A 144,179-nucleotide genomic window follows, 5' to 3' on the forward strand; every position below is an offset into this window, starting at 1 on the left:
AGTGACAGAGGCCATCAGCCTCACTACCGAAGGTCCAAAGTTGTCAGGTCACCAGGAGTTTTGTTTCTGAATGGCTTCCACACATCAAACAGACCACAAGTCATGAGAAAATGTATGGTAAAAGTTCCCATCCTCGTGACAGAAGGGTGAAAATCCTGCCCACAGCCTCATGTCTTCCCCCCTCCAGTCCTCCTCCTTACCCTCCCATCTCCCCCCTCACTCACTCAGTGTCTCCCCTCCTTCGCTCTGATAGCAGTGACTCATGATTTGTTTGTTTTTTGCGATTTAATCGAATACTATTGGTCGTATCGAAATTCCAAAGAGATCACGAGACAGCTCATGAAATTCTGCATTTAGAAATGTGCTTAACTCTTGGAAGGTGCTGGCAAAATTTTCCACTAGGCGGTGGGAATTTAAAGCCAAGGAACCATTTACAATGCTGGGTGGTAACCATATAACCAAACCATACGTGCTCCCTACGTGTCAACAAGTGGGTTGGTGGAGGGTTAGTGCCCCTCCCTGTAAAACAAATAACTCAAAGTCAAATGGCCACCCATTACAGGATTATAGTGTCTGGCAATAGATAGATAGATAGACAGTAGTTTTACTCCTAAACACTATTTATTCTCACTGCATTTCTGTACTTTTACTCATCAGTTTTCTGTGTTTTTATTAGCTTATCTTATAGTACAGTATAAACACCAGCAACCAATTTCTGGTGGCATATTTGGCTGTGTAATTGTTTGTGTGGCCTGGGAGCGGTTATCACTGGTGTCATATAACTAATTTTCCAACCGTCCTGAGTTTTTTGTGGATGTTTGTTGTTTAAGCAGTGTTTCCTTGGTTTAGCATTAACATGGATAATCCTATGTGTGTTTTGATGTCTAAATATGGCAGATTGTCCTGAAAGCTGCCGAAATTAGGAGGGATACTGTACATACAGTAGTGTGCAGGTAGGGTGTTTTTTGGTTTTTAATGTTTTATTTAATGGTTTTCTTTGTGTTTAGCATTACTCTGGATATTCCAATGTGTGTTTTGATGTCTAAATATGGCACATTGACCTGAGGACAGAGCCAGAAGTAGGAGGGGTACTGTACATACAGTAGTGTTTTGGTAGCATTTTTTTTGGTTTTCAATGTGTGTGTTTTTTTTTTTTTTTTTTTTTTGCACGGTTTCCTTGGTGTTTGACATTACTCTGGATATTCCTATGTGTGTTTTAATGTCTAAATATGCCTGAGTGACCGGGAAACACTGCCAAAGTAAGAAGAGGTACAGTACAGTATAAATAGGTTAGGTACAGGTTGGAGGTTGGGTATAGCTAAGGTCTGGTTATAGGAGGGGGGATATTGTTCATTATCTGGACATTGCCACTACCTGAACATGCCTTTGGCACTATTACATCAGATTATTGAGGCAGTAGTGTTTATTTTTATTCAGTGTATGCCGATTTGACACAGGCTATATATCTTCAAAGTTATTGTTGCAGAACTCAAAGTAATATAATTATCATTACCATTATTGCAATTAATACCGTTATTATTAAGCCTCACCATATAAATGGAGAAGATTCTTGTTTTCGTCAGTATTATTATTTGGAGACTGTTGTTTTTGCTTGTATTATTATTATTCTTATTCCGGTCTCAGAGTCTCGCGACAGTTCCAGGAGAACTAGAGCGTGCATGAGGAATCTGGAGGGCCAAGGTTATGTGGCATGGGCCATTGCTACCTATCTATTTATAGCCAGATGCCATAATCCCGTAAGGGGTGGCCGTTTGTCTTTGAGTTTGTTGTTTTACGGGGAGGGGCACCCACCTTCTGCCAACTCGCTTCCAGACACGTAGGGAACACGTATGGGTTGGTTATATAGTTACCACCAAGCGTTGTAAATGATTTCCTGGCTTACAGGAAACCATTAGACTTGTCACTCAATGTAAAGCCACCTGAAATGGAAAGAGGAGTAATAAAATTTAAATGAATGATGAGAGAAATAGAAAGAGAAGTGGGCAGACACAGAAGAAGAGTGATAATGGTGAAGGCAGAAGCAGCACAACATCAAATAAGTGGATGATGGTGAGAATTAGGAAGAAAGGGGACAGACAGAAAAATAGTGATAAAGGTTAAGGAAGAAGTAGGTAGCACTGCATCATGTGAGTGGATGATGGTCACCACCGTCACGGCTGATTAAAAAAAAAAAAAAAATCCTCATCCTTCATGCGCAGTGGAAGGGCATGTCAAAAAGTGTCATATCAGCATTATGTTGTGAACAAGATAAGTTTGACGAGTCTACTGGATATTTCAATGGGACCTGAGCAAAAATTTCTTACTTGCCCAGTTTGTGTCCTGGTATGGGCCATTGCTGACAGAAAAAAAAAAAAAAAAAATCAAAATCTCCCCAGTGGGGCCAAAGTCACTATAAGAAACAGTAGGTGGAGGCAAGGGCCAGTGTGCTGGACAGTTACAGTGCTGTAATTATTATTTTTCGTTGCATTTTTCTTTTTTTCGATCTTGATGATGTTACACATGAGAGTAACCTAGGGTAACCCAAGTCCTTGTGCTAAATAGCTAAATATAAATGACCCTGACCTATTTTTGAAGCTGATATTTTTTTTATAAAAACTACCTATTTGAATTTTAAGTATCTCAGAAACCAATTGAGATACAGCTGTTTGGTTGAAAATCCTATGATAAAAATGTTTGCTGATTTACTTTGGCTTAATATTTTGCCATTTGGCCTTATGGAAAGTACCTAATTCAGATTTTTTTTTTTTTTTTTTTTTTTTTTGGCTTACATTTTAAAGAAAATCACGAAAGCTTTAAATATGTAAATTTCCAGATATATAGCTGCAATCCCTCTCATGATCTGGAAGGAATATGTTTACAGTTAAGCATGCCAGTTATTGAGACAAACGTAATACAGTATTTACGCATGCATTCAACACCTTTGTCTTACGATCCATTGGGCCTACTATAAAAACTAAACGCCAGTATTGCCGATTATAAGCGTCTGATGTTCCCGTGTTTCATACCATAAATAAATTCGCTGCTCATGCTGGATATAGCGTACAAGAGTATTGGAATGTGACAGGAAGATAAACGCCACGAGACCCCCCCCCCTTTCGTGTAACAAATTTAAATATTCATATGATAGCCAGTTTTTCAATTTATAAACACTGAATTATTCAGGAATAAAATTTTCCATGGCAGGATAAAATCTATGAGAAATTTAAGGTTGTGCATAAAATTTTACAAGACTAAACTTTTCCGTAACGAATACGAGTAAACAAAAACTTCCACGATGGCGACGTGGCACGTAATATTGGTTTTAGGAAAATACATTGTGTTACCAGGTTTATGTCAGGCTACTTGTGTACTTTTTGAATTGATTTTTTAAATGGCAACTGAAAGTTTGTGTGTTAGCCAGCTCAGTGCTGTAGTTACCACATTAAGGGCAAACCAGTAAGCTTCTGCCTCTAACCAAGAACATCCTTGCGTGACAATCTTGCCGATAAAAAATTATTAAATAAATGACGAATAAGAAAAGAGTATATACAATATTTTATTACATGACAGAAAGTACACATACATTTGAGTCAGTGTTGGTAAATGGTTAGTTAGGTTAGCTAGTTTTCACTAGCTTTAGTGTTCTGTTATACAGCAAAGTTACAGTAGTAGATAAATAAAAAAATCTTCACTGCCAACAAGTATGTGCACTCACTTAAGTCCTTTACTGAAAAATTCAATTCGTTTCTGCACCAAAATAGATTGGTAAGCTAATGTAGGTACGGTTACCAGATATGAGTGAGTTGGTTGGTTTGGATGCTGGCTCAAATATTTACCTGTTTGAATCAAGAACTCAGATTTGAGCATGGGTGTGTTGGCATAATTTGTTAGTAAATGCAGATTATTTCATGAGCTTTATTAAAATGACAAAAATATTCTGAGATATCTCTCAATCCCAAAAGCTCTTCTTGTAAATAGCTACAGGGCGAAGGAAATGGCCTGCACTATGCATGTATAGAATTAAAAAAAAAAAAAAAAAACATGGTTAATTAGAAAGAAATGACAGCTATTGTAATGGAGGATTAAGTGGATGTAGGAAAGGCATGGAATGTTGGTCAAGGTGGAAGGGTTATAAGAAAGCATGAAAGACGCAGTTAAGCAATGACTGACAAACACGAAATAATGATGTTAATATTTTGAGGAGACAAACTTTATCATGCATATGACCAGTGTAGGAGAAAGCTAGGAAAACAAAACAGAAAACTGTTTGAAAATGTATAAAACAGAACTGGATGAAAGTACTATTGAGGTGGAATGATTTCTGGGAAAAAGGATAGCTTACCTAGCAAACTGGGACAGAAGTATTTACTGTACCATGTAACTTAGGAAATAAAATGCATACAGTACTGCTTGAAGGGAAAGGTAATAGTAAAATGTGAATACCAGAGTAGTATAAGTACTGAGCTAAACTGGAAATTTACTAGTAATACGTGAAACAAGGAAGGTGACAATTTTGTAGGGAAATAAACTATAGCTAGGTTACATATATAGAAACTGAATGAGCAACTCTTACGGTACACACATCTGATAACCCATACAGGTATGGAAAAAATTGCTTAAAAAAGAATGGGGGAATGTTACTGCCTCCCTCTTGTGTTGGTGCTGCAATGAATGTAACCATTCAACCAGCTTTGGAAAGAAATAAAGCAGTCTCCATGTTAAAAATAAATCTCCATTAACTCTTTATTCGCATCTTGCAATATTAATATAGGAACACATGATGTCCTGCTGCATGAGTAGAGGTACACACAATCTGGATAATCTATCTATCTATCTATATACCTAGGCTGCTTCCCCCAAGGAAAGGGAGGTAGCCGAAACAGAACGACACACTTCCCATTTACTCATCCATTCAAACACATTCATTCGCATCTTAGCCCCAAAGGGGAGAAGGGACAGATCCTCACCGCACCACACCGCACAAGGGTCAACTGCGCAGTGCAATCAGTGACATCCGCAGCAGGGCCTGACAGCAGAGCTGGTTTACCCCTGCCACATCATAATAGACCCATCCCCTTACCTGCACTTGACCTGACAAGCTGATCAGACCAAATGCGGGAGAATATCCCCTCAGGGCTGCGTCATCGTTTATTCATTCACAGTTTCTCTCCATTTATTTCTGTCACACACAGCCACTCTTCCATGCTCAACAGACATCCCTCTCACATCCAGTGCTCTCTTCACACTGTCCATCCATCCTATTCGTTGTCTCCCTCTCAGCCTTACACCTCTCACATCAGATCTAGTTATCTTTTTCACCAGTCGCTCATTATCCATTCTCTCCATATGCCCAAACCATTGCAACACTGGATAAACTGCTGCATAATTCATGACTGGTGAGCTGGCCACAAACACATGAAAATCTGTGAAGTATGCAATAATACACTCACTTTGCTCATATAAATTCAAATCTGGACAATCTCAATAACGATTTCATGCAAATAACTGCAAAAGGAGGGTAAATCATAATTCATTCTTGGTCAATACAGTACACTCGATCTTGCATGTAAATGCATCCTCTTTAGGGCCAATTCACATGACCTGTTTTGGTTCCGACAGGCAGTCTGGAGGCTAGACCGTCGAGATTTCTTACATGCATTCTAATGTAATTGTTCACATGATCCGTCAAGCTGACGGCGGCAGCCGTCCGTCAGCCGACTGACACGTCATGGATATATTCTTGAGAATTCCTGGCCGGCTAGCTGGCAACTTGACGGCAGCCTGACGGGTTGGTGATGGCTCATGTGAACGAGGACACGTAGCATGCCCATCCATTCCACGACTCGCTGTTACTGCCTTGTCCATGTAGATAACACATACTGTCCATGTAGATAACACATACAGTTCATTGTTTGGCATCATGGACGAAAGGATGATCGAACTTGTGCGTTCTTATGAAGAGTTAGTTGATGTGACTAACAAGAAGTACGGTGATAACCTGCATAAAGATATGGAAAGTGACTGATGAGGAAGTAAACAAACCAGGTGGGTGTGTCATTAGTTTATTATACATGAAAATATACCTCATAATCTTTGCTGGTAAAATTCAGTTTTTCTAGCCTTATTACAGGATATGCTACATCACTCAGCCTTAATACAGGTCATGCTATATCACTCCAAAGGTAGTGCTCCAGCAGGACTACCGAAAAATATTACCTCATCATCTGCCAGTTCTTTGTACAGGGTCAAGAATTCTCCCTCAAACCTTCTCTTTTTCAGTGACTGGTGTACCCACAACCTTTTCCTCTTTCCATTACCTATTTCTTCTTCCTCGTCTTTTAACAGAAGAGCAATTGCCTCCAAATTCCGTAGAGACTGACTGGCCATGATCCTCATGCAACAATGAGCACATACTGAATGACGATGTTGGACGGACCGGGAACGCGTCATGTGAATACACAGCATTCTGACGGCGTCAAGCCGGTGGCCTACCTGTCAGTACCAAAACGGGTCGTGTGGATCGGGCTTTGTCCGTTCTACCATCGTTTGTTACCAATTCTAGCGAAAATATTTCCTACATAAAAATAATAGTTTAGAATGAGTTAGCGAAATTTCTGGTTTATTAAACAGAAGAAACATTCAAAATTCGAGCTCTGTTGGCGCTCATGCAGCCCGTTCTGTCCCAATCCAGCGACTGTCGTGGCATTCAAACATCAGGACTGGGTTTTGCCCACTGAGCTCTACAGCACACACACCACAAAGCCAGTCAGGAGACAGGACGTGTGTGCTGGGCACTCCCCAGGTCCTGTCCTCCCCACTTACTGTTTTTTAATCAGCCCATACACCACTGACCGGGCTAACGTATGGCCCGGCCTGCACTATATGTGCAGGGAATCTTTCAACGAACGAACGAGCTCTACAGTATGGAGAGGCTCTCTCATGACTAGCACCACGTAGTTTGTGTAACCGCCGCCAGGGGACCAGGGCGGCGCTGATGTTGTTTATCTACACCACCGACGCCGATGTCTTCTGAAATCAATCTATGAATTCGGAAAATATAGTGCCATGGCCCACTGCTTAACTTGTGTAAGCAACAACAGAAACAGGAACCTAAGAACGGTGATGTAATTGCACTGCCATTGTGGAGGCGACGAGTGCAGGTGTTTCAATGTGGCGGCCAAAGTTAAACAATCGCTGGGGAGATAGCCTCTCCATATTATAGAGCACAGTGGTTTCGCCAAAACTGATGGTCCAGATTTTTTATAGTAAGGATAGGGTTGCCATACGCCCTGATGTTCCCGGACATGTCCTTCATTTAGGTGTCAAAATCTTCGTCCGGGAGAAATTTTAAAAATTCTCCTAAACTCAGGAATTTCAGCGTACATTACTTTATATCGAGAAATTTAATGTACCATTAAACTCTATAATGACGAGAGAGAGAGAGAGAGAGAGAGAGAGAGAGAGAGAGAGAGAGAGAGAGAGAGAGAGAGAGAGAGAGACCTTAATTGTTTTCCTCAGCTGGTAAGTGTTGCCAACTTGGATGGTTTAGCGCTAGCAGCTAGCCTTTTCCTCTTAAGCGTCATACTCTAATGATAACTTGCTCTTACAACTCAGCATCTGTAATAGCATGGTGACAGTTTTAAGGCATGTTACTGTCAAAAGTGTATAGTTATACATATCGTTTCTGTCATCTTTATTATCTCTATAGCAGTTACTGCCTTTACGGCCATTATGTTCACCATCGTTATCGCCAAAATGTTGTCACTGAAAGAAAGGCATCTCTAGAGCTTTTCCTCTTCTTTCTTTCTCTCTTTCTGTGTGTGTGTGTGTGTGTGTGTGTGTGTGTGTGTGTGTGTGTGTGTGTGTGTGTGTGTGCGTGCGCGCGCGAAAGTTTCACTTGTTCAAAGTTCCTGCTGTTCCTACCTCCCCACACCCCGTCTTGCTCGGTCATGCTGGTATGTATTGGCCTCGTAATCTCACTCTGTCTCACTCCGTCTTCTCATACCTCAAATTCGTATTTCACTATCCATTTTTCAATTGTTTATAATCCAATCTCTTACTGACCCATCGCGAATAATTACAGGAATCGAGGTCTATGCTAGAAGATCCTAATACTGTAAATCTAGGGTAACCAGTCGTCTTCCCTTAGCAACATTAAGTGAGCAACATACCCCAGCCATACCAAGGATGTGAGTCTTTATGGGTCGCAATGGCTTAGAACATCTTAGCTCAAGTAATCTGCCTTCCAATTTAGTTTTATGGTTATCATCGGACGTAGTACATTGTTTCTTTAGAGACCAAGAATAATTTGGCTTGTATCTCTGTGCAGTCTCCTGAACGTAGCACTACATCAAGTGAATGGACAGTTAGCCTCCCCTATCTTCCATGCTGAATACTGAATCGACGGCCACTGTAACTCTAAGCCAGACCAGTTTCTTAAGTAGATTTGTGGTTCTAGTAGCCTAGAATTTAGTCTAATAAGGCAGAAAGGGGAGCAGCAGCTATATTTAGCAAGTCTTCTATGAAATCGTGAAATGTATTAGAATCAGGAGCTAAGATTTTGTGTTGTGGTGTGTACAAACACATGGTCCAGTGGCAATGCATTCCGTTTCCTGGAAACGGAAGTCAGTTGCCAATCAGGTGCGTCCAATTTGAAGTCAGCTGCATTCGGCCCTATTGAATAAATAAATAAATAAATAAAAGTCCTCAAAAATAAAGGAACGAACTTGTTTACATTACTATGACAAATGCGTTTATCCCTTCCAGGCCGGTGAAGTATTACTGAATTATATTTTTGCTATCTTCAGATGATTCTTCCCAGGTTAGAGGGCGTCTTAGATGTGATCGGTTTAATGATGGCTACATCTAACCCCTCCAGACTTAAGGAATTCATACGCTGATTATTTACGTTTGGTACTGGCAATAATGTATTTTAAAAAATCGTCATCAGCTTTATAGGTTCAGCTTTAGTTAGCTGATCTCAACTTCGTCAACCACGTTCAGGCTAGACTCAGCGGCATTTTTTTTTTTTTAAATAACAGAACGGAGGAAGGAAAAACAAATGGAGAAAAAAAATAATCCATACACCAGATTACTGGTGTCCTCTGTTCATAAAATATCTGTAACAGTTAGACTTGAACAGTTGTAGGTTGAAATTTGGAGGAAAACAACTCTGGGGAAGCGAGTTCCAGAGAGATGCAGTTCGGGGAATGAAAGAATTCTGATAGGCAGAAGTTTTGCAATGTGGTTGAGTGACATTCCAGTCATGAGCGCTACCAGATGCCCGTGTAGCACGAGGGAAGGCATGGAGAGGTGGCACCATGGACGTAACTTCGTCTGAGCATTTGCCAAAAAAATATCTGTAAAATAATGCAAGGGAGGCAACATTCCTTCTTACTTGCAGGGGAGGTAGTTTATATGTAATGGCAGGGTTGTTAATGATTCTAACAGCTTTATTCTGAATTTTGTCTAGTTGTCTTAATGCAACCTCTCCACAACCATTCCGCAAGGGTGAGCAATATTCAAGCTGAGAGCGCATATGACTCTTATAAATTATAGCTAACTGCTCATCGGCGAAGAAGTTACGGACTCTGTACAATAATCCAAGTTTCTTTGAGGCGGTTTTAGCAAGTGATCTGACATGAGAGGTCCAGCTGAGGGCACTGTTAAGTGAGACACCAAGAATTTCAATACTTTTGGAGATGGGAATATTAGTAGCACTGAAGGTAATGTACGAATCTGGCAATATCTGTCTATTAGTAAACTGTATATATTTAGTTTTACTAGCATTAAAAGAGACAAGGTTGTTTTGTCCCCATTCACTGATTGTAGATAGATCTTGATTTATGGAGATGACTGTATTGAGTTGAGAGGTAGAGATATTAGACTTTGTAAATGGATGTCTGAGTGTGAATGAACTATGTAGTGTTGAGTCATCTGCATATGAGTGAATGGGATTGTGAGTGACAGATAAGAGATCATTAATATGAACCAGAAATAGGGTTGGTGCCAGAACTGATCCCTGCGGCACGCCGGCGTTAATTGAGTGGAAATTCGAATATACATCATCTACTTTTACTCTTATTTTCCTGTCACTAAGATAAGAAGAAATCAAAGGAACAAAAGACGTTAGTCCATAGCAAGGGAGTTTGGACAGCAGCGAACGGTGCCATACTCTGTCGAAAGCTTTAGAGATATCAAGAGCTACTGCATGAGTTTCTCCAAAAAGATCAATTGATTGATGGATGGTATGAGTTAAGAGATTGAGTATGTCAATGGTGGATCTTTCGTGGCGAAAACCGTATTGTCTATCATTAATTAAGTTGTTGGATTCAAGATGTTTAACAATATGCTTATTAATTAAAGTTTCAAATACCTTACCAAGAGAAGATGTGATAGCTATTGGTCTGTAATTGGAGGGGTCAGACGAACTTCCTTTCTTCGGAACTGGGTGGATATTGGCTTCTTTCCATGAATTTGGGAATAAAGAAGTACGTATGCATAGTCTGAATAATTTAGCTAGGACAGAGGCAAGTTCAGGGGAACACTTTTTCAAAACAATTGGCGGAATTCCATCTGGACCTGGAGCTTTGTTGGTAGGTGAATTGTCTAGGATGGATTTTACAAATCATGTCTGTATTTTAAGTGGGGCAATTTCGGGAGAATCAAGTTCCAGTACTGAGACATTCTCGCTGGTATCATCTATGGTAGAGTTTCTTGCAAAGGTACTAGCAAAGATATCTGCTTTCCCACGTGGGTCATTTGCAATATTGCCATCTGAAGATTTTAGTGGGGGAATGGAAGATGACTTGTTAAAGTTATTATTGAAAGAATTAAGAGTTGACCAGAATATTCTATTGTCATTAGGGTTGTTAAGTAGTTTTGATGCTTGCTTTTGAAGAAAGTTTGATTTAGATAGATTTAATACAGCTTTTGCATGATTTCTAGCAATTTTAAATTGGGAGAGTGATTCAGGTGTTTTTGATTTTAAGTAAGAGTTATATGCTAATGACTTTTGGGCTGTTGCTCTGGCACAATTGCCATCAAACCATTTTGGAGAGTTTGATCTTTTAGTGAATTGTTGACTTGGTATGAATAAATCCATACCAGCTAGTATTAAGTCACAAATGTGGGACTGGGTGTAAGTCATAAACACACAACATTAGCCACTCTCACTTCATTTCCGTGTTTGATCAATGGCTAATTAGAGCCATTGGTATCATTAATGGCACAATTCCTACGTGACAGATAACAAAGACGTCGATGATTTGTAGTGAAGCATGTCCCTCCCATCCTGTCGTCCTTTATTCCCCATTTTATCCCCTACTCTCACCCCCCTACCCCCTGCCCCATCTTGATCCTCTCTGACCTGCGCCTGCAAGGCTTGAATGAAAGAGCAAAGAATAATTTGATGGGCGAGGAGCAGTTTCTGGATTAACACATGTAGAGAAAGAAGGGGAATGGGCAGTTACATGACGTAAACAATGCCACGTAATGGATATTATGGTCTGTTCCTAGTACGTTCATTTCATCTTCGTGCTGATTTTCGTCTTTTTGCACCCTAATTCCCCTAACCCTGTGGTCATACATATGCTGGAGCTCTACATCCATTCCATAGTTTTTTTTTTTTTTTTTTTTTTTTTAAAGTTAGTTCCTGTATGAAAGTGTTACTCTTGCTGTGACTCAACGTTCATGATAATGATAATGCAAATTTAGTCTGTTAAAGTGAATAGACGAAATGTTTACGTGTGTCTGCTTACATAAAAAAAAAAGCTCATTACCTAAGAAAAGTTAAATGATAATGAAAGTCAATTAATGCTGATCAGAAACAAGTTTGTGACTGAATAAAAACTCAGGTGATTCCGCAAGCCGAGGTCAGATGAGGACTTCAGTAAAATGTCATCCGAGAACGTGAACTGCAATAAACGTTTCACGAATATAAAACTCAGCTGATCACGTAAACAAAGACCTGTTGATAAAATTCAGGAAAATAGCTTCAGTATGTGCAGAAGTTTCAGGTGATCATGTAAATGGATGCCAGCTAATGGCGTAAATAAATCCAGCTGACCCATTTAAGGATGCCGTGCTCTGAATTCATAAAAATCCCCTAAGTCTGGGAAATTTGCCAGATGGGAAGGAGTGTTTTATCAGCATGGGTCACAAAACATAATACCAAATTACATAGACGATTTACGGGTCACCGGTTCTACGATCAGGGACGAGGATGTCTGGGAAAGACGAGTTAGGGAAGACAACAAAATACCAGTTTTCTGAGGAAATTGAAATACTTTGCTAGACTGACCCTATATATGAGTTTGGATTCTCAGTAGAGTTAAATTCCAAGCATGCAAACTTACTTATACTTCCTGTGTAATCTCTCGGATCAAAGATTACGGCGAGAAACTCTGTTTCATAATTAACATGACAGATGAATATAAGACAACAAGGAAAGTGGCAATCACCGGTTTTTTCACTAGGTTAAACCTCTTCAGAGCGGTAACCATATATTTTTTCTTCTTTTGTTATAGTTATTCTTACTGCCTCCACATGAATAACAGGCTTTAAAATTTTGGTAGTGTTGGGGTTAGAAAAAGTCTTCATCGTTTCCTTCACTACCTGTTTTCTCCTTCTAAGCTGAAAACAAAATATGGCCTGACGATACCAAGAATTAAGTAAAAATGTGTCATCGACTTGAATAGGCTAAGCAGTTCACTCCAATAACATTCGAATTAGATTAATTAAATGTAGTTTTCCTTAACTCCTTGATTACTGATGGTTTGTCTTAAATACAGTAAGATCGTCTGGGGCAAGAAAAATAAAAAAATGAACAAGAAGAGCATAGAGAGCGCAAAACCCGCACCCTAATATTAGCCTCGGGGTTGAGCATCTGATTTTGCCTCGTTACCTTGACAATCGACTGACTCAGCATGAAATTACTTCATCTTATCCTGGCCCTCAGCATTTCCTACCTACCTGGTACATTTTGGACCAAATATTTTTAAGCTGATCTAACCATGTGACCTTTGATCTTTCCCTGTGCCCCTGACCTTTGTAGAACAGTCGTGTAAACAGCATCTCTTTATCCTTGTCTTACCAGGAAACATTAAATAATAAATGATGTAACATGGAAAAAAAACAAGTGAATTTGACCTGATCACGTGATCTTGATTATTGACCTATTGTTCTTAAAAAAAAAAAAAAAAAGTGAATCGTTTGTCTGATCAGCAATGCTTCCCCCAACTTTTCCACCAAATCTTGTCTAAAAAGCATAAAAACTGCTTAAACTGACCTTGGTAATAAAAAAAAATATGACCTATCTCTGTGACCTTGACCTCTGATATATTATCCTCAGAAACAAGTAAATCACTCCTGGGAAGACCATTAACCCTTCTATAACCTGTGGCCCATACTAGGGTGAAAATTTTTGAGTTACATTGTTGACACACACACACACACACACACACACACACACACACACACACACACACACACACACACACACACACATACACACACACACACACACACAAATGTCGAGTAAAACATTACACTGCACCCGCTTCGCAAGCACGAGTGTAAAAATGCACCTTGCGATTAACTGGTCTGAACATCAGAGGATGGAACTAGTGGAGAGTGTGGACCCAGATTCCTAACAAAATTTTGGATCATCTGACCCTCAAAAATCAGATTTTTATTTGCACAAAAATCAGCATATATTGGATGCTTCCATACTCGTCGTTCTTTGCTCGTTCTGCCAGAACAGGCGTAACTCATAATTTTACTTTCGTAGCTAAGATTTTTTTTTTTCTGCTGCGCAGGTGCGAGGAAAGGGATGGGTCCATTAAGATGTGGCAGGGGTAATCCAGCTCTGCTGTTGGGCCCTGCTGTGGATGTCGTTGGATTGCATTGCGCTGTTGACCCTCGTGCGGTGTGGTGCGGTGAGGAGTGGCCCATTCTACCCTTAGCTTAGAGGGTAAGATACGAGTAAATGTGTGTGTGTGGATGAGTAATTTGGTGAGTGTGTCGTCCTGTCTCGGCTACCCCGTAGGAAGAAAAAGCCTAGGTATATAGACAGAAAGAAGAAAACAAGAAAATCTCTAAGGCTACCCTTTCCTTATCCTTATTATATCAACAGTAGTATTATGAGCTACGAGAGGGAGCTGATTATACGTCTGGTATAGTACTTTCATCATATCTTGTCTTAATTATCGCCCTTTTCCAGCCTATTTCACGTAGTTTTGGTAGTATATGACAATGCTACCGCGTCAACGTCTTTTTCATACTATTCCTTCGCGGCTGTTATCATATACCAGTATTAATGTATTGCAACAAGATTAAGAGATGGTAAATTGAAGCCGGGTCTAGAGTTAAAGGAGCATAGTGAATCTGAATCTGTCCCATTTGCAGTCAGGTCACCCTTCCGTTCCTACTGCCGTGTGCTCGTGGTTCCGGGACTACAAAACAAGGGGAAGGTGTAGTTAGATCATATTTTCTGTTTCGCAGTTTCAGGTAGTGGGATGTTTTGTCAGAGTGAGAGAGAGAGAGAGAGAGAGAGAGAGAGAGAGAGAGAGAGAGACAGACAGACAGACAGACAGACAGACAGAGACAGAGAGACAGACAGAGAGACAGAGAGACAGACAGACAGACAGACAGACAAACAGACAGACAGACAGGGGAGGGGGGTAAGCTGTGAAAAATACAAGCAGAAAGACAGGCCAATAGACCAAGAGAGAAAGGTATTAATAAAGTAAAAAGTATGACACAGAGATAAAATAGTAGCAAAGTATGAAATATACCACTGAATTTAGGGACGAAGAGAAAGAAACAGTTGCATGAAATGAGAGATCCGGCAGAGTTAGAGTAAGTTGTAAAAAACAAAATAATTTTACGGTCAGTCAAGAAATATGATCACGAAACCATATGGCCAGTCATTCAAGGTAATAGTTCAACACCTGACAGTCTCTGTGTTTTGAAATAAATGAATTACAGGTAAGAATAATAATGCCACCTTCACCTGATGTGCCACAACCATATATCAGCCTCTCACAATACATAAAATTAGAGGTTAGAACCTTATGTACGAGGTAAAGACCCCTGCCAACATTAAAGTACAAGAGAGATTATCTGGTTGCAGAAGATAAGGTAGGGGAGACCAGAACCAGTTGTTATAGGTCAAAGTTCTTACACCCTCAGTATTTCAATAAGTAGTCAACAGATGAGGGAGTGGCTGTTGCCACGTTACTCAGCTTTAAACACCTAAAGGCCGTGAAGAGATAACTCGAAGATGTTTATGTAAGAGCTAAGCTAGAAAATTGATTTTTAACCTGTCATTTTTTGTAAGTTCAAAGTTTATATATATATATATATATATATATATATATATATATATATATATATATATATATATATATATATATATATATATATATATATATATATATATATATATATATATATATATATATATGTATATATATATATATATATATATATATATGTATATATATATATATATATATATATATATGTATATATATATATATATATACATATATATATATATATATATATATATATATATATATACATATATATATATATATATATATATATATATATATATATATATATATATATATATATATATATATATATATATATATCACATACTAATGCAGCTGAGTCATTTAATACGTGGTACCATATATGTGAAAAGGATATCAAATTAGCTAAGGCTCATTGTGGTGGTGTCAGTTTTGTTGATATAAAATGGCCAAGTGTAATGAAAACTAGTATCTGAGTTCTGCATTATGGGTTAGTTGTTTCAGCACCAATTTACTCCCTGTCGAGAATAACTCTAAAAATTTTTCCCAGTATTTTGAGATGCCATTTAAACCTTGCCCTGGAATTACCAATGGGAAGCAGCATCATTCAAACGAGTTGTGGTTAATAATTATTTTAAAGGGTTGCACAATTTTGGTCAAGGTGATCTTTATGTAAATCAACAGTATGTACAGTAGGTGGAAAATGTGTTTATTTGACAGTATAGTTGTCAGTCTATATCCGTTTATCGCATACTATCTCTTTATCCAGCCATCCATCCACCATCCATGCATTTAACTATCTGTTTATCCATCTTTTTGTTTGTGTGTATATTTATCTATCTGTACCAAGCTGTCTATCTATTTATCTATCTATCTAACTATTGCCAGACGCCTTATTCACGTTAGGGGTGGCCACTAACAAATCGCCTCCATGTAGCCCTGTCCCCCGCCAATTCACTGCCCTCCTCCCAGCTCACCCCCCTCCCCTCCCTCATATTCCTCTCCATTCCATCTCTCCATCTCATCCTCGGCCTCTCCCTCCCTCTACCCCCATCCACCTCATTCACATACACTCCCATCGCTAGTCTCTGGCTTTCCATCTTCTTCACATGTCCAAATCACCTCAATGTATTTCTCCTAACGCTTTCTCTCACATCGACATCCACACCACAACTCTCTTTCATTTCCCCATTTGCCAGCCTCTCTCTCCACGTAACTCCACATGCTCCACTCAGATGACTTTCTCCACTGGTCTCACCCTTGACTTCAGTTCTTCCAACAAGGCCCTAGCTTGACTTCCATAGGTTGGTATCACAATATTATCATGCAGAAACTTTTAAAATTCCATGTTCACTTCTTTTTCATAACTGCTTTCAAACATCCAGCCACCTTAATTCCTTATTATACCTTTCGAAGCACTTCATCCTCCAAACCTCCATCCTTACTTATCACACTACCCAAGTGCTTATATTTTCTATTTCCTCGTCATCCACCTTCACCGTACATTCATTCAGCGACTTCATTTTTCTCAAAACACCATTACTTTGCTCTTCACATCATTCACCTTTAAATTCCGTTTCTTGCACACTCTCCCAGACTCATTCAACAAGCCTTGTAGCTCCCCTTCGTCTTCACTTAACAACACTGTATCATCTGCAAATAACAATGCAGAGGGTTTCCAAACGCTGCCTTCTCTCATTAGGGCAGCTCCAACATCCACTACTCTACCTTGTATGTATCTCTTTTGTATCCCCATCCATATACAGACTGAACACCCATGGAGACATGATACTTCCCTGTTTCAATCCAAAATTCAGATAGAAAAATTCACTCAGTTCACTGTCCATACGAACTGCAGCCCTAGCACCCACATACATACTGTATTCTTCACGGCATTCAGCAACTTCCCCTTTGCTCCATATATTCTTAGTATTTTCCAAATTCCTAGTCTATCCACTCTGTCATATGCTTTCTCCAAATTCATGAAAGCCGCATATAACTTTTCTCCCTTCTCAAGAAACTTTTCCACTAACGACTTGAGATAATTGTGGTCCATAAGATTTTTACCTCTTGACCCCCACTTCGACACTTCATTGTACTGCTATTCCATGTCCCCATACAACACCTTAACTATTATTCTCCCTCCTCATTACCATTACCATTATCCCACTATATTTCCTTACTGTTACCAGCTACTCCACCATACTTTTTTCCATGCATTATCATTAATCCTCCATACTTGGATGCCATTGTCACTTGCTGATCTTTGTGTTAACTTGTCTACCATTACTCCGATATACCCACCATCAACACTTTTCCTTCTTTACATCCACCTCTGTCGTTATTTCGTCGAATAAATCTTCCAAATGCCCACTCAACTATCGCAGTTCCCCATGTTTATATTTACCCACATACCATTTTTCTACAATTCTGATTTCCTTTTGTCAGCCCCTCTGTCACTGCTCCGTCTTACGTCCACACAGTTACAAATATTCCACATTCTTACATCCACGGAACAAAATAATTCAACCATTTTACACCCCCACCTTTACCACTGTCGCAATTCTTACATCCACTCCTCTGTCACAATTCTCTATCCTCATTCGTGCACCTTATATTCTCAAAATTGGACCTAATTATACCATGAAACCTCTGTGATTTACCTTCCTATATTCACACCACTCGCAGTAATAATCATACACCTCCCACAGATCCAACTTTTCATATCAAATCGCAGTCACAGAACCCTACCTGCCTCGATCCAAAAAACTTTCACTATTTTACCTCCACACCACTCCCATAAATCCACCTCCCCATACCCACTCTACTTCCATTAATCCACCACACAGACTAAGTCAATCCTCGTTACTAAAACATCAGAGTAGTAAGAATTGTTCACCGCTTTGATGCTTATACAGCTTAAGTGTGAATACTAATGAAAAATATAATCTTATAGCTCAGAAAACCTTACACTAATCATGGAATATTCTCAGTAAACCGCTTGGACATACTTTGCAACACACAATACCGGAGATTTTAGGATAATTAAGATACGATTATATTCGTTGCACTTCACCTACGAGAACTTCATGAAGGATTACGAATATTGCATGAGTTAAAAGAAGTAATGAAGGGAAAAAAAATGAAGCAAACAACGTTAACAAGAACACACCAAATGTTGTCATCAGAGACTATTTTTTGTTCATTAGCGATATTTTCAATAAAGGAACGTGGACATCCATGTGGATCAAAATTATATTGTAGTTCTCATTTATGAAACACCCTAATCTGTCTGTCTGTCTGTCTGTCTCTCGTCATATATATATATATATATATATATATATATATATATAATATATATATATATATATATATATATATATATATATACCGTACCGTATATTATCATCCGGATCTCCTTTCCCACCCTAGGGCAGGGTGAGGAGTAGCAATGTCCAGACAGCCCAGATTTGCCCAATCCAATGGGCCACGCTTCCATTCACTCATCATTCAAGCCCCTGGAATCCTGGCTCTATCGGATACGCCAAAAACATTCACCACGTTCTGTAGCTTCACATAATCTTATCCAATTGAGTCAATCCGGACGCTGCCACGTTAACAAGGGATGCCAAATCCCTGATCATGCACTTCTCCTCACAACATTCATCCAGCCAGCTCAATCTCTTGTCAGTTCCCTAGCCTCACCGACTTCCAAACCTCTCTTCCTCACACACTTATCCACCATATCTCTCTACCTTCTCCTTGGCCTACCTCGCCTCCTCCCTCCTTGAAATTCGCTGAAATATACCTTTTTCACCACTCTATAGGTATCTATTCTCTCCACATGACCATACCACCTCAATACACTCTCTTCGATTCTGGTGTCCACCGACTTCCTCAGTCCCTGTCTTTCACGAATCACATTATTTCGTATCCTGTCCACCCTCTGTACTTCACATACATTTCTCAGCAGTCCCACCTCCACTGTTCAAACTCCTGACTATTCATTTTCATGCCACACCATAGTCTCACATCCATAAGTTAAAGTTGACACTAACACTCCTTCATGTAAGCCTCGTGCAGCTACAACACGCAAGCCTCTGTTTCTTATCAAGGCCTTCATTGCACCAGTTACATTTCTTCCTTATATCATTCTACTTTCAACTTCTTTTGCACATTTTCCTCTCTTTTCTATCACTGTACCCAGGTATTTGAACTATCTCACCAATTTCAGTCCCTCTCCATTCACTGTAACATCGCACTGGGAGTCACCTTCTCTCTATTGTTTTACATATATATATATATATATATATATATATATATATATATATATATATATATATATATATATATATAGAGAGAGAGAGAGAGAGAGAGAGAGAGAGAGAGAGAGAGAGAGGTAAGTAGATGCAAATATAGATAGACAGATAGACAAACAGATAGATAGACATATATATGGATATAGATATTGATAGATAGATAGATCGATAGATAGACAGATATATCGATAGATAGACTGATAGATATTCGTAGGTATACTCGTACAGAGAGAGAGAGAGAGAGAGAGAGAGAGAGGGAGAGAGATCCTGATGGCTAGATTGATATATTGACAGATAGATATCCATCTTTGCTACAAAAATCGTTTGCACATTTAAGGCAATAACTCATTATCTCATTTATTTGTACTACAGTCAGACAGCATCTTATAAAACACACCTATTATTGTGAAGGGGTTAATGAGTGGGACATTTAGTTCCTCTAGTTCTAAAAGTTTGTACTAGCACAGAATTGTATGAAATTTTCTGGTGGTAGCAATAATGGATTATGTCAATGATAAGAAGTGATTTCCCTGCATCGTGCTGCTACCTCTTTTGATCCATGATAATGACAGAGTGAGCATTTGCATAAATTGGAGACGAAATGAAAAATTATTATTACCTGGCAGAGAAAACATTTGACCAAACTTAATCCATTTTTTGGTATGTTTGCATTTAGGTAATATATTCAAGAAAATACTAAATTATATTATTTACTTGAGTTTAATTTCTAGAGGTAAAGAGTTATAGTATCCTCATTCCATGTTTTGCTGATGTGGACGGATTTACAAGGCAATTTTATTTTCACACTGAAAATATCAGTTAGAGATAAAGTACACACGTAAATAAAGGAAGGTCAGTCGTTTAAAAAGATCAGTACTGAGTTGGGACAACATGTCCGGACAGCAACACACTCTGAAACTGATGGAGGTAAGGGGGCTTCCAGAGTTCTAATAGATGAGCACTGTTAGTACGGCAAATATACCGAGAACTACAGTATCCAGGTCTCTACAGGACACCAGCACCTTACAGCATTATATGATGCACTCACACAGTGCAATCCCCATGCCCTACAAATGAGTAAGTTGCATTTACAATTTGACGTAATCCCGTGTCCTTGCCCTGTGACCTTGGCTTTTGGATCATTGTTTTCAAAACTGAATCACTTTGTTTAATCCAAGTCCCTGAACTCTTCAACCAAACTCTTTTGCTGACCTTGCATTATGCCCTAAGTCTTTAATCATTTGTTCTCAGAAAGAATAGGCCAACCTCTTGGCTAATCCTCAACGTGTCCACCAAGTCTGACCTACACTCAGATTAATACTGTCTGAGTTATTTTGTAAGCACGCAGACACACACAATCAGTGCCAACTAAAATAATACCGCTATGACACTTGGGTGAAAATTTTCATTAATTACCAACAGTAAAACTTTCATTTGTTATTGTCTACTCCCCTACAAAATCTGAAATATTGAATGTTGCATAAAGTCCCTGTGAATCACATGTGACTGTAGTAGTCTGAGTGGATACGTGAGAGAAAAAGGGTGAAAGAAAAGGTCTTCGTGTAGAAAGAAAAGAGTGAGGAAGTAGTGGTGGGAGGGGTGAAGAATGAAAACAAAACTGGAAGAGTAAGTTGTGAGGCTACTCACGGATTTGTCTACATATTCCATCTGCTGAGCAGTAATGCTTCTGTTCAGAAGTCTTACCTGCAGATAAGAACGGTTGGCGTCAAGAAACAGTGTCATGTGCAAGAATGATCTGTCTTGACATAGGTAACCGTTGCAGAGGTTTCTAATCCACATTTTCTATTGATTGAAAGACACAACTGATAATGTAGATAACCAGGGGATTTATGCAAGAGATGAACTGAGCTGGTTAGGTATACAGGAGGTAAGAGGCTGTTTTTTCACACAGCTTTATAGATTTCACAATTCATATAGGAGTGGGTGTTTTCCAGGAAGCCAGGAAACCCTCCTGGGTATGCCACAGAAATCTTTTCGTCGAAGTCACCTTCTTTAAATGAGGCGTCAGGCAACAGCCAGAGTCTTTGGAGATTTCGGAACACTTTTCTTTAGTGTCTTATTTTTCGTATTACACTTCAGTATCTAATTGCGTAATTCGATGCAAGCTGTTTTAATATTTAAACGATACGGAAATCACGCAAGGGAATATAAAGACGTAATATGTCTATTATATCTGTAAGAATGAGGTACCACGAAGTCTTCGATGCCATCCAAAATACTAGAGACAGATTGTACGCTTGATTCAGCGCCCCCAACGCCTTTGCAATCTATATTCCATGACTGAACTTTTCCCAGAATTCCCGCCGCTTCCTCCTTAAGTGCACGAAATGCACTGATGCCTCCCCCGGAATTCAGTTTGGATCTTACATATTTTATCCGACCTTTCTTTTCAGACTGTGTTTCAGGGTTACGTGTCTCTGTGTGAGGGAGAGGATGAGGATTTTTTTTTTTTTTGAAGGGGGGGGGGCTATCGACCATTGAGGCTAAAGCCCTTGGTCATTAAGGCCGTATATATATATATATATATATATATATATATATATATATATATATATATATATATATATATATATATATATATATATATATATATATATACACACACACACATACACATACTTCCATGCATATATATATATATATATATATATATATACACACACACACATACACATACTTCCATGCATATATATATATATATATATATATATATATATATATATATATATATATATATATATATATATATATATATATATATATATATATATATATATATATATGTAATGCCTTTCTACATTACATACCTGCACTCATCACCTGCTGATTGTCAGTCGAGGCACAACCTAATATAGGGGACATTAATATATGAGAGGATCCAGACGAGTCAGGAACAGTTCCATATACGTCAGCTGTCGGCCCTAATTAGGACAACTTAATCAAGATGGTATAATGTATTTACATATTATGTACAAAAAGTGAAGAACCTCGCCCAACAGACCACCATCAACTGCAAGTGCCCAATACCTTTCTATATTGCACACTTGCACTCATCAGCTGGTGACTGTCAGTAGAGGAACAGGGTTTAATGTAGGGGACATCAATATTTGAAATAGATCAGTGGGAGAAGGAACTACTTCAAATATGTCAACAGTCAACCCTAATTAATAGTACGATATATACATAATTACAATCGATAAAAACCAAAACCATATAGTAAAAAAGTCACATCACTCTGATCAGTCCGGTCTCTCTCAAGAACGCCATCATTTTATCAGTTATAACAATGTCCCCATCACCCAGGATGGTGGAAAGGGTGAAGGGGACATCTGCTGCACCGCAATAATTTATAAGTGAAGTGTGTTCATGAATAAATCGCCGACAGCGCAGGATGATATGACTGATATATAACACCGCATCACAGATGTCACAGTGCGTTGGGAATCGTCTTTCCATATAAGGTTTCATGTGCGTTAGCATGGTGGCATTAAGCCGTAATCGAGCCAACACTTTTTCTTCCAGGCGACTGGGACGGTTGGCAGTGTCCCAATCGCCCAGGTATGGCTTACACATTCGAATATTTAGTTTGGTCCACTTACCTTGCCACAGAAGATTTATTGATTTCTTTCCGAGAGAGAGACTCGACCGTAGATCACGAGGAACGTCCCAAGTCTCCTCGAGCTCTACTGCCGACTTTGCAAGTAAGTCAGCCTGCTCATTGCCGTAGATACGACAATGACCAGGCACCCAGATCTGCGTGAAGGACTTGTTGCATGAATGCAACTTATTAACGATGCGGCTCTGGATCTCGTGAGAGTCCGTAGTACAAGATGCAAATGCCTGAAGGGCTGATTTTGAATCCGAAAATATGACAAATGAGTCATGCCTAGAACTGAGAGCATAGTCTATTGTTTTGTCAATAGCAAAAAGTTCAGAGGTAAACAGAGATGTATGAGTCGGCAACCGATACCTGAGGGCACATTCAGTTGATCACACACTTGCACCCACACATTCACTCGACTTGGAGCCGTCAGTGTACAAGTGGTGGGATCCCAAGTGACGAATGATGATATTACGAAACAAGTTGTGGACCTCCGCCTCCGGCACCTTGGTCTTAGGTGCTGGGAGCCATGTTACATCAACAGTAAAGCCGGGTGGCTCCCAAGGCGCTATATTTTTAATCACCAACTTGTTACAGTCATTGAGGTCCACACCAAGCTCGTGAGTCAGTAAGTGGAGGCGAACGGCAAGTGGCCGATGCACCCCCCGCATAAGGTGGTGGTATTGACGCAGGGGGATACAGGCCACATTGCCGATATTACTTTTCCTTAATGTTCGTAGTCCATAGGATGAGACCAGGTGGTCACGGCGAATACGGAAGAGAGGCACATTCGCCTCCACTTCCATACAAGCTACGCGGGTACACCAGACGGCTCCAAGACATATTCGCAAACATTTATTCTGCAACACATCCAATCATTTCAGCGTGGCATCGGATGCCGATCCATTCACCTGTGCGCCATAGTCTAGGTTCGATCGAATAAGGGACTTATACACCATTAAGAAAGATTTTCTGTCGGCACCCCATGTAGTACCTGCTAGGTACTTGAGGACATTTACTGGTTTATCACAACGAGCAAGCAAATTATTAACATGAATTTTGAAGTTCAACCGATGATCAAAATGTATTCCCAAAAACTTTACAGAATTTTGAAAAGGTACCACCTGATTATCCAAAGTTATGCACAAATTAGGTACGTTACGAGTCGTAAAAACTACAGTGGCACACTTAGGAACGGAAAACTTATATCCCCACTGCAAGGCCCATTGGTGGACGGAGTCAAGGGCTGCTTGAATCCGCCCAGCCGAAAATTGTGCATTATGGGAAGTGCCATATTGCACAATCGTCAGTGTACCGTAGAGCAAGTATTTAAGATTCCTGGGGATGGGAGCTGATGACAGAACATCATTGATCATAATGCTAAATAACGCAGGACTAAGCACACTTCCCTAGGGCACCCCGTTTTCCTGGATAAATATATCTGATGTTACGTTATGGAGCAATTTGACAGAGAAAGTCCTGTCCATTAAGAAATTTGAAATAAAAATAGGCAAATTTCCTCTTGAACCATAAGCATACTGTAGAGCTTCATTAGTATACCGTGTCGCCATGTTAAGTCATAGGCCTTATGGATGTCCAAGAACACCCCTATCATGAATTCTTTATTGGCAAATGCTTCTGAAATACAATGCTCCAAATTCATTAAATGATCTAGTGAACTTCTGTATTTACGGAAGCCACATTGTTGATCATTTAACTAATTCTTCGACTCTAAAACAAAACGAAGCCTATTGTTTACCATTCGTTCCATGACCCTACATAGACAAGAAGTCAACACAATAGGATGAAATGAAGAGGGATTCATAAGACGACCTGCCTCTTTGGGTATCAGTATGACGTGCACAAAGTGCCATGAGTTTGGGAACGTTCGAGACGCCCATATCTCATTGTACAATGCTAACATCTTAATCAGGTTGTCCTGATTAAGATGCTGGATCATATCGTACGTGATGGTGTCGGGTCCAGGGCTGGTGTCTTTACAGGATTTAAGGGCAAGGAGCAGTTCATCTAGCGTAAACTCTTGGTTGTATGGGGAGTCTACGTCTTCTGTGAAAGCCTATGATCTGTACCTCAGCCATGCGTTTTTGATGTTGAGAACACGGATCATAATTGGCTGAGCTACTTACATGAGAAAAACTCCTAGCTAGGAAGTTAGCAACGTCCACAGGCTCTTCATAGATGGTGATGTTCACCTGCAGGGTGGTGACAGGGAAGTATGGGCCTTTATTATTTAATATTCTTATAGTGGACCAGACTTTACGTAATGGTGTTGTACGAGTCACCGTGGACACAAAGGACCGCCAGGAGTCACGTTTGGTCCTTCTTATTATTCTCCTTGCCTCAGCCCGTGCTTGATTGTATGCAATAAAATTTTCCTCTGTAGGCTGATCGTTAAAAATCCTGTATCTCCTATTGCGTTTCTTTAATGCTTGTCGGCAATCCGGCGTCCACCAATGAGCTCTATGCTTCGCGTGAACTGTAGAAGTCTGGGAATAGCAGCCTCAGCTGTATGTAGTATGGAAGTAGTTACATTTTCGACCTTAACATCTATGGTCTCCCCAGATACATTTATATTGGCGATCCTTGAGAAGGATCCCCAATCTGCTTTCTTATAGTTAAATTTTGGAGGTGGTCCAAAATGATGTTGCATGTATAAGAAAGACAGATGGGTAAATGATCACTTCCCAAGGAGTCGTCATAAGGGTCCCACGAGAAATCTTGATGTATACCAGGGGAGGCCAAAGCTAAGTCAATGGCCGAAAAGTTACCAGTATGATCATCTACACGAGTAGCTCTACCATCGCTCAGAAGATAGAGGTTGGACTGTAGTATTAGGTCGGCTACTTGCTCCCCACGACCATCGATCCTCAAGCTACACCACTGATAGTGATGGACGTTAAAGTCACCCAACACTAACTTATTCCCAGGCAGATTTTCAAATAGTGAATTTAAAGTACCACTATCAATGAGGCCATGTGGAGGACAGTACAGAGAACAAATAGACAGATACGTGTTATTAAATTTTACTCTGCACGCACCAGCTTCCAGAGTAGAATTTAGAATCACTTCCGTTTGTGGGTGTGATTTGTGTGTGTATATGGCAACTCTGTGACCTTCATATCTTCTATACGAATGGTATTGTTGGAACTGTGGAGGATCAGGATGATCCTCCAGGCATGTCTCCTGTAAACATACAATGTCTGGCCTGTGTATTGAAAGCAAGATTGCTATATTTTGTAACTTATTCTCAACACCTCTACAATTCCACTGTAATTTAGTGAATCCGGCAGTTTAAGATTTACGAGGGTGGCCAGTATGCTTTTTTTTTTTTTTCTTTATGCCCCCCGCGACCAGGCGAGTGGCAACCGGGGGACCTTTCCCGGTGCTTGCTCATGGAGACCTCCATATTTTCATCAATAACTAGGCTCCCAGACTCCACTGAGGAAGAGCTATTCTTTTCTCTCCCTCGCTGGACCAGGAGCGGGAAGGACATGAGGACGTTCCGGCTTGGTGAGGGTGGTCAAATCAATTTTATCAGACTTGTTGGACTTTGATTTTGGCCGCACCGACTGCAAAGAAGCAGCGGCAGCCTGAGAATAGGAGGTAGCAATGGGGATATCTGTAAGAGAGTTGGGGCGTACAGGAGGGTGAGACTGAGAGGTAGTGCGTGGGGCATGGGGAGCAAATGTAAGGTCAGTCTGTGTCTCCACTGTGCACACCACAGGACGGGACACAACCACCGATGCATAGGAGACGTTAGGCTTGGGAGTTGCATGCAACTCCTTCACCTTCTTCCTAGCATCGTAAAATGATGTGCCCTCAGTCGCTTTCACTGTGCACACCTCCTTCTCCTCCTTCCACTTGGGACAAACCCAAGAGGAAGTAGAATGATTGCCTTGGCAGTGAAAGCAACATTCAGTCTCAGATGTACAGTGTTTAGCAGAATGTCCTACAGTCACGCACCTGCCACACACGAAGTTGGAAGCCCAACAAGCCTTTTCATGATGCCCATAAATCTGGCACTTTAAGTAATGAAGGGGGTTTGGGTTGTATGGTCTTACGTTAAGAATTTCGTATCCAATTCTGATGTTGAAGGTAAAGCAACTTTGCCGAACGTTAGGACAACAATGGCGGTCTTCGTCCTCCTGCCTTCCGAGAATCTAGTAATAACCCTTGCTTCTATAACATCCTGCTGAGCAAGTTCCTGTACGATCTGTTCCTCCTCCATAAGCACAAGATCCCTGCTGGTGATGACACCCTTGCAGGAATTCATGGAGTGAGGGATCGTGGTCTGAACATCATAACAATGGAACTTGCACAGTTTAAGCAAATCCTTTACCTGACCTGAATTTATAGTTTTTACAAGAAGGTCTCCACTCGCAAGTTTTTTCACTTGTTCCACCTCTCCTGCACACCCATCAATCACCTTCTTGATGATGACGGGATTGAGGCTACACAGGGGAGTGGAACCAACCACATGAATGTGTAGAAACATGGCGTTTTCAACATTTATGTCAAGACGGGTACATGTCTGGGGCCGTTCAGTCTGGGGGCAGTCCGTCCGTGAGACAGTCGAGGGTCGGTCAGAATTACCTCCCCCCCTGAAGGGGTGGGGGGAGGCAGCAGGGGCGTCCGCCATAGTGACCACTTCCCCCTAAGTGGTCACCTTGCATAAAAGTCCTCCTAGGATGGTGTAATAGATGTTGGTATTATTTAATTTGTTGGCGGTGCTGTTCGTAGTTGTTTTTTTTTTTTTTTAGTGTGTTTGTTTAGTTTTTGCTCTTGTTGTTCATCATCATCATCATCATCACCCTCTTCCTCTTCTTCTTTTCTTCTTCTTCATTTCAATTATTCGATATATGATCGTTTTGTTTTTTACTCTTAATATACTCGCATTATTAGGGAGCGAGAGCAGGTGTTACACATTTTGTGTGTGTGTGTGTGTGTGTGTGTGTGTGTGTGTGTGTGTGTTTAACAAGATATTTTAACCAGTTTTAGGTATATCTGGATGAAGAATGAAGAGATAGCACGTATAGAATCCTATTATTTTCTTAAACAATATGCCATAGGTTAAGGTCGCAGGGCTAGGCCAAACTTTGACTTGGCAAAATCAGCTTAAAAACTTTTAATCCACTTTCCACCGCACTTGGAGAAATGATTGAATTTATTCAAAAAATGAAGTGATAAAATTTTGAAAATTATAAGTCTAAGGTAAACGTCACAAGGCAAGGTCAAATTTCGATCAGTGTTTGTGATTGTTAAGAAAATATCTCAACAGTTTGCTTCAGATTTTGACCAAACTTAGTGGACTGACGGAGGGTCAAGGAGTATACATTGTTTTAGAGAACAAGATGTCATTTTTATAAAGATTCTATTTATCAATAAGAGGGAGTTTGGGGTACTCTTGGTAAGTTCAGTAAGACAACAGAAATGAACTAGAAAGCACTGAGAGAGTGCATACCTCGTCCAGTGCCATTGCCATTAAAACGGATCTGGATCTGGATCCGTGGAGATATTGTATGACACACAGGATCAGGATCCACCCCATACTTGTTCCTTGACCCGTGGCCCACTCTTCCACAAAACTGTATTGAAATTCATTCAGAAATTTTGGAGGTATTGTGCGGGATACATAGGATCCTAATCTGGATCCGATTTAAAATTTAATCAATTCTTTTTTGGCCCATGGCCCACCCTTCCACAAAATTTCATTGAAATTCATTGAGAACTTGTGGAGATATTGTGAGGGATACTCCGGATCCGGATCCAGACCGGATCCAATCCCATATTTAATGAATTCTTTCTTGGCCCATGGCTCTCCTTTCCTCAAAATTTCATTGAAATTCTTTGAAAATTTTGAAAATATTGCGTGGACAAACAAATAAACACACAAACAGATGAAATTGCCATATCAGATTCCTTGCCCGATGGATTCCCCTCCCTTCCCCTCTTCTCTCCCCTGCCCCCCACTTCCTCCCCTCTCTTGTCTGTTTAATTTTCACCAGCCTGTGGGCAATAGAGCGCTTGCTGGATAGATATGATTATCTCTGCTTGGTTTTCACAGGCGTGTAGGGAGTCATTTAGCAAAAATTTTCGTGCTTTATTGCGAAGCACAGGATGGGTTTAGAAAGCTAAAAATTGCACTGCCAGGTGTGCCATACGTTTCTCTCCACTTTGGTAAGAAAATAATCGATTTTCGAAATTTGAAGAAATGGTGCCGAGGTCTGCATCTGGGTCCCAACAATTTTTCCTGACCCACTGCCATTGAGGGGTTTCAGCCCACCACCCAGCCCAGGGCTTTTGACCAATTTTAATGAAAAACAACAGGCTTCCAGGTTTTATGGATATCTATCTTCTGATTATCTTTTTTCGTAGAGCGATTGGCGCAAAATTGTGACCTGTAGAGTGGAGACAAAAGAAAAAAAAAAATGACAAACTTACGGAATTGATGAACATGCTTGTGGAATCTTTTGATTCCGGCAACCAACAAACATACGGATATGACCAACATACTTGCTGAATCTTTTGATTTTGGCAAGCAGTAAAACTGCCAATTCGGGTCACTTGCTGGATGGATCCGATTGTGTCTGCTTAGTTTTCACCGGCATGTAGGGGGTCATTTGACGAAAAATTTTACACTGCATTGTGAAGCACTGGATGGGTTTAGGAAGCTAAAAATTGCTTTGCCAGGTTCACCAGATGTAACTCATTTTAATTTGGTAAGAAAAAAATCAATTTCCGAAGTTTGAAAAAAATGGTGCCTGTGCCAGCCACTGAGTCCCGACTATTTCCCGACCCACGGCCATTTAGGTGATTCAACCCCCACCCAGCTCAGGGCCTTTGACTGATTTTGATGAAAAACATTAGGCTCTCAGGGTTTATGGATACCTACCTTCTGATTTTTTATAAGAGCTATTGGCACAAAATTGTGACCTCTAGAGAGCAAACAAACAAACAAACAGACAGATGAAACTGCTATAGGCAGAGGGCTTGCCGGATGCATCGGACTGTGTCTGTTTAGTTTTCACCTGTGTGTAGGCAGTCATGTGTCTGTTTAGTTTTCACCAGTTTATAGGCAGTCAAATGGCGAAAATTTTCCCGCTTCATTGCGAGGACAAGATGGGTTTAGGAAGCCAACTATTGCATTGATAGGTGTGCCAGACGTTTCTCTTGAATTTGCTATAAAAAATCGCTTTTCGAGTTTTGAAATAATGGTGCCATGGCCAAAGATTGTGTCCTGGCGATTTCCAGACCCACAGCCATGGAGGAGTTTCAACCCCCCACGCAGCCCAGGGCCTTTGACCGATTTTGATGAAAAGAAATTGGCTTCCGGGGTTTATGGATATCTACCTTCTGATTTTTTTTTTCAGAATGACTGGCACAAAATTGACTTATAGAGTGCAGACAGACAAGCAAACAGACAAACATAAGGAAGTGACCAAAATGCTTGCCGAATAGAAAGATTCCGGCAAGCAACAAATATATGTGAACACATAATCTCCTTCAACTTCTTTGGCGGAAGTATTTACCGAATGATGGAATGTCGGGCAGGAGTGGCTTACTCTAGTTATTAGTAGATACGGGTGTTTTCGGTGTTGTTGTAAGCTGGTTGTTGTCAACCGGCTTACACCCACATCATTGCCATGGGCTGAGGAAGTCCTCCCATTCCTACCGCAGGGTATGAATGTAATTCCATATTGTATGGTACATTATCTCTGAAAATGTTCAAAACGCTCATAACTGCACTACAGGGTGTTTATATATAATTTCATTTAACAGTTCTTTTCGCTGTGAGTACATCAAATACAACATTTCATATGATTATCTGTATTTATTAATGTTTACATGTATTCCACTGTGTTAATTGAAGGCACCATATAACAGTGAATAACACTGTGTAAAAAAATGTTCTTTGTTCCTGGGAAATCATCGCTATTTTCGTGTTACATAGATCACATATAAGTAACTTGTAATGAGTTTTCATTCTGTCAAAACTTGGGTTTGGGAGAGTTAAAGAACCTGACCCATAATAATTAGCAAAAGGGTTAATCTGGAACACTGTAGGTAAAGGGGGTACATGCTACCCCAGGAGGGAAACAGGTAAAAAATTGTCAAACTTAATTTTCATTAAACCAAAAATAACATGAAACAAAAAGTTAAAAAATGATAAATCCTTACTTTCCCTTTAAAAGAAAGTAAGTGCTTTGAAAAAAAAAAAAAAAATGAATATTTTATGTATTTTATTATATTTCCGTATTATATGATTATATCATTATATTAGGTTAAGTTATATTATTATAATATAATTAATTTGGTTTTTTCATACCTGTACTTACTTTACCCTACTGTGCAGAACACTGTAGGTATAGGGGGTATATCCTACCCCACTGTGCACTTCAGATATTCATCACTACCATTACAGAGCAGGAAGCTACATGATCTCACCGCCACACCTAGTCACTCACTTTCACTGACAAAGTCAAGGACGGCCATGCTGCTGCCAGCTTTCATTTATGGTGAAACATGAAATGACATCATAGCACGGGGCAGGAACTACTCTGCAATACCTATTAACGGTAAGGAGATCAACTTTCTTTTGAAATGTTTTATTAAGTGACCAGGTTTGACTGAAACATTGCAGGTAGGAGTATCTTGATATTTTGATCGTGGATTTAGAAAAGAAAAGGGCATTTTTTCATGGTATTTTCTGAATTACATTTTGTAACATTTGTCTAAATCATTGCATTTTCTTATCTGCAATTTGTGTTAAATGGCAGAGGAATTCTTCGATATCTGAGGCCAGTTCATTAAGAAAAGAGCAAAAAAGCACTCTGTGAAAGCATCTGCCATGATGCATGCGGCCTACAAAGCATATTTCAGCATGCCATTAGGGGATCAAGACAAACCCTGGTCATCTCATGTCATCTGCGAGCATTGGAAGAAAACTCTTGAAGGTAAGAGATCGGTCAATATTCTCTTAAGTAATTACAATATGATTGTTAATATATTTTTCCTTTATAATATATATATTTTTGTTAAAATATTTCATTGCTTTGTAGGATGGTTCACAGGGGAGATGAATGCCATGAAGGTCACCATCCCCCGAATTTGGCAGGAACCCACTGACCACTCGAGTAACTGCTGCTTCTGCATTGTGGACAGTTCCAAACATCAGATTGACAAGAAGGCACCTGCTGTCAAGTATCCAGACCTTCCTTCACGCACTGCCCGTGCCACATTGCCCTGAGCTTCTCATACCCACCCCTCCAGAGGAGGGGTATACGTCTTCATCAGGGGCGAGCAGCAAGTAAAAGGGCGAGGACGACGTTCCTAAACCACATTACAATTTCCGAGGTGGGGCTGAAAAGAGAGACCTGTTCTACCCATCCAAGAAGACCTGAACGGCTTGATAAGAGATCTTGGTCTCATAAAGTCCAGTGCCGAGCTTCTAACGTCTAGGTTCAAACAATGAAACTTACTGGACAAAAGTATGCTAGGCTTAAGTCAGAGGTGGCGTCCCCAAGCATTCCCCAGCTTCTTCACCCTTCGAGGTGGGATATGCATTTGTCACAACATGACCAGTCTGTTCGAGACAATCTGGATCCCATGCAACCAGCGCATGTGGCACCTCTTCATTGACGGCTCAACCAGAAGCCTCAAAGCCGTGCTGCTCCACAAAGTGAACCAGTTCACATCTTTTCCCCTAGTTCACTCAGTGCACCTCAGAGAAGTGCACAACAACATCAAGATTGTGTTGGATGCCTTGAAGTATGATAAGCATTGCTGGGAGGTCTTTGGAGACTTCAAAATGGTGGCCTCCATGATGGATCTCTAAACAGAATTCATCAAATTCCCCTGCTATCTTTGTCGTTCGGACAGCAAGGACACAATTGCACATTACCACAGGTGGGACTGGCCCCTGTGAACTGAGTTCTCCATGGGGAGAGGCAACGTCAAGTAGGAGCCGCTGGTGGACCCTCAGAAGATGTTGATGCAGCCACTGCATCTCAAGTTGGGCCTTACGAAACAATTCGTCACAGCCCTAGATAAGGAGTCAGCAGCCTTCAAGTACCTCTAAGACTTGTTCCCACAGCTGTCTGAGGCAAAGCTGGAGTTTGTCAGACCACATATAAGAAAATCCTGGAGTGCAAGGAACTCCTTAAGAAGCTCACCAGGGTGAAGGCGGCTTGGAACAGCTTTATCGTATTAGTTTGGAGCTTCCTGGGCAACCACAAGGCCGAGAACTATGTGGAGCTGGTCGGGACTCTCGGGAGGACTTACAGTACCGTGGGCTGCAGGATATCCCTCAAAGTCCATGTCCTAGACTCTCATCTCCATAAATTCAAGGAGAACACTAGAGCGTCCTCGAAGGAGCAAGGTGAGCTCTTCCACCAGGATATACAATACTGGAGCTTGAATGCCGCTACCAAGGACAGTATAACGTGAACATGATGGGAGACTTATGTTTGAGGGGCTGGTTCGTGAAAGTGACTTATTGTATACTCGTAAATCTCGAAAATCTAGTCACCTTTAGCTATTTTGTGATAATTCTTGTGCAAATACATGTAAATCTAGATTCATCTGAAGCATTTTGTCTGGCTTTTTAGCGAATAAGAATAAGGAAAATTGCCTGTTTTCTCATTGAAAAACAAGCAAATGTCGAAATATTGATTTCTTGGTCATAAACTCAGAGACTGAGGAGAATAGCTCTTTTCTATTTTTATGAAACTAAAGCAATCACGAAATAAGGGTTACTTCCCTAGAAAAAAAAATTGTTTGCCTGTGTTTTGAATGACTACACAGAGGGTGAATATGCTGATGTGCACTTAATGTTAGGTGCAATAAATGTATTGTTGCACTGACACTGCATCTGTATGCAGATTAATATCCAAACCAAAGACATCCTAATCCCCAAGCATTTGCTGAAATTGACCAGTGACTTTGGGAAAGAGGCTCTTTCCGATGAACGTACTGCTGCTTGTGGACGACCTGTTGCAATGCATAAGATCAACACAGAGGAGCAAATTCTGAATCCAGTACAACTACTCAAACAGTTGGTGCTACGGCTTTGCGTATGTCACAGTCTGCCGCTTGCAGTTGTTTGCGTAAACAGCTATTACACTCATCATCACCAAAACTCCATGTGCTGATTGCAGAAGAATGTCCAGGAAGAGTTAGCTTCTGTCGGTGTTTTATACCTGACCATGCAAGAGAGAATCAGTTCACTTCTAAGGCTATCTTTACTGGAGTGGCAGTCTTTAAAACAGATGGTATTTTTAATGTTCACGAAGTTCATTCATGGGCAGAAGAAAGCCCTCTAACAATAGTTCAGAGGGCACATCAGGTGAGATATTCAATCAATGTATGGAATGGTATTATTGGAGATGACGCTTTCAGGCCATATAAGCTATCAAAATGACTGACTGGAGATACCCACAGATACTTCCTTGAGGAAACTGCCAGGTGTAGTTAATCCTTTCCTGCATGGATAAATTAATAAGTTTTCTGTGCTGTGACGTGCTGGCTTTTCACTCCTCCCCCCACGGCCACCTGGCGCTCAAAAAATGTATTTTCTCAGCTTCTTTTCACCAGCCAAATATATTTATTTTGCCACAAAACTCACATATTCCTATTCGTCGATGATTGTTCTACACAATAAGCAAAAAAAAAAAAAAAACACTATGTACATTAGGGCACTCGGAATAAACATTGGGGACCATAGATTTCACTTCCCAACATCATAAGTCGAATGTTTACTAATCAATCTTTATATTATATTCACATGATTCGCTGTCACTATTTTTTATAGCTGAATACTCACATTTGGTGCAGGGTAGAGGCAGTGCAGTTGATTAGAAACAGTAGCACAATCTTCGTTGGGCCAATGGCTCTTAATGACCAGGAATGCTTCACAGACACCAAATTTCCTATTGCAAACACCAAATCTAATCACAACAGTGCCCAAACACTATACACAAGCATTACTGGTATAGTGAAATATGTTGCACAGCCAGGACAGGGGTAAAGTGGAAATTTAAAGGGACAGAACTCCACAGTACCTTCCCCACTCACAGCTCATTTGGTACTGAATAACCTCTCTCCTCTCTTGCTGGTATCAGGACCCACAGTTACCAACTCATTACTTTTGAGGAGGAGCAGAGAAACTATGACGCCTCCAAAAATGACGCCGATCGGCCAAAAACTCTTTCTCTGACGAAAGTTTTTATGCTTTAATGACAACAAAAGTGTCAACGAGCATAGTTGCAGCCACACCAATATGATGACAAATGCATCATTGTGTGCGGAGGGGTTAACGATGTGCCAATAGGAATTGGATGTCATAATTATGTGGTTGATGCATGATGGTACACCAGCCTATTTTGCAAATATCAAAGATGTATCTGGATACTGTGTACCCCAACAAGTAGAAAGGATGTGATGGCCTTATTCCCTGGTGGATTCAATCACAAGCTTCAAACTCATTGGACTTCTACTTGCGGGGTCATGTAAAGACCTTAGTGTATGAGAGAGAGGTTCAAAACAGAGATGGTTTCTGGTCACATATTAGTGACAGTTGTGGTCTGGTTACAAACAGATGTATGATGGTACGTGTGAGCAAGTCGACGAGTACGATATGCTGAATCCTGAATCGAGATAGGAGTGGAGAACTTTGAGCATTTATTGTAAATCAGTGCAGGTGTAACACGTCTTATAGAGCTCCGTGAATAAAAATTAATAAAATCTGCTGATATTTTACACATACATGATGAAAATTTCCTCATTCACTTTAAAATTTATCTTGTGACAATATGAGGATTTCGATATTTCATAACATCATCGGATTACTCCCTGCAGTTTTATGTACATCTTTATGAATCACCCTGTGCGCGCGCACACACACACACACACACACACACACACACACACACACACACACACACACACACCGGCTCAGTGGTATTCTAACGCTCTTGCTTAGCATCTGCTAAGATGGGGGTTCGCGCCTTGCTCGGGATGCGAAAAGTTTCACTGACGAAGTGGGTGGTCATTGTCCTTCTTAAGCATGAGGATGGGTGTGTGCACGTGTGAAGGTCAAGGCTTTGCCCTTAGATCTGACTATATGAGCTTTCAGCTCTCTTCTGGGAAGATAAAATGCTGATGATTGCAACCATCACGTGATACTGACCGACCCGGTGTATTACACACATGCAGACTATTCCTCTCACATTTCGCCTTACTCTCTGTGTTTATTTTTACACCTTCGTGCAACAACAAGAAAAGGTTATGTGCTTGGCCTACAGTGTTTGTCTGTCATTCTCTCTGTCTGTTTGCTAATAAGATGCTAATAAGATGATATAGAAACTACTGGTCGGACCTACACCAAATGTGGCATAGTGACAGAGGATCTTCAGTCCAACTGTTGATAAGTTTTTGGTTAAAAGTTGTCGTAGGTTATAGGTCAAGGGCAAGGCTACGTCAAGGAGGTTTGGTTCGATTTTCACTATATTTGAGGGTTGATTGGTCTGCTCAATGAGACAGACTGGCGTAGTGTGACTTGACCGAAAATGGAAACTTCAAGGACAAGAAATGCTCCAGGGATAGATAGTGTTTTGGAGATATGTTGCTCGGAGGGAGATACAGCAGAAATAAACTGGACCTGGAACGAATATAGATTAAACTGTTTACATGAGAGTATGCCTGAGGAGTGTGAAGAAAGTCACAACTCTGCCCTAATGTAAGTGAATGATAAGGGAAGAAAACGTGGAAACCACATTGGTATTGGCTTTCTGAGTGTGGCAGAAATGTCTTTGTTGATGTGTCGTCTATTAATTTGAGGGCAGCAACACGAAATGTGGTGTGTGAGGAAGTGGGTGGACTGAGAGACGGCAAAAGTTAGTAAGATATGTGAATTCAGCGAATTGACAGAAAAGATTTTGGAAATAGTCTGAGGCTTGTTTCTAGCATTTATGGATCATGGGACTGAAGAGGCTGGGTCAATCAGTAGACTTGACATTAACTGGTGCAATGTATATCGGATAAAAGATATACATTCTACTTTCTATGCTCCCAACTATGGGGCCATTTCCGAGGTTCATCAGTTTACTTCGTACCTACAACGCACTAACACAGGACTAGTCGCTTGCTTGCAGCCCTCACTAATCATCCTGGCACTTAGATACTGCTATTCTTCATCTCTGTTATAATACACCAGGGATATCATATTTGGATAGCCAGAATCGGTAATGGAAATACGGTAACTGTGATGATAAATAATTCGCAAATGCAAACTGTTTCCTGCAACAGTCGGGGGAAAAAAAACTGCAACCAATTGGTCTCCTTCCACCGTTCAGCCCACTCCACTATTACCACCCGTTACAGGAATAGATCATAGAATGGTCATTGAAGAGGGTAATGGGTGGGAACTGTCTACATTGTTTGCACGTGATGCCATGGATACTGCATGTTTGTGGAAGTTTCCGTTTACGATAGAATAAAAAGATTAGTTGAGTGTGCGAAAGATGTAAGCTAAAAGGGTATTAAGAGAGGAGCAAAATAATGATATATGCGAGAAGTAATAAGTACAGGTAGTCTGCAAATGATGCACTGCAAATTACAGATGAGTGAAAGAAACTGTCAGAAAAATCTGATGGTGTGTGTGTGTGTGTGTGTGTGTGTGTGTGTGTGTGTGTGTGTGTGTGTGGTACAAAAGTACTTTAAAAGTGATCTACGAAAAGGACACAAGAAGTAAGAAAAGAGCACGAAGATGAGAGAGGTACGAAGGCAAACGTAAATTACGCCCGAGGGGTGTAGAAATGGCTTCTGTGTGAGTGTTTAAGTGCTACATATTGACTGCTCAGAGACTGTACAGCGGAGGGTGAAGAAAAGCGTGCTTCAAGGAAAGAAGATAAAAAAGGCATTAAGACCAGCACTAACAACTGGAATATGTGCACGGCAACTTGTCCCCGAACCGTAGCATTCTGCATAAGCCATTCGAAATGTATCTGTAAACGCTTTCTGTGACCGAAAACATTTTGCTCTCCTGAGCGTGGGCGGGGAGGGGGGGGCTTGGATGATAGTACGAGAATAGGCTTTTATGTCATGTCAAAGGGTTAGGGCTATGCTGCTAACTTGAAGAGTCTGGTCTTCTGTATAATCAGCGAGAGGGGGGGGGGGAGGTAGAGATGGAGAGGAGAGTAAGTGAGAAACGAATAGTGATGAGGCGGGAAGCGGGGGAGGAAGAGATGTAGTTAAATAGAAGTAATGTATACAGACTCAGGAAGAGCTATGGATATATATAAGAGATATAGGAAGATAAGGGGAGAGATGATGAGAAATAAAGAGAGATTTGGAAAGTGAGGGAACGATGTAAAATGATGGGGGTAAAAAGTAGAGAGATTAAAGAAGACGTGAATATATATATATATATATATATATATATATATATATATATATATATATATATATATATATATATATATATATATATATAGATATATAGATATATATATATATATATATATATATATATATATAGATAGATAGATAGATAGATAGATAGATAGATAGAGATACAGTAGATAGATATATAGATAGATGAATAGATAGATAGATAGATATAGATAGATAGATAGATAGATAGATAGATATAGACATATATGGATATATAGATATATAACTCATACAGAGAGAGAGAGAGAGAGAGAGAGAGAGAGAGAGAATGTTGAAGAGCACGGGTGTACGGGTTGAAAGAGAGAGAGAGAGAGAGAGAGAGAGAGAGAGAGAGAGAGAGAGAGAGAGAGAGGGAGGGAGAGAGAGAGAGAGAGAGAGAGAGAGAGAGAGAGAGAGAGAGAGAGAGAGAATCTGGTGAAAGGGAGGGATGAGCAAAAGGACGAGAGAGAGAGAGAGAGAGAGAGAGAGAGAGAGAGAGAGAGAGAGAGAGAGAAAGTGAGAGAATCTGGCGAAAGGGAGGGATGAGCAAAAGGACGAGAGAGAGAGAGAGAGAGAGAGAGAGAGAGAGAGAGAGAATGTTGAAGTGCACGGGGGTACGGGTTGAGAGAGAGAGAGAGAGAGAGAGAGAGAGAGAGAGAGAGAGAGAGAGAGAGAGAGAATGTGGTAGTGAAGGGGGGTGCGGGGTGAGAGAGAGAGAGAGAGAGAGAGAGAGAGAGAGAGAATGTTGAAGTGCACGGGGGTACGGGTTGAGAGAGAGAGAGAGAGAGAGAGAGAGAATCTGGTGAAAGGGAGGGATGAGCAAAAGGACGAGAGAGAGAGAGAGAGAGAGAGAGAGAGAGAATCTGGTGAAAGGGAGGGATGAGCAAAAGGACGAGAGAGAGAGAGAGAGAGAGAGAGAGAGAGAGAGAGAGAGAGAGAGAGAGAGAGAGAGAGAGAGAGAGAGAGAGAGAGAGAGAGAGAATCTGGTGAAAGGGAGGGATGAGCAAAATGACGAGAGAGAGAGAGAGAGAGAGAGAGAGAGAGAGAGAGAGAGAGAGAGAGAATGAATGTTGAAGAGCACGGGGGTACGGGTTGAGAGAGAGAGAGAGAGAGAGAGAGCTAGTATGGGAAAGATGAAGGTTTGGAATGGGGACTGCGGTGTGCAGCATGAGACAAAATGAAGCGTGAAGGAGAGCATCAATAATACTCACAGCTACTATAACTTCTTGAGGATGAAGCAGGTTAGAATAACGTCGCCTGTATAAGAGAAAGGGATGTGCGCACCAGCTCTCTCGCGAACCCCAGCTTTAAGCATACGGATTAAAAGACCTCTGGCATTTAAGTGCAAATTTACTTGCAATGCCCCGATTACGTTCGCAGGAGTGGCCAAACTGGAGGACAAACAGCGGATTCTGTTTTTCTTCTTTCTTTGTTCTGTCTTCTTTCTATATAAGCCATAACTCCAATACGAAAATGCGTCCAGGAGCGTGTTAAGCACACAAACACTATTTAACAACCAGCAGTGTTTCTTATTATTGTTAAAGCAGTGTTCCTGCTACATAACACGAGTTACAACCTAATACTATTTTTTTTTACCACTGAGACCTCTTCTCATAATATGTAAAACATTATTCGTGTTGCCCCAGCCCACGTAAGTATTTTACATATGCTGTATCAGTAATCGCGGTAGTGATTGTCATAGTTAGAAGTCGTTCTGTGTTACAGATAATGTGTATTTAAGAACTATTCTCCATCAAACATTATAAAACAGGATAGAAACGTTTAAAAATAGAAAACAAACATTCTATAATGGTTGTTAACATGTATGAGTTGAAAAGGGTGTAGAAACAAGAACTTCTAAGATGCACAGAAACAAGAAAATATTTGGGAAAGGGGGATATTCATAGCTTTATATCCATTCATTGCACTAGCTACAAGCGTTTTGCCAGCACAGTGTGGAATGTAGCAATGGGTATAGAACTCTGTATACCCAACCATCCCATGTCCTCTCTCTCTCTCTCTCTCTCTCTCTCTCTCTCTCTCTCTCTCTCCATTCCTACATCTCAACATTTTAGATATTTTGTCTGGTAGATAACAACTCGGAATGGGAGACAAGGAAGAATGGAGAGGAGGATGCAAAAAGAATTGTGAAAGTATGGAAAGAGGGTCGTGATCAGTAAAGGAGAGCAAGAAGAGGACGTGGTGAGAAACAAAATAAAGGAGATGCTAGCAGGAGAGCGGAAAGCAAGAGCAAATTGAAGTGAGTAAAGAGCGAAAATGTGTGACAATGAAAAAGCTGGTGAAGAGAATGGGGAGGAGAGAAAGAGAGAGAGAGAGAGAGAGAGAGAGTTGAAAAGAAGACGCTGAGGTAATAAGGAAAGATGGAATATGGGGAGATAAGAGAGGCAGAGAAAGAGTGAAAGGGAAAAGAATAGGGAGATTCTGAAATAAGCGGAGGAATAATTAAAGAGGGTGAGGGAAAGTTGGAGATGGAGTCGTGTAGCTGAGAGAGTAGCTGAAGACTTATGAACAGAGAATTGACGGAGGAAAAAAAAAAACCTTATCTGTCAGCCATTAAACAGAGAAATGGAAAATGAGAAAAGGAAAATAAATGATTTAGCGAAACGCAAAATGATACTGGAAACTAGAAATACAAGAACAATGTTCTGATATAAAAGTATTCTATGTCTTAGGAAAGGACATTTTTGGTCGATAATTATTGGATAAACAAATATGTATTTAGATATATACTACCTAAGCAGAACACACACACACACACACACACACACACACACACACACACACACACACACACACACACACACACACACACACACACACACACACACACACACACAAACTTTGAACATACTTGGGGTTTCATTCTCATGGGACTTATCCTGGATTGTTCAAATTACCTCTTTTGTAATCAACTTCGAAAAGATTAGGTGTGCTAAGCCGACTCATGTCTTCTTTAACCCTGCACAGTTGTTGACATTAAACTGCGGTAGCCTATTATTGGCCCATGTGTTGAGTACAAGTCTCATGTGGGGGAGGTACATCACATACAGCTCTTCTGAACAGGGTAAAGGTAAAGGCTTTTCGTCTACTGCCTCTCCTGTGTGTCTCCAGGGATCTCAGAATGAACGGATATTGAATTTGGTTGTCTGTTATTTTGTCTTTATTTTATCTTGGAAGGAACAGTGTTCCGGGCTTTCTAGCCTTTCGTTCCTTCTTCCTTGCATAAAAACACACAGACACACACACACACACACACACACACACACACACACACACACACACACACACACACACACACACATAAAGTTGACCGACTGGCAATTTGATAAATAAGCTAGCAGACAGGTAGATGTCTAGACTGATGGATAGACGAATAAACCGATTACCGATACAGTATAAAAGAAGTAAGGAAATTGATTCAATTTTGACATACAAAATAACACGCAGATACACAGCATGAATGCCACACTTGGATCCAGAACGAAGGAAACTGATATAGGGTCATTTCGTATGCATGAAGGTTGATAAAAAGAGAGATATTGATGCAGGGGAGATGAGAAAAAACAGATGCATAATGATGATGGGAAGCGAAGCAACGAGGCAAGAAGGATGAGTAGTAGTGGATGAAAGGGAAAGAGGGGGGGGGGGAGAGGGAACGATAACTTCTATCTATCTAAAGCCCGACGCTCTAATAACTTGATGGAAATAAATTAAGATGAAAAGCAAGGCTGAGTGAGGCAAGAAATGGGAGGGAGGGAGGAAGGGTGGTAAGAGGGTGTGGGTTGGGGTTTTGATGAGAATATTGGAGGATGAAGAAGAAGAACGGTTAATCTAGAGGACAAGAATAAAGTAATCGATGGATAACAATGTGTGTGTGTGTGTGCGTGAGAGAGAGAGAGAGAGAGAGAGAGAGAGAGAGAGACAGAGAGACAGACAGACAGACAGACAGACAGATAGACAGTCAGACAGACAAATAGACAGACAGGCAAGCAGACAGAGAAGCAAATAGAGACAAAAGAAACTCAGCTCAAGAAAATTAAAGAAAGTTAGTGTGAGAGAGGTAGCCAGGAGTGTGGGTGAAGAGTACTTGGAGTATGAAAAGAAAGCATCCGAGTGAATGAAGAGGGATGGAGGCAGTGAACGAAGAGGAATGAAAGCAGTACCGGAGGAATACTACATCAAATAGGGTTAACCAGAGAAAAGAATGAGAGGGAGGAATACAGTGACGCAAAAAATGGAAGAGGGAAAATGTGTGTCTGAGATGTAAGGGGAAATGATATACCCAAATGAGGGGAAAATGTAAAAAAAAAAAAATAATAATGAATTTAGATATCCTACTTCAAAGATTCCATGAGAACTGCAAATATATGGTACACACAGTTTTTTTTTGTAGATGCTGGCCATCATGACAAAGCTGTATTGTCCTGAAGTAAATTGCAGATTAATGTTGATTATTTTAATACCTTTTTCCTTACCCGAATAATAGGGTGGGAAAAAATACCTGAGGTTAGAAAAAAATTATTATTATTATTATTATTATTATTATTATTATTAATGTTGTTATTTAAATACAGATTATGAGCATCCCTTTGGCTGTGCATAATTAGAATACCATGTTTAGTAATATTTACAAATGTTTACTACGAGCGAGTGAGCAAGCGTTGCGAAGTGATGTTAACCCTACGTTCAGCTGAGAGATGACCAGCCTGACACAACCCGGCCCGGCCAGACACGACAAGGCTCGGCCGCATTGGTCTTCAGAGACTAATAACTTTTCTTGTCAGGACACTAAATTATCATAACACACTACATAATAGCTAGTAACGGATATACGTAATATAGAGGTTAGATGAAAGTCGAGCCTCAGCAAGAGGGCTAGAGGAAACAGGAATGCACATTCTTAGTTAGGAATTTCACACACAGCACAATGACGCCTGATGGGAAACTCCTAAGGCTTGGAAAATTCCACAGGCCCGTGCCTTTACACGTGACACGACCAGTCATATACAGGGTAAATGGGAGAGACAGGGAAGGAGGGGGTAGGAGAGAAGGCACGGTGAGGAGAGGCAGGAAGGAGCGCACGGGACTAGCAAGCATAAAACCGCTCACACCTCAGCACTGCTCTTGTGAGATAGTCCCTTTGAAGAAATAAACCTCAGTACTGCTCTTGTGAGATAATTCCTTTGAAGAAATAAACTGCAGACAAACCCCAGGTTCATCTTTATCTTTCTCCTGCGATCTACGGCAAGTACAACGAACATTCTTTCCTTCGTAAAATCCCTACAAATCAACACACTTTTGCAGTAGCTCGGCGATGACTACTTACACAATACAGCAATGCACATTATATTATACAGCAATGCACACTCTTAGTTAGGAACTACTAATATAATACAGCAATGCACACTCTTAGTTAGGAACTACTAATATAATACAGCAATGCACATTATATTATACAGCAATGCACATTCTTAGGAATTATCTCACAAGGGCAGTACTGAGGTTAGTTTATTTCTTCAAAGGGACTATCTCACAACAGCAGTTCTGAGGTGACAGCGGTTTTATACTTGCTAGCCCCGTGTGCTCCCTCCGGCATCTCCTCACCGTGCCTCTATTCTCTCCTAACTCCTTCTGCCCTGTCTCTCCCATTTCCTCTGTATATGTCTAGTTGTGTAATGTGTAAGAGGACGTGTCTGTGAAACATTCCATGCCTGGGGAGTTTCCCATCAGGCGTCATTGTACTGTGTGTAAAATTCCTAAGAATGCTCATTGCTGTTTCCTTTAGTCCTCTCGCTTAGGCACAACTTTCATCTAACCTCTGTATTACATATATATACGTTACTAGCTATTATGTAGTGTGTTATGACATTTTAGTGTCCTGACATTATACTATGTGTGATGGAGAAGAGATTGTCTCAGCAGGTAGTACATACATTTAATAAATTTAGTTTTTAGCTATATATTTACTCATAAGATCAAAGAAAAATCTTAGAGTCCCAGCTATCCAAGGGAATGTAGCGAGGGCTTCATTTGACATTCTCCACTATGAAACTGAATTTAAAAAGATTTCCTGTTCTGCCTTTTTGTTTTCTTGCATGAATTGTAACAATTAAGTATCGGATATTATGCTCATAATTTTACATGGATATTTTTTTTCTATGTATAGGGAGTGAAATCTACAAGGGTAATCGTCCCAGTTTTGAGTTTTATCATTCAATCAATAGCCAAGCATTTACTGACGCAGTTTGATGACACTGCAAGTCCGGAGTAGAAAACTGAACATTGCACGTGCAATAAATGTTATGGCGCCTCGCTCTATGCACATCCAGAGAGAAGACGTGAGAGAGAGAAAATGTGAGAAATTAAATATTTCAGCATCATCCACTCACTTGATGTAGTGCTGCCCACTTCTTCCTTAACCTTTATCATTCTTTTTCTATGTCTGTCCTCCTCTCTTCCTATTTCTCCCAACTTTCATGTCACTTCTTATTGCTTTTCTTTCCTTTACAGGTGGCTTTACATTGAATGACAAGCCAAATGGTTTCCTGTAACCCAAAAAAACATTTACAACGCTGGTTGGTAATCATATAACCAAATCATTCGTGCTTCCTACGTGTCAGCAGGTGGGTTGGTGGAGGGTTAGTGTCCTTCCCCGTAAAACAAATAACTCAAAGTCAAATGGCCACCCCTTATGGGATTATGGCATCTGGCAATGGATAGATAGATAGATTCTTTTGTTACTGTTCAACTACCTCACTAGAAATGTTGAAATTTTATATCAAGATTAAATTATGATGAGAGACTTACGTAGAAATGCTCGCTTGCTCATCACGCACTCACAAAGCACACTTTACTCGTGCATAATTTCAATTGTCCTAGCTTAGCAATTTCAACAATTTTCCTGTTTTACGATCAGAATAATATATTCTTGAAACTGCATCTAGTTAAATCATTTAAAATACAATTATGCAAAATATCGAGTAGTAAAGCGTTTTTCACGCTAAAATTGCTTTTCAGTAGATAAGTTTTAAGTAAGAATTCAGTTTTCACAACACTAATGACAAAATATTTGCAATATCCCAAAGATTTCCTGAGAGTTCTAGTGATGATCTGAATGGGGTTTTACGAAATTTAATAATATGCTAAAGGATTTTACACAGTCTCAGAAACATTCTGAAGGTTGTAAAAAATTACACCAATATGCTGAAAGTGTTCAAACTTTTAGCAAATTGCTGAGATCAATTTCAAAGCCTGAGAAATATTTTGATGGGTTTTGTAAAGTCTTAGTCAGTCATATTCTGAATGTTTTTACAAAGCCATAGTGATATACCAAATGCATTAACATAGCTTTATTTATGTATTTATTTATTTTTTGAATCATTAGCAATATCTTAATGCTGCTCTAAGGTACTTTTTTTTTTTTTTTGCGAAGTGGTAGAGTTATTTTGAACTTTTGTTTCTAATATATTATAGTTTGTTTAAGCTTTAATGATAAAATGAGGGTTTTCACACAGTTTTAGCAATATTCTGAGGGTTCTAACAATGTCAATGACACTCTGAAGATTTTAATAATGTTTCAGAAATATTCTGCAGTGCTTTAAAAGCTTTAGCAATGTTTTGAAGGTTTTTAAGAAGATACAGTACAGTGGTATTTTGAAGACATTTATAACTTAGAGCCATATTGTAATTGACTTTGCAAAGTTATCAGGGTATCTGGATATATTTATTTTAAACAGTTTACTAATATCCTGATGTTTATTTTTATTTTTTTGATATTCTCAATGTTTATGCATATATTATTCTGATAATCTGAAGGTCCTTATGAATTTCTGACAAAAATTTGATTTTTTACAAAGATTACTATTTCTCTGAAAGTTTTGCAATGTTTTATCCAAACTACGATTCTTTTTTTGCAAACGTTTGCAAAATTGTGGAGGCCTTTCCAAAGTGTTAATATTATTTTCAAAGTTTCTGCATAGTTTTAACAATATTTTAAAGGTTTTTACAGTTTAAACTACACTGACTTTTTCTTAATAAAAATTTCTATTGAATTTGTGTAGCTTTTCAAAATTTTAGCAACATTCATAAAATTGAATAGGTCTGGCTTTTTAAAATGTGCAGGTTTTGTGGTGTTGTGACATACATGTCTTGCTCTTAACCTGTGGCAAATGAAAAAAAAAAATGCTTTATCATGCTTGTTCTAATGCTGTTCACAATACAGAGCAGGCTAACTTAAGGTACCTGAGCCAGCGTACTCCTGAATCTCACATCTCATGTATCTTCCCAGAATCATGCTAAGTCTCTTATTTGCTCTGCTAAAAATAAATTCATCCACAGTAAAAGCTCTGAATTCTTAGATTCCAAAAAGCATTCTGCTCCTTCTGGCATCTTGCCAAAACCTATTCTAACAACTTTTCTTTATCATCCTTCCCTCCACTTATCTCTGATGGCTCCGTAATTGTTTCTTCTACTGATAAAGCAGAACCGTTCGCTCAGACTTTTTCCTCCAATTTCATCTTAGATGATTCCGGTGCTGTTCTTCCATCATTTCCCCCCTCTGACTTCTGCTTGGCTGACATTAAAATTTCTTCAGCTACTGCGTTTTCTGTCATTTTTGGCCTCAGTACTAACAAGGCATATGGGCCTGACGGGTTCCTTCCGGTTTTCTTCAAGGACTAAGCTTCTGTGCCTAAATCCTGCCCAGGCAAACTTTTTCGCCTTTGATTGCCAACTTGTACCTGTCCATCTCTCTCGAAGTTTGCTCTTATTCAGCCTATCCCAAAGAAGGGTGACTGATCCCAGCCCCGTAACTATTGCCCAGTTATTTTAACTTCCCCTCTCTCTCTCTCTCTCTCTCTCTCTCTGTAACAAACCAATTTTTTGTTTATGTTGATTTTTATGCTATTTCTGATCAATGTCAGTGTGTAGATTTCGAATATGCTGTTTGTTTGTGTGTAAATCTAGACTAACAGGAATTATGCAACAACATATGTATCGTAAAAGGACAGGAACTGCAACTTGTTACCATTTCGAGAATGTTGAGAATGTCAGAGAATTTATATATTTCCTGGTGTATATTATGAATATAACTAGAAAACGAGCAGACAGTAACATCACAAGGAATGCAGGGCACATACTATCTAGAAATGCACTTTTGATCTTGACTTTCTTGTGTAGCTGTAATATCAATTGTGCAACAATCGCAAAACGTAAGTGCCCATCATTGCCTCGTTCCACCTGTCCAGATACCTGGTTTCCATCAGCCGAATGACCTGGTGGAACCGCTCACCATGCTCTTCTCTGATTGCACCCAAGTTGCTTTTGAAGAAATCAAGGTGGGAATGCAGATAGTGCAATTTGACATTCTGCATCCAAGCCGGTGGAAGGCGCTGATCAGGTCATCAATGAGCTGTGCAGAATCTGGTCTCGTCTGGTTGATAGAAACGAAAACCATCCACAATCATTCTGAAAGCATTCCAAGCGCGCTTTCCATGCCAAATTATGCTTTGTATGCATGAGCAAATTTGGTATCAAGGTGGATTTTGTGTTTGATCATCTTCGGTCCAATATATTCTCCATATGCATAATGAAATGTATCGGGTGACACCTTGCAAGAACGTCTACCAGTCATTCTCATCAATAGAAACATCTTTGGGAATAGCTAAAAAACACATCGACCAGCCAAACTAGCAATGTGAGAGCTCATCAAATGCACTGACTCGATCCGCATTGTATGATGCAATAATGGTCATATAGCCAACATATGCATGAACACGGATGGTGTGTGTGTGTGTGTGTGTGCGTGTGTCTTGGTAAGCGATACATCAGTCATTACATCGACAAGACTGAAAATACACAATTGCCAATTACTGACAAAAACCTAGACAGACAAACAAAACATACACCATTGGAATGAATTAGAAAATTCTTTGTTATACAATGTATATATATATATATATATATATATATATATATATATATATATATATATTTATTTATCATTCAATCCTACATTGCCCCATGAAGAGCGCAGGAGCCCGGGGTAGGTAAGTTGGTCCTGACATTTAAGATGAGAGTGACCAGCCTCACTCATCCCTCAGTGGCATTGTGTGAGCAATAAACCTCAACCACCCGATGGATATGAGCCTGCATCGGCTTAATCAGATTGGAGCACCATAATTACCCACCAAGCCACCAGGCGCCAAAATTTAGTTATATCATTGTCACCCAGGGTAGTAAATGGTTTCCTGGTGTAGAGCAAACCATTTGGCTTGTCACGGAGTGTAGAGTCACCCACAAGCAGAAGGAAGAGGAAAGAATGAAGGTAAGAAGGATAGAAGAGGATGGAAGGAAAGAAGGATGGAGGACAGGAAAGGGTAGACACCAGAGAGCAGCACTATATCGGGTGAGCAGATGGTGAGTGCCCCCACCTACCACAATGTATATATATATATATATATATATATATATATATATACACAGACAGACAGATAGATAGATAGATAGATAGATAAATATATATAGATATACAGTATATTGTGGCTGTAACAGAAAAGAAAATTGAAGTGGAAATAGGGAATAAATAAAAAAAGTTTCGAGCGAAAAAAGATATACATAAAATGCTGATATTTAAAATAATTACCTGATGCGAAATATAAAGGAAACCCACTGGACGATGTAATTGCCTCATTTTCCGAAAGGTTTCATGAACGCTCTCGTTTTCTGGAATGAACATAAATGCATAGGCTGAACATCGGGTGCATGTGGAAACTGGAGAGACGGAGGGACAACGTATAAGTCGAGGGTAGGATAAGGTAGCGGACAGGGAGAGAAACCAGGAAGGGAGAGGAGCGAGAAAGAAGGTGGGAGGAAGAGCTGTGGGGGATAGATGAAAAGGAAAAGAGGAGATGAGGCCAAGGGATGAGAAAGAAGAAAAAGCAGGTTGGGAGGAAATGAAGAGAAAGTGAGATATTGAAAACTGGAAGGGAAACAGCATGCATGAAGAGGTCAGAGGAGAAAGGTAGGATGAGGAGAGGCTGAAATGGGAAAGGGGGAAGAGGGGTAGTAGATTGGGGAGTAGGAAAGAGCTGAAGGAAGAATGATGAAAGTTGTAACGAAGGGATTAAGCATAAGAAGAGTTACCTAAATGATGGGGAGGGAAGAATGTAAAAGGAAACGGATGAGAAGTACTTAGAAAGGGAAGGAAGAAAGAGGTGAGAGAGAGGAAAGGGGAGAGGCGGAAGATGAGGGAGAGGAGAAGAAAAAAGTGGGAATGAGAAGAGAGAGGAGGAAGAAATGGTGAGAGACTCTGCAGAAAAGGATAACGAGAAAGTAGGAAACGTGCGAGATAAGGAGAAGGATGAGGGGAAGATCGGAAGAGGGACAGGAGAGATGATGGGCAGAAAATGGGAGGAGGGGGACGGGAGGAGGGCAGAAGAAACACGGGAGAAGGAAGAGAGATGAGGGAGGAACGAGAGAAGGAGGAAGAAGGGAAGTACGGAAGGAAAAAGGAAGAAGAAGAGAGGGACGGGAGGAGGAAGAAAGGAAGAAGGGAAGGACAGAAAAAGGAAACGAGGGAGATACAAGGCTGCAGTCTCATTAGTACAAGTGGGGATAAATGGCAAGGTATGGGAGAGAACTAGAGGGGAAGAAAGAGAAAGCAAAACGGAAAAGGAAGGAAGAAGGAAGGGAGAGGGAAAGGAAGTGACAAAGGGAGATAGATATCAATGAAGAATGTCGAGAGAGATACGAATAGCAGTATGAGACAAAACAAAGAAGAGGAGAAGCGGACAAAAAGAAAATGTTGGTTAATAATGTTAATAGAGATGGTAAGGAGGAGGATATCATGACGAACACAAGAAGGGAAAGAGGTGTAAATGAAGGAGGAAGAACATAATAATAATAATAATAATAATAATAATAATAGTCTATCTATCTATCTATCTATAGCCCGACGCCCTAATCCCGCAAAGGGTGGCCGCAGACAAAACGCCTCCAAGTCACTCTGTCACCCACCATTTGACTCCCCTCCCCCCAACTCACCCCCCCTCCCTCATATACCTCTCAACTCCATCCCTCCACCTCATCCTCGGTCTACCCCTCCCTCTCCCTCCCTCCACCTCACCTACATACACCCTCTTAGTCAGTCTTTCATTCTCCATCCTCTCCACATGTCCAAACCACCTCAGTGTATTTCTCCTAATCTTTTCAACCACATCCACATCTACCCCACAACGTTCCTTCACTTCTTCATTCGTCAACCTGTCCCTCCACGTCACTCCACATGCTCCTCTCAAGTAACTCATTTCCACTGCTCTCACTCTTGACTTGTTCCCCTCTTGCAAGGTCCACGCCTCGCTTCCATACGTCAGGGTAGGGATCACAATACCATCATGCAGTGGCTTCTTAACTTCCATACTCACCTCCCTATTTCTCATCACTGCTTTCAGTGTGCCAACAACCTTCCTTCCCTGCTGTACCCTTTCACGTCCTTCATCCCCCAAAGTTCCATCCTTACTCATCACACTACCCAAGTACTTGAATGCACTCACATTCTCCATATCCTCACCATCCAACCTCACTGCACACTCTGTGACTTCATTCCTCTCAAACACCATAACTTTACTTTTGTTTACATTAACTTTCAGCTTCCTCCTCCTACACACTGTCCCAAATTCACTCACCAAACCTTGCAACTCCCATTCATCTTCACTCAACAATACTGTATCATCAGCAAACAGCAATACCGGAAGCTTCCAAATCTCACCCTCATTCATTAGGGCCACCCCCACATCCACTGCCCTACCTTGTACCTCCTTTACAACCCCATCCATATATATATTAAACAGCCATGGAGACATTACACACCCCTGTTTCAGTCCCACATTGAGATCAAAGAACTCACTCAGCTCACCATCCACTCGCACCGTAGACCTAGCTCCCTCGTACATACTCTTCACAGCACTCAACAATTTCCCCTCCACTCCATATATTCTTAATACCTTCCACATACCTTTCCTATCTATTCTGTCATAAGCTTTCTCCAAGTCCATGAAGGCAGCGTACACTTTCCTTCCCTTCTCTAGATACTTCTCCACTAAACATCTTAGAACAAATATCTGATCTACACACCCTTTTCCCTTCCTAAATCCCCCTTGTTCTTCTCCAACTAGCTCCTCTGTCATATGCCTAACCCTATCAATGAGTATTCTACCATATATTTTACCAGTCACACTAAGAAGGCAAATACCCCTATGGTTACCACATACTTCTCTCTCCCCTTTTCCTTTGTACAGAGGAACAATTATACCTGATTTCCAGTCCTCTGGAACCCTTCCCTCTTCCCAAGCCAATCTACACAACTTCCATATCCACTCCACAACAATCTCATCCCCATACCTAAGCATTTCACCACACACTCCATCAATTCCTGGGGCCTTTCCCAGCTTAATCTTCTTCATCGCTTCCACTACTTCCGACCTACTGATCTCTTCCTCCCTCCTCTCATCTCTTCTTCTCCCAGCCATTCCCCAACCACTTATACTCGCACTGCTGTCACTCTCTACATTCAACAAATCCTCAAAATGCTCCTTCCATCTCCTCAATTTCTCTCTCTTCTCCACCAACAATCTATTATTCCTATCTTTCACTCCCCTACTATTTCCCCTTTCACACTGCCTTACTTTCTTTACCTCCTTCCAAAACAATTTCTTACTCTCCCTCCATTTCACACTCAGATTCCTCCCAAACTCTTCATCCACTTTCTTCTTACTCTCCTTCACCAGTCTCTTAACCTCCCTTCTCCTGCTCACATATACCTCTCTCTTCTCTCTCTCATCTTCTCCCCTACCTCTACTTGCCAACCATTCACCATATGCCTTCTTCTTTTGTTCCACAGCTCGTTTCACCTCATCATTCCACCATGCTGTCCCTTGCACACTCTTGCATCTCCTCCTCACTCCACAAACCGCCTCACACGCTGCGCTTATCTCTTCTGTGAATATCTTACATACGTCTTCCACCCCTTCCATCTGCTCTAGCTCATACCTTCCCAATCTTTCTTCCACTATGCTCTTATACTCTGTCCTCTTCTCACTATCTTGCAATTTCTCCACTCTTCTCACAGGAGCTGCTTCCTCCTGTCTTCCCCTTCGCCTCCTCAACCACTTTCTTTGCAGCTCTACCTTGGCCATCACTAAGTGATGGTCCTAGACTCCATTCCCCCACCCTCTCCACACCCTTGCATCCAACACTTGTCTTCTCATTCGCTCATCCACACACGTAGTCTATCATTGCCTTTCGTTCAACAAGTTCACCATCCATCCTCCTCATTACTCTCCATGTATACCGGTGGATCATCTTATGACGAAAGTAGGTGTTGGCTATTGCCAACCCCTTACCAGCACAGATGTCCACCAAAGCACTACCATTCCCATCTACTTCAGCTGGCACACCCCACTGACCAACCACTCCATCCACTCGTACATTCCCAACTATAATAGTAATACTAATAGTAATACTAATACTATAATAATAGTAATACTAATAATACTAATAATAATAATAAAATAATAATGATAATAATAACTAGAGGCCCCAAAGGGGGGGAATCACACCAGCCGCGAGCAGATACATATAGCGCTGCTTGGAATATGACCTTGACCTTTAACTACTTTCACCAATTTCGAAATTGTAGGAGATTTTCATCCCTACTACAAACCTGCAAAACTTTTGTGATGATATATTGAGCAGTTGCAAAGTTATTGTGGTAACAGACACACAGACCTTGACCCACTTTCACCAATGTTGCTCACATTTAGCCTGTCCCGAAGGCGAGTGACTATGCGAGGCCCTCTGTCTATTGCCCAATTGTTTTAATGTATATGTATTGTAAGAGTCTTTAAATCCATCCTTTACAAAAATTTTGGAAACCTCTCTCACATTAAAATCTTTCCAACTCTCAATATAAATTCTGCCAAGGATGCTCCACTGGGGATCTTCTCACCTTCCTTTCTAACCTTGGTCATCCTCATTTCGTGACCTTGGCAGATGCTATACCATTATACCTGACAGCTCAATGGCTTTCAGCAGAGTTTGAGATGGATCTTTTTTTTCTGGACTGTCCTCTTTCGGTTTCTAGCCTTTTATTTATGCCTTTATATTTCTGGTAGTTCTAAATAAGCCTTTGTAGAGGGCTACTGTTCTTCAAGGGATATCAATACTGGTTTTCCTCAGGGTTCTCTCTTTCCCCCCCAGTTACTCTCCTTTTCAGTAATGATCTGAGTTGCGCATCTAACCCTGACTGATGACTCCATCTTTCATGACTGATGACTACCTTCTTTTCACAGATTTCGTCACAGCAGCTGCTTCAACATTCACATGACGAAGCATTGACACACCTGGTTTCTGACTTGATTCATGGGACGAAACTATGACACACCTGGTTTCTGATCTGACTCATGGGGCAAAGCTATGACACACATGGTATCCTACCTGACTCATGGGACGAAACTACAGTATGACACACATGGTTTCTAACTTGACTCATGGGATGTTTGGTATCAGGGTAACAAAATCTTTATCCTGGGATATTAATACAAGAACTCCCAGTTGTATGGTTATTTGTTTATCTGAAAGCCCAGAAATACACTTCTAAAAAATAAAGATAACTACATGTAAATTCATGATACACTCCCGACATTTTAAATAAAGCAATAATAATAACAACTAGATATTTACAATTTGTGCTGTGGTCCTTAGCGGTGATGTCAGTGTGGTGACTGCGGCAGGCAAGGTACTGACTACCACCGGCAACCGCCAACTGGGCATTCCAGCCAGGGTATACAATGAGCATGCACAGCCCCATGCCATCGGTAGTTTCCCCTGCCCCACCAGAAGGCGACTCTATTGTGCCAATGACTCGACAACCTCAAGCAGCAACATGTGAATTGACAGTTCACAGAACATTCTCCCCACCTGAAATCCACTTATGGATTTCACACAGTTCTATCCTATAGCTATTGTATGGAGTATTTACATATCAAATCATTTTGACAGATGGATTTGATGGCTGAATCTCATAATTATCAGAATTGGAGGCCCTGACATCAACCGACCAGTGCCCACATCCACTTGAGAACCAGCGTCTCTGGTCTGCATTCCCTCATTTGAGTCAGCTGCAGCATCCACACGAGGTTTGGTGTCTTCTGTACCGGAGAAATCTTCGTCATGGGTCGAGTCTGGCATCACTTCCAAACGATAAAGTTTGTCAAGTGGAGGATGAGTAATACGACATCACAGGGAAAGTGTGGTGATGCAGGGATGACTGTCATATCCTTGGATCAGGGTTAGGGCCTATAATTCTCTCCATTGGCCCCTGACCCCCTGGTAGGCTCCCTGTGTACCAGGATGACCTCTCCAACATGAGGTGTCTGGACAGGGACTTGTGTTCCACGTCCTCAGAGTCTGTAGGTGCTCTCCAGTCCATCTTCTTGTGAGGTGGTCTGAAATTCGTCTCCTGCCTCACCACGCACGGTCAAGAGTGGATGATGGGTCAACAGCCAGCAGGATGGCTTATCGAGTGGATGTGCCTCCAAAGAGGAAGTGTGCAGGAGTCAGAGCACTGTCTCTGTCATCCTTCATTAGGAGGCGAAGGTTCAAGTAGAGGGCAAGCTCACAGAAGGTGATGATGAGTTTATCAAAGGAGTAGTGACACTGATGTAGGATGATCTTGAGTGACCTCTTCACACAGGCCACCAATCTTTCCCAGAATCCTCCCACCATGATGAAGCATCCATGATGTAGTGCCAGTGAGTGGAATGAGGTAAGAGGCTGGACAACTTCTTGAATGGCTTGAAGTTGTCACTACCAAAAAGGAAGAGGCTCCCTCTAAGTGTGAAAAATCGTCTGAGAGCCAGTTAAGGGTCCTCTGCGCTTTGTGTCCTCATGACTTCTAGGTGGACAATGTGCGAGGTAGCACAGGTTATCAGTAAATCCCACACTCTGGTTTCTCTAACTAACACTAGGTAGGCCCAAAAGAGTCTAAGTCAATGTTAGCAAAGGCTCAGGATGGTTCCGTGTGGAATTCTGGTAGTGACCCTCCATAGAGTGGTACGGGAGTCCTAAGTACTGACAATGTCGTCTGTATGCATTCACCATTCATAGAACAGTCCTCCTCTTGACCAAGTACTCTGGTGTATAACAAGGTTCGATGGTGCGTGTTCTTTGGTGGAAACATTTACAGAAAGCCTCATCCACAATGAGGGCAGTGATGTGGTACAAGTCAGGTAGGATGATCATGCAGGGCTCATTAGTCTGAAGTGAGTAAGAGACCATCTTCACTGAGATGAGGTTGAACCCTTGATAGAGGGGAATGGGGTGATATGTGTGCCCCACTTCACAGGGCCTCCAGTTCTAAACAATAATCCTCTGTGCTAAACAAATCCAGAAGTGCAGAGCATCCCTTCATTCATCAGGACTGAGTGAGCCAGTCTAGCATTCAGCAGGTTAGTGACAAGCATTATGAGTAAGTGCCTTATCCATGCTGTAAAGTACAGCTGACTGCCTGTTTGAGGCTGGAGCAGTCCGTTAGAGTGAATAGGCCAGCAATATTGTCCTGAGGGGCATTCATTATAATAACAGTTACCCACTTGAAGGCAATGGTCTTGGTGCCTTTCAATTCCAGTCTCTCGGCAGCTGTAAGCTCGAAAACTCAGATAACATCTTCATCTGGTGGTCCAGCAACAGTCAGGCTTGACAGGAATTCGGGTCCTCTCCACCAGTTTTGACTAGTAATCAGGTTACCGAGAGAGATGCCATCTGCCCCTAGAGCTGCAGTGTTGGCAAGGTCGCTGACGTGGTGTCATTGCTCCAGGCTCAACTGGCAGATGGATGCGACTCGGTTCCTCATGGACTGCTTGAGAAGTTTTTCAGCCTTTATCCAGCAAAATACAATATGTGGAATCAGTCCAATGTCCAGTCCTTGGGTGATGTAGATTGAGCTCTTGGCAGGCAATACACATTACCTTTATTCTGATCAAAGCTGCCATAAGCTTAAGGTGAGGGATGCACAGTGTCTGGGAGAGTGTTGTTAGTCATCCTTTTCCTAACAGAAAGTGTGACTCCCCACCTAGGACAGCGTAGATATCAGGCTAATAAGCCTTCTGAGATACACACAGAAGACAGTATCTGGTGCCGCCAACACACCAGCATACCTGGAAAGTGACACCTCTCTGATTTTGAGGGTGTCTGTTCACCATCTTACTTCTGCTTCCACAGTTTGAAAAAGTTCTGCCTCCAATAACAGCATAGCAGGATCCTTCTAGGTGTCTTGGAAAAGTATTTTACCTCAGTGCAACCAAGGATTCAGCACACTGAGGGGATTGAAGGGCTTCGATAACAGAAAGAGAAGTCCACTCTTCATGTTAAGCAGTGACTCTTACTGTTGTATGACTACAGCCTGACAACCCATTGTAGTATTCCATCCCATGCTGAGGGCCTTTGAATTCTCGGAAGGTGTTCCAATCCTATGCATCTTGTGAAGTGCCATGCTAGTGGCAGCAAAAATGCATCTTAACTCTTCCATTCTCGTATCTGCTTCCTCAGCTGAAGATAAGACACAGGTCATCCTTTTAGATCCCAAGCTCGACCAGGTGATGAAGATCTGGTTCTATGCTGGTATGTTGATGGAGATGGAAGGTGATGGTTTTGAGCAGCATGAAAGGAGAACAGGAGAGACGAAATGGGGCTTGCTGGAACCATGAGAACTTTATCTGCCCACAGAAACTGAACATACTGGCGATCTTCTCTGATGAGTATCTGATGAAATGCTGCCTTTATGTCACCCTTGCAACCTACATGATCAGCACGGAAGTTCAGAGTGAGTGACAGAAAGCAGGGCAGAAAACTGATGCCAGGGTCAAGGTAGACGTTCAAACTTCTCCCTATGTCGTCCTTGGCTGAGCCATCAAACACTGCTCTTAGCTTCCCATTTTTATAAATGCCTCGGTGGGGCAGGAAGAATGCAGAGTGGTCCAGACAACTGGGTGAGTATTCAGTGGTGGAGTTTTGATAAAGACTTGCATGGGGGTCACCATACTCCTGAAAGTCCTCTATGTGTAGACCAGGGTTCCTCAGTTACTTTCTTTAAATGTTCAGTCATATTATCTTACTTTGTGACAGGGACTCAGTTGAAAATCTTGTACAAAATATTACTAATGGAGTATAACACTTTCATTTATGTTAATATAATGATATTGTGCAGAAAGTTAATACCCTGACCAAATTAAAAATAAGGGTTAAAGTAGATATTCTCTCTTCCTGTTGGTTTGGCGGTTAAGTATGACAAAAGAATCTACTCTCCACACTCCCCCAACTTCACAAAAAAACAAAATGAAACTCTTCTATTGAACGAATTACTATTGCCTTCCTTACATAAGCACAGTCACTTTAGCACTTCCACTACCTCTTTAGCCTCATACCGTGTACCAGCGAGCAGTCTAACAACTGTCAGTAGCCCTCTGTAAACCCATCATTTCAACAGGCTAATGGCAACAGTCTGTGGGTATGTGCAGTGCAGCTTGTTAACCCGCCCATCTCGACGTTTTCTGGGCAGTGGTACGCCCCAGTCCCAACATTTTTGGACCTTTTTTTGGGGGGCTCAAACATCCACTTTTGGAAATTCATAGAGAAATCGCTCACCTGAGGTTTAAAATACTCGATCTAGGTACGAGTACCTCATTACCTGACTGGGTTTTCTAACAGGCTGGCACCAAAGAAAACGAGTTCTATGGGAGGGTAACTCTTTTATCCACTCATAAACAGTATTTATTTATTTACTTGGTACGAATTTATATGTAGTACAAGAGTATATTGGTTTTCAAACAGTAATATAGGCATTATAAGCATTGTTTCACTCACTAACTCATCACCATTCATGACCTTTTTTTTTCCCACATTACCTGATCATCATTTCTGACTGTTTCTTCCTCTAATGCTATGTAAACTTTGTCCTCCACATTGTCATCGATTGGGGAATCACTCTGGCCCTGAATGTCTTTATTGGCCAGGTTACTGGTAACAGGTGAATTGCCGAGACAATGGCGTGCAGGGGGGGGGAGAGGTTATGCGGTGTAAGGCACTGTAGCTGCTTGGCATTTTGTAGAGGAATAAAGGAAGGTGTCCCGTGTATACGTGCCAAAAATCACTCTCGAAATCACTCGCGAAAATTGAAAATTGTCCAAATTAGGGACCTTGCAATGTTGCCGCATTAATTCATGTCTTCGGGATATGAGTGCACATCATGTGAGGACGTGAATTCACATCTCCTGGACGCGGCAGGTTAAATACAGTATTCTTGCAGTGATGACTCCTGTTCTCTTGTTACTAATGTTTAATTCTGACGAGATGACAATGATAATATTCAGTTTAGAATATTAGCATTGTCATCTCGTCAAAATTAAACCAAAAATACCTGGAAAAAATAGTGGGCACTTTGTTAACACTTTCGCAGTCTTTGGACGTGGATCTGTGTCCAAATTGAGTGTCCAACCCACTCTTTGGATGCAGCTCCGCGTCCAAACAAAGAAATACGCGGATTGATCATAAATCGGGAATTGCGTCTAGCGTCCCGAAATTTGGTCTGATATTAGCTTCACTGAGTTTCCAGTTTGGTGATACTATTTTCATTCATGGGAAAATTCGAAAACGTGATAAAAAAAAAAAAATAGAAAAAGATGGCATAAATATTTTTATGCACTCTTTCAAATTACAGTCCTCATGACTATTTACCTTAGGCAATATCACTTTCCTTTCTCTTTCATCTTATTCTCTAAAAAAGTCCCAGCTTTCTAACGGGACAAAAAGAAGTCCGCTAATCCATATATTTTGGGGTGAAAAATTACCAGAATAGAAAAAAACTGGAAGGGAAGGAGAGTGGGAGAGCGGGAGGGGGGGAAAGAGGGAGGGTTCTGCTGGGTGCAGGAGGGTCAGACTGCGAAAGTGTTAATCATTAGTCTCGCTAGTCTGCATTATACCCACGATATGGACAGGTTTGTATTACTTCAGTAGCTAAACATAATTTATTATGGGAGCCGGATGAACTGAAAATTATTTGAGCTGTATTTTGGGCGAAATTCATCCAGTGATGTTAAATACTGTGACTCTTCAATTTGAGGGGGAAACTGAATATTCAGTGATGGAAGTCACTGGGGTCTATACCATAGCTCGTCTGGGTCAGGATTCGGACCGCGGTCTGCCATTTGGATATCACTGGTCTAGATGATTCATTATCCTGTCAGTCCTTGCCTTCTTAGATACCAAGTTGGATGCTGGTCGATCTGCATAGTTCCAAACAAGGCTTGTTTTGTACTGCTTCTCATCTTCATTCCACATTCGTTCGGAGTAGTTCCTTATGTCTGTGAGTTCTTGGTCATAGATTCTGAGACAGTCTAGATCCCAGAGAGCATCAACCATATTTCGGTAATAGGAGTGGCGACACGGTATTGCTTTTCTGGAACCTCCATACACGACATATCCAAAGAGTGTCTTTAACAGCTCAAAGACTTTGAGATAGGGATCTGGTTCCAGAGGATGATGTCATACATCTGATCTTTCCCAATCAGTATATCTACGCTTCTTTCACTGAAGACATTGGCTAGCTTAATTCCTTCCAAAGCTTTACAAAGAGGAGACTTTCTTGGTGGTAAGGGATCACAGAGAAGTTTCGTCTTCCACAAGAAGAACTCCAATGAAGGACCACCATTTCGAATCCTCAGAGTGACCCTCACATGGTCATACTTCTGAACCTTCTCCATTTTCTCCTGAAAACAGATATGAGCGAAGGTACCAGAGTCAGTCACTGGAAGTCTCAAGTCATCTGACTTGACCGTTCACTGCAACCACAAGTGTGGTCAGGCTGTACCAACATCATCAGGTGGTGACACTTTTGCTGAAGCTGTTGCTTATTATGGAGTGACTGTCCATGCAGAGACTGCATCTCAAATCTCTAGTGAGTGGACTGTTGACTTGAAGTGCTCTGGTTTCTCCTAGCACTTCCAGTCCACTTTTTGTCTTGTCCTTTGGTGTCCAGATGAGGAAGCTGACTGGTGAATAAGTGTGACAGCTTGTATGGAGTGGCAAAGGGTGAGAGCTATCTTGAGTCTTGGCAATGGAGTGACGAATGGTGTGGATGGTTACATGTTGGACATGTGTTGCTTGTGCATGAACAATAGTTATGTGGTCCTAAGTACTGGAAACATACACGTGCCTTCATCATGATGGTCCATGGATCATCCACAGACATCTGCCAGTACTGGTTCCACTTGGATAGACTGTGCTGGATGCAGTTACAAGCTTTGCAGATCTACTCTGTTTTCTTTGGCGATTTGGGTTGGTGTCGTTGAAGATTAAGCACACTGGTAACAGTTTTTTTTTTTTTTGACACGGTAGACACTTCTGACCCAGAGTTTGTTGATGTCATGACAGGCAGCTGAACAGATTCTTCACGGATGGACACCTCCTCTTGTAAGAACTTGAGAAATACTGTATGATCTGAAACTGAAACAGTGTTGGTCTTCTTATACCGTGACCACTGAAGTCTCCAGGCGTCAGGGGTCCTACTCTTCAACACAGGTAGGAGAAACTGACCATAGTTTTCCTCAGGGACTTCGAGCACTCCAAGAGCCCTGACACTGGCAGTGAAGTCGTCCACAAAACAAAAGAGAGACTTAAGGTTCTCAGCATCATTGATGCAGGGAATGTTCAGGAGACTGGCTATTAGGGATTCTTTCCAAAGGTCTTTCCCAAACCTCTCCTGACAGATGTTGACAGAGATGGCATAGTTATCACTGGTTGTAGCCAAGCCTTGGATGGCTCTAGCTGCTTCTTTATCGAGGTGTCCCTTAAGATGAACTAGTTTCTCGACTGGGGAGTACTGCTTGTTGTCATGGATGGCTACAGTAAAAAGATCCCAGTACTCTGGCCAGACAAGGATGTCATCCTTAAAGGTAGGAAGGCAGAAGTCGAGTTTGATCTTACTGGTGGTGTAGGTGAATGCAGGGCGGGCCCAGGATTAGATTGACTCTCACCTTATTTTTCCAGATGAGGAAGCAGGCGTAGGGACTTGAAGATTATTTGATATAAATCTTGAAAGTTGTGCGATTGATCAGGGATGTCTTGCTGATCCAACTCACCCGGAAGACTCTGCATGAAGGTGAAGTGATTCTCTGCTAGGTTAATAACGTAAGCCAGGTCATCAGAATCCGCTTGTTTCTACTTATTCTAAATCGCCTTCAAATTAATCACTAGTTTGGCGGCCCATGGTCCATGCAACAGTTCTCTGACTTTTCAAAGCTTCAGGAGCATCCTTACCCATGGTGACACTCTGTAGTACTAGAGCCCTGTACATTGCACACTGTACACCACTTCCATACACTGGGTTGACTGGCCATTTCCAATGAATAGCCAGGTGGTGGTTTGCTAGTTCGGATCTGTAGCATCAGGGTCACAGCTGGAGGATCCGATTCGAAGGACTGTTTGGTTTCAGGGTTGAGAATCTTCATCCTGGGATATTATCACATGAACCCCCGGTTGTAGGGTTATGTATTTGTCTGAAAGCACAGAAAAACGCTTCTCAGAAATAAAGGTAAATACATGTAAATTTAAGATACAATCCCAACATTGTAAACAATATAATAATTATGATAGCTAGATATTTACAGTTTGTGGTATGGTCCTCAGTGGTGGTGACTGCAGCAGGCTCGATACTAACTACGTCGGTGATCCCCAACTGGGCATTCCAGCCAGGATATACAGTAAGCATGCACAGCCCTTCGTCATTGGTAGTTTCTTGCGTACCACAAGAAGGTGACTCAACTGTGCTTACCACCCGACAACCTCAAGCAGTTACATGTGAATTGGCAGTTCACAGAACATGGGACGAAGCCATGAAACTCCTGATTTCTGACTTGATTAATTTATCTGATCTGGGTAAAAGATTTTTTGTTTTTTTGGAGTCAAAAACTTGTTTCTTACATCTTTCAAACTGCCAGTGACTTGTGAGCTTCAGTAATATAGAAATTAGTCCTTTGCCTTCTCCCAATGTCTCTTGGATTTCATTTTTCGAGACCTGTCACCGAAAGACCAGATAAACTTTTACAATGTCTGGTTCTTAAAAAAAAATCAGTGTGCTAAGCCGGCTCCATGTCTCATCTACCCCCGCTGAGCAGTTGATTTTGTATTTTTTTCCTCTGAGTTGAGCACTACTAATAGGTGAGGGGTTTCCCCACTCACAACTCCTCTGATCTGGGCAAAGTCAGAGGCTTTTCATCTTATAACTCCCCTCCTATTACTGAGTCTCTTTAACCGTACTCTCTTCGTTACATTATTGCATCTTTATATCTTACCGTCGCTATTTTAGTGGTCACTACTTTTGTGAACTGTCTGCTTGCATCTCTTCTCCATTTCGGTTTGTTTGGAGCACCCATCTGACAGCACACTCCCACCCCTGTTCTGTCCAGCTCCTTAAAGCAAGAGCCAGCCGATACTCTCAGTCATTCATATATACAGCAGGTCGACTCTGAAACTCCCTTCCTCAGTCTACAATATATTTCTCATTGTCAGAGACCACCATTTTTTTTCTTTCTTTTTTTTAGTGCAATGTATCAAGATATGTCGAAATGAATGAATCTTGAAACTGTCTCGCTTTTGGAGCCATAGGCCAGATAGGGCTTGTACTGTTTTGGCAGTACGTCGGACTAGCAGCATGAAAAATTTTGTAGTCCGCCATCATTTCTGATAGCAGCGGACGAACGGAATACCGCCAGTATCAGTCACTAAATTCAATGCCTTTCCGTTATCTACTTACCCAATCCGTAGTTGTTTATCTCATACCTGCCCCAAGTAATTTCTGTCTTAACTTTTTATTATTATTATTATTATTATTATTCTCCCTTGTTCTAACCTAACGAAATAAACCTGGACTGCAACATCTCTGCCCAAAACGATTCATTTTACACCTAAAATAATATGATGACATAATAGCTTAGCACACCTTATCTTACTCCAGAGACGCCTACATAACCTACTTTAACAATATATATATCAGTTCACCCTTTGTTATTCCAGTCAGTCCCACAAAACCTAATTAAACAATAAATATATAACTCACCCAGTGTTATTCTAGTGATACCCACAAAACCTATTTTAACAGTATAAGTTAACTCACCCAATGTTATTCTAGCCAGGCCGACAAAACCTATATTAACAATACATATCAGCTCACCCTATGTTTATTCCAGTCAGTCCTAACGGTAACCCTGTCGTCCTGTGTCATCAAAACTTTCCTTTCTACCCTTCAAGTCATCTCCAGCGATGCGCTATGCATTCTTCTCATGAAGATTCAAGAAAAGAAAAAAAAATAAAGGCTATAAAATTAATGAGTTGTATACGATTTTTTTTTTTTTTTTTTTTTCCAAAACCGTGTATCATGTGGAACATCAGAGTACTAAATAAAAGGTTCTGGTGTAAGCAATAGTAATTGCGGTGTGATTTTGTATCAAAATTTGAGTACCTGGTGAATGCAGTATATAAGCGACTGGCAAAAATCAATGAAGTGGAATGCGTGAACACAGTATGTATCAGGTTCGAGAAGTGACCCACACATTAGAAAAAGTATCGAATATTTTTATTGGTCTGATCTGGGGAAGTTTGGATTATAATTTCTGTGTGTGTGTGTGTGTGTGTGTGTGTGTGTGTGTGTGTGTGTGTGTGTGTGTGTGTGATAAGGCCTTCGAAAACCAGTTAGAAGAGAGCACAATTGAGTGTCAGACTTGAGGAACTGTCAAATAACACCGCAATGTATAACGTGAGTTGATACTAAGACCGATTGTACTGTAAGTGTGCACTGACTGTGAGTTGTTATTACCCGTCCTCGCCCCGGAGGGTCTCGGGGACGGGTGTTGTTTTCACTCGGTTTGTCTGTGTGTTTGTTTGTTTGTCTGTCTGTTAACAACTGTTCGCGAAAACTACTGGTGCTATTTTGACTAAAATTACAGGAATGATGGGCTATGACCTTCAGATCACCTGATTAAATTTTGGGTCAAATTGGGCCAAGGCCAAGGCTGTTGGCCCCCCCCCCAAAAAAAAAAAAGTAAAAAAATCGTTATTTTCGCCATAAGTCCTTTGAAATTCGTCATATTGACATGAAACCAAAACCTAAAGATACGTCTTTCAAATCTTCATCGTATAACATGCTTCATTACATTAGGGAGGTCACCCCTCAGTTAGCGGTAAGGGGGTCTGCGTCAGGTGGGTCTTACCTTTAATTTCAAATGGGCATAAAATCGTCAATTTTCACCCGATATATTCCAGATTTGATATGTGACATCTTTGACTAGATATCCTGTTGTGTCAGAGCTAAAACGCCTTACGGGGACGGGTCTGCTGTGCCATGGCACCGCTTCTTGTTGCTATGGAACCCCAGTCTCTCTGGTAGAGCAGACCCAACAATCACAGGCATGCAACCGCTTCTGCCGGGCCATCCTGTGCAGTGGACCGATGTCTTCTTGTGGTGGACTGCTCCCCGTCATTGCAAGATACGAGAAAAAGTGTGAAGGATTGGTTTCCGTATGGATGACTCATTTGCGTCTCTCAACCCAGTTACCAAGGGTATCATAGGAGGCTCCACATCACTCTTTTGTGTAGTTATATGGCGACCACCAAGCATTGTAAATGGCTTCCTGGGTTCTGCCCTGAAAAGAAGAATGATAAGTAAGTGGTTGAAAGACTAGAAGGAATAGAGAAGGAGGGTAGGTTTAGGAAGAGAATAATATAGGTGAGGGAAGTAGGCAGCACCATATTAAGTGAGTGGTTGATGGTCCACACCACCTACCGTCTGGTTATGAGGGTGAAATTAGTAAGAGCCGAACACGAACAAAGCACAAAACTTGAAAAATTATTGATTTAGAGAACCTGTCGCATGCAGAAAAAATAAGGTTAAAGGAAAAACAGAAAGGCAAGAATGAGCTAGGGCGCTGAATGTGAGTTTGATAGTAATGGCCATTGAGAAAAAAGTGCATGATAACCCTCAGTGGTAGAATTTTGCCTTCGAGTTGCTAGTAAACGAAAAGGTGAGGAACATAAGACAGTAACTATAATGCCGTGGAGTGAAAATGAAAAAAATAAATATGATATGACAGCATGTATTATACTGTTATATATGGATTTGATGATGATGATGAAAGTGATGATAATGGTGGTGGTGGTGGTGGTGGTGGTCAACATATTATTCGAAAAGCTTGTCGGAATGAGATACATTTAAACATGATGGGTAAGGCAGATAACAAAACAACAGATTACAAGGAGCAAGACTGAAAATTAAATAGTAGACGGGGACATCCACCATTCACTCCCTCGCTGTAGAAATACGTGCAGAGAGTCTTCACTTGACTGTCAAACATAGAGTTACGTACTGTACTTCATGAACCATATTTACCACGCTGGGTACAACCGGAGAGAGAGAGAGAGAGAGAGAGAGAGAGAGAGAAATGGTCCCTAAGAAATCTTTTGAGTGCTAGATGTCGTGCTGTTTCGCAATCCGTTTGCTCGTGTATCACTCTCCCTTTTATCTCTGAAAATCTTCTGGCCATTCAGTTTTGGGGGCATTCGTTTCTGACTTTCGTTTTATAATGCATCGAGTTCTGAATTAAACATAATATTTGTAGTTTTTTTTCACTGTTCAGGTGGTTAGAGAAAATATTTCTATTTTTTTTTTTTTTCTACGCCTGTAGCTAGGTAAAGTTTTATTCTTTGTACTTCATATAGAGTCTGTTCTTTTCCCTATTTCTCCTGTTACGGAATAAGTTGCTTCTGGAAGCGGTAGAGTGGTATAATATTACCTTGAGAATTACGTAGGCTGCCGTCAGCAGTTAATCACAAACATTACTAATGCTCGAATATAATAATTGGTACTTTTTTTTTTTTCATACGAATAGTAGATTAGTTTACTTATACTTTTCATCCGTGTCTACTGAATCTTCATGAGTTTGTTTCATATTATCTATCTATCTATCTATCTTTCAATATATATCTATATCTATGTCTATCTGTCTATCAATAATCTATCAGTCAATCTATCTATCTATCTATCTATCTATCTATCTATCTGTCTATATATATATGTCGCGTTAGGAGAAACGCACTGAGGTGGTTTGGCCATGTGGAGAGGATGAAGAGTGAGAGACTGACGAGGAGAGTGTATGCGAGTGAGGTGGAGGGGGGGAGAGGAAGGGGGAGGCCAAGGATGAGATGGAGGGATGGAGTGGAGAGGTATATGAGAGAGGGAGGTGTGAGCCGGGATCAGAGCAATGGAATTACAGGGAACAGGGCGACATGGAGGCGATTTGTTTGTGACCACCCCTTACGGGATTAATATATATATATATATATATATATATATATATATATATATATATATATATATATATATATATATATATATATATATATATATATATAATTTATTTATTGACTGATTGTTTGTAAGAGTCATGGCTCGGTGATTATGGTAAGGTAATTATTTACTTCTTCATCTACTGTTTGATTTCATTGCATAAATAACGTAGTTATATTCTAGCTTTCCGAGACTGTTATAAAAAAAAAAATTTCTTGGTGTGTTAGCGTTCAGCTCTCCTTTATTAGTTATAATATTATCTATCTGTATATATCTATATCTATATCTATCTATCTATCTATCTATATATTTTTTTTCTTTCCATTGTTATTCCATGTTCTATCAATGTTTATCTCCATTCCTACTCCGCATTCACTTTGCATTTTCATGCCAGTGTTATTTCTTCTTCCGTTCGTGTTTTTCTTCGCACTGTTATTCTTCCGTGCCCTTTATTCGCATGGTTGGTTATCCTCCAAATCTGTTGTTATTCTGTTCGTAAGGACTTTAGTGAAGAGTTTGTAAATAACTGGTAATAAGCTAATGGGACGATAGTTACTAAGATCTTTTGAGTCGCCTTTATCGTAAAACAGAATATTGCATTACACCATGTTTTGGGAATTTTGATCTTTTTTTACAGAGTAAATAAGTAGCCGAACCTGCTTTTTACTTCTACTCTTGCATCCGGCAGTAAATCTGCTACTATTTCATCTTCTTCTGGGGCCTTCCCTCCTTTCATATTTTTAAGAGAAATGTTTACTTCGTCTAGTGTTACGTCAGGTATTTCACTGGTGTCAACTGGAAAGTTAGCTATTAGTACTATTGTCCTTGATGCATACATTTCTTTGTAAAATTATTCAACTCTTTTCACCTTCCAGTCTCTGCATTTAATAACCGCCGTTGTTGTCTTTCAGTGAAGTAATTTGCTGCCTTCCTATTGCCATTTTACTTCGGAACTTCTTTCATACTTTTTCGTGTTTTGCTCGTTTCTTTAGTCTGATCCACGTTTCTCGTTCTATACTCTTCTCTCTGCCTCTTGCTGATAAGCTACGCTTTTATAATTCCGCCATTTCTACTTCATCTTTCTTTGTTTTTTCTTTCATCTCCTTTCTTCTTTTCATGAGCTCGAGAAGCAGTTTTGAATAGTTCGTTCGTTCGTTCGTTCGTTTAAAGATTTCCTGCACCTATAGTGCAGGGCCGCCGGGCAATACATTAGCCCGGTCAGTGGAGTGTGGGCTGACTTAAAAAATAATAAGGGGGAAGACAGGGCCTGGAGACTGCCCAGCATTCACGCCCTGTCTTCTGGCTGGCTTTGTGGTGTGTGTGAGTTTATATATATATATATATATATATATATATATATATGGTAGGAGAGGTAGAGGAAGGCCAAAAGAGACGTGGGTGAGGACAATGAGACGGGAAGCTGGAGATGAGTGTTGGGGAGATCTTGAGGAGTTAGTACAAGATAGGATGTGGTGGTGTGAGTTCATCGAGGCCCTATGCATCCCTGAGGGTGCCACAGGAAATGATATATATATATATATATATATATATATATATATGTGTGTGTGTGTGTGTGTGTGTGTGTGTGTGTGTGTGTGTGTGTGTGTGTGAAATCAATGGCTGATCCTTAACCCATCTACCAGGTTTGGTCTAAATTAGATTTAATTTTTGTTAATTACTTTGCTCTCTTGCAGACGTACGGGTCAAGCTTTATCCATGCCCTCTGTTTGCTCTCAAACCCGAACTCCACTGTTCTTGCATTATTTCACTTTTTCTACCAAGTCTGGTCTAAGAAGAATAAAAACCCCTTAAGCTGATATTGCTAGCTCAGACTTTGCTCTAGCCCTGTGATGACGATCTCTTACCCACTGTTGTGAAATACAGGAGAAAGCTCGGATATCCTCTTGCTACGATTTTCCTACAAGTTTTATCACATATTGTATTTCTCATTGAGTTGAGAGAGAGAGAGAGAGAGAGAGAGAGAGAGAGAGAGAGAGAGAGAGAGAGAGAGAGATTTTATCAGAGGGTCTCTGAAAAACCTCGAGTTCCAGATTTCGTGCTATGTCGTCGTCCATTTGCTCGTGTATCCCTCCCTTTTTTATCTATGAAAATTTTCTGGCAATTCAGATCTGTTGGCATCAGTTTCTGATCTCCATTTTGTATTACCTCAAGTTATAAATTGGATCAAAGAAAATTTGTAGAGTTTTTCCTATCATGGTTCACTTAGGCAGAAACAACTCAGATTTTTCTAATGTTTGGAGCTATATAAAGTCTTCCTATTCATACTTTATATTGCATCTGTGTTTCAGTGTCTTCCGTATGGGAACACGTTGCTTTACGAACAGCAGACTGGGATAATATTGACAGCAGAATTACGTAGAATGCACTTTCCAGTTAGTCACAGACATTACTAATGTGTGAATTATCTTTAAATTCTTTTTCATATTAACATTACAATACATAATACGGTCATTCTTTTCTGGTATCTATTGAGGCCTATTTGTATACTCGTACACTGATGGTGAAATTCATGGTTCATTTGTGTTGGCCAGGAAACTATTTGCTGTTCTACCTGTTATTTGCTTTCATTCTTTAAATACCACCGTCATATTTAAAGTCTGAGAAATAGCGTAAAAAGGAAAGAAAACATAGGAAACGCTACGCTGTTGCAACCCTCCAGCTGACCAAGCACATACCCCCCACCTCCCTGCACACCTAACCAAGAGCATAACGACCCTCATCCCCCCCCCCCCACTGTGTAACACAAGGGCTTTTAAAAATTTCAGTAGTTCATCCTTTTTAATAATAAAGTTATGAGATTTGATGAAATAATGACTCGTATTTTTTTTTTCATTTAGGCGGCCTTTTTTTATGATTACATAATAGGTAAAATCATGAAACTTCATGCGTAATTAGATACTCATATATTAATTTACTAGGTACAGTTTCTGCCTCCTAGGTATGATGATTCCAAAGTTTTTATAGAAAATGAATTATATTAATCAGTTTTATGTATTTTTCAATTGCATAACATTATATAATTTCACTGCATTCTAACAACCAAAAGGCACCAAGAGGGGTATTAACACATTCCTGAAGAGTTTGAAGCCTGGACATGTATTACTTTCTGAGTCCTTGCCCGGACACGAAAAATTACTTTTTTTTTTTTTTTTTACATTTTTACTATTAAAAGAAAAGTTACTAAAGAAACAGCATTCTATCTATCACAGAGCACCAGTTTACCATAAGACACTTAACTAATTGAAATTTCATGACTCTATAATGAATACTTTCTGAGTTCTGGTCAAAAAACGTAATCTCTACCCCGGCCCCCTCCTCCCTGCAGCCCTGCCTCCCAGTTCAACGGACTAACACCTATTGATCCCAGTGATAACAACACCCACCTCTGACATTATCAGGTGGGGGGTGAATAGCCTACTACTTGTGCTGCCGTGTAGCTTTCCATTATCATTCGCTCTATTATTATAGATACCTTCTCTCCTCTGTCGAATGCTTCTCTTTTTATATTTGCATTTTTTCCTCTATAAATTTACACCATCCCCTTTCTTCTGCAGTGTACATCAGTGTCTCTTTCTTCATGCTATATCTGTTAACCATTCGTAATTTTATTTCTGTGTGTATTTTTACGCCGTTTCATTTCTCCTCTTGGTTACATCGCCTTCTCTTCCCTCGTCGCCTGTTCTTTCTCTCGGTGTTATTCCGTATTTCGACCGTGCTTTCCTTCCTACTGTTATTTCGTTTTCCGTCCGAGTTTTTCTTTCGACGATGATTCAAGTGCTCCTTTCCAGCTTTTTCTCCAATTGTCAATCCATGTTTCGTGTATTTTTTCCTTCCAACTGTAATTTCATATTTTGTCCGTGTTTTTCTTCCAATAGTCATTCCGTAACCCGCCCGTCTTTTCCTGTCCATTGTCATTCTTTATTCCGTCCGTGATTTCCTGCCTATTGTCACGGTGTATTTCTTCCGTATTTTCCTTAAGAGTGTTATTTCGTTGTTCATCTCTGTTTTCCTTCTTGTTCTTATTCAATATTCAATCCATATTCTTCTTTCCATTGTCAATTCATAATCTACAGATATTCTTTCTTCCAATGTTATTCAGTATTCCATTTGTGTTCAGCTTTCCGTTAATATTCTGCATGCCCTCCGTGTTTTTCATCAAGTCGTTGTTCCCTAACTTATCCTTGTTTTTCTACACACTGTTTTTTTCCTATGCGATCAGTTTTTCTTCATACTATTGTTCCGAATTTCTTTTCTTTTTTCCTTTCCGCTGTTATTCTTTTGTACATGTAGTTTTTCCCCCGGTTATTCTGTTCTCCCTTCATGTTTTCTTCCAACTAGTTCCGTATTCTGCTCATATTCTTCCTCCCACTATTGTTCCGTACTCTGTCCCTCATTCCCCCACGCCACCTGAATGCAGTAACATCCACATTATGAAGACCTACAACAAGCCGTATCCCTGTCAGCCACAAATCACAAACGCATGGTATATTTCCAGAGGGAGATATTGTGGCTTCAGTCACACGAGGCTACATAATGGTGGCCAGGAGTAAGAGAGGGAGAGGAAAATGTGTGTGTGTGTGTGTGTGTGTGTGTGTGTGTGTGTGTGTGTGTGTGTGTGTGTGTGTGTGGAGAGAGAGAGAGAGAGAGAGAGAGAGTGAAAAAGAACTGCGTGTATACTTTTTTCGATGAATAACAGAATTGTCTCCACTCATCAGTACTGTAAATGACACCAAATGTTTCCATTAAACCAAGATGATCTCTGTAATTAACCAAATAATCTTCTTGTTTAATTATAGGAGAAAAACTTTGTCTTGGTTCTAATAAAAGAATAATGTGCAAGGTTCTAATAAATCCCGCCAGACTCCTTAGCAAAGCTTAAATCTCTCGCCAATGATTAAGTTCGTGTTGGATAAGGATAAAAAACTTGAGGTTCTTGTGTTATCGGTACATCATCACTGTTGCCACTGCTTCCTTGGTCAGAGCTATAGAGTTTGTTTCCAATTTTCTTAGATGGTATTGGGGTGGGTATATCTGGTCCACGAACAACAGGGCGTAAGTCAGATGGAAGGTTAGAATAAGGAATTCCTTTTTTATTCTAAGTGTTATATCCTTGAACATTACATGTGCAAAAATATCAGCCATCACTGTGAATCTTCAGCTCCATCCAGATTATTGGATCTCCAAAGTGAAAACATTTTCTACCTCCATTTGTCCATTGCCTCAGGTCTTCAGTACATATCCACCAGACTTTATGGGAAGCCCATGATTTGTCCTGTTCCCCAAGTTTCACTTTGAAGTATGCATTGTACGCTTCTTTGACAAAGCCCATAATGTAATTTTCTTTGTTCTTCCCTTACGAAAACTTCACAACAGATGTAGCTAAAACTGACCGGACATTTAACATAATCTAATGTAGCCAATGCCAGATCAATCACAGCTGGCTTTGAAGCAAATAAGAAACTACAATCGTCTTCTCTACCAGAAGACTCGCCGACATGTAGAAAAATACTCCTGCAAATACCAACACACCAGTCCTGTATAAGACAGCCCTAGCATGTATTCAATATGGCCGTTGGTATTTACCGCAAAAGTGGTGACGTGGAGGTGCATGGACGTAGGAGGACTACTGGGCCTTGGGAACGGGCTGGGAAGCCTATACTCAGAGTCGAACACATTAAAAAAAAAAAAAAAAAAAAAAAAACCATGAGTAAGAAATAAACGCAGTTCGCTTCAGGACAGTACTGAAGCCACCTACATCCTTACAATAACGTCCGAACAGTACTATGAGTACAGTAAGATGTAAACTGGCATACTCCTATGTTCCCCGTTCCAAACCTTTTTTTATAATATTGAAATTCGTATTAAATCCCAGTATAAGACAACTAAAGTGCCAGATTCACATCTAGATTTGTAATTAGGTGGGGGCGCTTACCATCCACTCACTCGATGTAGCGTTGCTCTCGGGTATCTGCCCTTTCCTCTCCTCCATCCTTCTTTCCTTCCATCATCTTCTCTCTTTCTTTCCTTCATTCTTTCCTCGTCCTTTTGTCTACGGGTGATTTTATACTCGCGCTTCTGTCTTTCTTTCCTTTATTCTTTGCTCTTCCTTCTGCCTATGGGTGACTCTACACTGAGTAACAAGCCAAATGGTTTCCTGTCACCAGGAAACCATTTACAACGCTGAGTGGTAACCATACAACCAAATTTTGGCGCCTGGCGGTTTAGTTGGTAATTACGGTGCTCCAATCGGATTGAGCCGGTGAAGGTTTATATCCAAGGGATGGTTGGGGTTTATTGCTCACTTAATGCCACTCAGGGATAAGAGGCTGGTCACTCTCATCTTAAATGTCAGGACCAACTTGCCTAGCCCTGGGCTCCTACTCTCCTCATGGGGCAAGGTAGGATTGGATGATGAATGAATGAATTTAATAAGAGAAAATGTCTCTGCTATCTTATGAAATTTAGGACAAGAATCTGATAAGCCTAACATTATCTTGGCTTTATGATTTCAAAATCTGTTTTTATTAACAAACTGTACTTGATACTGAAAGTTCAAGATAATAACTGTATTCAGCATTTGGAAGTTGATAAGAAACAGACAATCAATCATGAGCAGTTTATTTGTTGCAGACCTGTGTTATTATACGTTTGTTGGCATCTGATGCATACATTAAGCACAAGGTAGATTAACCGAAATGGGGTACGATAAATCCTTTCTTTGCCCGCTCAATGAAAGTGTTTCAAAAGATGATTATAATCGATTAAAAAGTGAAACAAACGAAGTTGGCTAAGTAATCATCATTTCTTCATCCCTTCCTATCTTCTTGTCATCTATTTTCTTCCCCACATCCTTCACATCTCTCTCTCTCTCTCTCTCTCTCTCTCCACTGACAAAGTCAGAGGAGGGTGCTGTTGTTAGCCTACTGGGATCAATAGGTGTTCGTTGGGCGGCTGGGCGGCAGAGTGAGTGGCCGGGCATAGAGATTCCGTTTCCAGGCCAGAACACAGAAAATATTCACTATAGAGTCATGAAATTTCACAGAGTCATGTGCCTTATAATGTACTGGTGTCTTTTGATAGGCAGAATGCTTTCTGGAGTAGTTTTTTCCTCTCTCATCTTAAGACTTAAATGTCAGAACTAACATTGTCAGGACTCCATATTATAATAATACAACTCATAGCATGGTGGACAGATAGATAGATAGATAGATAGTGTAATAGATAGGAGCACCAGTCAAGGTGTGGGAATGGGAAATGTGTCAGTGAGAGCTGACCAAAGGAAATGTGTTTACGATTTCAGTGGGAAAGGAAATGTGTCCGCATTTCTGTAAGGAATGCCACACGTGCACTATGTCAACGGAAATGCTACATACACACAGACACACACAAGATTCTAGAACATTGTTACATGTACATTACACATGACACTAGCCATCGTAGAGAAGGATGGAAGAGTTAGAGAGTCAGAAAGGGGCTGGCGATAGTAGAGAGGAAGAGAGAAGAGGGATCCGACGAGAACTTAGCTAGTAAATTACGTTCCTGTGTAATACATACACTGCCCAACTTAAACTTTTCCTTGAAGATAATAAACCACAATCAAGACCCTGTATCCATTTTTAACTTCTCCTGTCTTCGACTACACGATAACTAAAACCAAATCGCAACATTTACATATTATATGGTACAGATACCACATATCATAGTTGGTGGCAGTAACGAACGACCCGACATCTTCAAACCATCACTTCTACAATCAATTAAACACAGTCGAGTATACAATAAGAAGGACCAGTTGAGTGAGGAATAACAAAACAAGCAAGCGAAAAACATGGACACAGCAACAATCACCTGACCCCCACCGCTCTCTTCAACTGCCCATACCAAGCCCATATTCACAACTCATCTTACTCACCTTTCTTCACTCAGGTTACTCACCGTTACTCATTTAATAGCCACAGCTACCAGAGGGTGGGAAGTCGACATCACTGTGCGTGTTTGCTGAGACGATGCCGCGTCAGTCAACGTGTGTCTGACATCACACACCTCATCCACTGCTCATTACTCATCCTTATGCACACATTCCTACTCATATTCATTTATTTCCAACAACTATTGAGTGGGAAGTCGATGTTTATGGTGAGGTTCGACTCTGACTAAACCTGTTGTGTACTACAGCCAACACTGAGATCACCAAGGCCCGAATATTCCGGGAGTAATATCATCTATCAACACAGCCCTAGAATTACCGAGATTGAGGTCTTCTATCAACACTGCACTTACCTTCCGAGGTTGACATCTTCTATCAACACGCCTCTCCGAGTGACATCATCGTATCAAGTGGGCATGGTTATACTTTACTTATTTCTTCCCAGTGCTTTAAACTAGGTACAATCACCTCCTTCACTTATTTTTATACACCTAATATCTTTCATTCATTACAAGTCATTTACTCATCTATTCAGTTAAGACATAAATAAAAGAAGTGTTTCATAACACCATACCCTAGCAACGTGAGTTCATTTTAGCTGAGTGATATGACCGGGATATTTTCGTCTCCATCTGTGTTAGTAGCAGATGATACACAGTTGGCGGTCACTGCAGATCCACAATTAGGAGAACAACAGAACAACACACCTACCCTACAAAATTCAAGGCAAGCTAAAGACAAAAAAACAAATACATCATTTTTAGATGATAATGATGATTATTGGGAAACTCTCTCTGATGCAGCAAGTGAGGACTTTGTCTCTGACTTGCATGTCTAGGAAAATTTAACAGAGTTCATCGCTCAGGTAAAAGTTATTCCAATATTCCCTCACACAACAACAAACAAATCGAAATTGACCTAACCAACCAACCAACCAAAATGAATAACGTAAGCAATACCACAGATCAAACATCCCCACCTCATGTTTTTGTTTATCATGAGGATAAAAACATCCCAAAATTCTCAGGCACAGAAAAAGTTCGCACTGATGTAATGTTTTTGATCAACCAGTGTGAACAACCCTTCGTAAAGAGGCAAGTAACAGATGAACAGGAGAAAACAGCAGTATTTTCTTCCTGGATTAATCAGGAGAGGTGCCCGGCAGGTGATTTACTTAAGTCAGATAAGCTTCTTAAGGCTAAGACATATGATGAGCTTAAAACAGAATTTCCGAAAAAAAATTCTGGAGGCATAAACTTTTTGCCAGGCATAATCCCAGAATTACAGAAGATTGTGGATCTTGTAAGGGATCACACTACAAATCATGTGCTAAGTGAAGTAACACCAGCCGTCTCTACCATTAAAAGAACATTATTAGCTACTTCAGAAAACTCAAACTGGATAACAGGAGATGGAAAGATGTCACCAGACCTTGTCATTGACATCATTGGTTATGTAGCTGCCTTGTGTAAATTACCTGATAGGATCCCCAAAGTCGCTAAGACGATACCTTACACCCCAAGAATGTGCTTGCTAGACTTTATGAACGAGGTAGAGCTGAAGTGTAGCAAAGCAGGGTTGTCACGGGGGGATGTGAATTTATGAATTAAATATGCTAGATGTTCCTTTTTTTTTCTTTTTTTTTTAATGTGTCTGACTCTGGGCAAAGGCTCAGGGCCTATTTCTTGGGGGCAGTGGCCTATCCCAAGGCCCAGTAGTCCTCCTACACCTCCACATGTCACCGCTTCGGCGCTAACACCCACCGTCCATATTGAATACATGCTAAGGCTGTCTCATGCAGGATTGGTGTACTGGTATTAGCGGGGGTACTTTTACGACATGTCGGCGGGTCATCTGGTAGATCAGGAAAGTCTGTTTTTTAGGAAATTCAAATCCTTAAACTGTTCCCTGCCCCAGCCGGGATTCGATCCTGGGTCCATTAGGACTGCAAGCCGCCTCCCTACCGATTCAGCTCCTTGTAAATAGAGGCAAGGAATTAACTTGTGAAAATGAAGCAGTAAGTTTACTTTATGCTCACTTACTTCGCCGATTCTCTAAAGACGAGAATTTATAACTTTCTCAACAGTACACAGCAGAGACTAATTACCATGAGTGCTGTTTATAGTACTGTTAGCCTCTCGAGAAAGTGACTCCATCTCTGACAATCAATAACTAATGCTAATGATAATAATAAACACGTTCTTGCTGATGCTTAACTCCTGGCTGGCACAATGGATTTAAGTTTGATACAAGGGAACTGGCCTAAGTACGAGTTAAGGATAATGTAAAGAGCTTGTACAAACTAGGAGCGGCAATGAAAATAAGCTTAATGTGGAGAAATAAAACATGAGTTTAATTATATTAAGCTCAAAGAAAAGAACTGTAAATTTATTGATTACAATGAAATAAATTTACGCTATATGAGACTCAAAAATGAATTTAAAATAACAAGGAGAATACACTCACTCGCTCATTCAAAAGCTAAACACACTTAAACCTAGAAAAAAGAACTGAAATACTGGTCAGTGGAGGGGAGCCGAACGGGTAGTCTGGGCTCCTGTGATGAACATCCAAATACTGCTATTCGATAAGCCCACTTTGCCAATTCACCGTCTAGGTGGAGATTCAGGAACTCGCTGTACAACACTCTACGCTGGGCACAAACGGTCCTATTCTCGCGACGACTTAAAGGTTACTAAATTCGAATGGGGAAAAGAGGTAGGGGGCGGCCGTGTTTGCCAGAAGCATGCACGGCCCAACTTCAACGGTCAGTGGAAAGAAAGTGAACGATACAGGCCCACAACAAATCACTTAGCAAAAGCACTAATGTCGAGGATAAGAATGATCACTTATGAAACAGTGAGAAATGTTCTGAAAACCATCCCGATCGGAGTGAATGCGAGGACGGTTGAACAGTGATACCCAGTGGGAATTCCACTAGAATTAGTGGTTTTCTCACTAAAATACAATGTCACGAATTTATAAATACGCTCGCGCGAATTCGTGACAAGGGGTGACCGAAACACAATCACATTCTACTAGAATGAGAGTGTCAGACACAGTATCAGCTATGAAAACAGCTACAACTCCCCAAAACAAAACAAAATCGATCGTGACCCGAAAACAGACAAAATAAACACCCACACGCTTTGAGGCAGTGCTCTCAAACACCAGGTCACAGGCAGTCACACAAGTTTGTGTGCAGTCCGAGCAGAAGCCGCGCCACAGATACCACTAAATATAGGAAGTCATCTCGAAGATCATATTCAGGAGATAGGTCCACTCAATGTTATTACTGTGCGAACCCAGGACACACAAAGAATGACTGCTTTATCAAAGCAAAAGAAGATAAACAAAAGGCGCAAGGGTGTGATCCATACTGTAGGCATCACCGATCCCAAGGTCATTGGACCAGCAATTGTAAGACAGTAGAAAAAAATAGTTTCCATATTCAAATCGGGGGAAGGGCAAGTCACGACAAAGAATGATCAATCGTAAGGAAAAGTAAATCTAAAGTTCACATAGGAGGCATGTTGGGAACTGAGTGCATCTTGATACCAGCTGTATGAGAGGGTCAAAACGTTTCTTTATTCTTAGACACAGGCTCTCCAGTGATTTTAATAACACAAGAAGAATTAGATAGAATTTTTAGAAATAAGAAGAAAGTAACTTTTCTGGAAGAATCTGATTTAGACTTATATACATGAGATGGCAAAAAAATTACAATAAAAGGCATGATACAGTTAAACATCAGTTTCACTGAGACTACAAGACCAATTTCTGTATTTTTTATATTGCTGAAAACTTACAATGAAAGCTGATATGTTACTGGGTTTAAGATCCATGAGAACAGAGAAAATAACTTTACTCCCACAAATGAATGGAATAGACATTGATAATGAAGTCATAGAAGAACTACCGGTACCATCAGTTTTCTAATCTAATAGTAAAACAGAACCAAAAAGAATTGGAAATATTAAAAGCCTAAATATCAAAAGCCTAAACAAACATACACAAACAGATGAGAGTATAGATCCACTCACATCACCTCCTCCAGCCTCCCGCACTAGAGACCGAGGTAACAGTACTGACTCATCATTTTTTCCCGCCCATCTCACCAGTGATTTAGTTATTCCTCCTAACTCATACATGAAAGTTACCATAAGAGGTGAATTGAAGAATAGCACTGTTCTTGTCTTGGAAGAATCAAATAAAGTGAAAGGACTGTCAGTAGAAAACGCATTATGTCAGATGAATAACGACGGGCAAACTCAGATCCTCCTAATTAATCACATGAATGGGGACTTACAGTTGAAAAACGGGACTTGTGTAGTTAATATTGAACAATGTCACACCCCCGTGATGGAAATAACATTAGCTGGAGTGACAAGTAAGATAAAATCTGCGGATAGAGAAAGCATAGAAGAGAATTTAATTCACTCAGGCGAATTTGATGAAGAAACTAATTTGTTAACCCCTAGGGAGGGGGGGCGTGGCTCAGTCGGTAAAGAGACGGCCTGCAGTTCTAACGGACCCAGGTTCATATCCCAGCTGGGACAGGGAACAGTTTAAGGATTTCAGTTTTACTAAATCAGGCTTTACTGATCTACCAGTAGACCCGCCGACATGTCGTAAAAATACCCCTGCTAATACCAATACACCAGTCCTGTATGAGGCAGCCCTAGCATGTATTCAATATGGACGGTGGGTGTTAGTGCCGAAGTGGTGACATGAAGAGGTGTATGGTATGTAGAAAGGACTGCTGGGCCTTGATAGCAGGCTGTGAAGCCTATGCCCAGAGTTGAACACATAAAAAAATATATATATATTCTCCAGCCTCGACTGTCCCCCACGACGCAATAACAGGCCTATTTTTAGACTTTCTCAAAGGTTAAAAGTTTTATGCCAGATATATAGAACTTCAATTTACACACCTGAAAACGCAAATCCCACCCTCCTAGACCCAATAGTTACCAAGCTATGGCCCGTCAAAGTTGATAATAGTTACCTGTCGTGGCCCCGGCGAGAAAGAAAATACGCCGCTCGCACCTGTTTTCTTCACAAAAATACGTAAAAAAATCACCAATGTCAATTTTTTGGGGTGTGTATTGATGTTATAAACCATTATAATGTGCTTAGAAAAAAATAAAATGGTGACAAACCCCCCCAACAAATGTGATAAATAGTAAAAATTATCCTTCCCTCCTCTCCTTTCCTTTCCCCATACCTCCAATCCCCTCCCTCCCCTTCCCTTCCCTCCCCTGCTCTTTCCTCCCCTCCCATCGCCTAACTTCCCCTCCCCCCTCCCCTCCCCGCCGAGCTGTTAAATCTAGTTAGGGAAAATGGTCATGAACCCCCTGATAAAAATATGATAAAGAGTAAAAATGATCCTCCCCTCCTCTCCCCTCCCCATACCTCCAGTCCCCTCCCTCCCTTTCCCTTCCCTCCCCTCCTCTTTCCTCCCTTCCCTTCCCTCTCCTCGCCTAATCTCCCCTCCCCCCTCTCCCCTCTCTCCTCCCCTCCCCTCCAAGCTGTCAAATCTAGCTAGTTTTCGTTTAGTTTCGTTTCGTTTTTGAAGGCTCCAACATGTTTGCATGCGTCGGCATAAAATAAAATTTCTTTTTCGAGTGGGTTTGGAATAAAGACAGCTAAAATAATTGTGGTGTGCATATCTGTATGCAAAGACACCAACACAGGTCATGATTCAAGAACACGCACCATAAAGTGTAAAAAATTCACAATATTCGCGGCTGGGGCGGTAAAGATACTGCGTACTAGGGGCTAGAGGGTAGGGGGTTGGAGTGGGGGGTTGGGGGTTGGGGTGGGGGGTTGGAGGTGGTGGTGGGAGGTGGTAAGGCCAAAAGGGGGAGTATGGGGATGGAGGGATGGGAGGAGAGCACCACAAGACACAAAGGAAGGGCCGCAGTGGATTACAGGGACATGAGGGAGAGTAGGGAGGAAATACCCTCCCCCGGTCATGGGGGGATCCACATGGGAAGGGGAGGATGAATAAGGAGGGTGTGGGAGTGGTGGTGGTGGAGGTAAGAGCGGTGGGAGGTAGGGTGGCAACAAGGTAGTGAAGTAGAGGGACATGGCGAGAAGAAGGTGGGGGTACACCCCCCACTGCCTGGGTACGGGCCTGGATCGCCCCTCTGGTGTGTCCAGCAATTAGTTCTGAATGGTTAGAAGCCATCTGCGTCACAGTTGGGGTGGAGCCAGCTGCCGCCAGTTTTTTGTGGATGTTGCACAATCAGTGTTGCTCGTCCTTTTAAGAAATTGTGCAAAAAGCCCGATTGATGAGATTAGTACTTTAGGGGTTAAACCTGTTGCAAAAACATAGGCAAATGGTAGCATTACCTGGAGAACAATTAGGGTGTACTAACCTGATCAGTCACAAAATTAACGAGCACCCAGACACACAACCTGTTTTTGTACCTGCCTATAGAGTCCCACAATCACAGCATACATTTGCGAACAAGTATGTCAATGAAATGCTAAAAATTGGCATTATTGAGCTATCAGTCCCCCCGTGGAATGCCCCATTATTTTACGTGCCCAAACGAAATGGAAAAATGCATGCGGTAGTAGATTACCATAAACTAAACAATCACACAATCCCAGACCGGTTTCCCATGCCAATGCTAAGTGACGTCCTGCAATATACTGGACCAGAAAATAAGGTATTTTCAACAATAGATTTGCTTAATGGATATTACCAAATACAATTAGATGGGGACTCACATAAATACACTGCCTTTTCCACAAATACAGGTCATTATCAATACAAAAGAATGCCAATGGGATTGAAGACAGCACCAGGCACTTTTCAACATTTGATGAATTACATATTGTCCGGAATTCTAGGACAAGGAATATTCGTCTATCTTGATGATATAATTAGTGCAACTAATGACACAGAGGAACATCTCCAGATATTAGACTAACTCCTACAAAAGCTTGGTGATGCTGGTTTTAAAATTAAACTGTCTAAATGCAAGTTTTTCTTTAAGGAAATAAAATTCTTAGGCATACACACATCCGATGATAAAATATTAGAAGTGAAAGACTTCCCTGAACCAACTACTATAGATGAAGTTAGACAATTTTTAGGTCTGGCAGGATATTACAGGGCCTTTATACAATAATTCTCTCATATAGCTTTTCCTGAACTCAAACTGCAAAAAAAAAGATGCTATATTCCAATGAGAAGAAGAATAAAAACAAGCATTTAATGAATTAAAGGATAAACCCACAAATGTACCATGCTTAGCCTATCCTGATTTCACAAAACCATTTATACTTTGTACAGATGCATCTGTTAAAGGATTAGGGGCTGTCTTAATGCAAGAGAGGAAAGAATGAACCAATTGCATTTGCCAGCAGACAAATAAAAGGTGCAGAAAAAAAAAAAAATATTGCCCTACAGAGTTAGAGGCATTTGCAGTAGTCTTTGAATTACAAAAGTTCCGAGATTTGATATATGGTTACGAAATTCACTTATTCACTGACCATAAACCCCTAGTGGGTATGTTTAACCCGCTGCGTCCCATTGACATATGGGTACATTGCAACATTTTGCATTTGCCAGTCCCGATGACGTACTGGTATGTCGTGCAATTGCAAGGTCCCTAATTTGCACAATTTTCAATTTTTGCACGTGATTTTTCGCATGTATACATGGGACACCTTCCTCTATTCCTCTACAGTCTACAAGATGCCAAGCAGGGACAATGCCTTACACCGCATAACCTCCCCCTCCCCCCCACACGCCATTGTCTCGGCAATTCACCTGTTACCAGTGACCTGGCCAATAAAGACATTCAGGGCCAGAGTGATTCCCCAATCGATGACAATGTGGAGGATAAAGTTTACATAGCATTAGAGGAAGAAACAGTCAGAAATGATGATCAGGTAATGTGGCAAAAAAAGGTCAGGTATGGTGATGAGTTAGTGAGTGAAACAATGCTTATAATGCCTATATTACTGTTTGAAAACCAATATACACTCGTACTACATATAAATTCGTACCAAGTAAATAAATGAATACCGTTTATGAGTGGTGTGAAATAGTTACCCTCCCATAGAACTCGTTTTCTTTGGTGCCAGCCTGTTAGAAAACCCAGTCAGGTAAGGAGGTACTGCTACCTGGATCGAGTATTTTAAATCTCAGGTGAGTGATTTCTCTATGAAATTTCGATGTTTCTCACCAAAAGCGGAGGTTTTAGTCAAAAAAATTTTTTTTCGAAAATACCTCGGGATTGGGGGATGTCGGAGGTGCGAAATAGCTCAGGACGTGATGGGTTAAAGAATAACTCCTCTCTGGCAGAAGAGCAAGATGGAAGTGTACTATCAAAAACTACAATGTACATATTCATTACATACAAGGCAAAATTAATCTAGTAGCTGATGCTCTATCTAGGAACTCGAATACACTTCCTGTCGCGGCATTAGATCTCAATGGAAACATCTCAAACCTGATGAAATCACAAAAGCACAGAGACTTGATCCAACGTGGTCTAAAGTTATATACAAGTTAGAAAGTGGAGATGACATACAATTACCCAAGCTACATGTACCACTCAATCAATTCACAATAATCAATAATGCCTTATACAGGATCAACCCAGAACAAATGAAACGCCAAAGAAATAACAAACAATTAATGGTCCCTAATGACATGATTCCCCAAGTATTACGAACGATACACGATAGCCCACATGCAGCACATCTGGGAAAAGACAGGACATTTAAGCAAGCCCAGCTGTTATATTATTGGCCAGCATTACGAATATATATAAACAATCATATAGACTGATGTGAATCATGTGCAAAACACAAAGGGTACCCAGTCACACCTGCACCTATAGGTTATTATCCTGTACCACATCAAGCTTGGGACGTTGTCGCGGTTGATTTACTCAAGTTGCCATTATCATACAGTAATAACCAATACCTATTCGTAGCAACAGATCATTTCTCCTGCTATGTAATCTTAGCCCCAATTAAGGATAAAACAGCAGAAACAGTGGCAAAGGCAATAATAGATAATGTAATATGTCACTTCACTACCCCAAAGGTAGTAATAAGCGATAATGAAGGTGAATTTAATTCTGAGATCTTACAAGAAATATGTAAACAATACAATATCAAAAAGCTTAACGTTTTAGCCTATCACCCAGCATCCAATGGGTTAGTAGAGTCAGACAAAACAAAAAAGTATTAGATGTACTACGACTCATTCTCCATGAAAATTATGCAAGCTCGGATGATTGGATTCCCAGAGTTTAAGCATCAATCAGTGGATCTATAAATAAGTCTGTAGGAGACACACCACATTTCATTATATATGGGACAGATAAAAAATTACCATATGTAATTCTAGAAGGTGAAAATCTGCCCATATACAACTACGATGATTACCCTGAACTCCGTTTACGTCAATTCCAGGACATACACAAGAGAGTGAAAAAACAGTTATCAATGTCCAAGGAAGAAATGACGGAGGCATTAAATAACAAGGCAAAAGAATCGCCTATCAGTTTAGGAGACATTGTCTATGGTATCATTCATACGAGAAGCAATAAATTATCTCCGCAATTTGACGGCCCATACAGATTAATCAATAAGACAAGAAACAAAGTTGTAATTAGGTCTCTGTAAAGTGGCGAAGAAAAACAATTTCATGTTGATCAATTAAAACGGGTACCAAGGGAATTAGCCAGCAATTATACAGCCTCGGACACTGAAAATTACTCATAAAACCAATCAAGAAGATAACAACAATTACAGAAATAAATTTAGGTCGCATACCAAACAAACAAACATAGGTGCAACTGTTCCTAAAAATGCTACAGTACAACATTTACACGATCTAGATATCGATTTAAACTCCTTCTATAAGTGAAACAACAAGCAAGTTGTTGTTCTCCATGAGCCAACCACAGCATGACTGGATTATGTATTTAATAGATTTTTTTTTTTTTCGGTAGGTAACGATGAAGGGACTTATACCATGGATTCTCCTCTACATAGCAAGAGGATATGCTCACTTAGACCCTCAACATATAGTATGGCAAGGATGCCTCATAGCTGCAACGGCCACGACGTCAATTGTGAAAGATGTGATGGGTACTGAAATAAGCTTAGACTATTTTTACGAATTACCTACTTATTTAGAGAACATTGCCAAACCAATGAGAACCCTGGACTTCATGATAGAAGGCTATGTTTCACAAACACATAACACAAAGGAAGGAACTGAAAGAGCGAAGTTAGCGAAATGGAAGATATAACAGGCTAGGTCAATTATGCTCATCAGGGTTCAAGACCTCCCGTCTCATTGAACAGAGATATTGAGTGACACAAACAACATCACACATACTCGCCAAAGGCGTGGTTTATTTGACCTGGGTGGTGCAATTCTTGGGAACATCTTTGAATTGGCTACAGAGGAAGACCTTCAAGAAATAAACAACAAATTTAATAAAATAGCTCAGGTACTAACATACCAAAACAAGTTTGTTGCCGGAAAAAACACAGTAATGAAGACATTTGTAAGAAATTTAAAAAGGACAGAAAGTATAACTCACCAGAGTGTAGACAAAATAAATGCCATGGAAGGGAACATAACACTTTTCCAACACTTCTCCATCATCAAGGAACAAATTGACAGAATTAAACTCCGGCTAGATAACACTAGAGTTCGTTACAGGGCTCTTATGCAAGGAATTGCATGTGCTGGTAATGGTAGGATCACAGTTGACCTACTTCCAGTTCATGAGTTACGTCAGATAATTAGTCAAAGCATACATAAACATGGTTTGAAGCCTTTGTTCCAGGGTAGAGATTTCATGTTATATTATCCATATTTAGAAGCAACATTAACACCATTATCAGTAGTAGTTCATGTGCCATTCATAACTGACGATCTGTTCACTGTGTATCAAATATACCCCTTCCCTTCTAAGAATAATGACACCTTGGTCATCATCAACATCGACACAGGCACGGAACTCATCATGGTCTCCAAGAGACGGAACACTGTCATTTTCGCCAGCGAATCAACGATTGAACGAAAGTGCCGTGCATCCTTACATGCTGTTCACCTTTGTCATGCGTACATCTTCACATTTCAGCCTACTGGAACAGTCCCTTGTGAAATGGCCATCATAAGAAATCACGACATTCATCACCATTGCAACTTCACTTTTGCTCCAGATAAGCTCATACACCATCAGCGCATCGGACACTAGCATTTTTCTTTATTTCACTCATAACACCTCAGTTTACATAATCTGTCCACATATACCACCATCTCATATTTCAGCATCAGGATTATACATAGCACCAGACTACTGTGTGGTACTTACACCATCCATGTCCACTTTATTCACCATCAATCACTATGCCATCTTCAATCATACACACAAATATTTCCACCCTCTGCCTAATTTGGACTTAAACATGCGCAGAAGTATCTAAGTTTGAAACTATGCAACTAATCAACGAAACAATGAAGCTCTGAGAAGATTTGAGTCTGAGTATGTTCAACCCATATTATGCATATAGCCCAGCACCTACGGTCTTTATAATCATCTCTATTGTATTTGCAGTAGTGCTGTTCGCAATGCACAGAAAGCATGCAAGAATTGCAAACTTGGAGTCATTATTTACTGGAGGGAGAGTAAACTTTCAACTGAGACCCCCTGAATGAAGTGTAAATATTTTGTAAATATTGTTAATTTTATTTAAAAAAAGGGGGGGGACAACAATTGAATTAATATTATCATTATATCTATATAAAATACAAATTTAACAGTAACTCTTACTATAATCTTAACTTTAAACTATTTTTTTTTTGCATGTATGTGCCTGTTATTGTTATACAATATTCCATACTCAGATTAACTACAGTGCATTTGTTCCATTATGTATAAGATATGTTTATAAAGTAACATGTTTTGGGAATATTATTAGGCCATTACAATATTATCATGAATATTATGTCTATTCAATGTTATAATCAATATTATGTATTAATAGATTTGAGCATGTCAACGATGAATGCTGTCGGAGGATCGCCAGCTGACGTGACCGAGCGATGTCAAGACTCCATATTATAATAATACAACTCATAGCATGATGGATAGATAGATAGATAGTGTAATAGATAGGAGCACCAGTCAAGGTGTGGGAATGGGAAATGTGTCAGCGAGAGATGACCAAAGGAAATGTGTTTGCGATTTCAGTGGGAAAGGAAATGTGTCCACATTTCTGTAAGGAATGCCACACGTGCACTATGTCACCGGAAGTGCTACATATATACAGACACATACAAGATTCTAGAACAATCCCATATGTACATTACACGTGACACTAGCCCTCGTGGAGAAGGATGGAATAGTTAAAGAGTCAGAAAGGGACTGGCGATAGTAGAGAGAGGAAGAGAGAAGAGGGGTGCGATGAGAACTTAGCTAGTAAATTACGTTTCTGTGTAATACATTTACTGCTCAACTTAAACCTTTCCTTGAAGATAATAAACTACTATCAAGACCCTATATCCATCTTTAACTTCTGTCTTCAACTACACGATAACTAAAACCAAATCTCAACATTTACATATTATATGGTATAGATACCTCAATATGCCGAACCCCGGGCTCCTACGCTTTTCATGGGGCAACGTAGGATTGGATGATGGATGGATGGATGGATGTTTAATAATGAAGAAGTAAACACAAAATATTTTTTCCAGAGATTTTAATGCTCCCAGTGCAAATAATCTGAAGGGAACAGGTTACATGTACTCAAGGCGTTCTCATTACGACCACCTTTAAAAGAAAAGGTTGGGAGGGGGTTGAAGGCCGTTATGCCCCCGGTTAGGTGTGCAAGGAGGTGGGGGTATGTGGTTGGACAGATGGAGGGTTCCAATAGCTCGGCGTCGCCTATGTTTTTCCTTATGATGATATGACCAGAGTGACAGGAAATAGGGGTCAAGAGAAATAAACAGAGAAGGTAAGAAAAATGGTTAAAAAAATAAGTAGGAACTATGAAGAAAATGGCTAATGAAATAGTAATTGCAAGAAAGTAATGGTAAAATTCAGAGAGAAGAATTTAAAAAAAAAAAATCTAGAAAAGTGTTAGCTGTATTTGCTGGACCCTACAAAAGGCACGAGTATGCTACATAGAAATAATATTTCCATAAAGTTTTATGTTTAAATCTAGGTGCGGCTAAAGAGAGAGGTGGCGCAAGAAGCAGTAAACGTTGTCGAGAGAGAGAGAGAGAGAAGGGGGGCAGCGATATCTAGAAGACTTCACTTGAACAAATCCACAGGGAAATATATTTCTCTTCATAGGCTTTCAGCGACTGAACGTAACTCGTAAATAGATTTCCTGTAGCATAACTCTTTGTTTCATTCTCCCCCTCCTCATCTCTCCCTCCCCCCCCCTCTCTCTCTCTCTCCATTTTCCTTCTTCCTATAACATATACCACCCTCATTACGATCTTCCATTCCTGTTCTATCTGTTACATCCCTACTCTTATCACTCATGGAAATGCTCTTCCCTTTCTTTTTTTATTTCCTCATTTTCTTCTTCCTTTACCAGCCACGATAGCAAAGCTGGCATTGTTTTCAATTTGTCTGTGTGTGTGTGTGTCTGTTAACAGGATAACTTCGCAACTCCTCAAGATATCATCACATAGTTTACAGGTATGTAGCATGGAAAAAAAATAGATGACGAGTTCGAAATTGTTGAAAGTAGGTCAAGGTCTGTGTGTCTGTTACCACGACAACTTCGCAACCGCTAAAAATATCATCACAAAATTTTACCAGGTGTGTAGAAGGGATGAAAATCTCCAACCAACATTGTTTTCAGCTTGTCTGTTTTTTGTGTGTGTATGTGTGTGTGTGTGTGTGTGTGTGTCCGACTCTGGGCATGTCTGTCACCACGATAACCTCGCAACCACTTAAGATATCGTCTCAAAATTTTACTGGTGTGTAGTAGGGATGAAATTCTCCTACGAGTTTAATATTGGTGAAAGTAGGTCAAGGGCAATTCCGAGCCGCGCTAGATATGTATCGGCTCGCGGCTGGTGTGATTCCCCCCTTGGGGTGACCTCTGATTTTATTTACTACTCTCTCTCTCTCTCTCTCTCTGTTAAGCCACACTTCTTTTTCTTCATTTCCTGTTTTGTTCAGTACAGCCACTTTCCTTTCCGACTCCACTTCCTCTTTTCTTGTTTTTCTCTTATGTCTCCTTCCTAGCTCCATTCCTTTCCTCTGCCCCCTTCGCCTTCCCCCACAACCCGCTCCCCTTCTTCTCTCTGTCATTACTCTCCTTGTCGTGAATGCTCTGTCCTCTTTTCTCTCTCACTCACCCTCTCCTTTGTCCTTCCACTTCTTCCTGTCTTTTCTCTCTCCGACACCCTTTCGTATCTACCTCCACTCTTTTCTCCTTCATGTCTCCAAACTTCTATCTTATCTTCCATTTTCCTAGTATGTTTCTCAACCGTGCTACCTCTTATCCTCCCTCCGAATTCTTTCCTTTCTTTCTCCGTCTAATCTCTCCATTCTCTCTACCCTCTCCATCCTTCCCTCTCTCATATCTCCTTCTTTACCGCCAAGTTTTTCCAACCACCCTAAACCCAGCGTTAGTATTTATCCCCTAGCTTAAATTTAAAGCCCCAACAAAATTCAGAGCCAGGCGTATACCAACCTTATTACCACACTTTTTGATACAATAGACCAGAAAAACTTTTTCCGGCCCTGAAGATACCTGAATTAAGGGTAATAATGAGACTGTGGTAAAGCGCAATTAAGGTAAGCAGATGACTGTCTCATAGCGTAATGAATGGGGAAGAGCACCTGGCTTGTTTGTTTTGTCAAGTAAGCAGTGACTAATATAAATAAAGTTTTGTGGTTGTTAGTCTTAGTTTGCTTATATTTGCTGGGAACTGAAGTACTAGGAGACTAAGCATATGACGGACGACGGCTAGAAGTGACGTGTCGTGATGTCTTTGAAAGTGTTTTATAGCTATCACCCATAATGAACTGTCAGATTAGACTTAGGGATCTGGATTATTGCCCAACGAACAGACAAGATGGAGGTCTTTTATTCAAGAGGATGAGAATTATGGAGAAGAATAAGTGAATGCTGTCTGCAAATGGCTGTACATATAAGAAATCAAGTTTTGATCAGGACTTTTAAAAAAAGAAGTGCCTAACTAAGTGAAATAAAGCAAGAGAACGAAGATACGTTTCTTTATTAATTCATTATCTGTTGAGGAAGTGGTGAGTGGTATCAAATGCAGAACAATCATGAAGATGGAGAGGTTGAGCAGAAAAGAAGGGGTGAAATGCTAGGGGAAGTGGGAGAGAAACAGGCAGAGAATGAGGGAGAGATAGTGGATGATAAAAAATTAATTTGAACTGAAATTATGTATTGAATAAAACACTCCAGTCTATAGTGTGACCAAGTTTTACTCTCCTACCCTGAACTGTGTCCTTGTCTGAGGAGAAGAGTTGAGTAATTGTTAAAACCATCATTAAATGATGAGATACAGAGAAAAGGGGAAAATGCAAAGGAGAGAAGAAGGAAATTGGTTGTGAAGAATTATTGTCAGTACGAAAGGAAAAAATAAGAGTGAGACAGGGAGCAACGGGGGAGTAAGAGTGAAGAAAATAGAGAGAGGAGAGTCAGAGGTGGAGACAAGTTAGGGGACTGAGATTGAGTGTGTGTGTGTGTGTGTGTGTGTTGGAAATCACTCTTTATGCGTGTGGGCATATGTGGAAAGTTTTTTAATGCTCTGTCCGGGAATTAATAAATCATGGGACTCCGGGACTCCTAGACTGAAACCAGACACTGATGTCACTACACCATATCGTGATGAAAACAAAGCCTCCTGAATTTTTTTGAAGAGCCAGATACACCTATTATTAAAGGATATGTTAAACTCTAATCCATATAATGCAACGTATTTTTTTATTTGTTTACAGATGATGGGCTGGGAAAAGAAAATCAAATAAAAAAAACAAACATACAGGTTACAGGTGTCCTCCATTCATAAAATATCTGAAACACTTGGACTTGAACTGCTGTAGGTTGAAGTTTTTAGAGAAACTATTCTTGGGAAGCGAGTTCCAAAGAGATCCATTTGCGGGAATAGAAGAATTTTGATAGGCAGAAGTTCTGCAATATGGCAGTCTGACAGTCCTACGCTCCTCTTGGGGCAACACAGGATTGCATGATGATGGATGAATGACAATCCAGTCATGATCGCTACCAGATGCCCGTGTAGCACGGGGGAAGCGTGGGGTGGTGGCATAATGGATGAAACCTTGTCTGAGCATTTGCCGTAAAAGTATCTGTAAAATTATGCAAAGGAGGCAACATTGATTCTTACTTGCAGGGAAGGTAGTTCACTTGTAATTGCAGGGATATTAATGATTTTTACAACTTTGTTCTGAATTTTGTCCAATAGTTTTTGTGCAACCTCTGCACATCTACTCTGCAAGGGTGAATAATATTCCAGGTGAGAGTGCACGTAACTATTATTAATTATAGCTAACTGCTCATCAGTGATGAAGCTTCAGATTCTGTACAATAATCCAAGATTCTTTTAAGAGATTATAGCAAGTGATCTAAAATGAGAGGTCCAGCTGAGGGCATTGGTAAGTGAAACACAAAGAATTTCAATACTTTTAGAGATAGGAATATTAGTAGCAATGAACATATTGTAAGAGTCAGGTAATATCTATGTATTAGTAAATTGTTTATATTTTGTTTTCCTATCAGTAAGTCAGACAGTGTTCTTTTGTTCCCATTCAGTGATCTTAGATAAGTTTTGATTTATGGAGATTGCAGTGCTGAGTTACGAGTTAGAGATATTAAACTTTGTGAATGGGTGTTTAACCCGCTGTGTCCCATTGACATATATATATGTCCGAAAGTTTTGTCACTGTGACTCCCGTTGACGTATATAAAAGCGCCGTAATTGCAAAGTCCGTCATTTGCACATTTTTCAAATTTCGCGCATGATTTTTGGTACATATACATGGGACACCTTCCTCTACCTGATGCCATGCAGGGATAATGCCTTACCCCGTGTGACCTCCCTCTACCTGCACACCATTACCTTGGCAACTCACCTGTTAACAGTGGCCTGGCCAGTAAGGACATGTCGGTACGAAATTCAAGGCCAGGGTGATTCCTCAATTGATGGCAATGTGGAGGACATAGTTTACATAGCGTTAGAGGAAGAAACATTCAGAAATGATGATCAGGTAATGTCGCCAAAAAAGGTGCAGTATGTTGGTGTTTGGTGAGTGAAACAGTGCTTATATCCCCTATATTACTGTGTGAAAACCAATCTACTCTTGTACTACATATAAATTCGTACCAAATAAATAAATATACACCTATTTTGAGTGGTTTGGAACAGTTACCTCTCCCATTGAATACGTTTTCTCTGGTGCCAGGCCCCATAGAAAACACAGCCAGGTGAGGGTATTGTTACCTGTACCATCATTTTAAAGCTCAGGTGAGAGATTTCTCTGTGAGTTTTCTATGTTTCTCATAAAAAGCGGAGGTTTTTGCCAAAAACATAAAAACTGAATATCTGCTGAGGTTGGGGGTGGTCATTGGTTAAAAATCAGTTGGGATGGGGCAGGTTAAGTGTGAATGAACTGTGAAATGTTGATTCTTCTGCATATGAATGAATGGGATTATGAGTGATAGATAAGTGTGAAGGACGTGTAAAGTGCTGAGTCATCTGCATATGAGTGAATGGGACTATGGGCAACAGATAAGATATGATTAATATCATTTAGGAATAAGGTTGGAACCAGGACTGATCCTTGTGGCACGCCGGCATAAATCGAGTGGTAGTTGGAATATACATCATGTACTTCTACTCTTATCTTTCTGTTGACGAAATATGAAGAAATCAGTGGAATAAAAGTTGATAGGCCATAGCAAGGAAGTTTGGATACTAGAGAACAGTGCCACTCTCTGTCAAAAGCTTTAGAAATATCGAGAGCTGCTGCATAAGTTTCTCCATGTTGGTCAACTGACTGATAGATGGTATAATTCACGAGAATGAGTTTTTGAACAGTGATTTGGCAACAACCATATTGTCTGTCGCCATTTAAGTTATTGGATCCAAGATGTCTAGCAATGTTCTTATTAATTACAATCTCAAATACTTTACCAAGAGATATGATAACTATTTGTTTGTAATGATAGGGGTCAAATGAAATTGCTTTCTTTAGAGCTGGGTGGATATTGGCTTCTTTCCAAGAGTTTGGGAATGAAAAAGTAGGCAAGGGAATTTGTATAGCAGGGAACGATGCCAGACTCTGTCAAAAGCTTAAGAAATACTAAGAGCTACTGCAGGGGTTTCTCCATGTTGGTCAACTGACTGATGGATGGTATGAGTTAAAAGACTGAGTATCTCGACAGTGGATCCTTCGTGGCAAAAACCATATTGTCTGTCGCTATGTTTGGTTCAAAATGTTTAACAATGTGCATATTAATTAAATCTTAAATGTTTTACCAAGAGAAGATGTGATTGCTATTAGTTTGTAATCACAGGGGTCAGAGTAATTTCCTTTCTTGGGAACTGGGTGGACATTGGCTTTTTTCCAAGAGTTTGGGAATGAAGAAGTACACACACGTAGTCTGAATAATTTAGCTAGAACCGGAGCAAGTTCTGGGGAACACTTTTTCAAAATGACTGGAGGACTGCCATCTGGACCTGGAGCTTTGGTGGTTGGTAAATTGTCTGGGATGGATTTTACAAATCTAGTTTGTATCTTAAGTGGAGCAATTTCAGAGGGGTCAAATTCTAGTACAAGGACGTTTTGACTGATTTCCTCTAAACTGGAATTTGTAGCAAACATAATACCAAGGGCGTTCACATTTGCATTTGGATGATTTGTAATGTTTCCATTTGAAGATTTCAGTCGAGGAGTGCGTGATGACTTGTTAAAGTTATTATTGAAAGAACTGAGAGTTTACCAGAATACTCTATCATCATTAGGATTATGTGTATTTGATAGTTTGGATGCTTGGTGTGGGGATAATGAATTGAAGCGGCTTCCTGCTTCTGATTTCTTGTTGCTAGTGTGATTCGTCACGATGATTTGAAGCTGATAACCAACGTTTTCGGACACGACAGGTGACCACTGACTGTGCGGCTGAACTTTTGACCCCGTTCTGTGTCCATGACCTTTGACCGACTATTTTATAATAAAAATTCTTCATTCCTTACTGTACCCTTAGCACATCCACTAAGTCTGGCTCAGATCACATCGAAAGTGTTTAAGGTCACCTTACCCTATGACCTATTGTTCTGAAATTACTAATTACTTCATCCCCACTTAACATTAAATCCTTCAAGCAGATTTGATCCAAGTGAATAACAAACTGAGTTAATGGACAGACCTTTGACCTTTCACTGTGATCTTTACCTCTGTCATATTGTTCTAAAATTTAAACCACTTCTCCCGTTCCTGATTTTTAACTGTTCCACAAGGTTCGACAAGATCGGATGAAAACTGCTTGAACTGACCTTGCTATCAAACAATGACCTATAACCTTTTTCGACGAAAAATTAACCACCTGTTCCTCTGAGGACCTTCAGTTAGTCTGCCAAATTTTATGCGATTGCACACGATATTTTTATATAATCTTGCTAAAGGCCAAAGACAGATAAACAAAAACAAAGACATAACTCCTTCACACTTTCTCGTGCCGATGTAAAAAGACGAAAAGGTGGCGTAAGACTTAATGGAAGAAGAAAAGTGCGGAGAATTAGAGGGTGAGAAGAGAAATTAATAGGAAAGAACAGAGGTAGATCAGAAAGTGGAATTTGGGGAAGGAGAAAAGCCAGAATATCAAAAGAAAAAAGAAAGGCATAGGAACACAGTAGCCACGAAAAATAATAGCAGAGTTAGGTGATTAAGAGAAAAGACAGAAAGGAAAGAGAGGTGGGAGAAGGAAAAGAATGAAAGAGAGCATTAAAAAAGAGAAAAATATATATATGAGAATCACTGAGTAAGACACCTGAGAATGGAAGCAACAATAACGAAGAAATGGAAATTAAAGACATCAAAATTATCATATCCCAGCTCCCAGTATTATTAATGTAATGGATGCATTCCAGAGACAAAGAAAAGCAAAGAAAATAATCGTATGCTAGTCTGAATGTAATCCCTAATATAATTCAGGTCAGTGAAAGGGTTAATCAAGACAGTTTACAATCATTTACCGTTTTCTTCTATTGAACAACGTCTCATGGTTGGAATATAAATAAATGACTGATGTTTAACGCCGGTTTCAAGAGGGTTAAAAAACTGTAGATCCCTTGCATAGGAAGCACCATCCATACTACCGCACTTAGTTCAGTGGGTTATTCTGTGTTGGCTGCGAAGATTATAAGGGAAAAAAATAGTTGTATCAACATATATTCGGCATCCATGCATTATTATCATCCGTGCTACTTCTTATTTTCTCAACTGTCATACCTGAAAAGAATGTAAAGCAAAGAAATCAATGAAAAAGTCATACACGAAAAGAGAAGAAGATTAAAGTAAGAGAAAAGAGTATGCAATTCACTATTCAATGTATATCATGAAGGCAGAGGAAGTAGGAGGTTTTAGAAGAATGAAGGAAACCTGAAAGCTACACTGCAGGGATGACAAGACAGTAGTGAGTGAGGGAGAAGAAAAACGAAAAAAACGAAGAACCAGTAGGGGAGAACACAACAAAGAATGAAATAGCAGGCAGGGGGAGAAGATTAAAGAACTGTTCCATAAAAAAAAAAAAAAAAAAGTGAATGGAGAAGGAAGGATGAAGTGACCGAAAGATGTATTTTATATTTACAAAAGTGCAAAAATGTAGAGACATACATGTGCTTCAGAAAAAAATAAAGACATACATTGGTAGATAGGAGGTGGGGGATACTGTTTAGCAAGGTAGACAGCAACAGGATGAAGATATACATAATCATAATGTACAAGAGGAATCTTTGCAGTTCCTCTCTTTCAAAAGGAGATTGTCAGACAAAAGCACCCAGCACAATGCACAGAGAATGGCAGACGAAGCAAAGTCACAAAAAGATAAGTAGGCAAATGGGAGCAGAAAAAAAAATCTTTCGAAGAAAGAAAAGCTTGAAAAAAAAAAAAAAAAAAAAGGTGCCAAGGCATAGCAAACCCGTCCCCAGCAGTCATATTGGTGCTGACATATATATGCAACAGGATATCTAGTCAAAGATGTTACATAACGTTTGGAGTAAATTTGGTGAAAACTAACGATTTTATGGCCATTTGAAATTTTAGGCCTGACCCACCTGACACTGACACCCCCCCCCTACCGCTAAGTGGGGGATGACCCCCTGAGGTAAAGAGGCATGTTATAGGATGCAGATTTGAAAGATGCACCATTAGGTTTGGCTTTCATGTTGGTAGCCTATGACGAATTTGAACGGAGTTATGGCGAAAAAACGAATTTTTAAAAATATTTTTTGTCCTACAGCCTGGGCCTCGACCCAGCTTGGTTCAAAATTTTATCAGGTGATCAGAAGGTCACAGCCCATCATCCCTGTAATTTTAGTCAAAATCGAACCAGTAGTTTTCGCTAAAAGTTGTTAGCAGACAGATAGACAGACAAACAGACAGAGAGAAGCAAAAAAACAGACAAACCGTCTGAGAACAATGCCCATCCCCGAGTCCCTCCGGGGGGGGGGGGGACGGATAGAAAGGACACGGAACAGAAGAATAAATCAAAACGTAAGAGGTGACTGAGTGAGAAAGCGTAACAGAGAATTTGAGAGAGGGTGATAGTGTAAAAATAAAAGCAAGAAGCGGTGCCAAGGCACAGCAAACCCGTCCCCGGCATTCATTTTAGTGCTGACGTATCAACACAACAGGATATCTAGTCAAGGATCTCACATATCAACTTGGAGTAAATCGGGTGAAAATTGACGATTTTATGCCCATTTGAAATTTTAGGCTTGACTCACCTATCATTAACCCCCCCTACCGCCAACTGGGGGATGCCCCCCCAGCTGTAATGAGGCATGTTATAGGGTGCAGAATTGAAAGATGCACCTTTATGTTTTGGTTTCATGCCGATAAGACGAATTTGAAAGGAGTTATGACAAAAAAAAAAAAACTATTTATTTATATATTTTTGTGCCTACAGCCTAGGCCTTGGCCCAATTTGGGCCAAAATTTAATCTGGTGATCAGAGTGTCAGAGCTCATCATCCCTGTAAATTTAGTCAAAATCGCACCAGTAGTTTTCCCGTAAAGTTGTTAGCAGACAGACAGACAGAAAGACAGACAAACAGACAAAGCGAGTGAAAACAATACCCGTCCCAGAGCCCCTCTGCGCGGAGACGAGTAATGAAAATGAGAAGAATGTAAAAGGGGGGAAAAAATAAGACAAGATGTATTTTAAAGGGAGAGTAGAAAGAAGTCTGTTGAGAAAAAGAAGAGAAAAATATTTAAAAAACAAAGTTGAAATTATAACAGAGTTGACGAGTTGGCAAAGAAGCTTGAGTAAAAAAATGAAGCAGTCAGGAATGAAAGTAGCTAAGATATGGTATAAAAAGAAGAAAGAGATAAACAACTGGGAATCTAAGAAGACAGAAATGGGGGGAAAATATGAAAACAAAGAAGTATAAACGGTAGGATGGACAAAGAACAGGAGAGTTCAGCGAAAGAGGTACAACAAACCCGAGAAATTAGCTGTTACTTCGTTGCAAAAAAAAACAGACAATGGGATCAAAAGAGTGCAGAGAGAATACAAAACTAGAAAAGATGAAAGCACCAGTAGTAAGACGGACAAAGAGAGAGAGAGAGAGAGAGAGAGAGAGAGAGAGAGAGAGAGAGAGAGAGAGAGAGAGAGAGAGAGAGAGAGAGAGAGAGAGAGAGAGAGAGAGAGAGAGAGAGGGTGGGGGGGTAGAAGAGAGAATCTTTTGGCGAAGGTAAGGGAATACGAAAAACTAAGCAGACGGGAGGGACGACGGGAGGGACGACGGGAGATAAAAGGAAAAAAAAAAAAAAAAGGAAGATCAATATGTATGGAGGAGTGAGGAATGAAAAACGTATGGAACTGAGAATAGGAATTAATAGTAATATATATTTTTTTTAAGTTAGAACCGACTGTATATGCAAAGGGTGAGCCGGTGGAGCGAGTGACCCAGTGTTCATAGTTCACCTTTACTGTCACACACCACACCATGCGACCACACCCAGCGGCAACACATCCAGCCGCACCACACCACAGCGCACCACACAGCAAAACACTATGCTACCCCACCACACACTATAACTAGTCATAACACAGTATACCAGAGTACACCACACTCCAGCAAACCACACTACACAACACACAGCTGCACCTCATCACACCACATCACATCACATCATCACACCACAGAACACCGCACTATACCTCTATAACACATCACACACAGCCGCACTACTGAATATCACACTTATCTGCACGAAAGACCACTTCACCCAGCCGCAAAACAGAACACAAACCAACAACATGCCACACTACACCACTCCGCATCACACCAGACCACTCATAGCCACCCAGTACCACTCCGCACCACACCAAATCCAGCATCATCACAACTTACCCTACCACATCCTGCTGCAAAGCCTAACACAATACCACACCTCACCGGCCCACACCACATCGCACCACACCACGGTACCCAGCACCACACCACACCACAACACACTACACCATACGATATGTCATCCTACAACTGCAGCCCACACCATACGACACCTTACCGAACTACAAATCACCCCATCACACGCACCACACTACAGTACTTCACGTCACATCATACCACACTCAATAGCACCACAACACACAATAACACACCACACCACATAACATCACACCTCAACACATCACATCACACAACTTATCATACTCATTCAGTGTCTCACCGAACTATTCTGTACCTTACCAATCGTCTCGACATCACAAAATCACTCTATTAACTTCCTGTTCTTTCACCCTTCCCCTGCCATTCATCCTCCATTAACCCCTCCCCCTTTCATCCTTCCTCTTTCCACTCCTCCCCCTCTCATCCGTCCCCTAGTAAACCCTTCTCTTGCCTCGGATTTTTTTTTTTTTTTCATGATTTCTGTATTTCCCTCCCTCGCCCCTCCACGGACGATGACTCTTACATTAGCTCCATTATGTTTATTGTCGCTTTTCTGTTTATTACCACAGCTTATTTTCACTCCCACCTCAATAAGGCCTTCATGACCCATCTTGACATCTGATATTTTTCATTCTTCTCTCATATTGTTCTCCTCAGTGTGTGCGTTTTCTTTGACAGGCTCTCTTTAAGCTTCTGCGACGAAGCTTTCTTTTCATGTAAGAACATTCATTTTCTTCCTTAATCTCTTTCATTTCTATATATATATATATTTTTTTGCTCTCTCATTATCCTTCAACATATGTAATCCCATCCTTTAAATCTGCTTTCATTGTTGTTTTCTACTTGATTTTCTTTTCCCTCCACTTCTACCCCTTATTTTTTTTGTTCTCTCGCCAACCTCCCTGGTTCTATGTTCCTACAATATTGTTTTTTTCCTTTTCCTGTCGTTCAGTTTTTCTATGTGTCTGTCTACTGTCTACGTTCTTTCTCTTTCCCTTTTCTTTTACCTCTCCCTCCTTTTCTCATTTCTTACATTTTTCTTTGGGTTCTCTGTTTCCCAGTTTCTCTCTCTCTCTCTCTCTCTCTCTCTCTCTCTCTCTCTCTCTCTCTCTCTCTCTCTCTCTCTCTCTCTCTCTCTCTCTCTCTCTCTCTCTCTCCAGTTAAGCAGTTCTCCCGTCCTGTCGACTTCAGTAACGACTCTCTTGTCTTCTTTTTTTTTTCTTTACAGTACTCTCCTTGTATTCATTATTGCACTAAATGAACTTCTCACATCAGAAAATTGTCTCAAGTTCCATAATGCAACAAATAAATAAATAAATAAATAAAAATGAAAGAGGGAGAACTATCAACAATGTGTGCAAGTGCTCAATAACTATTTAAGGAAGTGTTACTGTGAAACCTCCAAAGCCACATAGAATATAACCTTGTGTCCTGAAAATGGTGGTCTTAACTGAAGGCTCCCATGGCATTTGCTGTCCCTACTTACTGTCGATCACTTTTTCCACGACACACATTATACTCATATACGTTCGTGCCTTACCATTCCAGCCTGTTCTAGATCTCTCTCTCCCTTTTCAGTTCCAGCCACCCCATTCACACAATCATTACCTCTCTCACTCTCCATTCACCCAACATGGCCGAACCACCAAAACATACTTTGCTATTCGTTCCGACTGCAGAGTGCCCTGTGAAAAAGAATTATCCATCCATTCTCTCAATTATAAAATTTTACCACTTCATGGATCCAATTTACAATTTTTCTTCAGTTTACTGTCTTTGTCAGAGTACTTGTGAACTAGATCCATCCCTCGCGCATAAGCCCATTCATGTGCACCTCCACACTATCTATATGTCTGTCTACAGCCAGATGCCCCATTCCCGTAAGGGGTGGCCACAGAGAAATCGCCTCCAAGTCGCCCTGTCTCCTACCATTACTGTGCCCCCCCCCCCCGCTGACACCCCTTCTCCCATCAATCTTTCAACCTCAACCCCCCCTGCCCCTCCCCCCCCACCTCACCCACACACACTCTCCTCGCCAGTCTCTCACTCCATCGTCTCCACTCGGCCAAACCAGCTCAGTGCATTTCTCACAACGTTTTCTATCACATCCAACTCCACATCACAACGCTTCTTTACCTCCTAACCCATCAGTCCGCCCCTCCATGTAACTCAACTTGCTCCTCTCATACGAGTATAACTTATTTCCATTTTCACACTCTTGACTTGCGTCCTTCCAGAAACGTTAACGCAACGTCCCCGTACTCTAACATAAGAGTTTTATCATACACTATCATACAGCAACCTTTTTTACTTCATGCTCACATCCCTATTTTTTATCACTGCCCTCAGAGAACCAACAACCTTCCTCCCTGCTGCACCATCAAACACCTCATCCTCTAAATATCCATCCTTACTCGCCGCACCACCCAAGCACCCAAATGCATTCACATTCTCCACTTCCCCACCATCCCGCCCCACCTTGTATTCAGCGACTTCACTTCTCTCGAAGACCACAACTCCTCTCCTCCCCAAATTCACCTTCAGAGCCCGTTTCCCAAACACTCTCACAAACTCACTCACCAAGTCCTGCAGTTCCCCTCCGTCGTCACCCAACAACACAGTCTCATCTGCACACAACAGAACAGGAAGTTTCCAAACGCCGCCCTTTCTCATTTGGGCTGCTCCAGCATCCACTACTCCACCTTGCATTTCCCTCATATCTCATCCATATACACAGTGAACACACACGGATGTCTAATATCTCCTATGCTCTTTGCCTTTTGTTCATGATTTGCTCTTTCATATTCATTCACCATATTATGCCGTGTTCTTGGTATTCTACGCCTTTTCCTGGTTTCAGTCTGATTTTTATGCACCAAAAAGTATGAACCAAAATTTTTTTACCTTCAAAAGCACTCCTTTCCAGCAACATGAAGTCACGTAATCAACTTCCTTCACTCCTGTATGTCTAGACACTTTGCGGTACAGACACCAAAACTTGTCAGCATAATGAAAAGGAAAAGAACGTACCGGTATGGCCTTCTACAGCTAAACAGTTGTGTAAATTAAGACCAAAAATGATGGTTAACTCTTGCACTACAGTACTAACCAGAAAGACGTGAGCGATTATACACAAACGAACGTTGCATGCCCGCCTCATAGTAAGGGTATGCAAGGAGAGAGTTCAGAATAACAATGAACTCTTGGAGTGTAACAGGGGTAGCAAGGAGAGAAGAAAGTAGTATTTTGATATAAATTTAGAGGGGGAGGAGCCACTGACTGAACCCACTTATAAAAAGACCTGTATGTGATGAACTTCTTCACACATGAAACATGTTCCACGCACTGGTATAAAAAAAAAAAAAAAAAAAGTATGACCGGAGGAGCTGTGGAAGGTTGAAGAAAATACAGTATCGGCTCAGTCTCCATAACCACTGAGGAGCAGGTTTTGCTATACAAGTAATGTGATCTTTCCGAGCAGGTTTAGGAGGAAAAAAAAAAAAAAAAAAAAAAAAATATATATATATATATATATATATATATATATATATTGTTACATAGCCTATGATTTCATCATCCATTGTGTAATTTTAACGCACAGTATGCTGCATGTTTGATCACGAGCGTGTTCTGCCTCAGTCCCCCCCTTCTACCGTTATAGTAGAGTAAGTCGTCATTTCTGTTGTTTCAGTGCGGGATTTTTAGCTCTCTGTCCCCATGGCTTCATTTGCGCGTCCCTCTTACAAGTTGTATCAGGCTCTGCTGGCCCCTATATAATGAGCTCAGTCTCTGCATCATGGCCACTTAGATCTGCTCCTCATTTTGTTCACATCTCTGTCCTCCCCTGTACAGATATTATTATTGTGAGTGCTCAAGAAATCTCCAACCATCTAGCAGCTGTGTGTAATTTGAGTATAACTGTTGTTGCATTTTTTCTTGTGCTGTGTAGCATAAGTTTAATTTGTAGGCCTAGTGAGGTTTTTGTAGTTCGTGTGGGGTTCTTTATGTCAGTCATTTTTGATAATAGTTTGTATCTGTAATTATTTATCTGGCATTCACTGAGTATTATCTGGTATCTCATTTTATCAGGGCTGACTTAGATAAATTTATTCTTGCTAATTTCGTGTTAATAGAGGCTATTGCAGTTAACCATATATTTAACCTGTTTATTTGCCATTACATTATCTTTATGAGTTCTGAATGTTTTGTTGTTAATTTAAGCATTAAACTTTAACTTGTAATTTTACCTAACTCTTTGTTTTGAACCTGGAACTTTACGGGACAGTAGTGATTTTTAGTATTCTCACTTAAAGTGTACATTATCTTTCTCTGTTCCGTAACATAAATTTGGCGACCTCATATCAGGATATTCAGGATATTATCATAAGGATATTGTTTGATATTTTGTGACTGTGATATATTCATGATGGCTACTATTTCTACACTTGATGAAGCCAAGGACTTTTTGTCAAATGTGCAAACAGTGTGTGATATAGAAAACAGAACAAAGAATGAACTTAAGCTTGTTGCTCAACAATTGGGAATTGCAGTTCACTCTCATCATTCTAAGGATCAAATTGTTGGCATGATTAATAAAAGCTTGTTTAATGTAACTCCTCCAAATGAGCAAACGCAGATTGAATTAGCTAAGTTACAGCTAGCTCTGCAGGAGGCTCGTGCTAAAGAAGCTGAATTTCAGGCAAATGCTAAGCAGGCGGAATCTCAGGCTCGTATTGAAGAGGCACAGATACAGGCTCAGGCACAAGTTGAACTTGCCAGGATTCAGGCAGACCATGAGTATCGCATGAAACAAGGTGGAACTGGATCATCTAGCTCTGATGATTTTGATGTGGCTAAAAATGTTAAACTTGTCCCTCCTTTTAATGAATCTGATTTAACAAAGTATTTTCAGTTGTTTGAGAGGGTAGCTACAGGTTTTAATTGGCCTAAGGAGTATTGGCCAGTACTCCTTCAAACTGTTCTCACCGGTAAAGCTCAAGTAACTTATGCATCTTTGCCTCAGGATCAGTCTGATAATTATGATGTAGTTAAGAGCTTGATTCTTAAGGCCTATGAGCTTGTTCCTGAAGCTTATAGAGTAAAATTTAGGACAACTTATAAGCAAGATAAGCAATCCCATGTTGAGTATGCAAAAATCAAAGAAGATCTGTTAGAGCAGTGGTTAAATTCTAAGAATGTGGATTCTGATTTCGGTAAATTTAAGCAGATGATTTTGCTGGAGGATTTCAAAAGGTGTATTAGTAAAGATGTAAGCCTATATCTTGATGAGAAAAGAATAGATAATTTGTCTGATGCTGCAGTTTTAGCTGATGAGTATGTTCTCACTCACAAGAGATATTCTAGAGAAAAAGGGAAAGCTGAGAGTAAGTACGTTGCCTCTACTCAGAGTACAGGTAACAGGAAAGAGAATAAGGATGATGTTTCTCAGGAAGTAAATACCAGCTTCACCTCTAGATTTCAGAAAAGTAAATGTACTTATTGTAGTAAGCTTGGTCATACTACGGAGAGATGTTTCAGGAGACAGCGTGATGTGAACAAAAAGGAGTCTTTAAATATTCAGTCAATTGGTCTAGTGTCCACTCTTGAGAGTTCCCAGAATTCTTTAACTGAGTTAACTGAACCTGCTTTGAGGGGTAACTTAAATTCTCATGATGGAGCTCCTCTTTTGAGCAGTAACGTGGGTGACACTCTCAAGAGTTCATGTGCTAATTTCCTGTCTGATGGTTTTGTCAGTCCTCTGGACAGTAATGACAGGAAATCAGTTCAAATATATCGTGATACAGGTGCTTGCCAATCCCTTATGCTGACCAGTGTTCTAGGCTCTAATGTTAATTCCTCTGATGAAACTGTAATCTTACAAGGTGTAGGGAATAATTACTTCTCTGTTCCTCTGTGCAGAGTGAATTTAGAGTCTGGTTTTGTTAATGGTTCTGTTATGGTTGGGTTGGTTGAGACACTCCCAATGTCAGGTGTAACTTTCTTACTTGGAAATGATATTGGTGGAAGTCAAGTGTGTCCAGCTCCTCAGTTGTCTAGTGAGCCAGTGGCTGCGGCCCAGGATTGTGATGTCCCTGATGTGTTCCCTGCATGTGCTGTCACTAGGGCTAAGTCTAAAGTTACTGGTGATTTAGAGGATAATGATGATGATGATGTTATCCTAGCTGACACTTTTCTTGCTAATTTGGACCACTCACCAGATGAGGCAGTACCCCGTAGTGTTGATAATTTGTCTCGTCAAGAGTTGGTTGAGTTGCAGGTTGCTGACCCTGAGCTGAAAGGTCTAGCTAACTCTGCTTACAGTGAAGAAGAGTCAGCCGGTGCTTCTACTTGTTATTATGTAAAGTCAGGAGTACTTATGAGGAAGTGGAGACCCCCAACAGCATCAGCCGACTGTGAATGGGAGGTTGTACATCAAGTTGTCATCCCTCGTGTTTGTAGGCAGGATATCATTAGAGTGGCTCATGATTCCAGTTTGGCAGGACACCTTGGAGTGAGGAAGACTGTGGCACGCATTTTGAAACACTTCTACTGGCCAGGTATCTTCAGGGATGTTTCCTGGTATTGTAAGTCTTGTCACACCTGTCAAGTTGTGGGGAAGTGTAATCAGACCGAAAAGGTTGCACCTCTAGTTCCCATTCCTCCTTTTGAGGCGCCTTTCACCCGTGTGTTGGTGGATATTGTGGGCCCTCTTCCTAAGACTTCTTCAGGATTTTCTTATGTGTTGACCCTGATTGATATGGCTACTCGTTATCCTGAAGCCATTCCACTTAGAAATATCTCAGCAAAGAACGTGGTTAAGGAAATGCTAGGGTTCTTCACAAAGTTTGGTCTGCCCAAGGAGGTACAGTCCGACCGGGGAAGTAATTTCATGTCAAATGTTTTCAAGCAGTCTCTGAAAGAGTTGGGCATCACCAAGATCACGTCTTCAGCTTACCATCCCCAGACCCAAGGAGCGTTGGAGAGATATCATCAAACACTCAAATCGATGCTCAAGAAATACTGTTTGGAACATCAGAAAGACTGGGATAAAGGTCTTCCATTCGTTGTGTTTGCCGCAAGAGAATCTCCAAATGAATCACTGGGCTTCTCACCTTTTGAACTACTGTTTGGCCATGAAGTAAGAGGACCCCTTAAGTTACTCAAGGAATGCTGGCTGTCGGAGGAAGATGACGTCAACCTGCTGGAGTATGTGATGAAGTTCAAAGAACGGCTGTCCACTGCTTTACAGCTGGCGAGAGAGAATTTAGGAGCTGCTCAGGAGAAGATGAAGACTTGGTATGATAAGAAGTCCAGGTTATGCCACTTTCAGCCAGGAGATCAGGTTTTGATTCTGCTACCAGTTCATGGGCAACCTCTTCAAGCCAAGTTTAGTGGTCCTTATTTCGTGGAGAAGAAACTCAGTGATGTCAGCTATGTCATCGCCACACCAGATCGTAGAAAGAGCAAGCAACTATGTCACATCAACATGCTAAAGTTATATCACAGGCGGGACGAAAATAATCCAGTCTGCACTGTAGCTGTTCCACCCGAGTCTGCAAGTGAAGCTCTCCCATGCAGTATGAGCCTGAGTGATAGTTTGGGGAAGAATCCTGATATCATGAATGATCTCCAGACTAAGCTTTCTCATCTACCTCCGAAGGAAAGGCAGGAGTTTTCGGCATTGCTGCAGGAGTACCCGCAAGTGTTCCGTGCTACTCCAGGAAGAACCACTGTGTTGATGCATGATGTCGATGTTGGAGACGCAAAGCCAATTAAATTGCCTCCTTACCGTGTGAACCCAGTGAAAGTTCCTCTCATCCAGAAGGAGCTTGGCTACCTGTTGGACCACAAGATGATTGAGCCCTGTCAGAGCGAGTGGAGTTCTCCTGTCACTCTAGTCCCTAAGCCAGGTGGGTCACATAGGCTTTGCATCGACTACAGACGTGTTAATCAGATAACCAAAACAGACACTTACCCTCTCCCTCGTGTGGAAGATTGCATAGACAAGATCGGAAAGGCTAGGTACATAAGTAAGTTTGATTTGTTAAAGGGATACTGGCAAGTACCTATGACTGAACGTGCTAGGGAGATCTCATGTTTTGTAACACTAGGAAAGGCTTTTGCATGTTCGGTAATGCCATATGGTATGAAAAATGCACCAGCCACATTTCAGAAGCTCATGAATGTTGTAACAGAGGGTTTGGCAGGGTGTGTTGTTTATATTGATGATGTATTAATCTTCAGTGACAACTGGAAAGATCACCTATGCCATGTCAGTAATTTTCTTGACCGTTTAGTTCATGCTAATCTTGTAGCTAATTTATCAAAGTGTGAGTTTGGTCAAGCTGAAGTTCAGTACCTTGGGTATGTAATTGGTGATGGACATGTTGCACCACCAGGAGCTAAAGTTCAGGTTATAAGTGATCTTCCCAGACCTAAAACTAGGAAAGAGCTACAAAGATTTTTGGGAATGGTAGGTTATTACAGGAGATTTGTTCTTAACTTTTCTATTCTTGTATCACCACTTACAGACCTACTGAAAAAGGGAGTTGAATTTGTCTGGACCGATAACTGTGAATCCTCTTTCAACAAACTTAAAGCTATTCTATTAAGTCAGCCAGTGCTCGCTACTCCAAATTTTGCTAAGCCTTTTAAGATGGCTGTTGATGCAAGTGATACAGGAGCTGGGGCTGTTTTGCTGCAAGAGGATGATCAGGGTATTGAACATCCTGTATCTTATTACAGTAAGAAGTTCACTCCACCTCAAAAGAACTACTCAACTATTGAGAAAGAGCTTTTGGCCTTGATTTTGGGTTTACAGCATTTTTCATTTTATTTGTGTTCTGGTTTTGACCCCATAGTCATTTATACCGATCATAACCCACTGAAATTCCTTAGTAAGTTTAAAGATAAAAATCAGAGATTGGCAAGATGGAGTCTACTTCTTCAGGAGTATTCATTAGACATACAACATGTCAAGGGGAAAGAAAATGTTATTGCAGATTGCTTATCTAGACTTTAGACAGATTGTTTTAGAGTAGTAAGAAATTTCCTTTGTAAATTTCTTTTTCTTTGTGGGGAGGTGTTACATAGCCTATGATTTCATCATCCATTGTGTAATTTTAACGCACAGTATGCTGCATGTTTGATCACGAGCGTGTTCTGCCTCAGTCCCCCCCTTCTACCGTTATAGTAGAGTAAGTCGTCATTTCTGTTGTTTCAGTGCGGGATTTTTAGCTCTCTGTCCCCATGGCTTCATTTGCGCGTCCCTCTTACAAGTTGTATCAGGCTCTGCTGGCCCCTATATAATGAGCTCAGTCTCTGCATCATGGCCACTTAGATCTGCTCCTCATTTTGTTCACATCTCTGTCCTCCCCTGTACAGATATTATTATTGCGAGTGCTCAAGAAATCTCCAACCATCTAGCAGCTGTGTGTAATTTGAGTATAACTGTTGTTGCATTTTTTCTTGTGCTGTGTAGCATAAGTTTAATTTGTAGGCCTAGTGAGGTTTTTGTAGTTCGTGTGGGGTTCTTTATGTCAGTCATTTTTGATAATAGTTTGTATCTGTAATTATTTATCTGGCATTCACTGAGTATTATCTGGTATCTCATTTTATCAGGGCTGACTTAGATAAATTTATTCTTGCTAATTTCGTGTTAATAGAGGCTATTGCAGTTAACCATATATTTAACCTGTTTATTTGCCATTACATTATCTTTATGAGTTCTGAATGTTTTGTTGTTAATTTAAGCATTAAACTTTAACTTGTAATTTTACCTAACTCTTTGTTTTGAACCTGGAACTTTACGGGACAGTAGTGATTTTTAGTATTCTCACTTAAAGTGTACATTATCTTTCTCTGTTCCGTAACAATATATATATATATATATATATATATATATATATATATATATATATATATATATATATATATATATATATATATATATATATATATACTGCAGGGGGGACGCAATCTGGCCGCACTATGGGGTGGTACTACTACTCTACGGCCAGGTTGTGTTAGGAACAATACTGCCACCGTATTCCCTGCGTGTCGTAAAAGGTGACTAAAAGAGACGGAGTGAGGGGACTAGGGACCCCCTCCTCTTTTTTTTAGTTCCTAAAAAAAGACAGGCCAGAGAAAGGAATGGGGGATTGAGTTATCCCCGTACCCTGAAGATTGGGTCTATGAATGTGCGTGGATGTAGTACGATTGAGGCTAAAAGGGATGAGATTGTGAAAATGTTTGTTAGAAGAAAGTTGGATGTGTTAGCTTTCAGTGAAACGAAGATGAAAGGGAAGGGTGAGTCTATGTTTGGAAGTGTGAATGGAAGATTGTCAGGTGTTGGTAGTGGAAGGGCAAGAGAAGGTGTGGCCTTGTTAGTGAGTCCGGTAGTACAAAAGTGTGTGATTCAATGGAAGGAGATGTCATCGAGACTGATGTGGGTGAAAGCGAAATTTGAACATGAGTTGTGGGTGTTTGTGAGTGTGTATGGGCCTGGTAGTGAAAGGGATGAAAAAGAGAGGGAGTCTTTCTGGAATGATGTTGATGAGTGTCTGCAGGGTTTTGGAGCGAATGTGAATGTGGAAATAATGGGAGATCTGAATGCTAGAGTGGGAAATGTAGCAGTTGAAGGTGTAGTTGGTATGCATTGTGTGCCTGGAAGAAATGAAAATGGGGAACGAATGATAGGGATGTGTGTTGAGCGAGAGATGGTGATTGGAAATACGCTGTTTGAGAAGAAAGATATTTTTATAAGTATACATGGGTGAGACAAGAGGGTGGAATGGTTGTGGATAAAGGATTGATGGACTATGTGGTTGTATCTAGGAATGTAATAGGAAGATTGTTGGATGTGAGAGTTCTGAGAGTGGAGGGTGGAGGTATGTCTGACCACTACCTGGTGGATGGAAAGGTAAGAGTAGGTAAGAGATGGGTGAGAGCTAGGAGGGTTAGGTGTGGCAGGGAGGTTTTGAAAGTGAGTGAGTTGGACAAAAGAGAGAAAATGATAGAGTATCAGGAGAAATTGAAAGATGAGTGGAACGCAGTGAAAGATCAGGAAAATGGCAGTGTGGAGGAGGAATGGCAGTTGTTTAAAAGTGCTGTGGTGGGGCATGCAGAAGAGGTGTGTGGTGTGAGACGTATGGGTGGTGATGTAAGAAAAGGAAATGAATGGTGGTGTGAGGAAGTAAGTATGGCTGTGGCTGAGCAGAGACGTGCATATGAAGTGTGGCTGCAGCTGAAGGATGAGGTGTCATATGAGAAGTATAAGGAAACGAGGAATAGGGCGAGAAGGGCTGTGCGTGATGCTAAAGTGGCAGCAGATGAGAGGTGGGCTATGTGGCTGACTGAGAATTTTCAACAGAATAAGAAAATGTTCTGGAAGGAGGTTAAAAGGGTGCGAAAGGGAGACTCTAGGAAGGAAGAGCGAGTGAAAGCAGAGGATGGAAGGATATTAATTGAGATGGATGCAGTAAGGAAGAGATGGGTAGAGTATTTCGAAAGATTGTTAAATGTAGAGGAGGAAAGGGTGGCTGAGATTGTGACGGATGGAAGGGTGCAATGAATAAATGCGTTGGGAGGGTTGAATGATTCTTTGATCACAAAGGAGAAGGTGGAGAAGGCGGTAAAGGAGATGAAAACCAGGAAAGCTGCAGGTATGGATGGGTGTGCTGTGGAATACCTGAAGGGTGGTGGAGTGACTATTGTTGACTAGTTAGTAAGATTGTTGAATGTGTGCTTTGTGAAAGGTATGCTGCCAATTGACTGGGCAAGTGCTTGTGTGGTCCCGTTTTATAAAGATAAGGGTGATAAGCATGAATGTACTAGGTTTAGGGGTATAAGTCTGTTGAGTGTTGTAGGTAAGGTGTATGGTAGAGTGTTAATTATGAGAGTTAGAGAGGGTACAGAGGGAGTGATTGGTGATGAGCAGTGTGGCTTTAGAAGAGGGAGGGGATGCGTGGATCAGGTGTTCGCTGTGAGACAAGTGTGTGAAAAGTATTTAACGAAAGGCAAGGATGTGTTTTGGGCATTCATGGATTTAGAGAAAGCGTATAATAGAATTGATAGGGAGGCTTTGTGGACTGTTATAAGTATGTATGGACTTGATGGTAGGTTACTAAAAAGGGTGAAAAGTTTTTATGTAAATAGTAAAGCGTGTGTAAGAGTGGGAAATGCTGTGAGTGATTGGTTTCCCGTGAGAGTGGGGCTGCTACAGGGATGTGTGATGTCGCCTTGGTTGTTTAATATTTATATGGATGGTGTTGTAAGGGAGGTGAATGCAAGAGTTTTAGGTGGAGGCCTGAGTCTGGTGAATATTGATGGTGGAAAGTGGAATCTGGAGCAGCTGCTGTTTGCAGATGATACTGCACTGGTGGCTGATTCAGAGGAGAGATTGAGACAGTTGGTAGAGGAGTTTGGGAGGGTGTGTGAAAGGAGTAAATTGAAAGTAAATGAGAATAAGAGTAAAATGATGAAGTGTACGAGGTTGATAGATGGTAGGGGGATGAATATAGTTTTGAATGGCGAGTTGTTTGAGGAGGTAGAGTGTTTTAAATATTTAGGGTCACATCTTGCTGTGGATGGAAGAATAGATGCAGAAGTGAAGTTTAGATTGAATGAAGTAGGTAAGGTGCTGGGAGGAATGAAAAAAAGTGTTTAGATGTCGTTAGCTTAGAATGGATGTAAAGAGAAGGCTGTATGAGGGTGTTGTGGTACTGACTGCGTTATATGGGGCTGAAACATGGAATATGGGTGTAGCAGAGAGGAAAAGTATGAATGTAATGGAGATGAGGTGTCTGAGGAGTATGTGTGGAGTGACGCGTATGGATCGAGTGCGAAATGATGAAGTGTGAAGGAGAACTGGAGTTGTTTGGGAGATGGCTGGAAGAGTTGAGCAGAGGGTATTGCGATGGTTTGGGCATATTGAGGAATGGATAATGAGCGATTGGTGGAAAAGGTAACTAGATCTGATGTGAGAGGTGTCAGGCTGAGAGGGAAACCACGAATAGGATAGATGGACAGTGTGAAGAGAGCGCTGGATGCGAGAAGGATGTCTGTTGAGCAAGGGAGAGTGGCTGTGCGTGACAGAAATAAATGGAGAGAAATTGTGATGGAATAAATGATGACACAGCCTTGAGGAGATATTCTCCTGCATTTGGTCTGATCAGTTAGTCAGGTCAGGTGCGGGTAAGGGGATGGGTCTGTTATGATGTGGCAGGGGTAAACCAGCTCTGCTGTTGGGCCCTGCTGCGGATGTCACTGATTGCACTGCGCAGTTGTCCCCTGTGCGGTGTGGTGCGGTGAGGATCTGTCCCTTCTCCCCTTTGGGGCTAAGGTGCGAATGAATGTGTTTGAATGGATGAGAAAATGGGGAGTGTGTCGTCCTGTCTCGGCTACCTCTTTTTCCTTGGGGGAAGCAGCCTAGGTATATATATATATATATATATATATATATATATATATATATATATATATATATATATATATATATATATATATATATATATATATAGCACCCGTCTAGCAACAAACTCTCATCCCTTTGCTGTCCAACTCTCTAATGCAAGAGTTAACCGTTACTCTCAGTCCTTCATTTAAGCAACAGGTCAACTCTGGAACTGTCTCCCTCTGTCTGTATTTTCTACTTCCTATGATCTCCAGTCTTTCAAACGCAGTGTGTCGAGGCATCTCGAAATGAATGGATCTTGACTCTGGCTCTCGTTCGTATTGTTTTTGTTTCTTTCTTGGAAAGAACGGTAATGCGAGCTCAGCCTTTGGTTCCTTCTTCCTTGCATAATATATATATATATATATATATATATATATATATATATATATATATATATATATATATATATATATATATATATGCTAGTAAAACCAAATATATAAATTTACTAATAGACAGATATTGCCACATTCGTATATTACGGTACCTTTATGTTACTAATTCCCATCTCCAAAAGTATTGAAATTCTCGGTTTTTCACTTAACAATACCTCAGCTGGACCTCTCATGTCAGATCACTTGCTAAAACTGCCTGGAAGAAACTTGGATTATTGTACAGAGTCCATAACTTGTTCACTGAAGAGCATATAGCTATGATTTATTAGTCATGTGCGCTTTTAGTTTGAATATTGCTCACCCTTGTGGAATGGGTGTGGAGAGGTTGCACTAAAACAGGTACAGATAATTCTGAACAAAGTTGTTGGAATTACTAATAACTCTGCTATTATAAATAAACTACCTCCCCTACAAGTAATAAGAAATGTTGCCTCCCTTGTATTGTTCTACAGATAATTTTATGACAAATGCTGAGACGAAGTTGCATCCATTGTGCCGCCTTCCGTGCCTTCCCTCGCGCTACACGGGCACCTGGAAGAGCTCATGATTGGAATGTCACATAACCACATCGCAGAACTTCCGCCTATCAGATTTCTTTTATTCCCCGAACTGCATGTCTCTGGAATTCGCTTCCCGGGAGTTGTTTCCCCCCAAACTTCAACCTATAGCTGTTGAAGTCCAAGTGTTACTGATGTTTTATGAATAGAGGACGCCAGTAATCTGGTGTATGGATTATTATTATTATTCATTTTTTCCTTCCTCTGTTCTGTTATATATATATATCTATCTATCTATCTATATACCTAGGCTGCTTCCCCCAAGGAAAGGGAAGTAGCCGAGACAGGACGACTCACTCTCCATTTACTCATCCATTCAAACACATTCATTCGCATCTTAGCCCCAAAGGGGAGAACGGACAGATCCTCACCGCACCACACCGCACAAGGGTCAACTGGGCAATGCAATCAGTGACATCCGCAGCAGGGCCCGACAGCAGAACTGGTTTACCCCTGCCACATCATAACAGACCCATCCCCTTACCCGCACCTGACCTGACTAGCTGATCAGACCAAATGCGGGAGAATATCCCCTCAGGGCTGCGTCATCACTTATTCATTCACAATTTCTCTCCATTTATTTCTGTCACGCACAGCCACTCTTCCTTGCTCAACAGACATCCCTCTCGCATCCAGCGCTCTCTTCACACTGTCCATCCATCCTATTCGTGGTCTTCCTATCAGCCTTACACCTCTCACATCAGATCTAGTTATCTTTTTCACCAATCGCTCATTATCCATTCTCTCCATATGCCCAAACCATTGCAACACCCTCTGCTCAACTCTACCAGCCATCTCCCGAACAACTCCAGTTCTCCTTCGCACTTCATCATTTCGCACCCGATCCATACGCGTCACTCCACACATACTCCTCAGACATCTCATCTCCATTACATTCAAACTTTTCCTCTCTGCTACACCCATATTCCATGTTTCAGACCCATATAATGCAGTCGGTACCACAACACCCTCATACAGCCTTCTCTTTACATCCATTCTAAGCGAACGACATTTAAACACTTTTTTCATTCCTCCCAGCACCTTTCCTACTTCATTTATTCTAAACTTCACTTCTGCATCTATTCTTCCATCCACAGCAACATGTGACCCTAGATATTTAAAACAATCTACCTCCTCAAGCAACTCACCATTCAAAACTATATTCATCCCCCTACCATCTATCAACCTCGTACACTTCATCACTTTACTCTTATTCTCATTTACTTTCAATTTCCTCCTCTCACACACCCTTCCAAACTCCTCTACCAACTCTCTCAATCTCTCCTCTGAATCAGTCACCAGTGCAGTATCATCTGCAAACAGCAGCTGCTTCAGATTCCACTCTCCTCCATCAACATTTACCAGACTCAGACCACCTAAAACTCTTGCATTCACCTCCCTTACAACACCATCCATGTAAATATTAAACAACCAAGGCGACATCACACATCCCTGTCGCAGCCCCACTCTCACGGGAAACCAATCACTCACAGCATTTCCCACTCTTACACACGCTCTACTATTTACATAAAACTTTTCACCCCTTTTAGTAACCTACCATCAAGTCCATACAATCTTAAAACAGTCCACAAAGCCTCCCTATCAATTCTATCATACGCTTTCTCTAAATCCATAAATGCCCAAAACACATCCTTGCCTTTCGCTAAATACTTTTCACACACTTGTCTCACAGCAAACACCTGATCAACGCATCCCCTCCCTCTCCTAAAGCCACACTGCTCATCACTAATTACTCCCTCTGTACCCTCTCTAACTCTCATAATTAACACTCTACCATACACCTTACCTACAACACTCAACAGACTTATACCCCTAAAGCTAGTACATTCATACTTATCACCCTTGCCTTTATACAACGGGACCACACAAGCACTTGCCCAGTCAATTGGCACCATACCTTTCTCAAAGCACACATTCAACAATCTTACTAACCAGTCAACAATAGTCACTCCACCACCCTTCAGGCATTCCACAGCACACCCATCCATACCTGCAGCTTTCCCTGCTTTCATCTCCTTTACTGCCTTCTCCACTTCCTCCTTCGTGATCAAAGAATCATTCAACTCTCCCAACACATTTATTCCTTGCACCCTTCCATCCGCCACAATCTCAGCCACCCTTTCCTCCTCTACATTTAACAATCTTTCAAAATACTCTGCCCATCTCTTCCTTACTGCATCCATCTCAATTAACATCCTTCCATCCTCTGCTTTTACTCGTTCTTCCTTCCCAGACTCTCCCTTTCGCACCCTTTTCACCTCCTTCCAAAACATTTTCTTATTCTGCTGAAAATTCTCTGTCAGCCGCCTACCCCACCTCTCATCTGCTGCCACTTTAGCATCACGCACAGCCCTTCTCGCTCTATTCCTCTTCTCCTTATACCTTTCATATGACATCTCATCCTTCCTCTGCAGCCACACTTCATATGCACGTCTCTTCTCAGCGACAGCCATACTTACTTCCTCGCACCACCATTCACTTCCTTTTCTTACACCACCACCCACACGTCTCACACCACACACCTCTTCTGCATGCCCCACCACAGCACTCTTAAACAACTGCCATTCCTCCTCCACGCTGCCATTTTCCCGATCTTTCACTGCGTTCCACTCATCTTTCAATTTCTCCTGATACTCTATCTTTTTCTCTCTTTTATCGAACTCACTCACTTTCAAATATATATATATATATATATATATATATATATATATATATATATATATATATATATATATATATATATTTTCCTCATTCTTTCCTATTCCTTCTGTCTGTGGGTGACTCTACAATGAGTTACAAGCCAAATGGTTTCCTGTACACCAGGAAACCCTTTACTACGCTGGGTGGTAACCATATAATCAAATTTTGGCGCCTGGTGGTTTACTGGGTAACTATGGCTTTCCAATCGGATTCAGCCGGTGAAGGTTTATATCCAAGTGGTGGTTGTGGTTTGTCGTTCATGTAATGCCACTCAGGAATGAGTGAGGGTGGTCACTCTCATCTTAAATGTCAGGACCAAGTTGCCTAGCCCTGGGCTCTAAGCCCTCATGGGGCAACGTAGGATTGGATCATGATGATGATGATGATATATGTACTAACGGGTGTTACGGCTGGTGGTCTATGAAGTTGGTAATGGCGATGGTCAATGCTTTGGTTTCAAGTTAAAGGTTTTAGGTCATGCAGTGCCACCACGATATAGGTTGTTCATCTGCTCATAAATGTTTTGGAGTGTGGTAGCTAAGCATGCAGCCCCCACACCACAGTATGGGAAATATGAGATTGACTTTTATCATTTATAGATTACGAAACTGTCTGACCCTTGAGAGAAGACTGTTGGTCGTAAAACGATGATGGCAATGAGGTCAGAGGAATTAAAAATAAACAGACAACCCAGAAGTTAGGTCTGTCATAATCCTGTCACAAAACAATTATAGTAACTGTTTTGGTAATGCAGTGAGAAGTACTTGCTTACTCATATCTCAATCCATCGTTATTGATGACGTGGGCATTGATGTGGGTTGATTTCCCCACCCCTTTTTATTTGTCTCAAGTGCCTCCTCTGCCTTCGGTCCTTAGGTTCACAACTTCTCTCCATCTCAAAGCTTTGTACCCCTCAAGGCAAATTTTACATCGCACGATCCTCCGTGGGGGCTTCGAAGCTCCCCGTCTCAGTGTTGCATAGTTTGATTTCACTTGAGGTTGTCTTTGTACCGCTTCATCTGATCCCACACAAAGCAACGCTGTTAATCTAATTTGCTGTAGAAAACCGTATGGAGAAGTCGTCCAGCAGGCATCTGATTGACATGTCCTGTCCACTAAAGGGTACGTCTGGCAATGTACTGCATATGCCTCAGTACTGGCTCAACCAGCTCTTAGCATTATCTCCACATTGAACCCTATCCATCAGAGTAAACCCGAAGATCCTCTGATGGCATCCTGTGTGATATATTTCCAGTATTTTTAGGTATCGGCGGTATATGCCCCAGGGTCCACTGCCGTATAATAGCGCTAATATGCAGACAACCTTATACTCAGCTACGTTGATGGAAAGCCAGGTCACGGTTAAAGAGTACCCTGTACCACTAGCCGTCCAGAAGCAGCAGAAGCAGTCTGCATCCTGTTATCCACCTCCCGATCAATCATCAAATCTCTTGGTATGACACCTCCCAGGTATACTATGTTCTCAGTCACTCTCAGGTTGTCATTCTCTATGTAAAGAGGTCCTTAGTGAGAAACCCTCGCCCTTCCTTGATTACTTCCGCCAACGATAGTTGGAGGAGGTTATGTATTCATAAATGTTTGACTGTTTGTCCACAAGATATCTCAAATAGTTAAAGATGAATTTCAGAGAAACCTTGTGGATATGTGGGTCATCGTCAAAGAAGAATTGGTAAAATTTTGGTGGTGGTCTGGGTTGTTTGGTATAGGTGTTGGCAGAGATATGCTCTCTCTGTGTGCTGTCTAGTTATCACTTCTGTCTTCCGAGGGTTGATTTTGAATTCCACCCACCTACAAGTATTATTTAATCATGTTATCATATTCTGCAATTTTTCAGTGTGATCAATTATTTGTGTATCATAAGCATACTGCACATCAAATATGTGGGTTCTTGATGTTCGTGCATTAAACCTTGTGATAACGAACAATTCACCATCATATCTATGCCTTATGCTGCCATTAGGATTCGCACCATCATCTTGCCCAGTCATCACTGTAAATGCAACCAGATAGAAGCTGAATGTCACTCTTACACAAAAGTGGACAGGAATAACTGCCGATTGCACACCTATGACATAATTTTTGCATATGTGTCCTTTCGAAAGTGTCCTACGAACTCGCCGCAACGAGGTGGACAACAAAACTTAACCGAAATTCCGCTCAGTAGGTTTCTTTTCACAGTATTAAATGCTTTATTCAGATATATGACAGCAGCAGCAGGGAAAACTAGATGGAAAGTGAAGGCAGAGATCATTATCCTATGAGTAGACAGAAACAATAGTAAAGCATTAGTCATCGAAGGATATAAGGAAAAATGTTGATGAAAAGAAAGTACCCTGAGGAAACATGATAGTTGATAAGCGAATGGGAACAGTAGGGGTATACTGTAATGACAAGTAAAGGAGATAGGAAAGAGTAGCTTTAAAACTTAAGTCACGTGTGGAGGAATATAATTGACTGAAGAGTAGTTTGAAACTTAAGTTTTGTGCCAGACACAATTGTTGCAAACAGAGGAAAGGTCAAGCGCAATAACAAAGTATCATTTCCTATTTTATTTATTTATTTTTTTCACGTAAAACGAAAACGGTGCCAGAATTTAATATCAGCTTCCGATCTTAACATTCTAAACCCACTTCGATGCCCAACAGTCCCCGGCTTACTCAACAATATAAGTAACATAGTATACGAGTGAGTATATCTATCTATCTGTTTATCTATGTATCTATACATCTCTCTCTCTCTCTTTCTCTCTCTCTCTCTCTCTCTCTCTCCTCTTATTTATTTATTTATTTACTTATTAATTATTAATAATACAGGTACAACACAGAGTTTCCGGTACCCTTGGCAGAGCCTTGCCGGATGAATCATTTTGCTTGAGCAGCGGAGGCCACATGTCACGTATAATAATTCAACGGGGACCAACAGAGGTCACATATAATAACTGAACAAAGCACCTCTGACCCAATATCCTTCAGTGTTATCACACTCACGTTCTAATTTAAGTTCTTTATGAAACAACTGAGCCTGCTTATCATGCTATCTGACAAGTCCTCTATGTCATTCCGACTCTGTTGAAATCATTCCATCATTATTCGAGCATGCTTGTACTCTTACCATCTTTCATAGTTTTTCTAATGTTCATATGCTTCTTCGAATCACTGTCTGCATAGTATTTCAGTATTTTTTTCACTTTGCCTCTTCATATCATAAACAATTGACGAATCAGAGTCATTTGTGTCACACAGCTATTGCACGGGAACACCACGTTCCATTTTTTTTTTTTTTTTCAAGAGTTCTGCATTACTCTGCCTTGTTGATTTTGCTTTTAACATGATAAAACTATCTTACTGCATTAACACTTCCATATTGTAATTAATGCACCATTGTAACCAGTCAGGTGAATGAGATTATACGTGAAGCCAGTGCGGTAGGTCACTGGGTTACAATGTATTGGTTACCATGGTAGGGGGGTGGCTCGTGGCTCGTGGCTTCAACACACACGGAACCGTACAATGTAATATGCAATCTACAATCGCTTATAAAGTGTCTCAGATACCAGTTATGAAAACACCCTTTTGATCTGACTGTGGTAGTAATTAAGAGTAAATTGACGTGGTGATATAGTGTTTAGTGGTAAACTTAAAAAACAAAAAATGTGCTGAGAAGTGTCGTATTCACAAGAACAGAAACTTACGGTTAGGAATGGTTAATTGGGAGAATTTAGTATTCACAGACAAAATACATTTTATAAGAATGCTGGAATGCTGGCTTGCAAAGATAGTTAGGATAAATACAAGAGAAAGGTTCACGACCGAGAGTAGTAGAACGGGTGTAAACACTAGGGATCCAGTCCCTCCAGTAATATAGGGGTTGTGATTCGGGTATTGGGCAAATAGGCGAGTTTAAACTTGTGGGTCCGAAACCATTAAACATTTATTCCAAATAATTGTTTTGTTTCTTGAGTGGTTTCATCATTGCGGTAATTTGAGGGACCAGTTAACCACGATCAAGGAGGTTTGAATGTATTGAAAAAGACTGGTGATTAACGCTTGACACCACCACTGACACTTCTTGCATCTTGCTTAGAAGCCATAGCAAGAGTTAAATGTAAGAAGAATAAGAATCAGATAAAATACAGGGATCATCTCCAAGCCATGCAGTGTAAGCAGTACAAGTGAGCACGCACCACATTCAACACTACAGTATTATATGTGTGGCTATTTGGTAAACTAGTCAGCCTGGCGCGGGAATTTCAAGTGCCGACTCGTACTTTCGTCAGGATTAAAAAAAAAAAAAAGTGCCAAACTATTCGATGCAGGGAAATTAATGACATATACATATATATATATATATATATATATATATATATATATATATATATATATATATATATATATATATGGAGAGAGAGAGAGAGAGAGAGAGAGAGAGAGAGAGAGAGAGAGAGAGAGAGAGTTGTTATATAATGAGGTAAATTTACATGAGCACTGTGCTCAACTTTTTTAGGTACTGACATTTTAAAAAAGTACACATTTCTTTTACTGCATTTATTTTTACTTGAGTACTGTTCTCAAATACTTTTGTTCCAATACATTTGAAAGCAAGTGGTGCCAGACACAACAAACCTCGCTCGTCAGCAGTTACTTAATTGCTGTTAAATACTGACTCGTTTCTGCCATTTAATGTCAGTGTACAATTGACGTCTAAGGTAATGGTGCAAATGTTTTCAAGTTGCGGACTTTGAAAATCCGTGATCATGCGTTTGACCTATCAAGGTTACTCTAGGTCAAAGGTCATGATGCCTGCACCAAATGAAATCCCATATGTGACTTCCTGTATCTTGATAATAGTAAACATATCTTTAATGAGTTTCGAGTTATAGCCCCCTGAATATCCATGACCTAGAGTTTGACCTTTCAAGGTCACTTATGGTCAAAGATCTTGGTACCAATTAAAAACCCAACTGGGACGCCCTGTGTGTTGATAATAGTAAATATCTCTATCTTCAACCAGTCTCCAGTTATAGCCCAGTGAATATCCGTGACCTCGAGTTTGACCTTTCAAAGTCACTCAGGTCAAAGATTTTGGTGCCATATGAAAACCCATATAACGACTTCTTGTATGTTAATAGTTAATAACATATCTATCTTCAACTGATTTCAAGTTATAGCCATCTGAAAATCAATGATCTTGATTTTGACCTTTCAAGGTCACTCAATTACCTCCAAAGTTTTATCACATTCTTTTGGGACCGGTGCCCACATATCCTGAAAGTTTCACGTAATTTCATTCAGCCATTTTTCTGTAATGTTGCTAACAAACAAAACAAAGAAACAAACAAATTAACAAAGAAAGTCGAACAAAAACAATATCTCTCTGGACTCCATCCGAGCGAGGTAATAAAAAAAGTACACACTTTATTAAGTAGTAGAGTTTGACTCTGTGGCCACTGGCACGTAACAGAACATAGAACAGTGCAAACATAAATGGTGACTAGTCAGTCAGCTCTTAATGTTTGGACCAATCATCTATGTTTTTTAAACTATTTCTTACCTACTGCCGTGATTCCTTTCCGCAATATCTTTGACACCATTTGCCTCTTGCGTCATCACCATCATCTCGATCTGTTTTTTTCCTCTAAGGGTGGCGTAAGTTAGGGTCCAGAAAGCAAAATATGAGAACAATAAGATAGAGGGAAAACTAATTAACGGCATATTTAGTAAAATAGGCCACACACCCATTTATTTGCCATTCATGCTCTCTGACAGGCATGACGATCGGCCTTTTACCACCACCAATGAGGTTATGCTTTACCCTGTGTCGGTTTGTCTCTCTTTCTGTCTGTTAGCAGGATTACTAAAAAAGTTATGAACGGATGTTAGTGAAATTTTGAGGAAGAGTGGGCCATGGGCCAAATAAGAAATTATTAAATTTCGGGGAGGATCTGGATCCCGAGTATCTCGCACAATACCTCCAAAAGTTCTCAGTGAATTTCAATGAGATTTGGTGGAAAGATGGGTCACGGACCAAGAAAGAAATTTATTGATTAAATTTTGGCACTCATCCGGAACTGGATCCTATGTCCACGGATCCGGATCCGAGATTACCCAAAAAGTTATGAAGAGATTTTGATGAAACTTTGTGGCAAGGTGGATATGGGCCAAGCAAGAAATGATTAAATTTGAGGGTTGATCCGACTCCGATTCCGGAGTATCCTCCAAAATCCCTCCAAAAGTTCTCAATGAACTTCAATGAAATTTTTTGGAAAGGTGGGCCATAGAACAAGAATGAATTGATTAAAATTTGGGGCGGATCCGGATCAAGATCCTATATCCACGGATCCGAATCCGGATCCTTTTTAATGGCATTGGCATTGGCGGAGGTATGTGCTTTTTGTATACTTTTTTTTTTTTAATAAAAATTATTCACATTACCTATCAGACAAGATCAGTCCGACAACTCACTCACTTCAGCCAATTCACGTACCTCGACTCCGCACATCGTTTTCTCTCATACTAATTTACCATCTCGGTCCACCATCATCTTGGCCTACCACGCCTCCTCCCGCCTTCAGACTCGCTCACAGATAACCGTTTCATAAACTTACTTAAATCTTTTCCCAACCTACTACACCATCTGAGCATACTCTCTTCAGCTCTACCGTCAAGAAACTTCCTGATTCCGAGTCATTCAATAATCACTCTTGATCACCCTAACTTACGCACTTCACATAATTAGGTTCCTCGATAGTCCCATTTCGACTGTTTTTGTTCATGACTTCGTCTTCCTCCCAAACATAAATCTCACACTCATGCTATACTGTGGGCACTAAAACACCCTTATTCAGTACTCTTCCAGCTTCCACATTCAGACCTCCGTAAATATCAGGGCTTTCAAAACACCAACCACTTTCTTCATTATGCTACTCTACTTCCCACTTTCTTTGCGCAGTTACCTCTATTTTCTGTTATTGCACCAAGAAGAAATAAAAATCCATTGTCATTTCAAGTCTCTTTCCATTCATCATCATATCACACTGGGAATTAGTTTCTCCATATGCGGACATCACTTCTATCAACAGTTATTTTCAATACACGAAGCTCACAGACCTTAGAAAAAATAATGTAACACTCTGGAAACCATGTGTTTATTATCAGGAAGCAACACTTACCGGCATACATCATATCTGTGTTGTTCTGTCACCGATCATCATTTCCTCTCTCTCTCTCTCTCTCTCTCTCTCTCTCTCTTTCCATAACTGGTTGTTACTTTTCAGTACCCTTTTCTCCTCCCCCTCCCTCCCTCCTTCTCTCTCTCTCTCTCTCTCTCTCTCTCTCTCTCTCTCTCTCTCTAAACAAGTTCAATATTAATGAGTAATTACAGTATTTCTGCGACATATGAATAATGAATGGTTTATAATGAAATATTTGTTCCTCCAGCACCTTAAGTGTTGCAGTTACAAATTCCCCCTAGTTTCTTTGTGTATTGACTGTGTTTTATGAGAGATATCCCACAGCCTTACTCACAATACTATCCTTTTACCACTGCCTCTTGCAGTCATCCATACAATGCATAAGGTTTTACTTATTTACCTTTCAACATGTAGTTGTACCTTATAAACAGATCATGTTTAGCAGAAGTAATCTTTGATGTATAGTGTTAAACTATGAAATATGTTTTCCTTAGAAAACATAATAATGACAGCCATGCGGCTGTCATATGCATTAATTCTCGCAGCTATAAAGTCTGATTTGAAAATAAGTATTCTACTGTTGTGATGGTGGCTCTTGTTTCACCAGCATATGAACCTGATGGTCTGCAGGGATCCGGCCACTTCAGTATTTTATTGATGCAAAACGTTCGTGTAATTTATGAGTTACCCAGTAACGAAAGCAGAGTAAATTATTTTGTGTGGTTATTCTGTCCCGGTAAAAAAAGTAGAGAAGGGTGATGATCACATTAGATTCTGGTTTGGTGATTTCATGTCTCTGTAAGAAGGGCAGTTTCTGTGTGATGAATGTCCAGTAGGGATTAATGGAGAATAATGTGTGACCGAAAGTTGTGTTGCTGCAGTGTACTCCTGAGTGGATGACATGGAATGTTCTCGAGGCATTGTGCTTACTGTAAGAAAATTGTTTGCTTTGCGTTTCACTGAAGATGGTGTAGCATATCGTTGTAAGGATGGAACAGATAATGTGCTGTAGTGATGAAATACGTGCTTCTCATATTCATGAGGTCCGTGATCAAAAGATGCTTTATTTTTAATGAAGTGATCTGCACCCTGGTTTTGTAAACCTGTTACTGTTATTACGGGTTTGGTCGTATTGTTCTTGTTTCTGAAGGCTCCAGGATGTCTCCATACGTCAGCCTTAGTCACCTAATGGCGGTTCTCCATGCTGCTCGGTCTCTGGCAGCCTCCCTATTCAGTTCCTTATCCTTGAGGTCACATTCTACTACTTCGTTCAAGGTCTTTTTCGGTCTGTCTCTATCAGCTAAAACCCAACGTTCACACTTCTCGCTTTCCGCACCCATTTCTCATCCCCTGTATTCTCCAAATGGACACTCCAAATGTTTATTTGTGTACGCGAGTATATATATATATATATATATGTGTGTGTGTGTGTGTGTGTGTGTGTGTGTGTATTTTTCCTTTTGTATTCATGGTTTGATTTGCTGGGACCCCAGCGTGGGTTTGTTGAGTGAATATGTAGAAAAATTGTGTGAAGACTGCTCTGAGTGATTCTATTTCAAAAGGTGGCGCCTGTGAGTTATTTCAGAGTAATGCATTTATAAGAAGCTGGTACACTAATGTTGTTTGTACTTTGAAAAATAATCATGTTCTTTTACATATATATATATAATTGAACGGAGGAAGGAAAAGCAAATGAATAGAAAGAATAATCCATACACCAGTTTGCAGGTGTCCTCCATTAAAACCTGTAACAGTTGGACCTGAACAGCCGTATGTCGAAGTTTGGGGGAAACCACTCTGGGGAAGCGAGGTCCAAAAAGATGCAGTTCGAGGAATAAAAGAATTCTGATAGACAGAAGTTCTGCAATATGGTAGTGTGCCAGTTCAGTCAAATGCGCTACGAGATGCCTGTGTAGAGCGAAGAAAGTTGTGGAGGGGTGGCACAATGGATGCAACTTCAACTGCTCCTCTGAACTGTCTGCTTGCATTCCTCCACCTCTACGACGGGCGCGTAGCACCCGTCTGGCAGCAAACTCTCATCCTTTTTCTGTCCAGCTCTCTAATGCAAGAGTTAACCGTTACTCCCAGTCTTTCATTTATTCAACAGGTCAGCTCTGGAACTGTCTCCCTCTGTCTGTATTTCCTGCTGCCTATGATCTCCAGTCTTTCAAACGCAGTGTGTCCAGGCATCTCAAAATGATCGGATCTTGAATTTGGCTCTATATTGTATTTTGTTTTTCTCTTGGAGGGAACTGTTACTGCGGGCTCATGGCCTTTGGTTCGTTCTTCCTCGCATAAAAAAAAAAAAAAATTGAGTGTTTGCTATAAAAGTATCTGTAAAATTATTGCAAGGGAGGCAACATTCCCTCTTACTTGTATGGGAGGTAGTTCATTTGTAATGGTAGGGTTGTTCGTAATTCTAACAGCTTTGTTCTGAATTTTGTCTAGTTGTTTCAGTGCAGCCTCTCCACATCCAATCCACAAGTGAGCAATGTTCCAGCTGAAAGTGCACATGACTCTTATAAATTATAGATTGCTGCTCATCAGTGAAGAAGTTACTGACACTGAATAATAATCCAAGTTTCTTTGAAGCGGTTTTAGCAAGTGATCTAACATGAGATGTCCAGCTGAAGCACTGTTAAGTGAAACACCGAGAATTTCAGTACTTTTAGAGATAGGAATATTAATAGCACTGAACGTACTATAGGAATCAGGCTATTAGTAAAGTGTATATATTTTGTTTTACTAGCTTTAAATGAGTCAAGGTTATTTGGTCCCCATTTGGTGATCTTAGATAAGTCTTGATATATGGAGACTGCTGTACTGAGTTGTGAGTTAGAAATATTGTGCATTGTGAATGGGTGTTTAAGTGTGAATGAACTGTGAAGAGTTGAGCCAACTGCATATGAATGGATGGAATTATGGGTTGCGGATAAGAGATCATTAATATGAATTAGTAACAGGGTTGGAGCCAAAACTGATCCTTGTGGCATGGGAGCATTATTTGAGTGGAAATCTTAATATACATCATCTACTTTACCTCTACCCTTCTGTCGCTGAGATATGAAGAAATTAGACGAACAAAAGATCGGCCATAGCAAGGGAGTTTTGATAGCAGGGTATGGTGTCACATTCTGACAAAAGCTTTAGAAATATCATGGGCTTCTGCATGAGTTTCTCCATGTTGGTCAATTGACTAATGAATGATATGAGTCAGGAGAGTGAGTAAATCAGTAGTGGATCTTTCGTGATGAAACTATACTATCACTAATTAAATTATCGGATTCAAGATGTTTAACAATGTGCTCATTAATTAAAATTTCAAATGTTTTACCAAGGGAAGACATGATAGCTATTGGTCTGTAATCACAGGGGTCAGAGGAACTTCCTTCGTTCTGAACTGGGTGGATATCGGCTTCTTTCCAACAATCAGGGAATGAGGAAATATATATATATATATATAGTCTGATCTGAATAGATGTAAGTTCTTGGGAACTCTTTTTGACAACAATTGGAGGAATTCGATCATGACTTCGAGCTTTGTTGGTTGGTAATTTGTCTAGGATGTGCATGTAAGTCCACAATATTTTCCAAGGAAAATGTTTGATTAAGGCGGGTGACATGTGAGTGTGAATAAAATTCAGATCTGTGTGAAGTTAATAGAGCAATAGTTTGGCTATATCTGTGAAAACATACTACAAGCCAATATTTTACTGAGTCTAAGTTGCGGGGTTATTGCAAAATCGTCGGCATAAGTTATAAGTTTTACTGGACAGAAGTGGATATATAGTGCAGGAAATGGTTGAAAAATGAATATAAAAACACTGGGCCCTGTGGAATGAAGTTGGGGAATACTATGAATTTATATCTTTGTTTATGGTTGCATACTTGAGCTGGTTCAGTATTTGTGTGAAAGAATGTGTTTGTAGCTATTTGTTTGTCATTAAAGACATGTCTCTGTATCTTTATTATAATGATCCGATTTCTGTATGTTTGTTTATCTGTTTCCGGAACACAGCAAAAACGGCAGGATGTAGTGCAATTTTTGTTGGAGCAAGGTTCCGTTAAAATGCTCTAACTTGAATGAAATAATTTCCAGCCCAATCGGGTCACCAGTTCCCGAGTTATGACCCATTTCTTGCCTTGTGCTTCAAGTTAAGTATTTGCTGCTAGTGGAGGGATGGATTCGTTCTTGATCCGGCACTGAAATTATGAACATGATAGGAGAGAGAAGAGCAACGTGTTTGTTGTGCTATCACTCTCTCGTCTCTCCTCTTTCCCTCATTATACTTCTAAAGTTGTATACTATAATGCTATAGTATAATTTAGTATAATAGCAAACATTAACCTGCCTCTCTCTCTCTCTCTCTCTCTCTCCCCGCAGGCATTTTCGTTACTCACATAATACGCACGAAATCTCCATCATCCCATCTCTCACCACCACTTGCCCTTCGTTCTGAGATTATTATCTTTTCAAATACTTTCTCTTCCACCCGCTTTCCTTCTTGTTCCCCCTCTACCTAGCACTTACTACACTTAGATTCGTTTTCTGTTGATTTACATGTCTCATGTTCTCTAAATTTTTCACATACATCATTATTTTTTAACTATGTGCAATACCCATTGTTATTTAATAAAGCCATCTTACTACTTATTCTTTCTTCCTTATCATTATCCCTCCCATCCTCTTTCTCTCTCTCTCTCTCTCTCTCTCTCTCTCTGCGACTCATGTATAATACACACCCACCTTTACTCCTCTCGCTCTCTTTCGCTTAAACGATATCTGCCCTATTCACTAGCGTCGTTTCTCCTCTAACTGGATCCTAACAGATTCATGGCACCACGTGTGGATGGGAAGATAACTGAGCCACGAAAACGAGAAGGACGTCCCCCTCCCCTTTTTGCGTGGCAAGGGGGACGAGGCTACTAACCCCAGACTTTTTAAACACAAGTACCAATATTTTCACATAAAGTTACAAGGAAGGTAAGCTGTCGGTCCCCTTCCTACAGTCTTTAGTTGCCTTTCGAGATACGTCGGTACCCACGTTTCACCTATTGCCCCAAGAATACCTTCCCTTCATGTTTCTCTCTCTCTCTCTCTCTCTCTCTCTCTCTCTCCCCCCCCCCCCATGTATCATCTTACCCTAGCCATTCTCATCATTTGCGAAGTTAAGTATCTGGAGGCGGGCAAATGAGATAGAGCATCACAATGTTGACTACAAATGACTCCCTTTAGTTTAACACTGTTCAACAAGTATTTCTGCATGGGGTCGATTTGTTAGCACTAATTCCTTGCGTGTATTTTAATTGTACCTCAGTTACTTTAGGCCCCTCAGGTCGGTGACGTATTGTTAGTATATTGTTACTTTCAGTCGAATTTATTCTGTTGAATACCAAACTTTCCTACAGAATGGTTTAATGAATGATATGAATTCATTCACCTCTCAAAGACTATGATAAAGTATTGTCTGGTAGTAATTAGTATTTTATGTAAAAGACGTCCACAGACATTGCCGGATTTACCAATAGGCCAAGTAGGACATTGGTATAGGGTCCACCGGTATCTGGGGGCCCACTGAAACTAATTTGTCGAGCCGTGTGCCAGCGTATAATTTTGTTTCAAGTGTACACCGAGTATTTCATTATATAATATATTCACAACCACAAGGGCCCCTATACAATAAGTATAGGACCCGGAGTATGGGGATCCTGTACAGTAAGTATAGACCCGCAGTGGTCTTCAGGCGGCGGGCCATGGCCCACTGGAACCCCATATACAAGATGTACATGATACAGTATAGAACTAATTTGATTAAAAGTAATGACGTGTTACACTGTGTTGAAATTTTTATTTCATACATTATAGTATTATGATATTATGTAATATCTGATGACATCTGGCCATTGCAAAATAATTACAGTAATATATATATATATATATATATATATATCGCCTCAATATCGCCTCAATATCGTCCTGTCCCCTGCCATTTCGCTGTTCTCCCGCCAACTTACAACTCACTCTCATATACCTCTCTACTCCATCCCTCAGTTTCATCTTCGGTCTTCCCTTCCCACTCCTCTTCTTCCACCTCACTCACATACGCTCTCCTAGTTAATTTCTCACTCTCCCTACTCTACACATGGCCAAACCACCTCAGTGTATTTCCCCTAACGCTTTCTATCATATTCACATCCAGACCACAAAGCTCCTTCACTACCTCATTTGTTAGTCTGTCTGTCTTTCTGTCTGTCTCTCGGTCTATGTAACGACACATGCTCCTCTCTTATAACTCATTTCCACTTCTCTCACTCTTGATTCGTGCCCTTTCAACAAGGTCCAAGTTTCGCTTCCGACCATAATAGTAGGGATCCATGCTCACTTCCCTATTTCTTATAATTGCTTTAAATTAAACGACAGCTATTCTTCCCTGTCGTGCTCGTTCAAGCACTTTATCCTCCAAACCTCCATCCTAACCCATCACAGTACATTAGTACTTAAATGAACTCACTTTTTCCATTTCCTCACTTTCCACCCTCTCTATCAGTGACATAACTTCTCTCGAAGACCACAAATTTTCTCTTCCTTACATTCACTTTTGCATTAATCATCCTCCTTTTTGTCTCCTCATCCTGCCTTTGTTCTCTTCTCTTTCCATTCTCCTCTCCTTCCCCTTCTAATTCCTCATATTAATTATTTCAGCCTTGTTCCCCGTCATTTCTGTCTCTCATATTCTCAGACGAGCATTTTCCTTCCCAACTTTCTTATTCATCATTCATAACTTCCTTCATATATCCACCATTTTTATCAGCTTATATTTGTTTTTCATGATCAGATGTGTTGGTCAGCCACAATATGCTCGTAAGTGTTCTTAATAGCTAGATGTTTACGAGCGACCAAGCAAGCGTTGCCAAGCGATGCTTACGCACGTTCAGCTGAGAAATGAGCGGCCCGACACGAACCGGATCTGGCCGACACGACACGGCCCGACCTCGATGGTTTTCAGAGACTAATAACTTTATACAACGTGAGATAGAGAACAGATTCTTTCATCAGGCAGTAAGTACATTCAATAAATTTTGGTTTTAGCTATATATTTACTCATGAGACCAAAGAAACCCCTTGGAATCCCAGCCTTCCAAGGCAATGTACCGAGGGTTTCAAGTGACAGCCTCTTTATGGAACTGAATACATAATTATTGCTTGTTGTAACACTATATTTTCTTGCATGAATTCTAACAAATATCGGATATTACGCTCATAATCTTACATGAACGTTTTTACTAGAGGGGTGAAATCAGCAAAGGTGTGTGTGAGACAAAGAAAACATGAGAAAGTAAATATTTTAGCTCAACGATTCTTCTGTTATTGTTCAACTACCTCACCAGCAGTGTTGAAGGTTAATAGCAAGAAGAAATTATGATGATGGATGTAAGTACTGTACAACTATACAAAAAAGTATCGTTACAACGTTGTGCTAAGCAATATGACAAACGACGATGGTTTAGGAAAAACAGGCAGAGAGCTAGGAAACTGTTGGTACCTCTGCATATCCACCAATGTTGGTTACGCATGGGATACAAGAGGCATTTCCTGGGATTGAGGTAATAAATGCGTCGGTATGAATGTATCAACCCTTCGGAAAGAACAGCCATCGTAGTGTTCGTTACGTATCTATCGGACCCCTGAGTAACGATACTTTTTTGTACAGTTGTACAAACGCGCGCGCGCTCGTCACGCGCTCATGAAGCCCACTTTACTGGTTACACTCTGTCCAGTTGTCGAAGTAAGCGTTGCAGACTTAGGAGTCAAGCTTGTGGTAACTAATGAAAAACTGAAATATAATCTTCAGCATAGTGACAATGTTGTGTCGCTTGCAATAGTGAACATAGTCCCTGGGGGATCGTTTGAAACTATGAGACTGAATGAAGTAAAACACAGATAAAAATAAACGTGATTGTTGAGGGAGACGCAGACACAATGTGCTGTCTTTGTGAATGGAGAGAGACAAAGTGGCGGAAGGGTTTAAATACTCAGACACAATAAATAAAGAAAAAGATCGGAAATGTGTGAAAGACGTGCAGAGGAAGTTGGCTTAAAAAAAGTGAAATTACTTCTACGATGAAGCTTTTTATACTGAATACAGGTCAAAGCCTGAGGACTGCAACAGAGCAATGCTAAGATGAGGTAATGGACTCTTCTCTACAGTCATATGAAACCTATTTTTCTGAGGATCGCTTGACCAATGAAGGGGAATTCTAAAGACTAAATGAAGAGTCTGAGGATTTTCGATTATAACACTACTGCTGGGTACAATAATTATTGTTCTTCGTATGCTCTGGTCTCCCTTTACTTTTATTGCGTCCTTCCCACTTCCGCTATTAGTGGGAAAATACAGACACTAAGATGATGATGATGCTCACGATGACGATGTCCATTCCATTATATTATTAGGAAAAATGGTTATGGTGATGTACACTGCATGTGTTGGTGAGAAAAGACAGTATCAGGATGAGGAGGATGATGATGAGAACGATTATGATGAAGTTGATGATGTATTTTCTTATAATTTCTTATATTATATCTTTCGTAAATTTACCTTTGCCCAACTGTTTCTGTGTCAGTGTCCATTAGTCTATCCATCTATGTGTCTCTCTGTCTACTTGCATGTCTGCCTGTCTGTCTCTTGTAGCCATATTCTCCCTCTCAGCTCTTTCGCTTCCTCATCTTCCCACTCTCGCTGATCACCCTCTTATCTCTAGCTCACTTTATATGAGCTTTATCCCTGTCATCACCCTCTCCTTTTACCGTCTCTCTCTCTTTCTGTTAAATTTCTACCCTGTTGTCTCCTTATTCTCTTCCTCATCTCCTCTTTTACCTCATTCTATTTCCTATCTTATCAATGTTTTAACTTTCAGTTTCTCGCAATATTTTTCTTTTTTCATTTTTCTGTCTCCCCTTATCCTTCCTTACACCTCTTCACTATTTTTGCTCGTTTTCCATCGTCGCATAATGCCTTTTATCTCTCTTACTGTCCTAGTCGTCGAACTTTTTTATCTTCATTTTTCTCCTCATTTCCCTTCTCTTCATATTGCTGCACCATTTGCCCTTTTTTTCTCCTTCCTTCATGTATTATCCTTGTCTCTCTTATTCATTCCCATTGTCCCTCGCCTCTGTTCTCGTGTGCATTCCTTCCATTCTTCCAGTTCATCTCCCTATAAGATTTTTTTTCTCCTTTCGCACTTTCTATTATCCTTGCCTCCTTCATCCAGCTCTCTACGTCTCGAAATTCTTCTATCCTCCATCTCCTTTCTCTTCGCTCTATGTTCTCCTCCTTTTCTTTCGCTTTTCCTCTCCCTCCCCTCCATGCTCTATTTTTCCTCCACTTTCCCTCACCTTCTCTTTGTTTTCCATCTGTTCTTCTACTCATTTCTCTCCTGTTCTCCTAAATATATTTTGTTATTTCCCTTTTATTTCTTTCTCTTTTTCCTCTTCTTCTTCTTCTTTTCCCATAGGCTACTACCTTCGTAATATAATCCGTTGACCTCAAATACAACGACAACTGTGGTTACCTGCCAAATGTTACTGCTTGTATTATTTCTTTTTTCTTTTCTTTTTTATTAACATGACAGAGCTAATCAAAATGTTAATCTGTAGGAACGCTGGTCAGAACAGCTGTCGACCCCAACTTCGTAATCCATACCCACCAGACAGGCAGGCCTGAGGACTGATGATCTTGTTCCCTTAAGGCATAGGAGTGTAGACCTCACGAGGAAGAAAGACAGTCGGCATCTCATCCAGGCCATGACAACTCTGAGGTTCATACTTTTTAAAAAGAAATATCAGCAACAACAACAAGAACAACAACAACAACAACACCGGCGACGACGACAACAACAACAACAACAACAACAACAACAACTACTACTACTACTACTACGACTACTACTACTACTACTACTACTACTATTGCGACGACTATTATTCTCTTCATTCCTTTCATCCTCCTCTCTTTTCCTTTACTTCCTCCTGTTTTTCTTATTTCCCTTCCCCTTCATTCTCCTTGTCCTCACATCATTCATTTCAGCCGTGTCCCATGATTTCCCCCCTTCATATCCACTTATTTCCCATTACAGTATTCATTTATCAGTTCTGCGATGCAAGATGGTATCATTTTTGGTAAGGCTGTGTGTGATTCGGGCTCTTTGTGAGAGAGAGAGAGAGAGAGAGAGAGAGAGAGAGAGAGAGAGAGAGAGTGTGTGTGTGTGTGTGTGTGTGTGTGTGTGTGTGTGTGTGTGTGTGTGTGTGTGTGTGTTATAAACTAAATTTATATACAGGAATCAACCGTATGTGGATATGTGATAACTCAGAAATGTGTAGAAAGGATATTGATTCCATCAATCACAAAAGAAATGCAAGAAACGTAGCAACATATGATTTTTCAACGTTATACACGAAGATCGAACACGAGGATATAAAAAAGAAGTTAGAATGGACAGTGCAAGTTGCTTTTAAAGGACTGGATAAGGATTTGATCGTAGTAGGTGAAGACGAAGGATACTTGGTAAATAAAAGAGATGGCAAAAACTTTACATTCTCAGAGGATCAGATAATAGATATGACAAATTACCTGGTACAGAACTGCTTTTTTACTTGTGGAAATATGGTTTTCAACCATTGCATAGGAATACCCACGGGAACAGACCCAGCCCCATTCATGGCAAATACATATTTATATAGTTATGAATTCAAGTGGATGGAACGAATGTCAAAAGTTCAATATTCACCCTCGCCCGCACGGATAAGTTTCAGTAAGTTTTCCAGCGCACGATTTTATTCCCCTCCCTCCCCGCCAGCCCTCCAGCGCACAGCTGGAAACATGTATTTTCGCCACCCAAACATCTATATATTACCATGAAACCTACATCATCTTATTCGCCGATGTTTGTTCTAGCCGAGAAGAAAAAAAAAAGAAAGAGAAAAAGAAAAACATGATTAAAAGTACATTAGACCGATGTGAATACACATTTTGGAACGTCAATCTCAATTCTCAACATCCTAGTTAGAAAGTTTTCCGTCCTACACAAAAATTTTATTTGAGTTTTGAAAGAGAATTTCATCAGCTTTCTAATGAGCTTAGTCCCGTTGTGATATGATTTGTAATTTTCGAGAAAATAGCAAAAAACTACAAGCCATTAAAAAATATCTGATTTTTGTTCAGGAAGCTCTACCGCAAAAGTTTTCTGCACAGATTATGTTTTTATTTCATAATCTTGTGTAGAATTTTATGAGCGTTCTCATGGTACTCACAGATTTTTGATACACCTCATAGTTTCCGAGTAAATGGCACAAAACTACTGGGTACCCACGGCCGTGCTACACTTTCATGTGTGCACAATAACCGTTACATTCCCGCCTACGTAGCAACTACTTTTCATCGGAGATAATTACATTGTTATGTCCTGTACATATGTAGAATTCACTGATCTTTATCATGGTTCTTACAGGAAATTGATACGTCCTATGCTTTTCGAGTACATGGACGACAAACGTAGAATACTCCTCCAAGCGCTGCATAGTTTTACAGCAGGCGAGAAAAGAAAAAAAAAAAAAAACAATTCCCCCGCCTTTACCTAAAAAAATATGCTCCCAAGGCTTATATTTTAGTGATATACACACGTATTTTTCAATGATCTTTATCGTGGTTCTTACAGGAAATCGATACGTCCAATACTTTTCGAGCAATTGGATGACAAAGGTAGAATACTCCTCTGAGGGCTGCATAGTTTTACCACAGGCGAGAAAAAAAAACACTTTCTTCCCCCGCCTTTACCTAAAAAACATGATCTCAAAGGCTTATATTTTGGTGATGTACATACGCAGAATTCACTAATCTTTATCATGGTTCTTACAGGAAATCGTAACGTCCAATACTTTTCGAGTAAATGGACGACAAAGGTAGAATGCGCCTCTGAGCTCTGCATAGTTTTACCGCAAGCGAGAAAATAAACACTGTCATCCCTCGCCTTTTCCTAAAATGTATGCTCCCAAAGCCTTTTATTTTTTGTGTGTCTGTGTGTGTCATGTACAATGTTTATATTTGTATGTTTCCTCATGACGTCAAAACATCAACGCGACTATTACCTGGACGAAAGAGAACATCATACCTTTAAGTGCACTATCAGTTTTTCCTGCCTCACCCATACCTACATATTTTCGCTCGCTAAAGGTTTTATTCAAAGTCTACATGTAAAACCTCCATTTTTTTTTTCTATAGTGCTATAAGAAACAACATAACCCCTAGTCTTTTTCCTAGTTACTGATACTGAAGCAGTACTTTCTGTCATATGTGTAATATATAGTAAACAATGCTTATTTGTGTGAAAAATATTGAAGTATTGAAATAGGTCAATACATAAATCAATAAAATTCGGAAAACTCACTTCCTCCAGGGCTGTTTAGCTACTGGCAGGACCTTGTGGGGTTTCAAGATGAGGAGTTACGTAGTGTGTGTGTGTGTGTGTGTGTTTACGCTACACTAGGGAATACTTCGCTCAGCATGGTACCGTTAGAAGCAATCACCCACGCAAAGCGCCACATAACAAACAGGACACACGTGACTTGTGTCCCTCCTCATCTTCGCCAGGGCATACAGGGCGCAGCGGAGCCTCCTTCAGTTGGGGATCCTCTCCCATTGATGGCCCAGTGTGCGATCCAATCGCACTGTGTCGTCAATGACTCGTTAACGCTCGGTTGATGTCCTGGTCTTCCCTGGTCCTGTCTTCCTGGAGGTGCAGCTGCAGGGCCTGGCATGGCAGCGGCGGCAGGTTCTCCCGACGGACCAGGAACTGCTGGAGATGGTGGTCTGGGCACCCGTGCTAGTCCTGCGGGCGATGGTGGCCCTGGCTCCTGTGCTGGTGCTGCTCCTGGAGACGGTGGTGTTGACAACTGTGCTGGTGCTAGTCCAGGAGACAGTGCTAGCTCAGGAGACGGTGGTGTTGGCACCTGTGCTGGTGTTGCTGCAGGTGCCGCAAGTGCCCGAAGTCCTGCTGGCCGTCGGGTTGGAAGGTGAGGGGCATAGTAGATGCCGTGCCCTGATGTGGGCCACTCTGCTTCATTGAACTTAAGGAGCTATTTTTTTTTTATGCGAGAAAGAAGGAACTAAAGGCCAGGAGCCAGCAAACCGTTCCCTCCAAGAAAAGACAAGAACAATACATAAGTGATCCAAATTCAAGATCTGTTTTTTTTTTTCATCCCTGGACACACTGCGTTTGAAAGACTGGAGATCATAGGAAGTAGGAAATACAGACAGAAGGTGACAGTTCCAGAGTTGACTTATTGCATAAATGAAGGACTGGGTGTAACGGTTAACTCTTGCATGAGAGAGTTGGACAGAAAAGGGAGGAGAGTCTATTGCTAGACGGGTACTACGCACCCGTAGTAGAGGTGGAAGGATGCAAGCAGACAGTTCAGAGGAGCGGTGATCATTGAAGTAGCAACAGAAAAGAGATAACGAGGCAACAGTGCGGGTGAAGAGACAGAGGTTGAAGGGAGTCAGTAAGAGGAGGAGAGATGATGAGACGAATAGCCTTTGACTCCACCCTATTGAGAAGAGCTGAAAGTGGGGAACCTCCCCACACATGAGAGTTGTACTCTAAACAGGGGCGAATAAAACCTGTGTATAAAGTCAACAACTGAGCAGGGGTAAAGAAAGTACGAAGTCGGCTTAGCACACCTAATCTCTTGGAAGCAGATTATACAAGAGATGCAATATGATCTTTCCAAGATAAGTCCCAAGTGAATGAAACCCCAAGCATGTTCAGGGATGATGCAGGATTGAGCTGGATATTATTAAACATTAGTGGGTACTTCTGTGGAAGACTATCAGGTTGATAGGTGTAATAACTGAGTTTTTGATGCTTTAAAAACAACAAGATTATTTTTACCCCAGTCAGAGATACGAGCCATAGCCTCATCCCTTGTTTGTTGAAGTAACTGCTGGGAACCGAATGGAAAGGTGAAGGGTGGACTCATCAGCGTACGAATGGATAGGGTTAGATGTACAGCTTAGAAGGTAACTGATGAATAAAAGGAAGAGAGTTGGTGATAGGACGGAGCCCTGAGGAACACCACTGTTGATAGATCTAGGAGTTGAATGATGGCCGTCTACAACAGCAGCTATAGAATGACCAGAAAGGAAGCTAGAGATGAAGGCACAGATAGAAGGATGGAAACTGTAAGATGATCATTTGGAAATTAAAGATTTATGCCAGACTCGATCGAAAGCCTTTGAGATGTCAAGTGCAATGGCAAAGCTTTCGCCAAAGTCCCGAAAGGAGGATGACCAGGAGTCTGAAAGGGACGTGAGAAGATCGCCAGTGGAGCGTCCCTGACGGAACCCATGGTGACGATCAGAAACAAGGTTGTGATAGGAAAGTTGCTTGAAAATCTTTCTATTAAGAATTTTCTTGAAAACTTTTGAGATACAGGATGTTAAAGCAATTGGATGATAGTCCAATGGGAATGGTCACCTTTCTCTGGGACTGGCTGAATGAGAGCAAGCTTCCAGCAAGAATGAAAGGTACAAGTTGACAGACAAAGGTAAAAAAGTTTACCTAGGCAAGGTGTAAACACTGAAGCACAGTTCTTGAGGACAACAGGAGGGACTCCATCAGGCCCATTTGCCTTGTTAGTATTGAGGCCAGTGATGGCAGAAAATACATCAGCTGAAAAAATTTTAATGTCAGCCATGAGGAAGTCTGAGGGGGGAAGTGATAGAGGAACAGCACCGGAATTGTCTAAGGTGGAATTGGAGGAGAAAGTCTGAGTGAAGAGATCTGCTTTATCAGTAGAAGAAATAGCTACAGAGCCATCAGAATGGAAAAGGGGAGGGAAGGATGATGAGGTAAAGTTGTTAGAAAGTTTTTTGGCAAGGTGGCAGAAGGCGGAATATGTCCTCCAGAAAGCCCAGAGACTGACTGACCCAAGCGAGCACTTCTTATATAGGGCGAATGTATTGAAGATGGCCATCTGAATGAAGTAGAATGTCATCTTCTTGGTCCACTTCACAGTCCGCTGCTGGATGGGGTAATACTGGACCATCTGGTCAAAGTGGTCCACTCCACTCATGTGCTGATTGTTGTCCTCCACCACTATGGGGTAGTCCATTGTCTTCTGGACATAGGTTGTCCTCCCATCAGGACCCCTGGCCTTCCCTCGAACTTGCTTTGAGATGGTGCTTGTGCTGTGGAAGGTGGAGACCATGTTGATGATGCTCTTGTCCTTCCACAGCAACACCATCACATTGTCCTTGTGCCTTGCTGCCATGCCCCCCCTCTGGCAGACTCTTGGCCCTAGCGATGGCCTGCAGCTGCTTTATGTGCTCCTCTTCCCAGGCATAGGGTCCCACACACATAGGTTCCTGCACTGATGAGTCATTTTTGCACATGGATACAGAGTTATAATAGGTGTCCATGTAAACTTTGTATCCCTGGTCCTTCAGCGGTTCTATGAGGCCACAAACGGTGTTCTCCAGAGTCTTCTGCCCCCTATACACTTCGAAGATCCAGATGTACCCCGAGGAAACAGCCAGGATGTAAAGCTTGATGGAGTATTTCAAGTGCTTCATGGGGTTGTACACGCAGTAGTTGAGCCGCCCCTTCCATGCCAGCGAGCCCTCGTTGAGGTTGAGGTGCTCCTCGGGTAGGTAGGTGTCTTGGAACCGCTGAAGGAGGTACTCCATCACCATGAGAACTCTGATGAGCCGATCGCGATTGTCCTGGGTTATGGTGAGTGAGTTGAAGGCATGGAAATGTTTCAGGATGGCCCTGAAACGTCGCCCGCTCATCACTCGCCTGAATCATGGATAATCATGGAGAAGTACAACCCCGGGAAGTTGGCCATTTCCTCTTCATTGCAGATGAGTCAGGCATCCAACACAGTCCCCAGGAATGATGTGTAGTTGTTAGTTTCGTGGGTGAAATCCATCAACAACTCCCACATGAAGAAAAGCTGGAAGAACTGCAGGGGCATTGTTGGCAGTTCCACCTTCATTTCTGGGGCTCCTGTGAAGGGCCCATTACATGCTGTGAATGGGCCACTGCTCCACCCTGGATCCTCTGCACAACACCTTCACCAGTGGTGGCAGTGGGTCGGCCTATCGACACCCTTTGGCCTCATCGGGCACGCCTTGGCCACCCCCAGTAGTTGGGCCATGGACCCCAGCAGCCTCGTTGAGGTGGTGATGACTCTGACGAGGAAGACGACGTGGATGGCTCTTGCTGCTGCAACACGTCGGGGAGTATGAATGCTGCCAGAGACAGCGCCCTCGTCAACCGGGCAAGGGACGACGACACAGTTGCAACCTGCACCAGCTGTGCCACAGACACTGCGGCAGGTGAAGGTGCCAGTGTCACATAACTAGGCCCTGCAACCAATGACATGGGCTTGGCCAAGGGGGAACTGGAGGCTAGAGGTTGAGAGACTGCCACGGCCACTGGAGCGAGAGGTCCAAGCAATGGCGATGGCTGAGGAGTGTGGGAACTCCAATGGTTCTTTGGGAGGGGGGGAGGCAGTCCCTCTCATAAAATTAAAAATGATAAGAAATTAAGGGATTGTGAGCATATGGATTTCAAAGAAATCGGCATATATATATCATAGGATCAGGTAAACAGTTTTCGGTTTTTATCACCTTATATTCGTTAATGGTCTATTGCAGGTTTCTACCATTGTGCTTTAAAAATATCCTTAATTTGATACACTGTAGTTAGATTTAATTCTATTGTCACATCATACGTTACGGAATTTAAAGTAAATCTGCTGATAATGATGTAGGGTTTAATATTCCAAATCTGGTTTGTGGAAATAGGTCTATTGCTTTTTGCTTACTGAATAGTGAACGAAATGTTTCTGGGCTGAGGGTCCTGCCACTGGTGGTGGTGTCTGCTCCCGTGGTGGTAGGGGTCGGGGCAAAGCCTCCCAACGGGAAGGGCGAGACGTCATCCCAGTCCTCCTCCCCACTCAAAACATCACTCAGCACCTCCTCCTCCTCGTTCTCAATCTTCTCAAACAGAACCTTCTGCCACTCCTCAGAAAACAAACCTTTCCTCTCCATTGTGGCAAGCACTGAGATGCTAAAGTTCAGTCTAAGCTATAGGTTCTTTGCTGAAAAACAAGAGATATTATTCAGTGTCATGTAACACTGTCCATTAAGAGTGGCACTACATAGGTGATGTGATATCTTTCCACATGACCAATCGCTGCACCATTTATGAACACTTCAAATAAGCGATAACTTTTCAGTGTCTTAGCACGGTGTAATACCTGTCCACTGGCGTCCGTGAGTGTGTGCCATTTATATATATTTATATATATATATATATATATATATATATATATCTATATTTTGTTCTGCCCTCCTTCCCCTAAGGTTCCCCCAACACATGATAACACCCTAACAATATCTCCATGAAAACTTGTGGCACATAGCACTAACATTTCATATAAATCATAAGTTATCAACAACTGTCTTAGCAAGGTACAGTACCTGTACTCTGACGTCCATGGTTGCCGAGCATCCTTACATCGCCTGCACATCTGTCCCTAAGGTAATATTAACATGCACTACACACCCACAATATCCCTTCATGAACATTCGTGGCGCAGTTCACGCACATTGCATATAAAGTATTAGTTCTCTATAAATGTCTGAGCAAGGTTCAGTACCTGTTCACTGACGTCCATAGTTGCTCGGCGTCCTTATGTCCCCTGCACACCTGCCGCTAAGGTAACTACACACCCACAGTATCCCTTCATGAGCACTTGCGGCACATTTCACGTACATTGCACATAAAGTATAAGTTCTCTATAAATGTCTGAGCAAGGTACAGTACCTGTTCACTGACGTCCATAGTTGCTAGGCGTCCTTATGTCCCCTGCACACCTGCTGCTAAGGTAACACTAACATACACTACACATCCACAATATCCCTTCACGAACACTCGCATCACATTTCATGTGCATTGCACATAAAGTATAAGTTCTCTATAAATGTCTGCGCATGGTACAGTAGCTGTCCACTGATGTGCGTCGTTGCTAGGCGTCCTTACATCACCTGCACACCTGCCGCTAAGGCAACACTAACATAGGCTATGCACCCTATAATATCCCTTCATGAACACTCAGGGCACATTTCACGTACACTTCACACTATATCATACGCAAGTACATGAGTACCACAAAGATTCCATCCTTACCTCTGCAATTATTCCGTTCCTGATTACGGTACAATGTGACACAGCACCTTTGCCTCAAGAGTACAATGCACCGCTATTGTGGCACACATCGCACTCCCTCATGAACACTTGCAGCATGTTTGACGTATATTTCACACAAATTTATATGCAAATACAATATCACTATCAAAATTCTTCCATCCTTAACACCTCTAATAATCCCTTCCCGACTACACCGCACAGGTCAAGCCTACCCCATTCCAGACTACGGCTATGGCGTATGTAACACCTGCTACTTCCATTATTTCACACCAAGCCAGCCTCTATATCTTTCACACAATACACAGTTTAGGCATTGGTTTCACTATATATGTAAATATACTCACAGCATTAGGGCCTAGGGGAGGCAAAACCTCGCTACAGTGAACACAATTAAGTCTTGCCCTTAGGCCTAATGACTGATAGTGGGCACCATTGCTTTTCGAAATATATATATCTATGTTCCATTGACAAAGTCACGTAAAATATGCTCAGAAATAATGTATACTCACACTCAGTCCATAGGGGCTTCGGCTTGGGTGGGAGTGGGAGAATTAATGACGTTTAAAGGGACAACACACGCAGCAGAACCATACAGCCTGGCTACTTGTAAGGTACTGAGGTTTATCACTAAGGACAGGCTCCGAGGAGGTGCTACAGCAGTGCAAAGTATTTACCTCGGAAGAGAGAGACGCCCACTAGAAAGCACGAAAATTTGACAGAAATTGGCTGAAAACTTAATTTTTGCCAATTTTTTTCTGCATATTCATGTGGTTCACGTCAATGTGCGTTTATTAGAAAAGACACATGGAACGTGATTCGTGTCAATGTGGCCTGGAGGGTTCACTAGCGAAGAAATTTAGTAAAACTAGATGATTCATTGGTGATCTAATATCCTTAAACAATGATGGAGAAATGAGTGAAAGGATAAAAGAAGTATAACCGGAAGCACTAGAATTAAATAAAGAAAACACCACCAGCTACCAAGGAAGTTTTTTGCAAATTAATATCAAGATAGAAAACAAAGTTATATCAACAAAACTCTATGACAAAAGAGATTATTATAATTTTGAAATCGTATCATACCTAAATTTATTGGCAAACATACTTCGAGTTCCAGTGTATGGTGTATACATGTCTCAATTGCTATGGATTGCAAAGGCACGTACAAATTTGAAAAACTTTACTATAAGAATCCAGCAGCTCACGAGAAACTACTGCAGTCAAGGATTTTTTTCAAAACAGAATTAAGTAAGACATTAAAGAAAATGTATCATGGTCACTATAACTGCTTCAAACACCTGAAAGGAGAAATACATAGTCTTACAAGAGAAATATTTGATACTGCTACGGATACAACTGTATCTCAAGACTGTTGATGAACAGAGAATGCTCACGGGATCCCCCCTGGCTCTGTAGCAGATTAATCCCGACTACAACAAAAACCAGTTATACCTACCAATTTGGACTCAACTGAATGCTGCTTAATCAGCCATAACAAACGACTATTCCTCTCAGTTACATCAACCAGTTACACCTACCAATTTAGACTCAACTGGGTGTGATTTAATCGACATTGACAACAACAAACTATTCCTGTCTAAATGAACTCCATTGGAAATGGCATATTTGTCCTATCTTTTCATATATATATATATATATATATATATATATATATATATATATATATATATATATGTAGAGAGAGAGAGAGAGAGAGAGAGAGAGTGTGTGTGTGTGTGTGTGTGTGTGTGTGTGTGTGTGTGTGTACTCTCCTCGTAGGCTATTTGATGGATTTGTGTGAAACTTTCCAAGTGAGTTCGGTTAGTTACTGGTAAGCTCTTGTACTATAGCCTATACAATTTTGCAACCGTGATTTTTAGGGGGTCAAACCTAATCACCAAATTTAAAAATATCGGAAATAGTGAAACGAGAGTAGCCACGAATTTGATATCTTAGTACCGTGCATGTTGTACAATGGATTCTCATCCGTATTGCGACATCTGGGGAGTGTGGGAACTCCAATGGTTCTTTGGGAGGGGGGGAGGCAGTCCCTCTCATAAAATTAAAGATAAGAAATTAAGGGATTGTGGGCATATGGATTTCAAAGAAATCGGCATATATATCACAGGATCAAGTAAACAGTTTTCGGTTTTTATCACCTTATATTCGTTAATGGTCTATTGCAGTTTTCTATCATTATGCTTTAAAAATATCCTTAATTTGATATACTGTAGTTAGATTTAATTCTATTGTTACATCATACGTTACGGAGTTTAAAGTAAATCTGCTGATAATGATGTAGGGTTTAATATTCCAAATCTGGTTTGTGAAAATAGGTCTATTGCTTTTTGCTTACCGTACTGAATAGTGAACGAAAATGTTTCTGGGCTTATTCTTAGCTTTTACGAATCCAAAAAATAAAATGTATATAAGTAAAGAAAATGCTGACTGTTGAGACAGGAGATTCACAGTGTGACGCGTGCGTGAATGTTGAGAGACTGGATCTGGTGGAAGATCTTAATTAACTTGGTAGTACAATGAGAACCAAAAAAAAACAAGAACTGTATTAAAGAACGAAGAGTCGAGTGGCTTATATAAGTAAAAAGTCATTCACTAAGAAAAAGTGCTATGATGGTACAGAGCATTTATCAGGAATTAATGAGGGTGAAATATATATATATATATATATATATATATATATATATATATATATATATATATATATATATATATATATATA

Source organism: Coenobita brevimanus, chromosome 100 (assembly GCF_032717465.1).
Source record: "Coenobita brevimanus isolate Jiangsu-jjx chromosome 100, ASM3271746v2, whole genome shotgun sequence".
In the NCBI taxonomy this organism is placed as follows: Eukaryota; Metazoa; Arthropoda; class Malacostraca; order Decapoda; family Coenobitidae; genus Coenobita; species Coenobita brevimanus.